The 141,144-nt window shown below is 45.3% G+C and overlaps 3 protein-coding genes and 1 non-coding gene across 7 annotated transcripts in view; 1 reads left to right on the top strand and 3 right to left on the bottom strand.

The window, feature by feature from the left end:
* Nucleotides 1-26,749, top strand: part of Gad1 (glutamate decarboxylase) — a 138,785-nt gene extending 112,036 nt beyond the window's left edge. For both annotated transcript variants that reach the window (XM_070537836.1, XM_065446125.2), the window contains exons 7-14: nt 18,376-18,547; nt 18,728-18,792; nt 19,253-19,331; nt 19,432-19,581; nt 20,247-20,296; nt 21,073-21,127; nt 22,342-22,431; nt 24,770-26,749. In XM_070537836.1, the coding sequence (XP_070393937.1) occupies nt 18,376-18,547; nt 18,728-18,792; nt 19,253-19,331; nt 19,432-19,581; nt 20,247-20,296; nt 21,073-21,127; nt 22,342-22,431; nt 24,770-24,943 (835 nt within the window). In that variant the 3' untranslated portion in view covers nt 24,944-26,749. The remainder of the gene's footprint in view (nt 1-18,375; nt 18,548-18,727; nt 18,793-19,252; nt 19,332-19,431; nt 19,582-20,246; nt 20,297-21,072; nt 21,128-22,341; nt 22,432-24,769) is intronic.
* Nucleotides 26,750-55,080: 28,331 nt separating this feature from the next.
* Nucleotides 55,081-66,617, bottom strand: p24-1 (transmembrane emp24 domain-containing protein). Its single transcript, XM_065446129.2, has 3 exons — nt 66,327-66,617; nt 59,531-59,776; nt 55,081-57,029 (listed from the first exon to the last, which is right to left on the bottom strand). The coding sequence occupies exons 1-3, from the start codon at nt 66,471-66,473 to the stop codon at nt 56,802-56,804; spliced, it is 621 nt and encodes a 206-aa protein (XP_065302201.1). The 5' UTR covers nt 66,474-66,617; the 3' UTR covers nt 55,081-56,801.
* A 3,254-nt stretch (nt 66,618-69,871) lies between these two features.
* On the bottom strand, nt 69,872-135,508 carry Ctu1 (Cytosolic thiouridylase subunit 1). 3 transcript variants are annotated; one of them, XM_065446138.2, is made up of 15 exons: nt 135,361-135,508; nt 134,545-134,668; nt 133,188-133,306; nt 130,043-130,099; nt 128,902-128,959; nt 128,276-128,353; nt 125,507-125,548; nt 119,461-119,510; nt 116,102-116,166; nt 113,512-113,577; nt 98,984-99,042; nt 89,684-89,743; nt 86,676-86,763; nt 75,483-75,519; nt 69,872-70,461 (listed from the first exon to the last, which is right to left on the bottom strand). In XM_065446138.2, exons 1-15 carry the CDS (start codon nt 135,415-135,417, stop codon nt 70,360-70,362), a joined length of 1,062 nt encoding a protein of 353 aa, XP_065302210.2. In that variant the 5' UTR covers nt 135,418-135,508; the 3' UTR covers nt 69,872-70,359. The 3 variants fall into 3 exon arrangements, with proteins under 3 accessions (XP_065302210.2, XP_065302207.2, XP_065302209.2); XM_065446135.2 differs by lacking the exon at nt 135,361-135,508 and adding an exon at nt 134,814-135,135; XM_065446137.2 differs by lacking the exons at nt 113,512-113,577; nt 135,361-135,508 and adding an exon at nt 134,814-135,141.
* TRNAS-GGA (transfer RNA serine (anticodon GGA)) lies at nt 84,132-84,206 on the bottom strand. Its single transcript has one exon. It is a non-coding gene; the product is annotated as a tRNA-Ser (tRNA).
* Nucleotides 135,509-141,144: the final 5,636 nt, after the last annotated feature.

Here is a 141,144-nt window from a genome sequence, read left to right as displayed (position 1 = left end):
GCAACTGTTGGCTAGTTACTGCAGACGTCCAGATGTAGATGTCATCCGCGTACATTGATAACCTGACTGTGCTTGGCACGTGCTCAAGGAGAGCAATTAGAGTTAGATTAAATAACACAGGACTAAGTACACCGCCCTGGGGGACGCCGCGGCAGCTATAATGTAGAGAAGTATGGCCTTCCTCGGTGCTTACAAAAAAGGATCGCATGGAGAGATAGCTGCGTATCCAACGAAACACCCGACCACCCACTCCTACCTCTTCGAGAGCAGAGAGGGTGGCTTCATGCTTAACGCTGTCATACGCTCCTTTGACGTCGAGGAACAAAGAAGCGCAGAGACGCTTACGGCATTTCTCATGCTGGACGTATACGTGACCAAGTCGACGACATTATCGATCGATGATTGCGAAAGTCCGCCACGGTATCCGGGTAGATGTTGTGATGCTCCAAATACTACTCCAGGCGTCCTAGAACCATCCTTTCCATTACTTTACCCACACAACTTGCCAAAGTGATCGGGCGATATTTGTGTATTATTTATTTATCAAATACTGCAGGCTGCCTATTAGCGGCCAAGGCAGGAGTGTACAAGTAGAAAGTAAAGCAAAAGCAAACATACACTAATGACGATAGCATAAATTTTTAAAATTAATAATGTCCCTTACACAGAGGAAACAACGTATGATGAGAGTTCCAACATTGACTTGCCAAGCTTCAGCAGTGGAACAAGGCGACTTGTCTTCCAGCTTATGGGTAGCGTGCCATCTCGCAAATATTCACTGTACAGCTCAAGGAGAACAACTCTCGCTCGCTTACCCAGGTGACACAGAGCTCGGTAGGAAATTTCTTCAGGTCCTGGCGCTCATGTACGGCGACACAAAGCTAATGCTGCCCTAAGTTCGTGGATTGAGAATGGTAGATCCATGCGGTGATCACGTGGTGGCGGACAACTACTCGAAGGTGGTGGAGTGATGGGAGCTGTGAGTTGGCCGGATACTCTGGCGCAGAACTCCTCTGCCATGTCAATCTCTGGTCTCTTTTGAGAGAGGGCTGGGGTCTTGAATGGGAACCGCTGTACAGGGGGTGTCCGGAGGCCACGCACCGTTCTCCATAGTTGAGACAAAGGCTTGCGTGAATCTAGCGACTTACAGAAGGCAAACCAACGTTGCGATTCGAGCTTGTCTAACCGGCGCTGGATCTTCTTTGGCGTGCGTATGGCGGTCCCTAAATCGTCAATTGCCTTTGTGCATCGGTACCTTCGCTCAGCACGTCGTCGGATTGCTCGAAGCCGTTCTAGTTCCGCATCAAATTCCGTCAGTTTCGAAAAGCGTGTGAGAGTACGCATACTGTCTTGCACCGTTCTCTTCATTGCCTCTACCAAGTCGAAACATGGATTGGCTCCGCAGTGTTCTTTTATGACAGATTGAAATTTAGTCAAGTCCTCTCTTTGGATCGTATCCCGTATTTTGGAAGGAGGCAATCCTCTGATCTTGACGTACATGGGGATATGGTCGCTACCGTTTGTCTCTATGTTCGCAATCCACCCAGCACGTATGACAAGGCTTCGTGAGACAAAAGCCAAGTCAAGACAGCTGCTGTATGTGGAGCCACGTAGAAACGTAGGACTTCCATCATTCAACAGCCAAAGTTCATTACTGGAGGCGAAAGATACCAGAGCTCTGCCTCTCGCGTTGATCTTCGAACGTCCTCAAAGTGTATGATGGGCGTTGAAGTCTACAATAATGACCCACGGATGGGGAGGTGAGGACAGTATGTCTCATAGTCTTTTGTGACCAAATCGACTTGACGGAGATAGGTAGGCGCCCATAACAGTAGAGCTAAACTTCTTTTTCTTTACTGTTAGACATATATATTGATTATCGTCATTAGGCGGCACATGCTGATGAATGCAAGTAAGGTCACGGCGAATGAACACCAAAACTTTGCAGTTTTTACCAACAGTTGACGACATAAACGATTCATATCCAGAAAGCCTGATCCTGTTCGAGAGGTTCGGCTCGCAAATGACGATAATGGGAAACATATTAGCATACGCGAAGCTACGGAAATCCGAAATGAGCACTCTGAGTCCGCGGGCATTCCACTGAAAAAATAGCTGCTTTTCGGACCTCATCCCTGATAGACAGTGGCTGGGGAGCCATGATCAAGGGTTGCCAACACCGGACTCAGAACGTCCAGTACTTGAAGCGCACTTCTGGCAGGCGGTGTGTGCATGTTGTTAAGCGACACGCTAATTGCATTCATTAAAAGCCAAAGAAGAGCTATCACTTGCTCATCTGTTTTCCGCGACTCCTCGGATATAGCACCTTGCTGCACTGAGGGCGGCTTCTGCTGTGGCTCTTCTGCCGGTCGTGTGCGCCTAAGTGGCGGCCATTCTTTTGTAGAGAGAGATCTGGCAGTTTTCTCCCTGCTAATATCGGTGTTTGGGGTGTTGGAAACTTCCGCTGACGGTGCTGCTTGACGAGTCGACTTTTCTTGAAAAGTTGATATTTTCCGTCGTGAGGACCTTCAATAGTGACGTCGTCTTCGCTGGACTTTCTGTCTCAGTGGCCTCTTTGTGGGTGGAGCTATCTCTCAACATTTGTTTAAGAATGGAGATCTCTTTCTTGATCTTGATATGCAAGAGGCGCAGTGATCACCTTGACAGTTAGGACACTTCAACGTGGTTGCATGCGCTGCAGTTGTCTTCTGAGTTGGTTCGGCGCATCGAGGGCACACTGCGGAATTTATGCAAACGCCCTTCACATAGCCAATCTTCTGATAATTGAAGCATTACATTGGTCTTAGAATAAATGGACGAACCTTGTGGCGAAAGTGGCCAACCTTCACGTAGGAGGGAAGATAGTCACTTTTGAACGTTATTTACACACAACGTGTGTTACCTAGGCGACCAACCCGCACAATGACGTTATGTTCACTTGCTGGTTTTATCAGAACTTGGAGGTCTGCGTTAGGTATTTCATTGTAAATGTCATAGATGACTCCTGTTATTGTGGCACCATTCGCTGGCATGATGGATTGGGCTTGATATTACCCAGCCAGGGAACAATTTCAATGACGCTGTCCTTTGCTCCAATGTATTGCGCAGGAGCAGCTGTCACCGGTCGTGTATAGTGAGTAATAGCACCAAAATTATAGCCGGAACAGAGAGCACATATAAAAGCAGGAGTTCTGCAAAATATACGAAGGCAAGTCAAATGAAAGTGAGCAAATGCGAATATATGACAAACGAGGTACTTTATTTAAAAGTGGTCTCCATGAGCATTTAGACATTTGTTCCACTGACTAAAGAGTCGCATGATTTCCGTCTCATTAAACTCCTCGTTCACATCATCATCCAACACGAATCTGGTTCCCTTGAGCTGTTTATTTCAATTGCCCCAAAATGTGGAAATCGCAAGGCGGCAGGTTTGAGCTGTATGACGGATGTTGCAGCGTTTTTTACTTGAACTTTGCCAGTTTTGTGCTAACCACATCAGCGACGTGGGGACGGGCATTGTCGTGGAGCAAGATGACTCCATTCGTCAATTTTTCACGTCATTTGTTTTTGATTTCGATATGCAGCCGATCCAGCGTTTCACAATATCGCAAACGATTGAGTCTCTCCAGGTTTATCAAATTCGAACAGCAATGGCCCCTGACGATTGAAAAAAAAAGTCAACAACACCTTTCGGGCGGAAATGACGGCCTTTGCTTTCTTTGGGGGTGGTTAATTCGAATGTTTCCACTGTGAGCTTTGCCGTCCTGTTTCAGGCTCGTAGTAGTGGTACCATGATTCATCCCCGGTCACAACTGCAGACAAGAAATCGTCACCTTCATTGTGAGACCGTATCAAATGAGTCAAGGCAGCGCCGCAACCTCTCCGTCTTATGTGGCTGTGGTTCAAAATCTTGGGCAACCATTGTGCACACAAGAGCCGATAACCGAGATGTTCATGAATTATTGTGCGAACCGAACCATGATTGACATTCCCACGTTCTACCATTTCATAGATGCTTATCCTCCGTTCTTGTCTAATCAGCTAGTCACCCTTTGCAATTGTGGGGGTGATTGTACGGTGGACATATGGCCCGGTCTTCGATCGTCTTTGCAACTTTCACGTCCTTCATTGAACCGTTTGCTCTAACGCTCCACAGTGGTTAAAGAAATGCACTGTTCTATGTACACGCCAGCCATACGACGACTAATTTCTTTTTGAAAAACACCTTAAGCTGTCAAAAACATTGCGACACCATGCTGTTAAAATTCTGGAGCGTCCATTATGTCACGCAACCATGTTCAACCAAGTGTATGAGAGCATTAAAGAACATTTATCCTCACGCCTGCATGTCACTTTTCTAAATGAGATATGTATGTGTGCTACGCGCATGCCTCGCAGATAATGAGCGGAACCATTATGCGCGGGGTGGGTTGGCTCACTTTCATTTGACTCGCCTTCGTGCATTAGAATATTTAAGATACAATGGAATGTACAAATGCAAAGATACAGCTTGATAAAGGGCAAAAAGATGTCACTGAAAACAAAGTTCACTACACGTATACACAAATCCTCGGAACAAGATATCAGAATATACGTATAAGTCTCCTCTAAATCTACGTATCTAAGAAAAAGTCACTGTATATAATGCGTGAAACAAGGCAAATAAACAAGTTGCGCAATCACTGATTCACACATAACCGAACGCTAAGTCCCGCCACCCCTCCCTCCACTCCCCTTGCTGTATCGCGCGCGACGGAAGGCGGCGCGCTTCCTCCCCGCTTTTCCTCCTTGCGCACACAATACTTAGCCGCCATCGTCGGCTCACCCATGCCACCACCCCTCTCCTTCGCTTTCACTCGCACATACAGCACGCGGCGCGCGGTGACGATGTTATCGCAAAAGACTTTATACGGACCATGACGGCGACGGCAGGAATGCGCCTGGAGTGTCCATATAATTGCTATCACAATAATTTATTAAGAGTATCCGGCAACTAAAGCGTCCCGTAGCCCATTACTTCCCGCAAAAGAAGAAGTAACAAAATCGAACTTTCATTACGCGACAATTTGATGCGCCGCAACAATGCCTTCTTTTCTTTTGTGGGGCGCGGCCACCAAAATGAAAAAAAAAACGCAAAGGAAAGCATGTTGGCCACAATCGAATACTTTGGGTACTGTCAGGATTGGGGGTTCAATCCCATCACTCGTAACCCGTTGTCAAGATTGGAGTCCGGCATGAATTCGAAGGTAGCTGGCCCATGCCGTCGTCCAACTTATCCACGCTGAGGAGGTTGATGAAGGGAAGGACTGGTTCTCATCGAGAACGAGGAATAAGGGTTTATTTACAGTATTTACATGCAGTTCATCAGTCTATAGCATGGCTGCGAGAGAAAGTACGTCAGTCTAACACGACTGCTTGAGAGATTGTTTAAGTCTAACATGACCGCTTAAGAAAGTGTGTCGAGCATCCGCACAACAGCGGCTTATAAGCACTCGGTCCCCCCTTGATTCCAAGGGGACGGAAAACGTTCGTCCAGTCATTGTAAACAGGCCGCCTCTCACCGGGACGGGTTACACACACACAAACACACACACACACACACACACAGGTGCAATGGTCCGGAGCCGACGTCAGAGGGCTTCGTAGAACTCGGAGCCGTCCCGGGTAGCGTGCCCGGGTAGCACATTGTCTTGCGTCTTGGTCGGCGCGTGGGAAGGAGCCTTCGTCGGCGTTCCCGCGGCAACTCCCCCACTCATAGAAGAACAGGGCGGCGTTGTCGTGTTGCGCACAAAGCCCGCTTCGTCGAACTCCTTCAGTCACAACGGCGACGAGGCTAGAGCGTAACGGTGCCGGTTTCAGCACAAAGCCCGCTTCGTCGAACGCATCCTAGCTGAAGCGACGGAGAGTGGAGGATGCGCGTATTGTTCCCGACACAAAGTCGACTTAGTCACGCCGTGGCTTGAGGTTGGCGCCGGAATTCCAAGATGAGGTTGCCACCGCTGGCGTAAATGGCTGGCAAACTTGCACTGCAGCTAGCCGTTCTTAACAGCACCTAATGTGGCTACCGAAAGAATATCGAACAAAACTTTAGACGCTTGGTCCACAGAAAACCATAGCCGTACTGCTCGGTATTCTACTACGGCGAGACAAAATTTTGCTGAGAGGCTGCGCTCAAGCGAACGCTTTGCAATCCGTCGAGTCTCCACAGTGATGGCGGCGAGCGACCATTGTTTCTTTTTCTCGTCTACTAGCCAGAATGCGTCCAAAATTCTGCCAGGTGAAAATCCACTCGTCCAGAGTAAAACTAACGCGCACCGAAGTGCACCGCGCGGTGGTCGGGGCAGCACGAGAAAAATGCATGCGCTTTGGCTGGCTCTGGCAGCCCACGGGTAGCGAGAACAAGAAAACTGAAGAATATAAATGGTTCCTCGGGAATAAAACTCAAAGTAGAAAAATAACTCAGAACGTAACTACCTTTGCTGGCTTTAGTATCTTGACATGGATGCTTTGGCGTAGTTGAAAAAAATGTCGATATTCTTTTCTGTGACATGACGGCACAAATGAACCACCACAACGTTTCGTCTCATCGGACCTCGCTGCGTGCTTTGTCAACTTGTCTGATAGCGTGTTGATTTGGCTTGTCTCGTTCTGTTGTCCGATATACGACTTTAGAAAAGTCAATGCTTATAACAACATTAAACCCGCAAAGTTCCGGAATTGAAAATCTACAGCAAGGGTTTGGAAACGTCAATGCACCTTTCACATCAAAAGTTTATGAGAACTTTATAGCCATGAAGTTTCCGAATTGAAATCCATGCACTCCGTATACTCCGCGGCCTCCGCGAGATGGTTCGACGAGCCCGCTCGCATTCAAAACGCCCTCGAAACTTCGTGCTTGGATGGGGCTCGCTGCGTCAAGTGACTCCCGGTACATGGGCGTCGACGCGAAATCCAGTCCGAGTTCGCAATGTTCGCGCTAAAATGTCTTTTTGAGCGTGAAGATAACATTCTAGACAAAATCCAGAATGATTTCCCAGCTCCGGGGGTTGCTTTGGTCGGCGCTTCATGACAGAGCGAAAAAATTTCGGGCAGGGGGGGGGGGGGGGGGTTAGGAGAGGGGCTGAAGCCCCATAAGCACCCCCCCCCCCCTCTGACTACGCCCCTGCTGTCGTCATACTTTGTGTCATATTTTTATATACGGAAACACACGGCGAGTGTTAAGACACTGCCACAACATCAATGCAAGGAACCAACCATTCATAAAAAGAACTTATTATTAGCACTGGGCATCGCCAGGGCGATTACCAGTTGGTACTTAATTAGCATTGAATATCCTGTATTTCTATTACTGGCATTAATAATCCAGGGAAAACAAGGAGAAGGCGGGAGATGGAAATTCAAGACAATGAGCAAAACGAGAACAAGGTAAAAGCGCGAGCCAGCGTTTCGACAAGTGGACTTGTCTTATGTCGCCTTGAGAAAAAGAAAAGTCCACTTGTCAAAATGTTGGCTGCCGCTTTGACCTTGTTCTTGTTTTGCTCATTGGCATTATTAAAGACGTTTTGTTGGCGAAACAAATAGCATTGCGCCTCGTCTATTGGCCTCGAGATCGAACAGAGTCGGCTCCTAGCGGCGAGGTGACGAAGCTCCTAAGTGCCGGCGGCCCGTCGCCGCTCCAGCCGCTGTGTGCAGCGTCCGTAGTTCGCGATTTCACGATGGATGTTGACGAGGACGGTTTGTTCGATGGTGAGTAACCTCTCAACCTGCTATTCTTTCATTTTTGTAACGGAAATTCGTAAAGTAAATCGCTGTACGTTTTTAGTGTACTGATGTGAAAAGCATTTGCTTAACGCGACCACACGATGTGCGCTCGTCTCCTTTCAACGTGTTGTGAGGTTAACATGCGTTCTTTTTCCGCTTTACAGTACCCTTGCCTCTAAGCACAATTCTCAACCATGTTGGGGACGGTGTCAGGTGTCTTGTCGAAGGCGACGAAGTTGTTGCGGCGGGCCACATCGTTGAGTGTAGTGCCGTCGCTTCCACCTGCTGCTCTGACGGTCCTGTGCACGTTATCACATTCGTGCTGCAGTCGTCCGCGCTTAGTAAAGACCCACACCGAGTCAACCTGAAGTTGACCGACGAGACAAAAATAGCAGAATTGAACTGCACATGCCCTGCAGGGTAAAGTATTGCCTCAAGTTGTTCGGATGTAGAAGGTCGCGGCGCGTATCGCGATTTGTTTACATTGCATCACACTAAGCTGACTCGCGGATTTGCGATGTGTTTACGTTATGCGATAAATTTAGAGTACTTATATTGCTTTATCAATTTTTATTTTTAGCCAGACCTACGAAATCGCGAGTTAGTTTCAGAGTGTTACTACCATTGTAAAATGCTTTCAAGTGGCTTTATAACCAGTTGCAACCGTTACTCGAAGCTCAAATAAAGCATGCAACGTATAATTTATGTTGTATCATAATCATTAGATCCCTTTAATTACTTTCGCATGCAGGCACTTGAATTCGCAGTGGTTCTTATGGTAAATCCCCACAATACAATCATGAAGATGACATTTAATTAGTAAGATGGCTATTTTTTGACGAGCTTAATATAGTGGTTCTTGTTTCCAGAGCTATTATAAGATCAGTTACGGACCGATCACATGTGGTAGCATCATTTATTTACTATAACTGACAATCAAGTGTTTCAGCAGTATGTAAAATCAGTGCACCTGGTCAGTATAAACGATGCACCTTGGAATCGCTTGTACATTTTGTTTTTCTTTCAGCACCTCTCACAAGTGCAAGCATTGTATTGCTGTGCTTTTGCATATTAACAAAGTACGGCAATTAACCCTTCTGTCAACAACTGACTTACCCCAGTCATGGAGACAAAACGCCAAGTATACTGTAAAACCGAAATATGGACCCACCCCCATAACTGAACTACCATGCTGCCCCAAGGTATGCAGATTGGTTTGGCTGCCTAAATATTGTGTTATCCCTAAAGTGATTGGCAGATTTTTTAAAGCTACAGCTCATTAGTAATGGTGATTCAGGAAAGACGGGCACGAAACCGGACTACATGCTTACATTTAATTCCCTTGAAACGTTATGCCAAGTGGCAACCCAAGCGTTAAAGAAAAAACATTTGCTTTCACAGTGCTCTGGCATACAAGTATACTCTTGATTTTTAAATTGCCTGAGATGAAACACAATTGCACATCGACCTAAGCAGTATTGTAACATGACTTTATGGTGCAAGTCAGTGTAAGCAGAGGACGCATGTTACCATGAAAGACGTGTGTTGGCTTATTCTATTGCTTGTTCTAAGCCTTGCTTCCATTGAGTTCACTATAAGAAACTTTGTAATTATGCGATGCAGCTTTTCATACATTCTTACAATGGAATGTAGATCAATATTGGATAACTACAAGCTTGCAAGAGAGGTTTTAGCTTGTCTTGCTCATGTGCATGTACACAGCAACATCCAGAATGACTACTCTATTTTTTCAATTTATTCAAAAATAATTCACTATATTTAGAGAATATTTAGCTTTCTTACAAATATGTTCAAGAAAATGGCATATGTTTGCTCGCAACCAAGTAACCTTGCTAATGAATTGTCTAGTTGCCATTTGATTTAAGCTCTTGAGTACTTCCGTCAATCAAATTTATTTATATTTGATGCTTTGCCTTGGCATGCCCAACACGTTTGCTGTATTTATTTTGTACACTGTTACAATTAGGTCATCGAAATTTTAAGCGGATATGTTAACCATTGTAATTATGTGAATTTAATGGAGGTTTGTATCTAGTTTCAGGAGCCTGCAGTTTCTCGGCCACAGGAAGGAGTGCTAAAAAGGCTCATGCGTGGCTTGCCATATGCTTTCTCAGCCGAAATGCACGTCACAAAAAAGCCAAGACGAGGTGCCAACTTCATTCGTTCATTTTCGAATACCTGGCTTCATACACCTGCGAAGGCTGAACTATTGTTCTATAGTGACAGAACGCTTGTTTTCAGGGGCATGTGTATCGACAGAAATTCATACTTATGGTGTTTGACTCTTCAACTTGTCATGACAAAACAAGCGCCTATCTGCATCCGCAGGACTCTCCGCTCTCGACAAGCTTGCCAACTACACTGCAACTAACAAAGCAGCCAAGCCCTGCACAATGCTCGGGCTCATAAGAAAGTCGCATGCGCCAGATTTCAGTTCCTTCGTGGAAGAGGTGCAACAAACATTTAATGAAGACACAATTAGTGAAATAGAGAGGCTCACGGTGTCCCAATCTGCTAGTGATGATTGGCACAGCTATCGCAAGGGTGTTGTCACCAGTACAATCTGTCACATGTTCAAAACAAAAGCAACTAAGCTCAAGTCAGAGCCACGGCCCCACAACCTGTCAGGTCTATTCAAGGCAGTTTTGAAAAGCTCAACATTTCAGACAAAGGCCATGAAGGCTGGTAGCGAAAGAGAAAGCGAAGCAAGAGAAAGATATACAGCAATAATGAATGCCGATGGGCACACCGTCACTGCGAAGCAGACTGGATTTATAGTGTATAAATATTTTCCTGTGATCGGTTGTTCCTCTGATGGGATTGTGAATTTTGCATGCGAATGCTGCTCAGGAAAGACAAGTATGCTTGAGATAAAGTGCCCTTAAAAAATTTCTAATGCTTTCAGTAAGGAAAACCCTCAAGCCAGCATACTTAACTCAAATTCAGGTGCAAATGGGTGTGCTGGTAATCCACTCATGCGACTTCTTTGTATACGAGAGTGCAGATATCTGGAAGTTACTACACGTAGCATTCGACAAGGAATACTTTGAACAATGCTGTACTTCTGTGAGGCTAATTTATAGCGAATACCTTTTTACTGCGCTTAGGGCATCTTAGTATATGTTGAACTTTAGAACAATGAATACCTGCTCATTTTGTGCTGTTCAGAACAAAGTTCATTAAACGAGATGTTAAACTGGCTGCATGTTTTCTCGTTTCTTTGTTTATGTTGTAGCCAACTCATTCATCGTTAGAAATTCACCACTGCGGTGGGATAATTATTTAAAATGTTACGACTGCTGGGGCTGCGCTGAAAGACACACTTTCCAGGTTAAATAATGTCACTCGGGGTTGGGAAAAGGGGACAGTCCCTGCTGCAGACACCGTAACTTTCGCTCAAGGCTGACACCTGAACTGGAAGAGGTCATCGTCCGAAGTGCTGGTCGAGCTCTGTGCTACTTAGCTTCAGCGATCATGACAGTCTACGCTCTTGCAGCAGGGCGTGGCTGATGGCCCACTTTAATCAGAATGTTGGCTTTGCATTTTCCTTTGTTTCAAATTATTCAGTGTTGCAAAGGATCTGGCATGCATATTGTTAAACGAACGATAAATTAAGCATTAGCCTATTTCCAAGGTATATTTACAAGAACAACTGCAGTGCTGGCCAGTTCAGCCGACAGCTCGAGACTCAGGAGCAGTTAGTCTTCGTCGGGGCACCCGCGCGCATTGTACAAAAGAAACACAATATGCATGTAGCAACAATTCGAACGTTTATTCCTGAAAGCATTGTGCAATAAATAAGCGAACAGGGCGAAAGGCAATTTTCAAAATTATTTGTTGATGTCGTCACTTTATCTCTTTGTGCTTTCTGCACTATAGTGACCACTGTACGTATTGATATGGCAACAATATAACACACCTGGTATTATTTCGCGTTTCTTTCAACTTTGTGCACTGTTTAAATATTTGGTAGAAACTTGTATTCCCCCAAAATTGGCTTTGATAAGTTCACTATGCCAGCAAGCAACAGGATGACTTTGTCAAACACAGGAAGGAGCTGAATGGGGTACCTCTGTTGAACAATTTTGAAGGCTTTGACACGTTGAATGGCTCTTTCAACATGTACTCTAGCTCTTGCAATCGCTTGATTTTTGTTTGCTTCATGTTCTTCAAGCTGTTGCCTTTTCTTTAAGGAAGGGGGCCTGTCCACACTAACCCTGGCCTCATCGCAAAGGTTCTCTATCAGGAAACCTTTGTCAACCATAACACGGTCGACATATGCCGCGCATTTGTTGAGTACATTTGAGTGGGCTGTGAGTCGCGTGTCTGAAGCGCGACCTCCAAACGCTTTCCCAACTAATGTTATCATGCCGCTTGGAGCAACTCCAATCAATACTTTGATTGTGTACTGGCGTTTGTATTGGCTGTAGGTAAGCAGCCGCGATGTCAAGTCACTTGGCCTTTCAAGAGCCACCTCTGTGCAGTCTAATACAATGAGAGTTTCCTTGTATTCCTTGAAATAAATTGTCGAGTTTTCCAAGACTGATTCTTTGCAAGGGAAAAACATTGCCTCTCCAAGTACATTTGCAAGAATGCATATGGCATTCTTCAAAATGTTCGATGCAGTTGTTCTGTGAATAGAAAAAAGAACAGATAAAAAGCTGAAGCTTATGTTGTGGTAGAGTTTCACAAAAACCATCAGCACGGTATCTTCGTCACTTAATGCAAAACCTCTCGGAATGGATACTCCGCGCAAGGCAGCGAACTCTTCAATTATATTCCTCAACAGCTGCAGACATGGCAATCCTGTGAGCACTTTGATGGTGTCGTCTGTCTGCCCAACCGCACATGAAAGGAGAGGCTTGGGGCGGCCAATGACTAAGAGAGGACTCGCCTGTTCACAGGCATCCCGTAGTGTGCCAGCTTGTGCACACACAATCTCGGTGAACTGTTCCAGTATATCTTCTTGTGGCACTGTAACGAAAGCACAACAGATCTGACTTTACTAGTACAGTAAACTCGTATGTGTGGAACTATACTTAATGTGTATTCGTTGTGCCAAGTATGCTTTCTTGTCATGCCAAGTCAGAATGCTAGCTAGCAAAAATAGTAGCCAATTCGGTAATCTCGCATACCTTCGTATACCTTCGAAGCATACCTTCGTACGCAGTCTCCTCAGCAGGATTTTCTTCATGAACAGAGGCTTGACCTGCACCATACACCAGGCAGTGAATTACTTCGAAAACGCAAAATCATTGTGCTCGCAGAAGTTATCCAAAGGCTACTACGAGGCACACAATGCCGGAAAAACTCTGGCTCAACAATTACATAAGTTTTGTAATCCTCTTGGGCACATAATGAGAGATAAATGAAATTTCTAACTCAACTGCAACATCGTCGGCTTTGCTTCCTGGCATCCTTGATTGCCTTGAAACAGGGGCTCTTTTTGCTATTACAAAAAAAGAAGAAAAAGGGTATTGGGGGGTTGTGCATTATTGGATACGATTGTTCCACGTGCATTTGGGTATTTTCACCGAAAAACAACCATGAGTGCGCATATCAGCTGTCGGGCAACTGCATAGGTTTACGAAAAATACGTTCGCTGCAGAAATGAAGCAAAAGCTTGTGTGGATAAAAACCATAGAAAGAACGCCTGTCAGCAGCATCACTTACCCGGTGGCTTGCGAGGCAGCTTTTGCTTGTCAAATATGCGCTGCGGCAAGTTCAAAGTTGTCAGTGCATCGGGCTTCAATTTTTTCCGCCCCTTATAAAAGAGAGAAAAAAATATATCAATATGAGCAGTAGGAATAAATTCGCTCGCGCATGTTCGTTCATCGCTTAATGGACCATCAGCTGTTGGCTCGCGAAACGACACTGTTTAATCTGTAAGAGATCATGCGTACACACTTGCCGTGTTTCGGTGCTCGTATTTACAGTTCGGAACACTGAAAACAGTTCCCGTGGCTGAGGAAAGACAACGGAAAACGTGAACTAGTCACGCTCGGTGACGGTCGTTTAAACGGACTCGCAGCTGAGCGCGAACCTTGCATTCACTGCGCAGGCGGCGCATGAAGGATATAAAATAAATTGCATGCGTGGAGACACGGTTAATTTACTTGCGGAAGTATATGAAAGCCCAGGCAACTCATTACTGGCATCCCAGGCCACACCGCCACGAACTTTCGCGGACTGCAACGATCTTCACACGCACAGTAACTACGCAGCAACTACGCATGCAGCAAACATTAATGCCCAGATTGCCGATTAGGATTCCCAAACGTGATATCAGATTTGACTACTCACCATCCTTTTTCGTCAGCGAACGCTTGAACGCACCATCGTCGAAATGCTTACTGCACACCATCACATACTTGGAAGGCGCCTTGCCGTTCCGAAGCCTGACGAGCCATTCTCGGCGACGTGCCGCGTCAACGGGATAGCAGTGAAAGCTTATCCCTGGCTCTGTGCAATATGTGCTGCATTGCGGAACCGAACAAAATCTCACCATGGTAAATGAAGCGTTTTCTGAGGGCACGGAGCACAGAATCGCGAAATGAAAACAGTAGGCCCGTACACTTCCACACACCGCACGGGCGACGCATCCACACTAACGGGGCGATGGTGCTGCCACCTATAGGTCGATCTCGCGGCCAATAACGCAAGTGGTCAAAAACGTGGCACGGTAACTGAGCAAGGCAACTGAGCAAAGTAACTGAGCAATACAAACTAGCACGCGCTCAAGCCCTTCATTAGATGTATTTCACCGGCAGCAGATGGGCTGCCATCTTGACTACCAAGTCCAGCGGCACTGCTCTTATGTAAACCCACTCAGGCTTGTACAGAACTGGTTTACTCATGCAAATACCTGCTCAGAAAGTAGAGTGGAGTACTTGTGCTCACATGTTGCCATTAGGAAATCTGAAAAATTCAGCAGAACTGGAAATCCTGGCCCCGGCGTTAGAACACCACACAGCTGCACTGGACATGCGATGCCCTGATTTAGCCATCTTCGTCTAACGCTTGGTTGACCTGGGCCGCTATTTTGTAGCGATGCCTTATGCCTTATTCTATGCTATTCTTATCATCCACCACACACGGCCGCCTGATCCCGTTGACAATGTGGGCAGACCGTCGCTCTGACCACTGGCCAAGCGCGAAAAGCCTGAAAAAGCATAGAATCGGAAAAGGCATCGCTACAAAACACCGGCCCTGGTTTCCTGCGTCTTCCGTTCCTTGGGCGCCAGATCAAGTTTCTCTGGCTGAATTTTCCCATCTTCATACTTGGCCCGACAACCGAAGCAGATGACTGAGCGCGATCCGACTTGTGATATTGCTGGGCGAGCGGCAAGGTTGAGCGGAGGCAAGCTCGATGAATGCACGAAGTCAGCCGCTTCCCGCGCTTCGCCCGATTTAGAATTCGCAAAAAAGAGAAAAAAAACTAAATAGAAAGGAGAGTTGTTTTCCGTTCAGTCAGACTTCTTTATTTCTACAAACTTGTGAATGACAGGAAATGCGAACATCGACATCTATTTTCCAGATCTTAGAATGTACGGCAAGCGCTAGGAGCGCGCACGTTCCTTAAAACCGAAACTAGCACTCGCCTTCCGGAGGTTAGACCAATCGCTAGTGTGAATTTTGAAGCTAACATCTGCGTCACTGCCCTACACTCTAAAAAAAGCTCACACCCTTTTGGGTTGTATTTCGTCCCCAAACAATAATCGTCATCTGTCCTGCCCGCATTCGCTTTTAACGCTGCGAGCCCGGTATACTACCTAGTCACGAACGGCATGCGCATAGAATTTCTCACTATATTACCTAGAGGGAAATCTGGCGCTGCTGCGCTGTGGCATGCATGGGAATGCCCATAGAGTTTCTCACTCTAACACAATATGTATAGCGAGAAACTTTATGGGAATTATATTCTAGTACACTATAATGGGAATGTCGGTGTATTATGACTTCGGATTGGCATCGTTCTCGGAGAGCCAGGCAAGCACCGTTCCCTCTGTCACAACGATTCATTTTCTACTAAAACTGCACGTAACAAGCTGTTTTAGCTTTATTATGACACTAAAACATGTTTTGTTTAACTATGGGACCTTGTTAGTGCATCTACAATTATATGATACGTAAAAAGTGTCACCGGGCCACTAATGTTGGTAGACAGACGACAAGATTCGTGTTCGCTTTGAAACAGTTTGTCGTCTGTCGTTGCTTTTCTTCCCTTAGTCATGCATTGTAGGTGAGTAAAGATGCAATTTGCGTGAAAGGAAACTTTTCATGAAGATTTTGCTTTAAGAACGCGTTATTTGTGTAGCCATGTCCACGTTTTAGACGAAGCCTCTTACAACACCAGCCAACACAAGCCTCGCAGACACATATAACGTCATTCCCATGACGGCGCAGCGCCCCTTAGGAAACTCCCATAGACGGTGGCGCCAGATTTCCCTCCAGGTGTTATAGCGAGAAACTCTATGGGTATGCGCGTTATCAGCTTGACGCAGCATTCTCGACAGGAAAGTAGCGAGTGCCGAGTTTTCAAGAGAGGGAACGCAAGCAAGGCAGATGACAATTGTTGTTTGGGGACAAGGTAAGCCCCAAAGGGTGTAAACTTTTTTTTAGAGTGTATCACTTCGTCAGCGTCAGTTGAACGACACAGAGCCGCACAAAACGCTGAAATGAACCGCTTTACTATAAATATTATATTTTTTTTCGTAGCCACCACTGTAGGTGCTAATTTCTTGGCCAAGTAATGTGATTTAGCGTTCATTAGAGCATTGTTGCTACCGGAGAACTCTTGCACAACGACGCTTGCTGGGAGCCTCACGCATAGCAACGAACGCACAAGTCCTGTGCAGCTGGTGCCGTGAGCGCTGCCAAGCTGACGCGCGGGCGGCGTGTAATCGGCCCGCGGCTCTCTCAGCGCCCGTGGCCATTGTCGTGGGCTAATATGGCGTGGGCCCGATAACGGATGACAGACCGGCGGGGCTAATTACTTGCCCGTTGCGCGCACACAACGACGGACGCGACCGAGCCTCGTCCTCCGGCGTTCTCCCACCCACCGCGGTCCGCGCGCGTCGGCTCTCAATTCCCTGCACCACGTCAGAGGGCACGAGTAGCCACATCCAGTAACTGACTCGCTCCGATGCGCAGCTGCTGCGATGGCAGCCGTCTAACGTAGAGCACCGAGTAGCCTGGAAATGGCGGCCTTAATCGTATGCCACTAAGCTGCGCCAGCGCATGGCATTTTGGTGCGTGCGCGCGCGCGCGCGTGTGTGTGTGTGTGTGTGTGTGTGTGTGTGTGTGTGTGTGTGTGTGTGTGTGTGTGTGTGTGTGTGTGTGTGTGTGTGTGTGTGTGTGTGTGTGTGTGTGTGTGTGTGTGTGTGTGTTCAAGTGATATGCAAACATTAGCTAGCATCAGCTAGCAAGCATCAGCTAGGGACAGAAAAAACAGACAGCATCGCTGCGGCGATAATGCCGCGGCTATGCTGTCTGTTCTTTCTGTCGACACTTAAAACTCATCGAGTGGTGTTCTATGAAGCGGCATTTCACGGCACTGTGAATTTAACGCCTCCTCTCACTTGAACGCGGAAGGATGCTTGGTGGCAAAGTTGGCAACATTGTAGCTCTGCATGGTCCAGTCATCGAGCGCGGTTCTTTCTACGGCTACAGTCACCGCTCGGTGGCCGCCGCCGTATGGCAACGCTCAGACGGCGCGGAGAGCGCAATCATCGGACTCGGCACTGCAGCAGCCCGCGTTTGGAGAGAGAGGGAGGGAGGGGTGGGGGATCGCACGGTTCTCGCTAAGCCGTTGCGCTAACGGCAAATTGAACGGCAACGGAAGGGAAGCTGGGGGGCGATGGCACGCAGACGCACAATGTGCCGCCATCGCGCGCGCCTCGAGCGGTGATTCATCGTTATTAAAAGTTAGCCACCGCGGTGGTGTCGCGCCCTGACTGTGACACGTGGGGGTTCACTGCCTGCTTTGCGCGCGGCTGCTTCCACACAATTCGGTAGCATTGTGTCACTACGCGTGCACATTTCAGGAGAGACTTCGTTGCGCGTTGTTGATTATAGTATGTTATTATTATTATTATTATTATTATTATTATTATTATTATTATTATTATTATTATTATTATTATTATTATTATTATTATTATTATTATTATTATATTTAGACACTTGCTCCATGTCTCACCAACATCACACATATTTTAGTGCAACAGAAAACAAGCTATACAAGGAGAATGAGTCACGAGGTATCTTCCCCCGAGGCCTATATTTACCGGTTCAGATTTCGCGCAGTCAAGTTTATGGCCCGTGCATTCTTGCCGCTGGCCTCTCTGGCGTCATATTCCTTTCTTTCTTTCTTTCTTTCTTTCTTTCTTTCTTTCTTTCTTTCTTTCTTTCTTTCTTTCTTTCTTTCTTGAGGCATATTGCACGTTTGGTTGTAGAATATTTACTACCATCTGTAAGACGTTAGACTAAGTACAATAGAACTATATATTACTGCATAATGAGGCCATATCCTCTCCTCGCCCTATTAGTAATCAGGTGCAGGCAATTGAACACTGTCCCTGTGGGTCGCAGCGGGCGCATGATGGTGGACGTCCTGGAGAAGGAGATCCAGGCGTCCAAGGCCCGCGGCCACGTGCCGTTCTTTGTCAACTGCACTGCCGGCTCGACGGTGATTGGCGCCTTCGACCCCATACACCCGATCGCCGACATCTGCCAGCGGCACGGGCTTTGGCTCCACGTAGACGTGAGTCTCCCTGCTATAGGTTCTTGTACCTCGGATCTTTGATGCGGCAAATGGTGAACAAGGCCTTTGCGTGCGGCTGGCATTGTTGCCGAAGGAGACCACAAGAAAGGTTGCTAGTGGTTGGCTTTGGCGTGCTCCTTCTGGCTACAAACGCACTCATGAATTTACGTTTCCTTGCAGGCTGCCTGGGGTGGAGGTTGCCTCCTCTCTAAGAAACACCGGCATCTTTTGGACGGCGTTGAACGGTGAGCGCTGCTGTATTGTGTACCTCATCTCGATAACAATTGGCTACTGTTTGGCACATCGCGCGCAAATTTATTAAACTAATTATGTCATGCTTGAACAGAAGCCAAAATCCACGACAGGAGGAACAAACTTTCTTTATCGTACAATTTCTCCATCGGGCCATGAAATTAACACTACAAAGTTCGTTGTTGGCTTACTACAACGTCGCTGGTCTTTCTATTTAATTCAAAACTGTTCCCTGTGGCAACATAATTTATTTTGTGTTTGCTGACAACAACCTCCCTTTTGCCCCTTACCCCAGGCCGAGTAGCAGGTCAGAACATTGATTCGGGCCGACCTCTCAGCTTCACTCTCATAACAAATACCTCTCTCCCTCTCATTCTCTTTTCGTAATCCACAGCCGTAAATTAGTGTAGCTCGCGAAGCGTTTCATAGTGATTACCCTCGCCGTCTTCACAGATCCGACTCGGTGACATGGAATCCTCACAAGCTAATGGGAACACACTTGCAATGTTCCACGATACATCTGAAGGAGGACGTGAGTGCCCTGTCGAAAATTCAGCGCTAATATTATGCTTGTTCCTTCCTTCTTTTTTTTCAATTCCGCACTTGTCATGCACTGGTGGCGTTTTTCGCAGGGTCTCTTGCTCAGCTGCAATCAGATGTGCGCCGAGTACCTGTTCCAACAGGACAAACATTACGACGTGTCCTTCGACACGGGCGACAAGGTGCCCCAGTGCGGACGCCACAACGACATATTCAAGCTGTGGCTCATGTGGAGGGCCAAGGTACGCACGCTGTGCTGTTACTTCGGTGTCTTTCTCGCGATGCTAAGTATAAGGAAATTTAAAACATTCAGCTCGGTCGAAACGATGAAACGACAAACACTTACCACAAAAGAATTTGTTCACGGTCTTCAACTTTTGTCACGTTCCGTCCCGAACCGACGGGATTTCGTCTATGCTCTCGATTTCAAGCCATGATATGAAGCCGCAGAAGTCGCGGGAAGGAGACCATAAACGAACGCGCGCTCCTACAAAAATTTACTGGATAAAGAAAGCGGCACTCTTACACAATGCGAAAAGTAAAAGCAACAACCAAACGGCCAAGTCACGAAAACTTCAAACGTATGGCCAGCGGTAACAAGAAAAGCAGTTCAGCCGCAGTAATGCGTTCGTCCCCTTCCTCGTTTTTCCGTGTCCTCCACGGTCTTGCACTACGCTTCCGTACGAACTCGGACTTTAAATTTTGCTTCATTTGCAGCAGCCGCGCTAGCTTGACTATAGCTACGTCACGCTACCGTAGTTAGTGATCACGTATACAGGAAAACTCCAATAAAACCAATATATATCGCTTTTTTTCATCAGAACGATTGATATGAATATACTTGTATTATGTTCTGTAAACTTGTTTGTCGTACGCTAACGCGCTCATCTCATTTGGCTCGTTTCAGGGGACCGCGGGTTTCGAACGTCAAATAGACCACCTTTTTGACATGTCCAAGTAAGTGTTCTTAATAACGTTAAGAGTATGTATTAGCCTGTCCTCTCTTCTGTGTACCGTTCAAGATGAGCTATAATTCTTATTTTGCCGTATTCACGCCGAGCCCTTTCGTGATATCCTGGTATGTAAGATTACCCCTTGAACGCGTTGTCTTCTAACGCGAGAGTGTCGACCAAACTTAAGTGCGCGTGCTCACCTTTTTATGCACGCAGACAGCAAGTCACACCTCCGCAGGCTTGTCTTGCCAATCATCATGAATGCGTTCGGCCGTATGGGCCTTCCTATAATTCTTCACTCAATGCTAGGTTATGTTTTACTCAGCTGTGAATAGTACGTCCAGCATAACTAACAACAAAGCAAAAGTATGTGGAGTATGCGCGGGTCCATAACAAGACATAGAAAGGTCACCGTCTTGTGGGCAAGAATTCATCCGTTAGGACTACTCTTTGTCGCATCAGACCAGAAACGTTCCAACGCATTTTCTTGGCGGCAGAAATACGCTCCAAACGGCCGCTTTGTTTCTCCCGTAGTAGATCTGTGCCGTCGGCAGAATATTACCAACGCGTAATGTAATGTTAAACCTGCGAACACAGGGGTTTACAAACGTCGCACATCCTGTTCATGCATCCTGCCCCGCCTTACTATGGTTTCAACCCGAGTACAGTTGCGTCTCAAAGGAATGAGTGTCTCCAACTGCTTCTCGTTCCTATACTCGTAGAAACTAAAGGCACAATACGCGCTGGACCTGAAACGATTCCGCGTTCTGTGTGTTGCAGCTACCTCGTGCAGAAGATCAAGGACAGGCCAGATATGTTCCATCTACTACTCGAGGTGAGACTCACTATCGGAGCCTAATATTTACTCTACAACAGATGCAGAGAAGGTGTCAAGGGAACAAAATGTATAGTCCAACGCTAGACATATTTGCAAAAAAAAGAAGAAAAACTCGATTTCTTTCACTCGGAGAAACATTTATAAGCGAGAGATAGTCTAGCATATTGACCTAGTTTATCCAAGATATTCAATGGAAGAAGGAGACTCCTTGTCTGGCCCTTGCGCCACATCACAGCATCATCATCATCAAGAGACTTGAAGCGATCAGCTGTAGTCGTACAACACTGACAAAGAAACTTGTTTTTTCTCGTTGCTCTGACGAAAACAAAAATAAGTAAATAGAGTTTATTTCGTTTGCTTTTATCACTTTTCGTCAGGGCAGCAGTTGGTACCTTGAGCGTTGTGAACAAGAGACGTTCACAACGCCGAGAAAGACGAGGAAACTTGTTTTCGTGAGGAAAACAGATCAGTTTTCTCATTGATTGTCAAATATATTCTGAATTGCGAAAAAGAACATAGCAAACGCCGTTTCGCCTTCTTAGATAAGACTTAAATGTTCAAAATTTACTATCTTTCCGGGTCTCGACCCTTGGGCACAGCGACAGGAGGGTTGGCGATGCCATCCAGGATTTTATTACCGGGTCCGAAGTATTTAGACTATAAAATCAAAACCTAAGAAGTTGTTATAATTCTACAAAATCCATTATATTAGCTGCATTTTTGTTTTAATTTATTCCTGCATTCTATTAAATTAATAAGCTGGAATCTACCTATTACTTCTCATATACCGATTCACCAATTTTGTTTCAAGTCATTTTATCACTCTTTTTCTTATTGTTATGTGGAACTACCCGATTCTTGGCCAATCCCCCCATCCCCCAATGTGTGCATTTGGCCCTAACGTCTAGGCTCTACACCTACAACAGTTGTTGCCCCGACGGAAGCAAGTTTCCTCGTATTTCTCGGCCTTGTGAACATTCTCCTGTTTGGCCACTGGATATACGACCATCGAACTCGTCAGCTGTCCTTATCGTACCACGCGTGCCTTGTAATTTTTTTTTCCGGGAACGCTACACTACGCTGCACTCCACCGTGCCAGTGGTAGCCAGAGACTTTTTTATGCAAGCAAGATGCCACATTCGCGGAAAGGACTTGCACAACGAACTCGGATGATGGGAGCCAGTCGTGAAGTCTCCCTTCTCTTGTCGCAGCCGGAGCTAGTGAACGTGTGCTTCTGGTACATTCCCAAGAGGCTTCGCGGAAAGCCCCACAGCAGGGAGAAGGAGCAGGAGCTGGGAGTGGTGAGTGTGGACCTTTCCTCCTTCTGTCGGCACGCAGTCCTCGTGATCTAATTGCAAAACAGCGCAAGCTACCAAAGGGAACAAAACGAGCGCTCGATTCGTTTTTTTTAATTTTATTCCTGTGCTTCTGCGCTCTTTTTACAAGACACTATAAAGCCTTAGTGTACAAATTTCAGGAGGGATATTAAAGAGACAGAGTAATGGAAGTTCTGTAGCCAATGAACGTCTTACATCGTTCCGACGCCGTAGTACATGTCTACAGATAATTGTTCCCTTGTTTGGTATCGTTAACGTGCACGACGGTGCACAGGGGCGTCTTCACTTGCCCCCATGCATCCAAACAACAATCTCCGAAGTCGAGACACAACTGCGAACATAAAAATACTAGGGGTAGGCGAATATTTCAAGTTTTTCATAGAAAACTACACTAGTTATTCATATTTGTGTTCGAAAAGGGTTCTGTATTTTTATATTCGAAACTAACCAAATATTTCCTAACTAGCAACTGTTAACTTCTGATTATTTTTCTCTGTCTGCAAAACAAAGTATCGCAAATTATCAGGAGTGAAACAACAATAGTTTTTAAAGCACTACAGAAACGAAATGGGTAATGCAAGATTTGTTTTCGGCCTCGCAGCAGAAGGCATGACAACCTGTAATCTTTGCTTCTAGTCTTATCATAACAAGCCAACAAACACTGACACCAAGGACAACATAGGGGAAGTTAGTTGTACTTACTAAATGAATCAAAGAAACGATAAATAAATGGACATGAAAGTGGATGAAAAAAACAACTTGCGCAGTTAGAGAACGATCCCACGTCTTCGGATTACGCCTGCGATGCTCTAACCAATTGAGCTACCACGGCGCCGTTTTCCCCGTCCACTTTTTCTGGGTATTTATTTGTTACTGCTAAAACTAACCTTGGGGGTGTTAGCCCAAAGCTATGCATACGAAATGTAATTTAGGTGCAAACACGTAGTGAAGCGAATGGACAGCTCAAGTAGCAACGAAATGGGGTACGCCGCAACGTTTGCCATTGAGGCCTATCGAAAAGGTAGCGGTACTTTCGATCAATCCGGGGCCAGATAAAGTGCATAAGAAACCATGCGCTCTTGTTCTTTTTTTTTCTTTTTTTATGAGCATAAGGAGGCTATTGAATGAGAAAGTGGAATGCCTCTGTGAAAGGCCGTATGGGGCTGGATTTCATGTAGGAAATCAGGCGAACTTAAGGCCGGGCCACGCACCGCAGACAGACTTGGTCGAGTCTCCTGTCTTGAACTTTGTTGCCGTGTCCTTCCATTTATTATGCGAAGCATATTACGAGGGCTCAACCCAGCTCCTCAGGCGCGGCGGTGTCGCCTTGAAACCACGTGACACCGTGACGTCACGACAGAGGAGAAGTGGCTTTGGCTCAACTCTTGCAAGACGGGCTGGGTGGGAATCGAACCACGGTCTCCGGAGTGTGGGACGGAGACGCTACCACTGAGCCACGAGTACGATGCTTCAAAGCGGTACAAAAGCGCCTCTAGTGAATGCGGTGTTGCCTTAGGAACGAGCTGTTTCTAAGGCTCAGGCGTGCGTCGCTTGCTCAGGCGCACATTTCGTTGCCGCGACGAACGCTGCGTTGCTCGACGCTCACCGCGTACAATGCGGGGCGTCCAAGGCTAAGCAGAGTAACGCATGAGTTGTTTCTTCGTCTAGCCGAACCAAATATAGCCAAGCAGCAGCAGTTCACCAAGCTAAACAGTGGTTCAACAACTAAAATAAAGGCTAGTATGCTTCGCATCCTGGGCTTAACCTTACCTAAGCCACAGCCATTTATTTCTTCATTTATTCCAAGTTTTCACGTTTTTGTTGGGGCTTCGTCGCGTTTTCTTTCAAATTGCTTAAGCCCCCCCCCCCCCATTACCTAGTCAGGACTAATGTTTCCGCCATGAAGTCTGAAAGAGTGTATTTTTCTGAGATAGTTGGCGCGGGTGGTTCATCTTGCATCGATGACAGAAAGAAAACGAAAAGCAGAGATGTTAATCATGTTTCTTCTGGTTTGCTACCCCACAATTTGGAAAGGGCAGATAACGAAAGTGCGAGGAGGTTGTGATGCCTGCGCCCACGCACGACAACGAGTTCAATGTGCGTTCGTGGGCACACAGTGATATCCGCAGCAGAGTCCTGATTTCCCCGCCGATGACGCTCAAAGTTAGAGTCCCACGTCTCGTGCCGTGTGAGGGCGCGCGCTTCATGTCTGTCTGTTTCGCACACTCTCTAATTCGGACACCCTCTCATCGCGTGACCGTGGCTGCCGCTTTCTTTGCAAATTCTGACATGGTGCGTGCAGGTGACAGCGCACTTGAAGGCGCGGATGATGAACACCGGGACGCTGATGATCACCTACCAGCCCATCTGGGACAAGCCGAACTTCTTCCGAAACATCGTTTCCAACGCGGGCGTGCGACGAGAAGACATCGACTTCCTCGTCGAGGAGCTGGACCGCCTCGGCCACGACCTGTAGGACGCTTTCTTCCGACGAGCGTCTTCCACGCCACGTCCTCTGTTTCCCGGCGGCCCCGCCACTGTCCTTCGGAGTTGGCCAGACCGAACCGAGCTGCTGTGAGGCCCCGCTAGTTAGGAAAAGCAATCGCTGATATACGGCCAGGCATGGTAGTTGACGACGTGATGTTGACCCAACGGGGAAAAAACATCGCCGAGTTGTTCGATATATATTTTTTTTTTCTTTTTCGTTTTCGAGAACAAGCCATCGATTGATGGCGGTGCTCTTGTTACACGATGAAGGTGTTGATCAAGCAGAAACCGGTCTAACCTATAGCGTTGTTCGTTCGTTGGGCAAAACGCATACGAGGGCTCGAATTTCGTGAGAAATCTGCTGGTCCTTTTGTTTTACAAGTGTTGTTTGATGTCGGCTTGTCTTGCTACGTGCGCGTGGCACTGTTATTTAGCCGACCTTGTTAAGGCTCAGAAAGGAGAACTCCTCTGGGGCTTTTTTTCTGCTCCTACGTAACCAGGACGGTATTCTGCTCTGTAAATGTGTTATAGATATGCGCAACACAGAACATTTGGCGAGCTCTACGCTGTATAATTAAAAGGAAAAGAAAAAAAGGAACTGAGAGTGACAAAAGCCGGACAACAATTTCCAGCGATAAAATTGAGCATATTACAGGACGTAAAATCGCAGCTTGTGATTGTGCGTTTTATAGTATCAGGGAAAGGTCCGGGTAACTCGAGAACCCAGCTGAAGCTTTCTTCTGCTATAAGCGTGGGTTGCAGTGCAGCCACTCTGATTGGCTGTCGTCTTTCTTTATAACTTATCGGCTGTGGCATTGCTAGTGGACTAATACGTTTTCCTGCCACAGTGCCTATCTATTTCGCGCACATGTTTCGCAGAGGGGTGAAATCTTGTGGCGGGTTTCGTGACGGTGTACCGGCCTGTTTATTTAAACAGGTCATACGGTATAGAACGAAATGTAGAATTTTGCTGCGCTATAAGCGAAGTGCTGTGGACTGCTAAGCGAGCTAGATAGTAACAGCTGCTGATGTATTCTGTCTTATGCACCGCATTCCCTCAGCGATAGCCGGTGCCACAGTTCATCGCTGTAGTTAGCCCTATAAATTCAGTCAGGACTATCTGAACATTTAAAATCTTCGCGCGTATCCGCATGCATTTAGGCTTACTTTAAGGAAATCGTACAATTTTCGCAATATGCAAGCTTCTGTACGATGCCCACCGCCAAATGTGATGATCGCGTGAAATATTAGCCTTTAACAAGCCGGAGGTGAGGAAAGAAGAATCTGCGCTTCTTTCCTTTAGCGGTGCCACACTCGTTATACGTACACACTGCGTTGGAAATTGTATTTCATAATGCCTGCTTTTACAGCTACCTGTGCATTGTATTCCTTCATTTGATTTTTTTTTCAGGACTGGCTCTTGTCCAGAAAACTATTTTCTTGGAGAGCTTATGTTTCTTCGTTCGCTTATAGCAAAAGACTTGTGACGCTCTATTATGCGACAACACCCTATTGCAAAAACCAGCGCCACTGGGACCCAGTGCGCCGGATTATGGGCCCAGTGCAGCGCGCTGGACGCTGGGGCGCTGGGAAGGCGCTGGGAAGGCGCGGCACTGGCTACTCGTGCGAAAAACAGCTCTAGCGCGTTAAATATGCGGTGCCTGGACACCGTATATATTTTTTTGAATACAGAAAGCAAGGAAGAGCGCTGTAGTGCAATAAAAAAAAGAAAAAAAAACGTAAAAAATAAAATTGCTCCGACAAGGATTCGAACGACCGACCTACTGATCCCAAGTCCGTCACTTTACCACTGCGCCACGCCACCACAGGGAAATTTGAAGATAATTTGCCATGTCAAAGCCGAGAAGCAGTTTGTTTCGCAGAGCTACGTCTCGTACAGACATGGTTGATGCGCTATCGCCCAGCAACTAAAACTCACGCCTGTACCAGAAAGAAAAGGTTGCTGTCCGTATTCAGCAGCATGCTTGGAAGTGCCACACCATCGATTTTCACTTGCGATTGCTATTTTAACTACCCGCGCCGAGATCGCTCCCCACCGAAGCTTAGGCCTAGCGTATCCGCCGAGTCCATCCTCTGGGAGTATCTAGGCGCAGGAATCAAGGAATCTAACAAGGATAAATCACTCTATATGTCAGCTTTCGCATCGATGTTCTTAAATAAAATTTTTTTCATGTCTACAGTGCCAGCATAAGAAGCGATGACCGCAGATGTGACGCGTCATAAACACAGGTATGTGTGCTATCGCCGAAGGCTCCCAGCACTAGTCCGCGCTTCTCTGACGAAGATCTATGACTAGCCAGGCGTCTTGACTGAAAGGCATCACTGTACTAAGGAAACGGTGCATATCCTTTGCGTGAAGAACCAGAAATGGCTATCGAAATCGGCAGTAACAGGCCATACACCATCCCGGGTCGGCGGTTCATTTAGGAATTTTTTTCGAAGTTAAAACTGCAATCGCAAGTGAAAATCGATGGTGTGGCACTTCCAAGGATACTGCTGAATACGGACAGCAACCTTTTCTTTCTGGTACAGGCGTGAGTTTTAGTTGCTGGGCGATAGCGCATCAACCATGTCTGTACGAGACGTAGCTCTGCGAAACAAACTGCTTCTCGGCTTTGACATGGCAAATTATCCTCGAATTTCCCGCTACCCGTAAAAACATGGTTAGACGAAAAAGGAATATATGTGCCATGGACAGTAAACTGCTTACTTTGTAAAAAGCCAGAGACCATTGAACACGTTTTCATCGATTGCTGGGATGCAATATTTCATTGGGATGTCTTACAACGTACACTTAAAAAAGAACTACCGATTACACCTCTTGGTATTCGATATTTGCCAACCGATAACGAAGGAGGAGTTCCGTACGATATGTTTATGCTCCTTGGCCTCCACAGTCTGTGGAAAACGAGAATGGCAGTGCGACACTCCGATGTCGATGCCCGTCCGGCGAGAATAAACTTCATCGAAAGTGTCGCGTATATTCGGGAAATATATCGTGCCCAAAGTGAGCCTCCCGAGTGGGTGGCTATTCTTGATGAACTGATCAAGCTGAAGCGATTTTAATATATAATGTTAGCCAAAGTGTGGTTGACATGTTTTAGCGTTTGAATGTGTTCTTGGTTTGTGCTGCAAACAGGCAATAAAGAAAAAAAAAAAAGTGGCGTGGCGTAGTGGTAAAGTGACGGACTTGGGATCAGTAGGTCGGTCGTTCGAATCCTTGTCGGAGCAATTTTATTTTTTACGTTTTTTTTCTTTTTTTTTATTGCACTACAGCGCTCTTCCTTGCTTTCTGTATTCAAAAAAATATATACGGTGTCCAGGCACCGCATATTTAACGCGCTAGAGCTGTTTTTCGCATGAGTAGCCAGTGCCGCGCCTTCCCAGCGCCTTCCCAGCGCCCCAGCGTCCAGCGCGCTGCACTGGGCCCATAATCCGGCGCACTGGGTCCCAGTGGCGCTGGTTTTTGCAATAGGGCAATAAGCGATGTTAGGGGGTTTCGATGAATACAATTAGAGAAGAAAATACATAATCGAATTACCGCTGCATAAAACAAACATCTGGCACTTACATGCATATAAAACATGATGTTGAGCAAATGAGCAAACTTTTACGCAAGAAACCGGTTTTGCTGCCTACATACACTGCTTATATGTGATGAAGCGCATATTTAATTATAAATTCTGGTACTAAATCTACTTCCCAAAACCTGCGAGATGTAAACAATGGCATAATGTAAAATTGATTACGTAATAGCACAACAATCAATGTTCATATCAAAAGTATTTTCCTGTGGCAACCTACAAAAAACGAATGTTTTACCAACATCTGCACGTCCATGTCTTTCGCTATTTTTGGTGTAAACAAACCAAGCAGTAGAAAGCGTGAGATATATCTGATTTAAATTACTGCTGATATTTTTAACGGCGACCAATCCAGCAACCACTAAAACGTGAAATAGCGGCTTGACTGAAAGCACGTTCGTAGAACGTCAGTCAGCCAAAGAATATTGCCTTTCCTAAACTATATCTGCGTGGCGGCAAGCTCTCAGACAGTAGCGTTCTCGATTCTCGAAGAGCAAGAAAACAAAGGAAACTCGGAGGAACTAAGAATATATGCTCGACATAAGACTTTCCTCGCCTAGAAAAAAAAGAAAAAGAAAGATAAATAAATTGACACCTTGCGCTGTGTCTGCGTTTTCCAATCGCAAGATAACAGATGCATAAATATATGTATACATATGTGTATAACGTGTACATCGTGTTCCTGTTGCGGTTGAAGTAGCGTTGACACGTGCCGTACGCTCGTTGAGTTTCACATGAACCGCGTTGCGTTGAATCGCGATCAGTTGTAGGTGAGAAAGGAGAGGAGTGTTTCTTCTTCACTATCGTCGTTGCTGTTGATTTTCCGCGAGTCGTTCGCGGACGAATATAGACCATCCCCGCAGCACGTGCATGGTGGCGTCGTCGATCAGCACGAACATGTCGCGTCGTGTGACCAGTTCGGAAATTCGGCGATGACGCACCGCGCGGCTTTTCGACGTGCCAAAGCAGCAAAATCCCAAGTCTTCCAGGAGCAGGTCGCGGGAGCTTTGAGGGGGCAGGCCAGCTGGGCCTAACTGCGCAGTGTCAGCTAAGCCTATGTCCGCCATCTTTGTCCCAGGCCTCCCTAACACGTGCCAATCGTGCGCTCTATATGTGTGTGTAGATGAATATCGTCTCGTCGCCAGGACGACGGGACGGTCGGTATAAGCAGAAGAGAACGATAGCAGAGTTATATCACGTTGAACGTTTACAGAGTCTATATGATCCAGTTGTTTCGCGTTTAACGGTTGAAATGTGGCGATGGAAACTTCCCTGGCACACGAAGACCCAATGTCACAGTACGTGCTCGCCATTCGATCGAAACTTCCCCCAGTCCCTTTCCGAACGAGGTCAGCCGTGCTTACAGAGACATTCATTCTGCGGTTTTTTCCTGTGCACAACTTGAAGTCATAGTATCCCGTAGGTTGTGGTTTTTTTTAGACAGGTTCACATAATTTTGATGCTATAGGTACACAGGTGCTACTATTCTAAGTAATGAAGCTTAGCTTCTTTCCCAGTTTGCAGTGATATCGAAGAATTCATCTTTGCTTTGGGTGTGTCTCATCCTGAGAGTTGACTGCCACTCGACTCCGCTACTTTATGTAGACCTTCAAACGTATTAGCGCGCAATCTGTTTTCAAATGAGACAACACGCAAGCATCGTGCTTTCAGATGGGCTACACATTTTCATTGTGTCGTTTTCATCATGTTAGTGAATTATAGGGACTGCCTGAAGAAACATTTAGCGAAAGATCATTCCAACTGATCAGGAAACGCCAATGATATGCGCGTCAAATCATAACATTTTTTTTTACTTAGTGCCCGTCCGTAATTAGCAGTCGCTCATTCGAACAAAAACAGACCGCATCGGAAGGATGCTTATCGCGATCATAAACCCGCAAAAGTGTACGGGTGACACGACTCACTCACCTATTGCGCTTCTGGGATGCACGTAAGCCTTAATGTAGTACAAAACAGCAACCCAGAGTTTTCCCTTGATGCATTGCGTAATGCGCCGCGGCAGCGAACCGCGTGTGTGAACGGTAAACACTGTGGCATTAAATAGGTGCTTTCAGCCGCAGTCCTCTCTTCTTCTCATTCCAAGCGCTCCATTTCATAAAGACAATGCGTTTGTGCGTGGTAAATGGCGAATGTTTTGTGCTTCCATATCAGTTAACCTCGATTCTCCTGTGGCGTAAGATGGAAGTTGTTGATTGGCCTGCCTCAGTGCAACAGAAACAATGCTGCTGCAGAAAATCCTTGCACATTGTCTCGAAACCTGCAGATTTCCAAATCTCGCCTGTAGCAGTGTATAAAGCCACTCTAAGAGTATTTCTCGCTTGCATAAGATATACCTGTAGAATCTACCTGGAATTGAATCGCAGCCAAGTATACCGAGTTCAGCATTCACATGTTTCGCTGAAAGCAAGTAAGAGGTAAACAGGAAATTGAAATTTATCATGTTCGCGGCGAGGCAGCCTGTCACAATAAGACAGAGCGGAAAAACCCCCCGTCAGTGTAAATATTCGCCACCCTTGTACGTCCCGTATCATGATTCAAGACAGTATTATTCGTGTCAGTACACGCTACACGTCTGTGATGTCGCAAAGGTGTCTTGCTTGCCGCAGTCCTTCCCGTTCCCTTTCCGCTGGCTTAGGATTAGAGCTTCAGTGAGGTGAGTGAATGCAGATGCACCTGTTATCGCTACATTGACGTCGTTACGTCTTGCGCGTAAAATCCAGGCATTCATAAAGAGTATAGAAGAGTGCACCTTTATCGTGTGGTAACCGCTATGTACACGCAGCCGATATGGCTTGCCAGCACACCTCCCTGTTCGTACACACAAGGGGAAGCTTCTGAATGCCTCAGTGCCCAGTGCCCCGGTGACTGCTCGAAGCTTCGCTTGTCCGCTCCCGTGTCCGTCAGTGTTTGTTCCACCAAGTGGGCCTCAAATTTGCTTGTTGGCGCGCCTAAAACTCCAAAGTTGATCCGGGCGTCGTTGCTTACGAACAGCGCTGGTTGACCCTTTAGAAATCATGTACATAGATGTCCAAACCGGAATGCATGTGGATACCTGTAATCTGTGTTACCACGGCGTAGAGCCGTGCCTTGAATGGCTTCTCTCCTTTCACGATGGCGGATTCCGGAGGCCGGACAATCGCGATTCGTCTTTCGCTGCTTCCATCGCTAAACGAGGGAACAGTGCGCGTTCGCACCCCACCCCTCAGTGATTGCGGACTAAAGAACGCGCTGTGGCCGCCGAAAACACTTCTCAGCCCGTGGTGCGTGCCGCTCCCCTCAGTGAACAGCGAGAAACGTCGCAGCCATCTAAGAGGGTCGAGAGTGCAGCATTCATTTTTTATAAACATATTTGTCCCTCTGCTAACACTTACAATCTTAAACACAGAATAGTTTGGCGACCATGTCACGGCCCCTTTAACGACGACCCCGTTAACGACGTAACAAAATACTACATTTTAATAAGCCTTTCTGCCTTGGAAAAGCATAAATCCATGAGCATATCTCACTGTCCGAAATAAGGACAGTTAAACACTCTCGACCCTTCCTTGGCCGGATGAATTGACCCTTGAAAGTTTAGGGCACCAGGACGGGTGGTGCGAACTTTCCGTATCTCTGTAGGCCAAAAGGCAGACCGCGCTGCGGCGGTCTGGTAGACAAAATCAATACCGCATTCCCTGTACTACACTGGTCACGGTACTTCCTGTTCGCTTAACCGGCAGGTTATGTCGCGCGTTAGATTTCTCCGTGCGAATGAGCAAGACGTTCCAGCAGTTATTGATAAGCTATCCGCATTTTCTCTTCTTCAGACGCGCTCAAGAAGCGATGACAAGGCAAAAAGTAGAGCTAAATAAAAGTGATACAGCTATTCCGCTCATCACGTCTGTGATTAATGGTAACTGCTTTCGCGCAGTTACTTTCTCCACAGCAGAGGGAAAGGGAGACGACCTCAAAGATTTCCGATTCGCATGCGTTAATTTGCTGAATAAGAATGCAGGAGCTGCCCACAGCATTGGAAGCTCCTCACTGAGTGTAACGGCAAACAGACGATCCTAGATTGGAGCTTTGATTCGAGGCCCGCAAGCACAGTGGTACTACAAAGAAGAGCTGAGCAGTGGAGTTCCGAACGCAGCTCCTAGACCTGGCCTCCATACGTCAAGCTTATCACGTTACAGCACGTGATCTAACTCTGGCGTGCAACAGATAAAAGCACAAAGACAGTCACAACAAGTAAAAAAGTCTTCGACGCACTCTGTCAAGCCAAAAAGCAAAGAGTCCGAAATTTATAATGTGCAAATACGCAATTTATGTCTTTAAGCTCGTCTGCTAGTCCATCGAGATGTGGGACAAGCCGCCCTAGTAAGTATAAGTTCAGCGCATAGACAAGCGGAAATCCGGCGGATCGTTTATGGCGAAGAAAGCCAGAAAAACCGTGTGCCGCCGTTGCGTTTCACTAGGCGCAGTGATACAAGGTGCATCTCAATAGAAGTAAGCTTTACACTTTCGATTTTGCCACTAAACGTGCTAACTCCGTGCTCTGGCCATTGCTGTGCCCGTGATGAGTAAGTTGCCTTTGATTATGCGAAGAAGGCACCGGACGAGTCTGGTTGACCTTTTAGTGTGCAGGCGCCATCGCGTTTTCTTTTCAGTGGTTGGTCTCACGGGAGACTACCGAATTCCTATACGCGGCAACTCAGCGCACTACTTGGTCGCAAGCGCGACCTCGTGCGCACCTCGACCGGTTGGAGCAGAAATTTTTCCTTCGGCGTCGCCCGTAGCACTTGCATGGAAAGGTTACCCTCCCAGGCCGCAGACCTTTAAAAAAAGGTAGGTAAAAAAAGAAAGGGGCTGAGCTTTTACAAAACGTCAAAAGACTGCTCGTAACGAAGCGGAATTTCGTACGAAGTTTTCGTTGACTAAAAAATCACGTGTCGAGGCTGGTTTTCTAGACAATCTCAATAATTATGAGCTTCCATCACCAGGAGTAAAATAGCTTAGTCCACGTTCTACAAAACGGCCGCCTTTCTGTTTATTTCCTCAACGCTACCAGTGATCCTCTTTGATCTCAATTATGCGTAGATATACACATATGTATTTAACGTAAGCGTCGACAAATCGTATTATGTTGCGCTTCGAGACAATCCTCGATGCATCCGCTTCAAGCCCTGAGCAGTCAGAAACAGTCTTCCATGTATATATACGCAATATTATGACGATCTTAAAGTTGGCATTGTAAAGCAGTTTTCACTTTGCATACTTTCCTGTGTCAGGCACGGTAATTCTGCCGATAGCACAATGACGCCTGAGTACTTCTCTGGGCCTTGGACTATTCGCTCCAAACATTACTGCGCAATTGCAGGACAAATATCCCGCGTACAGCATATATGAGATAAACCGTTGCTCAAGACTCTTAGCAATAAATGAAAGAAGCGTAGCATCGAGGATTAAATTCTCTTCCGTGCACCATGGTCTCCTCCATGCATGAACATTCTCAAGGCGGTGTCTGCCGCCTTTTCCTTGTCTGCCACGTATTGTACTCTGTTTTCAACGCCGGCACAACAAACCGCTCCTTAAATCATTCCTCCACATAGAAGCGTTCCGGGGCGCTCAGTAATTGCATCATCACGCACCAAGTGAGGGTCGCTGGCAAGCACCGACGACAGCTACGTAAGACAGAGACGCTGATGTGTCGAGCTTCTTTCGAGCGGCATTTACGCCGCATAGCCGCGCAATGGTTGGCCCGCACACGTGCGCGCGGCCCAACCACTTCTCATTTATGCCTCGCAGCACAATCATCAGCGCCTCGCGCGGCGCCACAGTGGTTAAAATTGCATTCTCAATCAAGCGATAGCCCGTAGGAACGCATGCAGTCTATCTTTACATAGATATCTTCGCATGTGTCCGCGGGATGTTTGTTACGTCGCATGCGAGCCGTTTCCTTGTTTCTCGTATGTTTGTGCGCATCTGAGTGTACATACTCGGTTGGTTGTAAACTGAAATTCGCGTGCTGTGTCGGACTAACCCGATGGTGAATGCATCGTATTTGTGTTTTCCGTTGTGCTTCACAGCTTTAAGGATGCGGTAATGTAGCCAGGGCCAGCACACGTCATACGGTTTACCGCCAGCTCGTTTGAATGCCACATCTGGATGCAAACAAGCTATTCATGCTAAATATGCATGACTTAAAAAAAAAGTCCGCATTGCTTCACACCTACATGCAACACATACAGAATAGTGCTTACGAAGTGCGGTTGCATTAGGTCTGCCGAAAATCTACTTGATATAGCTTTACATTTTTGTTTCTTGACACATTCTCAGTGCCAACTAATTTATCGCCAACCTGAACGCAAAAAAAAAGAAAAACGATTTGAAGAGATTCCGCATTCAACTTTCTCCGTTGGCGAAGAAAATTAAGTCGGCACGTCACGTAGAGCATCTATTTTTCGCCGCGCTGACTGTGCTTTAGTCCCTGCGATGTGCGATGAATACCCTTGCGTTACACCGAAGACTTGTGTGATCCTACCCTTCTAGAATATCACGCTGCAAATGGTATGTGTCTGTTTCGCTCGATATTACTGCACAGAGGTGTAAAAGCAGTCTTTACGAACGAAACCGTCGTGTTATGGCCGCTGCTTTAAGGCGAGCAATCTGTTCGTGCCGCATGCATGCGCTGTTGGTCGTTGTATAATGTTTCAAACCAGAGGAACAGTGTGGTCCTCTCATAAGAGTCAAGCTTTATTCACCACAATGGACAAACATTCCCCGTATCCTGTGTACATCACGTCTTGAGTCGGTGTACGTCTCTGGCGCTGCTGAGTGAAAACATTTGTCGTGAGCGTTTTCGTGAGGGGCAACAGTTCTGCGGCACATTTCGAGCCGTACCGAAATGCAACTGTTGACGCATGTGCGCAAGCCGCATCTTCCCGTCTGCCTAATCGGATATTTGAGAAATCAAGGCGTTGCGTGCGTACGTGTTCGGTGCACAACTCTTCTCGAAGCAAGTACAAACGGCGAATGCTGTAAATTAGAGCCATATGCAGCACTACAATGCACATAACTTCCGGCAAAATGCACGTAGAAGAGAATAATATCGGACAAGCGGCGACGTCCAAACGTTGCTTATGCGTGTTTCTAATAACCAACTGTTCAAATACCAGTGCCCACACGTGACGTTCCTTGAAGTCCGCATTACACTATCGGCGAAATAGAAGTCGCGTCCGTGCGGAACCCGAGCTTGATAATCTTTTAACCAGTGACATGAGTGAGGCCAGCTATAATGCTTACAATTAGTACATAAAATATCTTAAACCCGTTTCAGTCAAAGCTTAGCAGCTTTACATAGCGTCAACACAATTGTAGCATGTTCGGCTTCATTAAAGCACGACTTGCAACGAAAGTTTCTTCTCCTTCGTGGGCACCGTTAATCAGGGTACAGCTTAAGTGTCGCATGCATAGGCGTTAAGCAGAATAGCGGTCCCAACAGGCAACAGATATATTCAGCCTATTTCAAAGTTGTAAGCAAGAGCCAGCTGGGATCAATGTAACATCCGTGAAGATCAAAAGATAGGACAAAAAACGGTAAAAGCTACTAGCATTGTTTGGTCACGTGGCGGGTCGCCCTACTTGAAGGTATTAAACTATGTGCAACCAAAATCCGCTAGCATCTTTGCTGGCATAAATACACACGCAGGTTCTTATCAAGATGTCACTGCGCATGCGTCGACCACTGTGCGGGTGTGTGGCGAATGGTCTTGCTGCAATGGTAGCACGAGCAACTGGTTCGAGAGAAACCGTGCGCACTCGATGGGTGGACCCTTTTGAAAACTGCAGGCTGACTTTTCCGCAACGCACCACTGCGGTCAACGTGTTGTTAAAATTACCATTATTGTACACGTAGTGCACGTTTCCTTCTTTTCCTGACCACTGCATTTACCGTGCAAGAAATGACAAACTACCGAAAACCTAAAGTGAAACGAGACATAACTACTATACGAATTTAGGCTCGTAATTTGTCCTGTAAGAACTCCACGCCACAGCGAAAAACTGAAGAAAAAAAGAAAGCAGGGGGAGGGCAGACTGCTTGTTACGGGTAAAAGGTAATACATCTGCTTCTAAATTTCGATCTGAAACCACGTTTCTGACTATGTTATCGTGACTTCGTGGATTCGAAGAAATTTTTCCCAATTTGGCGCAATAAACGTGAAGAGCTTCTAGGTGGCCTCTCTTTTTTCTCTCTCTCCCTTTTAAACCTTATATTATTTGCAAATTCAATGTAATAATTTCGTGTAATTCAACAGTTAGCCGGCCTCGACTGAATGTCGCATAGCTACAAGGAGCTAATGCGGGAAGAAGCTGTCTTTCGTCCTGGCGTCTTTTCTGCCACACTGGCGGTAAGACATAAGCTCCGGTGGCTATCTGTAATTTAATCAATCTAGCATCCCTTACTATTTCTCTTTACTGTCCCATTGAAAGTCTTCAAAAGGGTCTGCTGCTTCGCTTAGTGTGACAGTGTCTCTGAAGATTAAAAAAAAGAAATAAACAACTAATAGCTACATGTTGTAAAGCCTTCCACCCGCAGCTTCCCAACCTTTGTTCTCCTTAGTCGAGGGGAGCCGCTAGCGAGCTTCCACCGCGGTGCGGGAAAACTTGCAAGCCGGTGCCTCTCCCACCGTAGTGAGCAATAAAACAGCATTGGCTTCAACAATCCGCTGTCCTGCAGCGATGCAGACGCTGCGCAGTTGGGAGTCAGTGAGAGAGAAAAAAAATACAGCCCTGAAAGATAAGCATGTTATGTAATGGAGCCATTGTTGGTGTTTTTCGGCTCCCTTTGTCCGTGTGCGTCTGCCTCTGGATGTATAGTACCCTGTTAATGTAGGTTATACGCTGACACATCACCAACTGAACCCTGCATAAGTAAAATTTCCTGGGGAAAGGTGAAGACAAGAAAAGGCAGCTGTATATTTATTGTGCACGTGTGCGTGTGTGGTGTTTCCCTGTGTTTTTTCCTCCCGATTAATACAAAGAACAACAAACATCCGTGTATGTGAAAACACAACGTTGGGAGAAATAGAAGACGTAAATATCACGGAAAACATCGCTGTATTTGAATTGAAACGATGCTTGTCGGCAATAAATGTCCAGTCTAGACGCTGTGATACCGTACCTTTCCTGCCTCTCTCATTCCCACGCCCATGGATTCCACAGACGGCGTGGAGTACCTGCGCTGGGCCACAATGTGGAAGTTGAGTGCATTGCTTGCCCCATGCTCTTTCACAGGTCATGGACAGTACGTTGGCGAAGACAGGTTGATTTAAGCGCTGCCAAAGGGAGGATTGTTGCCATCTGCAGTAGTCTCTGTCACTTCAATGGCCACGCTCTCGCATACTGTTGACGAGACGAGGGCCAGATGCGTCCCCGCTGCTTCTCCACCGTACGGGGTCGGCGCGTACTGCGGCATGGCCGTACAAGCTCGGACTCACCGCGTCTCCGTTGTGTCCGACCTGGTACGCCTTTAGGTTTCGATGAACACTGTGTTGCAGAGCCTACACAGACTTGTTACAAAGTGCAACTTGTTGTTTGACGCACTCCAGGCTATCCACATGATGGCGGGTACGACACGGTGTTTCCTCGTGGGCCCAGGACATTCAGGAAGGAGGTGTCCCGATTACTCCTCAAGTCTTCAAGCGATATCGACTTAGTCAATGATTGGTGGCGATCGGCGGGTCCGTTTCAGGGCAGAGGTTGGACGGTCCGGAGCAGCACCGTGCGCTCCACGGGCTTGCGTCTTGCTCCGCCTCTTGTCCGCCCGTCTCGTGCTGCGCGCTTCTGAGAAGCGACGAAATTCCCCCAAAGGAGGCGCTCGGGGGGCGGAGCAGTTGCTGGCATGCCTTGCAAGGCTATATCCGCCTACAGCCTACAACGTTCTCCTCCTTCTACTTTGTTGTTGCTGTTGTTAATCCCACTTCATCGCGACACACGCAAAATTAATTTAACTTTTCCGGTGCACGAATTAAACGATTAGTCAAAAATTGCATTATTATTATCTTTTATTGCGAAAGCAATACTGCTCGAGGTTTCCGCTCTTGGCCGTCGTCCCGGAGAATCCACCATTGACCTTTAGCGTGACCTAGGTGTGACGTCATACCAGCTGTGGAGAAGCGGGGCCCCAACTCTGCTCGTCGCGATCGTCCCAGCGAATCCTCCATGCTGCAGCTGCGCGCCGCTGCCGCGAGGGGCGCTCGCTGTACGTGACGTCATAACATCCATCCATCCATCCGTCATGCCAGCTGTGGAAAAGCTGCCCCCCCGACTCGGCTCGTCGCGATCGTCCCAGCCACGGAGCAAGGAAACTCAGGAGAGGCCCTGACGTCACTCTTTGTGGATCGAAAGTGAAGCCTGAAGTTGCCGTTGCTCGTGGCGTTGCTCCGCCTATCGGTCCAGCTCTCCTCTCTTGTTGACATTTCTCACGAAACCAAGCCGCGCTGCGCACAACGGGGCTGCTCGGGCGCGCGCGCTCCGCAGCAATACCAAACAATCGCGATGTCTCAATGCATTACCGTTGCCGAAGTCGTGTTGAAAGAAGTTACTAATGAACTTCGCAAATTGGGCCGTGTGATCGAATCGGCTGCTTTTACCGGCTTTTATGAAAATAAACATGCTTTATCAGGCCAGCCAAATGAGCTATTCTCATCGACCGCGGGTACCGGCTGCTGCCCAGTTCTTGCGCGATTTTGAAAAAGGTCACCTTTATCGCTGACTTCTACTTACTTTTCTCTACTTGGACTTCCTGGGGCGCTCAGACGGTCTTGCAAACTAGACATCTGCGATACGAAAAAAATGTACGCATTCTCCCTGCGCTGCAAGAACGCACTGGAGAGACGTACGACACATCGACACATTTGCGATCCATTCGGAGTTTATGGGCACACACACATTCTCGTTTGAGGAATCGTCGTGCTTTATTGAACAAAGTTCGGGTGGCCGCGCATCACTACGACAGCGCGCCGGCGAGGAGGCAAAATGTCATTTCTGACTTCGCGTTTAAATTGATTGACTGCGGCCTGAGGTGCCTTCTTGCCACGGTAAGTGAAGCATCACGTTTGCCTTTGCATCAAAGTTTTGCTATAGCCGGCGCACGGTGCAGAACAGTACGGCCGTAGCACCGGCCGACGTGCGACCATGGAAAAGACGTTTGATGTGTTCGCAGGCGTACACTCTGGTTCTGTGGAGCCTTGCCGACTCTTGCAGCGCATCCGCTAACCTTCACTTCCCTGCGCTTCTCGCGCGCACAGATGAGATATGCTCGCGGTAGGGAGGATTCGTTCCTAAAGTCAAAGCAGTCGCTTCTTTCCCATCTTCCAGGATGGCGCGTCGGCTGGCAGGCGCACGGTGCCGAGGGCAGCAAAATGCACATATTCGGCGTAACGCTCTATCACCACGTGTATTGAGGTACACCTGTGCCGGTGTGCATGAACCTCGAACGCGCTCAGCTTAAAAGACCTCGTGCTGTCGCGAGTACTGCGAGGAACAAGCAACAGTTAAGCAACATGTGTTTTAATACGCACAAAAGCAAGTTGCTACTGAACACGAACTATGTATTCATAACGTATGTCCTACGTGCCGCAAATGCACCATATGCACTGTCAAAAGCAGGGATCACTGACCTGCAAGGCGTTCATTGTACAGATTCTGAAACGCACCGGTTTCGGCCTTCGATGGCACGCTAGCGAGGGCAAAATTCCCCGCGGATATTTCTTCGTCCATTGCCATTGCCGTGACGTGATAGTTTGCGTACATCGTTGCATGCGCGTTCATTTCACGAACTTTAGCTCCTCCTGTCCCACCTGGCCACAGCAACATCCGGGAGAGCACGGTGCAGATAAGGCAGTGCAACAAAACACGGAGACCAACGCAAACCTGCCCGCACGGCGCCTTTGCCACGGTACGAAACCTACGGAGCAACATGTGTGAGCGCACAGAACCAAAACAAAGCCACCATTGTGGCCCGAAAGGCGTGGTCGCTATGGCAAAGAAATAAAAAAAATGAGCAAAAAAGAGCAGTACCCACTACATCATTTCCTCCACACTTTTCTCCTAGCGCGCGGAGGGGTAGGGCCTCTCCTCAGTTTCCTTCCTCCGTGGTCCCAGCGAATCCTCCACGCGCCGCTGCCGTGGGGGAGGCGCTCCCTCTACGTGACGTCATGCCAGCTGTGGAAAAGCGGCCCCCCAACTCGGCTCGTCGCAGTCGGTCGTCCCAGCGAATCCTCCACGGTATGTCGGATGATGTGTATAAGGTGAAGCTGCAACGATGTGCTGCAGCTAAGAAGCGGCGGCGTGCGGAAGAAACGGATGAAGAGCGGGAACAACGTTTAGCTGAACGGCGTGCATGTTATGCAGCCGGACGGTAGCAAAACCATGCAAAACAATAAGCTTTACTAAACGAATCGCCAAGGACGGCTTTAGTGGAACCAGGGCGCAGCCAGGCAGTCTTGCTTTCGCAATCCATTAGGCTTTTACCAAGCTAAGCCTCTGCCAATTCTTTTTTTTTTTTTCACTCGAGTGATCTGCAATTGCTCTTGGAGGTGGGAGACCCTCAGTCAGCCACTATGGTACAGATGGTGCCGATGGCTGGTAAGACGTCACAATGTTCAATATGCGTACAGCATCTGCGAAGCGAGACCACCTACAAAGCCGAAGAACACACGCCTCAGCTAAATATCCTGCGTCTCTCGCAGTGCGCTTGTGTACATATTGTGCTCACCTATAAGGGGCAATAATTTTTAAGATTTAAGAATTTTTTAGAAATAGACTGTTGCAGATAACGTAACTCTAGTCCTGGAGCTGAATTATTCAGGGAGGCGGACATTACTTCCACAAGAAATCGAAACACATATTGTACCGACCACCGCGGGTTCGAGCTTAGCGAGCCACAGGGCCGCGTCAGCCGTCAGCCTCTAGCGCCGCTGCGCGCGAGCTCAGGCCACAAGGGGCTACCGAGCGACGCACGCAAAAACGCAGTATTGCCATAAGTTGACGGAAACCGTTTATTGTCTCCAACGGCACCCAACAATATTCAACTAATAAATAAATCACTAATTCACTTCATAATTATTTACTTTACGGCACATATTGCAATTTACGAATTGTAGCCAGAGAGTTTTCAAAGCGTATCAACTTGGAATGAATTTACAGAATGACAGCCAGCTTGGAGATATGCGCAAACTCGCCCTAAAAATGCGCTGTTGTTTCACTTACTTTATTATCAGAACGTCCTTTTATACATTGGTGAACAAAAGCGACTGGAACACTTATGTATTTCGCCTCACACCTCGGGAAACTGATGTCATCCTGGAGGTTCATTTCAAGCGGATACGTCTGTCTTGCCAATTCACCGGCTACAATACGTAAGCTGCAAAACGTGCCGTAAGATAATTAATTAAGGATTCATAATTACTATTTTTGTTAATTATTCGATTATGTGATTCAATTTATCGTGCTAGTAATGCCCGCCTGTTCAAATGATCCAGCTCAAGGACAAGAATTACGCCATCGGCCACGGGCGATCTTTAAAAATTCCGGAAAAGTTAAATATTATCGCCATACCACTCACCACCGCAGTGATGCCCTGCCACGGCCCTCAATTCTCCGGACCAGCCGCGTTCTATACTCGTGTCCCTTTTCGCTTCCTTTCTCAGGTGAATGGCGGGCCATTTCTAGTGTGCCAACTGTAGAACGATCGCAGAAAAGAAAGAAAGGAAAAGCGACGCTGTCACCGCATAGCACTTTCGCCGCAACTGATAGCCCTCACCTAACTCTACCGGCTATTTTGCAGTTCTAAATATCTGATTTGTGGTTTGATTTGGTTTTGTTTGTTTCCCCACATCAGTACACCATGAAATGTACCTGTAGTGGTGAGGTTAAAGGGGGAGGGGGGGGGCTGCATTTTGACAGCTTGAGTAGCTCAGTCGTCCACAGTAACAAAAGCAACAACGTAACAGACGGTGCAGAATAATTCTAAAGTTTTCAAATAAGCTCCCCCCCCCCATTTTTTTTTCTATGCTCCACTGTGGATTGTAGGTACTTGCTGGAGCTGCCTATTACTAGTGATGCGAAATTTCCGGATATTTTTAAGGCGTGATAAAAGCATGAAAAAACAGGGTTTCTATAAGGGAAACTGTGGAAACACTGGAAAATTATAAGTTTTCTTAGAACACCGAAGTAAGAAGAACAGTAGATGTATAGGTACGTGCAACGGCACCTTTCTGAAACTTACGGCCAGGTGCCGACATTGTAAAACAAGAACCCGCTTCTTTATTTGCTCCGAGATTCTTAGTATCTTTCGGAATTCTCATGTAACACCAATAAACGCTGCTCTTTTGCTTTTCTCCCCTATAGGAAAGGGAAGCTGGCGTCTCGCACATTTTCGGGACATTAGCTTTTCGGACTGCGGGTGTAATGCATTTTTACGTGGTGAATTACGTTTTGCCAGTTTGCCATCATGGCAAAAACAAAGTCAAACATATGGGAGCCTTTAGGCCTACGGAACGGAGACAGAGGGGCAGTAATAATTAAGTATCTTACGCGACCCACTTGAAGATGCTTACAATGGTAGAGTATTATTTTACAGTTTTTTATTCATTCTGTGATAAAGAAGTTTCGCGAATAGTTGAAAAAATATACAGCAAGCGTTCTTTACTAAGTTCTTCGTCGGAACCTCAGTGCCTGTACGTGCGACCTCAAGAATTCAAAATGTTTATTCTCGTATTGGGGCCGCTTTGGCTTGAGGTAAGATAATCTGCTAACATTGCTTATTTTACCATTATTTTTATTGTACCTTTAAGAATAAAATTATCCGCTTGATACGTAGCTTGGTGAATGAAATTACGTGTCGCACCCAGCATATTTAAAATCTTGCTCAAGAAGTAGGTCAATTCGAGTAGTGCAGCGAGACAGCCTGCAATCGGAAGATGATCGCATAAACGGTGGCACCGAAATTTAAATACGCAGCAGAAAAATGTCGCATTTCAACCAGAAAAATCAAGCATCAATTGCGATAGCAACTTAGCAGACAGCCATACGAAGTAAGAATAGCTCTTTTATCGGCCGTATCAACTTGTAAACGTTTGGTTGCTAACTAAATTAACAAGCATGGTCAGCGAGCACAGCAAATATGAACACATCACACTCGATGACTGCGGAAACTCGCTGTCGAAACTGGCCTGAGCAAGCGCAGCAGCAGCAGCAGCGAGCGACGTCACCTTCGTGCTGTCTACCGCTTCAACGCAGACTGAGCGTAGCAGAGTGTGGGTGTAAGCCAGTCGGTGATTCATGCATAATTTGGAAAGTTACAGCAACCCATGAGAACACACGATACGACGTCTCCTATGTTCTCGTGTGTTGCGGTAACTTCCCAAATCGCAAACTAAGAACACGCAGCACGCACAAAGCTACGACTCGCCGACGCACCTAGACTCCGCCCCAATGCAGATCGCTCTCCAGATACGGCCGCGCGACCGCGCACACCCGCTGCATACGCAGTTGCAGCCGGAGTAGAACGCCCCCCACCTGGTGCCTCGCAACGATGGAAGACAGCGTGCTTCCTCCCCGCTCTCCTCGTTTTCACGCGGGCGAGATTGAGCCGCGATCGTCGGCTCCCCTCGCCACGCTCTCATTCGCACATACGTTGTAGGGCGCGCGGCGACGGTGTGATCGCTCTTGGACTTTATACAGAACATCACGGCGACGCCGACGGTAGAAATGCGCCTGGGGTGTCTATATAATTGCTACCGCAATAATAGGGTCATTTGTAGATTATCTGCATTGGCGTCGCAGCCAATGGAGAGTTAGGTGCCGTTTCGCTGCTATGCAGACGCCGCCGGCTTTGTTGTCGCAACAACAAAAGTTACAGTGACGTTCCACTTCGTGAACGCGGACCACGCGCAAGCGTATGGACGCTACGAACATGCTCAGCGACAGAGAGAGTGTGTGATCGTGAAGAGGAAGAGGCGCTATTCTCTGCAGCCGTTTAGAGAGCACGACTCAGCGCCTTGAGAAAGGGGAGGGAGGTATAAACACGAAAGAAAAAAGAGAAGGTCGAGCGATTACAAAGCTCGGTAACGTTAGGTACCGCTGTTAGTGGTACCCATGCGGCGCATTCACAATTTACACGACAGCGATGTGTCCTCCAGCAACGTAAGACGGTGCCTGAAGGCAGAGCCGTGGTTCCGGCTGGGAAATACCAGCTGGAATGTCGAGACCACTGGGAGTCCGAGGCGTGGGAATGAGACGTGCAGAGAAGCCCTCCCTTTGGAGAAGGCGGGACCGGAACAAAGTCGATAATCGATTGTTTCGTCTTCGCCGCACGCTGGGCAGATCGCGGATGAAGCCAGGCCTTTGCTGTATCTTCGGGATGCCGTTCAAGAGCAGCCGATCCGGAGCCGCAGCAGGAGAGACCGCTCCTGCCTTGTGAGGCCGCGTTCAGGAAGTGGACGGGGAGCGGGCACCGCAGCGTCGAAGCACAAACGGAAAGGGCGCGAACGCGGTCACTACATTGATCTCCACCGCGGGGCACCTGGTGTGCCACAGGGAAAAAGCATATTCACGCGATAGCGTCAAGGACCCCGTGTCGCAGAATATCCAGCGTCAGTGTCCCGCACTCACCGTCGTTTCGGCAATCATTCCGAATCATTCAAACCCAACCACGCATACTCAACCACGCAGACCTTCCGTGTAGCGCAAAGTTACTGAACTAATTCATTTTTTTAAAGCAAAATACGTCAGAAAAATCGTAAAGGCGGATTGTAATGTGAGTACACAGGAAAACATAATTCTTTTTCGCGGAAACTCAAACCCCTTTTCCAGCGTTTCTACCATTCGTAGATCGGCCACAGCGTCAACGATTTGCGCGCGCCGGCACGCGCAAATGTTGGAGGCCATGGAGCGGCGCGCCAGGTTCCTTGCAGCTCCTGCAGATGGCACTCGCCTCCGCCGCATCGTTCCAGGAAGAGCTTCTCAAACAGGTGCAAGAAATGAGCTAAACACGGAGCGTGAGGCACGGAAAGTAGTTGAAAAGAGACTGGAAGCAGCAGAGGAAAAGCTGAACAGGGAAGCCATTGTGACCGAGAATGTGCGTGACAATGGAACGCAGACCCCCGACGCGACAGGCGCGGGAGGGTCAGAGAAAAAGCTGGAACGCAAGCAGTGTGATGAAGGGTTAGCTGGAAAGAGCAGCACCTACCTACCACCTACCACCTACCATACGCGGAAAAAGCAGGAGCCCAGGGGACAATGCCCCTTGTCGAGTACGAATCACGCGGAAAATGACAAAGGGAAGCAGGCAGAGGTAGGAGAGAGTGAAAGGGTGATTATTGCAGGCGATTCAAACCTGGCTGGGTGCTCAAAAGCAATTGTGGAGAGGGTGAAAGGCGACAAAAGAGTGGCGGTAGGGACATTTCCAGGGCGCACACTGGGTTCTGCCATGGAGCGAGCAAAAGAAAAGCTCGCGGAAAATGCCCACGTGCGCAACCTCGTCATAGTAGCAGGTAGGCTAAATGACGTCCTAAACAGGAAAGGGCCAGGACTAGCCCAGCACTTGGCGAAGGGGATGGACGACTTGCGTGAGCTATCCCCTCAGGTGCAGATCGTGGTGTGCACGGTGCCGGAGGTGCCTGTGCGTGACATTCATGTACAAAGAGCCGTAGTGGCTGCTAATGAGGCAATATGGAAAATGAGCCGAGAGAAAGGCTTCGAGGTTGTCGAAGTAAACAGGGAAGTGAGAAGTTGCGGTGGTTTTAAACGAGACGGGATCCACCTCAATTGCAGGTTAGCACGAGAAGTGGGCTGGCGACTTGGTGGTCGCGCTGTTGCTTTATTAGGGGGCCCGCGGGCGCTCAGGAGGTCAGAGTAGATAGTAATGAAGAAGGTCCCCTAGGGGAACATCAGAAGAGCATCGCCGTCGATAATAGAAAAAGGAAAAAAACAAGAAAAAGAGCTCGCCATGCAATAGGTTACATAAACATGCAGGGTGGCAGAAGAAAGGAAAAGTGGGCAGAGATTGAGGAGCAGTTACACAGAGAACAAATAGGGGTGTATGCGGTTACAGAAACGCACCTTAGAGACTCAGAAGAGCCACCAGTTAGTGACAATTATGTTTGGGAAGGGTGCAACAGAACTAAGTCGGAAAGAAAGGGAGGGGGAGTCGGAACGCTCATCCATCAGGGAGCCAAGTGGAAAAGAGTAAATTCACAATGTCAAGAGCATCTTTGGTTATCAGGTACAATGAGTGGGAAAGAAACTTGGCTGGGCGTTACGTATTTGTGGACCGGCAAAAATTGCACAGAGAAGAATAAAGAGTTAGTGGAATGCATAAGCGCTGATATTAAGGGTTTCGGGAGTGGTGCTGAAATTGTCCTTTTAGGTGACATGAATGCCCACATACAGGATTTAGATGGGTATACCGACAATAACGGGAAGTCAATGCTGGACCTTTGCGAGCAAAATAACCTCGTGATCGTGAATACAGGGCCTAAGTGTGAAGGACAGATCACGTGGGAAGTGGGAAACCGGCAATCAACCATTGATTACTGTCTGATGTCAGAAGGAATTCATGATAAGTTGAGAGAAATGGTCATCGATGAGGAAGGGTTTAACAGCATAGGGAGTGACCATAAACGCATCATATTGAAAATGGGTTATGTAGTTGGGAAAGAGAGCAAGGAGAGCAAAATGGCCAGTCCAAATTTGAGCGCTGAACAAATAGCAAATACAGTCACTAGAGTTGAGGAAGAACTTAACAAATGGCCAAGTAAAGAGTGGGAATATGGTGAACTTATAAGTGTAATAAAGACAGAAATACGGAAAGAGAACCAACATGTTCGTTGGAAAGGAAAAAAGAAACCGAAAAGCTGGTGGAACAAGGAGATACGAGAAGCGATCGCCGAACGACAGAAGGCACCTCGAGAGCACAGGCAGGCAAAGAAGGCGCAGTTGCCACAGGATGAAGTAACTAGTAAATGGGAAATATACCGGGAGAAAAAGTCTATGGTTCAAATACTGGTGCAAGCAAAATTAAAAGGTGAAAGTGAACGTTGGTTGTCAGAAATACGTGAGAAACAGAAGGCCGCATCTAGAATATTTCGGAACCACATAAAATTTTTAGGCAGGAAGTCAACAACAATACAACAACATATCCTAGACGAAGATGAAAACAGACTCGAAGGAGAAGCGGCAATAAATTACATCCGAAAAGCAACAGCCGAATCTTTCCAAGGCAATGACGAGGTTATACTTGTTGAAAAAAAGAGCATGAAAGAGACCCAAGGGGAAAAGCAGCTGGTGCTGACAAATTTAAACTGGCAGAAAGCGGAAGAGAAAATTCCTAAGCGTGCAGCCACAGGGCTAGACGAGGTTCCCGTTAGGCTGATAAATGAACTAGGACCAAAAGGAAGGAAGCTCTGGTGAAAGCAGTGGAAAGAACTTTAAAAGATAGACGAATACCAGACAGTTGGCGACAAAGTAGAATGAATTTATTTATAAAGGAAAGGGGGAGAAAGACAGAATTCACTCGTATAGACCATTGACCATTACATCGGTAATATACAGGCTACCAATGCAGGCAATCAAATTAAAGCTTCAAGCATGGACAGAGAATAATGGCATTTTGGGAGAGCTTCAGAATGGCTTCAGAATAGGTAGGCGTTTGGATGACAACTTGTTTGTTCTTACTCAGTGTATTGAAATATCAAAAGCAGAAAGCAGACCGTTGTATGTGGCCTTTTTAGACATTGCAGGAGCCTACGACAACGTGGACCGCAACATTTTGTGGGATATACCGTGCACACCACGATCTGCACCTGAGGGAATAGCGCGCGCAGGTCATCCACCCCCTTCGCCAAGCGCTGGCCTAGTCCTGTCCCTTTCCTGTTTAGGACGTCATTTAGCCCACCTGCTACTATGACATGGTTGCGCACGTGGGCATTTTCCGCGAGCTTTTCTTTTGCTCACTCCATGACAGAACCCAATGCCCGCCCTGGAAATGTCCCTACCGCCACTCTTTTATCGCCTTTCACCCTCTCCACAATTGCTTTTGAGCATCCAGCCAGGTTTGAGTCGCCGGCGATAACCACCCTTTCACTCACTCTTACCTCTCCCTGCTTCCTTTTCCGCGTGATTAGGACTCGACAAGGGTCATTGTCCCCTGGGCTTCTGCTTTTTCCACGTGGCGGCCTCAAGGTAGGTGCCGCTCCTTCCAGCGAACTCATCACACTGCACGTACTCCACGTACTTTGCTGACGCTCCCTCTCCTGTCGCGTCGGAGGTCTGCGTTCCATTGTCACGCACATTCTCAGGCACAATGGCGGCCCTGTTCAGCTTTTCCTCGGCTGCTTCAAGTCTCTTTTCAACTACCTTTCGTGCATCACGCTCCCTGTTTAGCTCATTTTGAGCTCTTTTTCTCCGTTTTCTGCAGCCTAGAGTCGACGTCACATTGTGTGCTGGTTGTTTCGACGCGCTCTCCATTCTCACCCGCCTATTCATCTGCCTTGAGGGACGCCCCGCGCACTGCCTGCTTTCCCTGCTTTCTCGCCATGTATTGCACGGCTTTTGGCAAATACTATAATAATGCTACTACTGATGCAAATACTATAATACTATATCAATGCAGAGCACGTGCCTTTTAACAAAAATCGATACGTACAGGGTCAAAATTCTCAAAATGCCGCAAAGCAACTCTCAGCACTGTTTCAAAAGCAATCAATGCAGCGGATACCGAAGGTATGACACGCTTTCGCACGCGCTCAACCATGCGGCCACACTCTCACTTTTCTACCAAAACACACACAGGAAAACCACTAATAGCTATTAGTTTTGTCACTTCCAAGGTACCATTTAAGGACTACAAACGCTCAACGTCCCACCCGGCTGCACGTGTACAAGCACGTGGCGCGAAAGGATGCTTTAACCATCCTGCAAAACCAAATGTACACGAAACACACCCGCTCACCCAAAATATGAGACAAAGAAAAAAAAGAAAACCACCCAATTACTATTTAAAGGCAAAAAAATCAGCAAATCAAAAACAGAAGCAAGCTCAAAGCATGCACAAAAACTTATGATTTCGTCGCCGTCCAGAGCCCCGAAAAGCACGTCCATTCGCCACAAAATCCAACTATCGATGGATGGATGATTGAGGCTCAAACCTTTGGATCGGGCAGCGGCGGCACGCGCCACCTAGCCTTGAATGGTACTATATGCATGCATACCTATGTATGTACTCCTTTACTTTTGCGTTGATATTATCCACCAATCAGGTAGCCTCCGTTTATTATTTCTACCTGTTAAAGACTATTTTAGTTTCACTGTCTTTAAAACCCAAAGCTTTGAATAGTTCCCCGTTATTCAACTGCAGGGTGAAGTTGTTTACAAGCAAGTATCAGGTGTGCAGTCGTTTCCTCCTCCTCTCCACACGCCCCGCACAACAAATCTATCTCCTGGTATCTGGCTCAGTACGTTTTAGTCTGCAGTACACCTGTCCTGGCTTCAAACAACAATGAGCTTCCCTTAGAGTTATCGTAAATATTTTCTTTGGCTATTTCTTCCTTAAACGTCCTGTATGTCTCTAATGCTGATTTGGTTTGCATCTCCGTTTTCCACATACCACTCTCTGTCTCCTTAACCTTTTTCTTGACGGATGATTCCTTACCTGTCCCACCACTGCTGCCCAAGTATTTGCTTGTCAATTTTCTAGTTCGCTTCCTCCACCTTGTGTCAACATTCCTCATGTATAATTAAGTAACTGAAAACCTTCCTAGCCCACCCCATTTCCTCCATTTTTCTCAATCGTTTCTCAAATGCTACCTTGCTACTAGCCTCTCTACCCTCGAAAGAAGATCATCCCAGATCCCCCTGCACCCCAAGATTTGGTGTCTTGCCATGTGCTCCCAGAGCGAGCCTACTCACACCACGTTGCCTAGTTTCCAACTGTTGCCGGGTCTCTACTCTCATACATAGAACTGCATTGGCAAAAGTCAGGCCTGGAACTATTACCCCCTTCCATATCCCTCGTACTACCTCGTACCTATTGTAGTTCCACAGTGCCCTACACCTCATAATCGCTGCACTTCTGTTACCTTTAGTCGTTAGATATTTTTCATACTCTGTCAGATACTCAATGCCATTATTTATCCACACCCCAAGGTACTTGTATTTATCGACTATCTCCAGCGTGACCTCCTGTATCTTATGCTCGCCGCAAATGTTATGATTAAAAATTATGACTGCTGATTTTTCTTTGCTAAACTTCAAGCCTTATCTGTCTCCTTCTGTACCATATATGTCCATCAATCCCTGCAGATCTTCTGCATTGTCAGCCATTAATACAATGTCATCCGCGTACCTGGTAATGACTGTTCAATCAATTTTCCTTGTTTGAAAAATGATAGGTTGAAGCCGAGTCCGCTTTGCTGTATTTTGGTTTCTAAACGTTGTAGGTACAGCATAAACGTCAAAGGTGACAATGGGAACCCCTGCCTAAGCCCCCGCTGTATCATTACAGGCTCCGAAACCTGGTTTTCCCATTGTATAATCACCCGATTACATTTAAAGATATCTTTTAAGAAATTGGTTACTCCATCTTGCACTGCTAAAGCTTCCAGAATGCCCCACAAGCCTTCTTGAAGTACACTGTCATAGGCTCCCTTGATATTCAAGAACGCCAGCCATAGGGGTCTGTGTTCCTTTTCAGCTATTTCAATGCACTGTGTTAGTGAGAACAGATTGTCTTCTAGCCTCCTATGCTTCCGGAACCCATTTTGTAGCTCTCCAAGTACCCTCTCATCCTCTACCCATGCCTGCAATCTGTCCTTTATAATCTGCATAACCACCCTGTAAACCGCTGACGTCACTGTTATAGGCCGGTAGTTATTTATGTCAGCTTTGTCCCCCTTTCCCTTATATATAATTCTCATCCTACTTGGCCTCCATTCGTCAGCTAGTTTACCATCCATTAGCACTTTGCTCAGCACGTCCCTTAATGCTTTCTTAGATTTCCGGCCCAATTTCTTTATTAACATAATTGGAATACCATCTGGGCCTGCTGATGTGCTACTTGGTACCCTCATCTCGGCCCTTTCCCACTCTTTGTCAAAGCGAAAGCAGTGGATTGACCGGGATATCCCTCTCCGACATACTGCATGTACCATTCCTTTGTTCTGTAAATTTTTCCCCCATCATGGTTCCTACATGCTCCATTGCCTCCTCTCCTTCTAACCGAGTACCTTGAGCTGTTACTATATACCTCTGCTCTAGGCTTGTCCTATTACCCAAGGAGTTCAGATGTTGCCAGGATTTCCTAGCTGCCTGTTTGTTTTTTTCATTGCTTATTTCTGACAGCCATTGGGACCCTTTTGTCTTCATTTGCTCGTTGATCAAATAGGATGCTTCCCTTCTGCATTATGTGGTTTACCCATTTCCTCTCTACTTCTGCTTCAGGTTCTCCCTTAATTTTGGAATACCTGTGTTCCCTGGAGGCTTCCTGATGTTTCTTTATGGCCTTGTTAACCTCTTCATCCCACCAGCTCTCGAGTTTTCGTATCCCTTGCCTTATTTTCCTGACCCGTGCCTTACTTAGCTCACCCTCAAATAGTCTCATTAACTTTGGGTAAGTCCAATCAGTTTCAGTACCCTCTGATATTTCCACTTCGTCTTCTGAGTAAAAAAATCACATCTGGCATTTCCTCACGCGTCGTTTGTGCTTTAGTTTCCCTCTTACAACTCAACTTGATACGTTTGTGGTCGCTACCTATACTTCTGGAGCCCTGTTCATCTATAATCATGGCTCCTAATCTATCGTACATCCTATGTGACATTAACGCATAATCTATTGCCGAGTGTCGACCCCCAACCTCCCATGTTATGATCCCGTCACACTATTCAGTAGAGTTACAGACAACTAAGTTAAGTCTCTCACACATATCCAGCAGCATGTTACCTGTGGAGTCTATGTACCCATCCATATCTTCAACATTTGCATTCATGTCTCCTAATACAATTATCTCACATCCTTTTCTTAGCGCATTGATGTCCGCTGCTATACAGTCCAACATTTTTTTTGTTTTCCTCTAGCATTTGATACTGTCCAAAGGTATACAAAGCCTAGAAGTGTTTTCACCTCTGCTACTTTTCCTTTTAGCCATAAATGCTCCTCGCATTCCTGTTTGACCTTTTGCCAATTTGTATTTTTATGAATGAGTGCTCAATTCCCCCGCCCTTTCTGCTACCCTGCACTCTGGTGCAGTATTCCCATGCAAAATCAGGCTTACAGGGCGGTTGTTCCAAGTCCCTAAGATGTGTCTCTGCAAACCCATAAACCATTAAGTTCTCCTGCCTTAGTTGTTCTTCGATTTCCTCCTATTGTAGCCTATTTCTGCCACCTTGCATGTTAATGAACCCTATGTCCGACTTAATTTGGCTCTGGTGCTTATTCCTGTCGCCTCTCCTACAGTACCGATGTTTGCTTGTTTGAGGCCCCTGCCTCGAATCGTCCACGCCTACACTGCTTCTTTCTGGGCTCTGGGTCCCCCTAAAAAAGCTGTTGCCTGGCGACCCATCCTGCCCCCTATCCTTTTGCCAGTGGCACCATGGCACACATTGCAGCGACACCTGACGGTGCTCCACCAGGATCAGCACGTCGCCAGCGGTCGCACTCCCCATCCACTTCGTGAACGTGGCCTCACAAAGCAGAAGCAGTCTCTCCTCCTGCAGCTCCGGATCGGCTGCTCTTGAACGGCGTCCCGGAGGTACAGCAAAGGCCTGGCTTCATCATCAGCTTGCTCAGCGTGCGGCGAGGACGAAATAATCGACCATCTACTTTTCTCCTGTCCGGCCTTCTCCAAAGAGAGGGCTTCTCCCCACGTCTCATTACGATGCCTCGGACTCAGAGCGGTCTTGGCATCCCAGTTGCTGTTTCCCGGCCGGCACCACGGCTCCGCCTTCAGGCACCTTCTTACATTCCTGGAGGACACGGGGCTATCGTGTAAATTGTGAATGCACCGCATACCAACCGCTGACAGCGGTAGCTAGCGGTACCAGGCTCTGCAATCGCGTCGACCTTATCTCTCTTCTCTGTTTTCTTTCCTTTTTATGTCCCCTTCCCCAAGGCGTTGAGTCGTGCTCTAAAGGGCTGTAGAAAATAGCGCCTCTTCCTCCTCGCAATCACACTCTACTACGACGTTGGCCAAGATAATCGTGGATGCCACTGCAGGGCCGCGTTGCCGGCGCTCGTGTCTTGAAAGCGGCCTGCGACGTGGCTAAAGTGCACGTCCACGCGGGTCTCATCTTCAAAAGCGATCTGCGATGTTTCCAGAGAGCGCGTAGTGCTGGTAGCTTCGTATACGCTGTGCTTCCGACGTATTGTACGCGTTGCAGCGACACATGCACGGAGGTCAATTGGCTCGCGGCTGCTGCCGCGATTCCCAACTCCATCGTTTTAATAGACAGTTTCCGCTGTGATCGAGCGATGTGTGTTCATGTTTACGTGTGCGCGCGTGACACCGTGCAGGTTAACTTAGTTAAAACACGTTGACGGGCTATTCGGTTTGAATGCATGATAGAATGTGTAAGCGTGACTGAACAAGGACGGAGAAAGAAGACGCACAAAGACAGCGCTGTCTCCGTGTGTCTGTTCCTTTCTATGTTCTAGTTGAGTCACGCTTACATATTCTATCATTGTTAATTCAATTAGTAAGATGACTGTCTGCTAATTTGTTATCACAATCGATGCGCTGTTTCTCGGGCGCATCTGCAACTATGTTTTAACCAGTAAGAGGTTTTGCTTCCCACGTAGTGTAATACCGGCTTCACATTAGAGGTCGACAGCTGTAGTGAAAGCTGACGGCCTTATGAGAGTACCCGATACACACGTAAGTGTTGGGGGATGCAAACTCGACGTTTCGGGCCCTTTGCATTTTCTGCTAGCTTTGCATATTGTGCACCTGGCGGTTTGCGACCCCCAATGCTTAGGTAATCTAATCCAAAACAATCTAGTAACGCTGCCCGAGTGTGAACCCCGAAAAGCATATGACCCTGGCGTCGGTGATGAATTAGCACTAAGACCCGCCAGCAAACAGACACTGCTAGCACTTCCTCAGAGTTTAGAAAAGTTGCTCATGCAGTTTTACTGTCTTTGATGTATCAGCTGTCGAGATTGGCTTACATCTGCGAAGGATTTTTGCATTCCACTCCAATATGAATACCGCAGGGAACCAAACCCATAACTTCGTGCTCTGCAGCAAAGGTACTGTTTACGAATTGCCAACGGCACAGGAGTGGCACCGCATGCAAGCGTTCCCAATGGAGGCACTAAGCCTGCCCTATCCTGACTTCACACCACGTTCTAACGTTAACTGCATTCTAACAATGCCGCGTTCTGCTGGCAAGTCTCATTAGCTTAGTGAAAATCAAATTCATTACGCAATGTTCAAAGTATAAGGCACAAACAGACACACATGAATAGTCCTCATAGTGCAAGTGCTCTTTTTATTAGTCAATCTCGAATGGCGAAGTGGTCTTCAAATCACAAAAAGAACAAACCCCCGTATCCACATACATCGCCGACGTATCGCTACCCGAGAATAGCCAGACTTAAGATTTCTAATTTTCAAATTCTGTGCTCCCGTCGATGTAGCAATAGCTCTCGAACTTATCATACCAATATCTACTCCACCTACCCTTGACTGGGTCATCAGCGTTGTACAAAGGTTATTTACAGCTAGGCACACATATGCCACATCGAACTCGCATGACATAAGGAGTGGGGTGGCAGCAGCTTTACTAAAGCCCACTCAAGTGGTTTGCCCACAACGCTGTGCTACGCGAGAGATTCGAATCGTGGCTGTTCCGTGAAAAGGATGGGATGAAGCGTAGAGGTTTGGGAACGCACGGCAGTAGTGATCATACCTCCTCCCCCGAGGACTTTTGCACTTCAAATGCAACCAGTTGCGTTATATATCTCAGTGTGCTCTTTCTGCAAGATTTTCCTTGGATATTTATTCTAATCACAGGGCTCATATCACATTGACATATCTTAGGTTCTGGGACCAAAACTGGAGCACCCTACTTTTTTTGAATGAAAAGCACTTGCAGATTACATGACATGGCAGAAGCTGGCGAAGCTTCAGAATGGAGAGGTGATGCCCACCATGAGTGACGAGCGTTGGATGATAACGATGCCCAAAAGTGATATGCTGGTGAACAGCAAGCACTGTGCACTGCCAAAATTCACTGCTGATCATATAGCACCCGCCTTCGTGGCGTCATTGTCCTATGGGTGCCGTAGCACCAGTGAACAGCTAGCCGCACAAGATGACAGAGACGCAATCTATACTGATGGCCAATTTCTAAGTTGCATCGTTTTTTTAAAGAACTCTGTATCATCAATTGCACACACACACCTCTCAAAACTGCTAGTGATTTAAGTGCCACATGCCTTTCAGTTGAAATCCGTGAAATATAAGATGCCGCACTCAACCAAGACATCTAGGGACACAGATGCGTTGCTTAGCACACACGCAAGTTTCTTGGTGCACGGGTCTGCAATGAGCAAGCAAACCTTTACGGAAATGTGGCCCATCAGTATGGGCTTCTCAGATCAGCTTGCTCCACCTGTCACTGCCACACTTGTTCCCCTACACTTAGACAGTCCATACCTTACGTGTTGGGTGGTAAAGAGGCCGAACGACAGATGGTGCTGCAGAGTCATGCAAAACAAGTGAAATGCTTCACAGCGACCGTTACCAACCTGCCGACGCTAGCTGTCCGATATCCTGTGACTTCCAAAAGCGTCTGGGTCAGCAAAAAACAAAAAAAGAAAAGAAAATAACTGAGCTGACGCATGCTCTTTTGCGGTGCCCCCTTTCATGACCGTTGTGCAACGTTGTCGATTCGTAATCGCCATTCCCGGAACGCTCACTTCAAGGCAACGCAAGGTGAAAACTGTGCAACGACTAAGTCTCAAAGACATCTCCCCTGTTCCAACAGACGTGTGTAGACACCACCTCGATATCGCTTTCCAACGCATGGGATTCGCAACGCCCTATGAACGAGCAACCAGCAATGTACTGTATTATCCTGGTGAACAGCAAACAGAAAAGGGAGGGAGATGGGGAAAAAGACGATGCAGTGGGAATGGGGGGATGCTGGCAACAGTCTGGCAGGGAGGGCTCGGAAGCAATTTTATGTGGTCACAATCGTTTTTCGCTCGGTGAAGAAGCCTTTGAGCACGAAGACTTGTCCGACAAAGATGACCAGCATAGCTATGGTTTCGCCGATTGACCAGTAAAGCACCCGCGCATTCAGGTCCTCGGCACGCTTGCGGCCCTGCGCCTCACGCAGCCGGTGGTGCGTCTGGTAGTCCACAATGGTGTTCAGGTTGTTGTGCACAGAGTCGGACGAAGACTCCATCTGCACGGAAACCATGAACAGTGCTCTAATATACACAACAAATAGGAAAGCATGGCTTGACATCAGAAGCTGTGCAAATTCACATTCAATTACATAAACATACCTGCATCAGCAGCGATGTTTTAAAACGACAGTTATACGCCTTGATTAAGTCATACAAAACAAGAAAAAAACTACATGCCGTTGCACCGCACTCAACAGAAAATGATTAGACGATTGCGAGTAAGCTTGCACAACTAGGCGCTTGAGGTTGGACAACCGCTTCAGCAGTGAAAGTTGCCCAACCAAAACACCGATAGTAATGCATGATTATGTAAACACTCCATTCCAATACAGAGCTTAGCAAAACTTATGAGGCAGGATGAAATGTTTATACATGTGGCATCCATCATACACGCGTGTCGGCGGCGGTGGGACCAAGTTTTCGAAGGCGGCTCGCGCGGTTCAAAGTCCACGGCCATGGCTTATCGCCGAACACGTTTGAAGCTCATCCGACGAACTTCCTGTACCACGTCCGAGTCATTTGAATCCACCAATCCGATGCGAGGCACGACAGAACAGGATTGCCCCAGTTTTATGCCTAGCGTGGCGAGTAGTAGTCAGCAACCACTTCCTTCTGCTTCGCGATTATTTATTTTCCTTCCTGTTGAAAAATACCACACTATATGGCATATCTGCTTTCATGAAGATCACATTTTTTATCCACGACCGTTTCTGTGCATCATTGGCATGCAACGCCATCGTATGCGAAAGAGCCAGCAACAAAACCTACGTTAAAGTCCCACATTTTCGCTTAGAAACGTAATTACCAGTAATCCTAAAATAAATGTTACCTTGCATATACCTCACTTGAATAGACAACTTCTCTGCGTTTTCTCTACGCCCACTGCAGGGCAAAGGCCTCTCCCATACTTCTCCAACTGCGGTCATGTACTAATTGTGGCCATGTCGTCCCTGCAAACTACTTAATCTCATCCGCTCACCTAACTTTCTGCCGCCCCCTGCTATGCTTCCCTTCCCTTGGAATCCAGTCCGTAACCCTTAGTGATTATCGGTTATCTTCCCTCCTAATTACATGTCCTGCCCATGCCCATTTCTTTTTCTTGATTTCAACTAAGATGTCATTTACTTGCGTTTGTTCCCTTACCCAAGCTGCTCTTTTCTTATCCCTTAACGTTACACCCATCAATGTTCTTTCCATAGCTTGTTGCGTCGTCCACAATTTAAGTACAACCCTTTTTGTAAGCCTCCAGGTTTCTGCCCCATACGTGAGTCTGGTAAGACTCAGCTGTTATGCACTTCTCTTCTGAGGGATAAAGGCAACCTGCTGTTCATGATCTGAGAATGCCTGCCAAACGCACCTCAGCCCATTCTTATTCTTCTGATTATTTCAGTCTCATGATCCGGATTCGCGGTCACTACGTGCCCCAAGTAGATGTGTACCCTTACCACTTCCAGTGCCTCGCTACCTATCGCAAACTGCTCTTCTCTTCCGAGACCGTTAAACATTACTTTAGTTTTCTGCAAATTAACTTTTAGACCCACCCTTCTGCTTTGCCTCTCCAGGTCAGTGAGCATGCATTGCAATTGGTCCCCTGAGTTACTAAACAAGGCAATATCATCAGCGAATAGCAAGTTACTAAGGTATTCTCCATTAAGTCTTATCCCCAATTCCTCCCAATCCAGGTCTCTGAATACCTCCTGTAAACACGCTGTGAATAGCATTGCAGAGATTGTATCTCCCTGCCTGATGAATTGTCGGTATATATATAGGTGATGAATTGTCGCTATATAAAAACAGCCGGCAAACACACCCCTAATACTCCCTACGAAGGGTGCGAGAACTCGCTCATACAGCTTCACAATTTTGCATATATTAGTCACTCACATTGGCATTTATACCTGCCAAGGATCTTTATTACATATATTTTTATTTATTTTTAATTTTAGTTTGTGGGAGACAGCTGTATTCTCGGCTGTGCGAAGTTGATTTTTTTTTTCCAGATGCTACTGGACGCCGATCTCATTTCCTGACTAGCATGCATTTGCCGTCTTTCTGGTCATGCCTATATGAGCAGTCGACAAACTATATCTCGAGCAAAATGGTCAAGTAAATGGAGTGAGACTGAAGGCAAGATAACACGAGGTGATCACATACTTATGTCCCAACACTAATCTCAGTAACAAAAGCACGAATCTACTCTTGCTTTTCTTGTGCACTCACTTTCCATTTATGTCGCACACATTTTCTTATTTAAGTGTTCGTTTCTAAATCTGTAGAGTCCAAGTTGCATAACATTCATTGTAACATTATCAATTTGTTGCTTCAACACACTACTTTTTGAAGCAAATCTAGTGCCACCTTGATTACTTCACCAATTTTTGGTCACGCCAAACCTATCGCTGCAGATGCCACGCGCTCCGTGGATCGCAGGATTAACTCGCCGTCACTGTCAGCCAACGGCTACATCATGTAATCACAGTGGCGTGGACACACGCACCTTGGTCATCGCCGTGTAGTGCTCGCCCAGTCCCGGCAGGGGCTTCTCCTCGCCCACCTGGAAGTTCATGTAGACCAGCTTGTGCGAGAAGGTTGAGAACTCATTCGAGAAGCAGGCTGTGTACGTGCCGGCTGTCTTGGGCGTGATCTTGACTGTGTCGAACTGCTTCTTGACGCCCTGGTACAGGGTCTCATCATTCGGCCCTTTCAGGGTCATGTCCACATCGTAGTGCCCACCCGTCACCACCTGCAAGTACACCAAGGAGCGGATGGCATAAGCAGGGCAGATGCAAACAGGCACAGTGGTGACAAGAGTAAAATTCGGGTTTAGCCTTAAAGAAGAGAGAGTGCATGAAATCATGATGAAGAAGACACCCGAGGTGACAAATACCCGACTCATTTCACAAAACGTCACCCATATACATTCAAACATGCAGGAAAATGTTACATTTACCAATACCAATCTATACTTATAGATTTTTGACATTCTAGATAAAATACCATACTGATGTGCCTTCATATGTGCCTCTCCATAATCGCATAAGCATGGCCATTATCTATAAGGACTCCTCATTTGCCACCAACATAAATTGAAACTTGATCACCATATAACAAATCAGAATGCCTGTTACGCATGATTAGATGGAAGTATGATTAGTGTAACCACCACTTTCAAGCATGGAGTATTCGTAAATGTACGTTTTGGTGACTGAATTAGCCACTTACAAATACAGGTGAACCTGGAAACTAAACAAACCAGTGAAGTAGTTTCGGAATGGTTCGCGTTTGTACTTATGCTCGTAGGCATGCGCAGAGTTCTCCATAAAGAGGAGCCAAGGAACCGCCGTCTCATGCATTGAAGCACAAAAGTAACTGGAACACCAATGCATTTTGACGGACACATTGAAAACTAATATCTCAGAACTGGTGCTGTCCAGAAAATTTGTTCCAATTGGATGCGCTGTGCTAACTCAGCGGCTATAATTCATAGATTGAAATGAGTAATGCAAAGGAATTAATTTTAAAAATAGCATAATTACATTAATTATTCAATTGAACATTTTGATTTCCCGCAGAGGTGATGGCCGCCTCATTGAGTAATTTAGGTCAAGGGTTAGAACTGTGCTATCTGCCGTAGGGAATCTTTAAAAAATTTGGTGCATTTAAAAAAATAATACCCTGTATATGTCTGCATCAAACTTGTTTTCAATGCCTTTTTTGTGAGAGAAATCCCTGGACCTTCTCCCTCTTGTTCACAGTCGAAAAATCGCTAGCGTATGCTTATTTCACACCTCCTTAAATTCCTAGAGGACACAGGGCTGGTGTCTAACTTGTAGGTGCGTCGCTCGCCTGCTGCTTGCGCCGCTTGTCAAGGCGCTAAGCCGTGCTCCCTAAAGGGCTGCAGAAAATGAGAAAATAGCTCTTTTCCCATTTTAGAATCACTCTCTCTTTACATAACCTATATTAATATTTTCCTAGCCTGCATAATTCCAGTCTTTTTAATCAGTCTCTGTTACCTGCAGCCAGTGACTGGAATTAACTCCCAGATAACATTGTCAAAGAGTTAAAACCCGAGAAATTTAAAGAACTTTTCCAATAATCATTACAAGTGTTCATATGCATCATTCCTAGTTTCCCGTATCATGCTATATAATGTTTCTTGTACTGTAAAATATTGTGTTCTGTCTGCTGCCTTGTAACTTTTTTTAAGCGTTTTGCCTGTATCATTCTCATGCTTCTCATTTCAAGAAATTTTTGAATTAATATATTTGCTCCCACCTCATGCAATGTACCACTGGGACCTTTAAAGGTATAAAAGTAATGATAATGAAATCATGAAAAATATATTTGCTGAAATAAACAGAATTGTTGTGTACAAAGATAACTGAAAGGACTATGCCAACTGTTTAATAAAAACCAAAAACACTTAAGACTAATACTAACTCAAGGCATTCCCTTACAAGAATGAGCATCTACTATCAAAAGATACAATGCTCGAAGTCTACCCCTCGAGGCCGATTTCGCAGAGCCACCCTCAACTGCTTAATAATTTCAATTTAATGCATCATCTGCGGTAGCACTCCAAAGCAGTATGGAGTAGTATTTCGATTGTTATAACTAGACAAGTGAACACACTCCTGGGCAAGTAAGCACACATAATGCTATGAAGCCCATATCAATTGGTTCTATGAAGCCCATATCAATTGGTTCAAGGCCCATTCTGCTACTAATGACTATTTGCACGCTTTTTTCGCATGTAACTATTCTGTGCCATGCCATAGCATGCACATGATGGTATGAGAACGTGGTACACGTCTTGAGAACTCTCTGTGGTTATGGTTGATTAGGTATATACTGTTCACTGCCATCAGAATGCAAAACAGGCTCTTGACATTTGCAGCATCTTCATTATAAATGAAAAGGTCTTCATTACTCTATCAATGAACTTTCTCTTTGTTACCTACTTAAATTGCTTCTGTGAATACAGGGCTATGACAATTACCCAGCTACAAAGTAAGTGATATTTTCCGATTCACATATGTACAGATGTGATGTGTGTACATGCGTAAGTAGTTTCCCTTTCTCTGAATAAAATTGTTGGTAGTGGGAACTTGTGTTCTTCGATGTGTGTACTTTATATCTGTGCAGTAAATAGGATGAAATTTCCAAGTTTTTCTTTCAGGGAGTGCTGTTGTTTTACATGCAACTACCCCTAAGCATATGCAATCAGTGAAGGTCTAGCAAGTGCTTGTTTAAAGCTGAAGGGCGAGTTGCTTGAACCTAGTTCTTGGACGGTGCTTATAACTTTACAGTTGCTCTCCATAGTTGTAGAAAGTTATGCTACATTCAAGTGAATTGGGTAGCCAAGACTCATGAGTAATGCTCATAAACGCTGCCACATGCAACCCCTTATGATCATCTTTTTCTTCTTTGATTTCCCAAAAGAAATTGTTTAAATTGTATGCGATTCCTTATAGGTGTCCTGATGACTAAACTTTATTCTACTCCGTTTGTTGTCATAAGGTAAAATTTATGGCTTTGCTGTGTGAAACAACAGAGAGTTTTAGAATAGGGGCCCCAAATGTGTTGGGGCCCCATAGAAATAGCGTCGAAGCCATGGCGCATGTGCGAGACGCAAACTGCATTTGGGTTTTGCGTTGGGAACGCAATTTCACCGTTTAGTGGGAGCCCAAACAGCGGCCCCTAAAGCTTAGCGTCAGTAAACATGGCGGCACCCATCGAAGTGACGGCTCGAACCTAGCACCAAACTTGGTTCGATTCGTGGTAACGCATGAAGTTGGCAAGCTAGGAGAAGTGACTGTGGTTATCGCTTTCTCTCAACTAGCATGTGTGGTGAAGATTAATTCATTAGACGCCGCTGATTCCAAATTCAATTGCGGATTTTATGGCTCGTAGGCCTAACACAGCTAAGCTTGTCTGGTGAAGGCACGTAAAGTTGGTTTGTTCAAAACTAAGTGCAACTCATTGTTTGCTGCTTACAGAATAACCTCTAAATTGTAATGAAACGCAAATACACGCAAGTCAAAATTACTATTCCTATCATAATATGGTACATTTTATTTAATTATTTATAATAGCTTTTCTTTGACGCCGTAGTGGTGCTGTCAGTGCAAAGTGCTATCCGCAAGCGCAAAGCCCTATTCTAAAACTCTTCACTCCTGCGTGCCCCAATGCTAACACCCGCAAAGCTCTTTGGGGCCCCAACCTATTGGGGCCCCTATCCTAACACTCTCTAATAGGCATCTGAAACAAAGTGATGTCTTTATAATTATTTTTCTGCTATATTTTGCATAAAAAGTGAGCAGTCTCACAAACGGATAGTATTGCTGAGATTATGCTCCTAATTTATGCAAAATAGAGGAGGAATTCACAGGGTCTTCTTGGAATGTTTGGCCTTGGTCGAAACTGCGTATCTTTATTTTCCAAAGAGAGACAATCAAAAGCTGACATACTGCTGTCAGACATCATGCATAGTGCCAGAAATGCCATTTTATTTTGCTTAAGCTTGCAGTCTGCCATAATAGTATCCTTATACTACAACAATCAGCTAGGACTGTAAGATCCAATGTTTGCGGTAGCTACTGGCATGATTGTGGTAAATTTAGTAATGGGCACCGCATGAAAAGCAGCGATTCATTGACAGGGTCTGGCGTTCCAAAACAACACACAAGCATGAGTGAGCCAGTGGTAAGGAGCTCTGGATTAATTTGGCACCTTGAGTTAAACATGCCCGCAAAGCAAGGTACATGATCATTTTTGTTTTCTGCACCTGTTAGAATGCGTTCAGTGGGCCTGGGCACCAAATTTGCAACTTCTTACAGCTTTCTGTGCAATTCTTTGTACACAGCCCTGCGTTCTTTCAATAATTTACTGTTTAGTGCAAAATGTGCTTGCAATAAAAATTTATTTTAGGAAATTCCAGAGTTTCAGGAAGATTTGATACCCCGAAATTACACATGCAGTAATTTTTGGCCATAAACATCTAGGGTCTGGTTAATAAGCACCTACACAGCATTAATGCTCCTGAGGTTTGACATGATATCCACCTGCTAGTTGGGTATTTGCATGTAGGCTAGTGGCATGAACATGAACTCTGCTGTACAAGCAAGTTGACTCGTTTTTTACACTTTAACTTTCACTTGTTCAAGGGTACCTTGAAGAGGTGGCCACACTGTGCTTTGCACATGGCTGGTGCAGAGGCCATGTCAGCTTGAAAGTTGAAAAAGTGTGTGGTCCTACACTGGCACATTGCATTATCTGTTTATCCTTATTCTTTTTAAAAAGCGATTCAATACTCTCTACCCAATAATCCTACATAATAAAATACAGATCCCATATGAAAACTATGTTTCCATACATCACATGCAATTACTGCACATTGGGGTAATGGGGCATATGGGCCTTCTGGATAAAAATGATGGGAAAACTTTCTAATAAGTAAGTGTTCACTATAAATAGGGCCATATAAATGTGCCTGACTACACCTTGTAGCAAAGTTATCAGCCATTCTTAACATACAAAATGTAATGGCTAAAATAATAATAAGGTGCTGCAACAAGCGTTCCTTCTCTTGTGGATCATGGCAAGCAAATATCGTACAAAACATGAGGGGCCTTGGCAGCTTGTAAACATGAGCATGTTTAATGCTTCTACAACTGTGCTAAATACAGTAAGCTGTTCTCTTGTAACACAGCTGGTACAGTATCTACACATGCAAAAAAAAATGCAGTATTCACACACGTTTTTGGTGAAGATAAAAACTTTTGGTTCTACTACAGAGATATACTACATATGGCAGAAAAAAATTAAGCTCTGCTTCTTAGCTGCTCTGTAAGCAAAATGATAAGGCATGTGGTAATGCTTGTTTGAACCAGCAACATAACTGATGAGACTGATGAGCACTCCCAAGTGTCAACTGTCTATATACATCTGAACTTTACCAATGGCATGAGAGCACAGTGAGCTGGTGCACAATCACACAAACAACTAGCCGGAGACACGAGGACACTTTTTTTCTTTCTTTTTCTTTTTGTCTTCACTTTCTTTGCCAGGAAGAAATGCCTTATAGGCATCCCACAGACAACTCGACCATTGTTCTGCTTGCTCTATGTCCATGTTTCACGAAAAGAACAGCTTGCTTCCTATCTTTCAACATAAACTATTAACTGTACAAGCACAGTGATACAGTAGTACTCTAGACTGTACGAGCACCCACAAGCACATGCACAGTTATTCAAGGACCTGGCAGCACAAGGTAAAGACATACAAGAAAGAAGACAGAAAGAGTTCCACACCATTAAAGCATACTTCTTTTTTTCTTGTGCGTTTCAACCTTGCACCATGTCCTCAAATAGCTATGCACAAACTAGACCAACACAGTGTGCACCTAAACTGCATGTGTGGTAGGCTGCATAGAAAAGAAAGCAATATTTGTGCATGGTTTCTTTACGTATTTCAGATTTTGCATAAGCCACTCTGAATTTCTAACTCTGTCTGCTATACAACATTGCTGGCTGCTACTACTACTTGTGTGCAGCTTCTGAGTTTATCCATATGGTCATGCACGCAGCCTAGTCTTGATTCCGATACTTTGAATACAGTGGGTGCTGTGTGCCTTCGTTACTGTCATGCAATGCCAATCGAGCACTCGAAGCAGAAAGCTTATGGAAAATGTAGGGAAAAATATTTCGCACAGAGCTTTCGCCTTTTATGTAATACGTCATGAATTTTCAAAATTAAACTTGTGCGGTCAGTCAAGTGTTGACATTAGACCGCATTATTTAGAAGTGCAAATACGCACACTACGAATTACGAAACAGCTATTTTTCACTTGCACAAGCTGTCCGTAACTAGCATGTGTGTGTGCGTTCTTGTCTTCACCAGTTTTGCTCAGAGGAAAATTAAACTAGGAGTTTATGCAGCAATTGTACATCACAAAGGTTAGATCTAGATCGGCGCACCCTCGCATCATACCGCACTAGGTTCATTCAAAATGAAGCTACACGTGGTACATCAGTCACCGCTTCGTGGCACGACGGAGTCTCAACAAAAGCGAAAAACAGAAGTTATTGACTGAACTTGTTAAAATCCTCACATAGGGATTTCGTTAAGTACCATATGACAACGCGCTAAGGTTGACGTATCCCCGCGAGACCACGTACCGGCACGCTGTCGCGCCAAACCACGCCGGCAGCATACCGTCGGATTTCACTGCCTTCAGAAGCAGGCATATGTTGAGAGTGAGTTGATCGTGTAAACACATTTCGGAGGGTTACCTGAAATTCCACCGTAGTCTGTTTGTTCGCCTCGATGTCTTCGTGAAAGCACTGTTTAGAGTTGTCCGGCAGCTCAAAAGTCAGCTCTACACCAAACGCAGTCTGTACGATGGCCACAAAAGCTATAAGCATTCGCATGGAGCACATAGTGTGAGGTCCTGGTGTGGAAGAGCACGCATTAAATAAATAAGGGGCACTTCGGCATCGGAATAAGCCCGATTTTTCACCAGGTTCCAACGTGTACAACGGGCAGACGCAAGCGGAAGTTTTCCATGGCGGCGCCACGGCGCCACCATACAGCGAGCGGAACTGAAAGTACAGCACATTACAGTAAAGTACAGCGCATAGGTTGTTGCCACACAAAACATTACTAGGAGGCGAACTGCTGACCGCCAACTAAAAAAATTTCAGCCTTCTCAATAATTTGTAGCACATACATTTATAGCAGCAATCAATTAACGTTGTTCACGTTCTCTTACTGTTTCGGTTTCTGTTCGCTACTGCCGCTCTTCTGCGCGACAAAAGCAAGAAGGGCTTCAGAATCCACGCATCCATAACGCTTCTCACTATGCACGCATCCACGCCTGTCTACAATTTAACATTGCGAGTTTAGCAATGGCTAGTAGGGTTATGATAAACCCAATGACAGAGCCTCGTCGTTCGAAGCCAGAGTATGTGCACGTCAGAGAATGTGGAATTACAGAACACTTTGGAATGAAGATTCGTGCATAGCGAGTGCAAATGGCGCAGCCACAATTCCCGTCTAGCGATAAATGCGGGTACAAGTTCCTGTTTGTTACGTTTTGTCTGAGAGGGTATTAGCATCCCGTTTGTTAGGTTTCTGTTGCCAGTTATGCCCAAAAACTGCGATGGCAGTCGGAGGCTCCTACGCTATCTCTGCGTGGCGCTGCTGAAAACATGCCGAGGATGTGAAAGACACCGACAACACTAAAGAGTCTACCAATGGGGTGCAGAAACTTCGTACGACAGAACGAACAGCTTATGTCACGTGTCCCAAAGTTTCTATGACGTGCCCATCCTGAATACGATGATGACGTCGGAACATCGTCATCGATCTCAACACACGTCACGGCGTCGAAATCGCCCGTTTTCGGACGCTATCGTGATTTTCGATACCTGCGCGCGAACTGAGAGAGGTACGAAGGCTCGAAAGAGGGCCGTTATCAACTTTCTATCCGCGCCAGATAAAAGTCACAACCATCATTTGGCGTGGTTCACAGCTATGACTGCCAGAAAAGGCGTTTAATGTGTAGTCTATAGCGATAGAAAGCGTTATTTAGCGCATTTTCCATAGTTCGCCTACTTTCTATGCAAGTTTGCTAAAAGCAGCTTTTCTGCCTCATCTGTAGTGCTGCCGTGATTCGTTACCGGATGTTACGTTTTTTTCGGCTCATGCGTTTTCGTGGTTCCCCAGAACATGTATCAAAAGGGTTTTACTGCAGTTAGCCTACCTGACTCGAGGGAACGTAAGTGAATCAACGACGGAAACAAGGGTTGGAAGAATGGTCGCGCAAAGAAAAAATAAATCTGCATTTGTCTGTACCTTCAATATTGAATAAGGTAGCTTAGTGTATGAAACATTAAATATTTTGATAAAGATTAAAGGAATGACCATAGTGGGATGTGCTGTCACCCCTTCCCCAAAGGGGATCCTCATATCAACACAAGGAAACCAGCATGCCTAGTCTGCTACAAAAGTTTTGTGTGTGCCATAAGGGATGCCGCAGTGAACACCATGATTTCAAACACTTTACTATTTACCAAAACCTTAGTAATAGTAAAACGTTCTTTTCTAGTTGTCCCTTTTTAGTGTTAAGAAAATATGACGAACGTAACTGGTGGTACTCCAAGTTGATAAGCACAATCTCACTTCATCCACTTTCACTGCATAAACCACTTTCCCAACCACATTTTAATGCTGCTTGCATACTAGTTAGCGTGATAAAAATACAAGCTTAAAGAAATTGATTTCATGTGTGAAAGCTCTTTAATACAATGTGCACAGTTGATAAAACAGAAAGAGATGTACAAGTGGTTTCTTTACTGGCACTTCTGCGTCTGCGCAAATCGAAGAGGCAGTCTCAAAGAAGACAATCTGCTCGGAGCTTATCAGGCATTTTTCCTAAGTCATGTTATCTACATTGTGTCATATCTTAATTGGGGTAAGGCGGAAAAGGTCAAACTCAACTCCCTAATCAGAACCAGCCTCAAGCAAGTGCTCAGCCTTCCGCAGTCCATGAGCACCGAGAAGCCGCTGGAGCTACGACTTCTCAACACCATCGATGAGCTAATAGAAGCACACACAGCGGCTCAAATAATGAGGCTACCATCCACTAAGCCAGGGATCAATATTTTAGAAGTGGGTATCCAGCCGAGACATGAACCAGCAACCAAAGTTAGCTTGGCCTGGGAAACCAGAATTTGCATCCTGCATATAGTCGACCCTGTCCCGCGAAACATCCACCCAGTGCACAACGAGGGTAAAGATTAGTGAGAGCCAAGTACATTTAAAAAAAATCAATCAGCACAAACTAGGTGCCTCTTTGTTGATGCTGCCAGATATGATAGTGGGGATAAGTTCGTTGTCTCAGTTGTAGACGCAGGGGCAACCTGGTCAGTGCAGCCTCAGTCTATACTGACACGTGTACTTGTCTACTTGGCTACAAGGTTCGACTTTTTGCCATCGTTGCCTCTGTTGCCTAAGTGTCGTCTAACGACAGTGATGAGGACAACACGGAAAGCAACAGCACGGGCGATTCAGGCCCGACAGTGGCAGAAGCTGCGCATTAGGTCGGCCTCATAAATGCAATCATAGCGACAAGAACAGCTCCCCGCAATGAAAAAGGCGCCCAGCAAGTTCTACAGCTCTACTGCACCCTTGCACGGAGAATATGCAACACTAAAGAGGAATCTGCCATGCGAGTTTTCGCCGAGAAGAGAGTGCTGGCTGAAAAGCTGGCTCGCATCTTCAGCAAGTTTGAGACCGCCGTCGTTACTGCTGGGCTGCCACGGCCTCAAACGAAAATAACAATACTATGTCTTGTGAAGTGAATAAACATTGCCATGTTTCTGCCCTTTCATTGCACTCTCTCCGAGTTCTGTTTTTGACATGTGAGTGGGCGATCTCACTCTGTTTTGGTTAAGCAGTACTACCATTTAGTACGTACTTTTTGCGAGCTCTGGTCAACTACGGTTTAACGGAGTTTCACGGTATATGGTGATCAATTTTGAAATTTTAAACTATATAGCAAAGTAAAAATATGTTAGGTACTGAGCTTTTCTGCGAATTGACCTGCAGGCACCGTCCGAATATTTGGAAGGGCTCGTACACAAATAATTGATTTTCAGTAGGTTTACGGTCACCTTTGAAGAAAGGTCAGCATATGAAGGTTGATCAGATCATATAGATAAAGCAATTCCAGTGCCAATGTTAACTGCTCCACACATTAGCACAGCTTTGCACTGCCCTTTGCAAAATATAGTGTGGGCCATTTCGTAGCCATTCTTTGAAGGCACATACTCAATTAATCAATCAATCAGTCAATTTTATTTACCAGAAACAAAAGGAACTGGAGGGACACCTGGGCAAAAAGCTGTCGCAGCAGCTTGGTGGAGGCCTAGGGTCCCTTACATGGCAGTAGCTCTCACGTGATATTTACACAGAAGGCTTTATACACAACAAACATTGTGACCACTTTCTGTGTCATTACATCACGACACCTACACCTCCTGAGAAATGAAACCGAAAGTGGTTGTAGAAAAGCTGTTATAATGAATTATACAGGGTGCTTTGAGACTTGCCAGTATATCCTATTAAATGTCGAAATCGATGACTTTTAATTAAAGAAAGGAAAAAGGATAAACAAAGTGATGTCAGTGCTCCTTTAATTCATAAGAGAACTAGTGAGAATACCTGGCTTATAGAAATAGGTACAGAATAGTCAGGGTAGGCCAAGAATACAGAGTCGTATTATCACACAGCAAGAATGTATGGTGACATTTGCACTTGGAGTCACCACTCTAATGAAGCATTATGGCGAGCCGATGATGATGACATGGCTCCAGAAACGTGGGATACTGAGTGTTGCAAATTGGGTGCTTGCAGTTCTGCAAACTGGAAAAAAAAAAAGAAATAGAAGTCTTCATTATAACTTGTGCTTTCACACACCCAATCACAAAGAGCAGATTCAACAAATGCCACAGAAATACACAATTTAGCATTCTTTATTTTTATGCTGAAACAGCTCAGTATTCATTTTGGCATGGTGCTAACAATGGCTTTCTTAGTTATTATGTTATCAGAGCTCTCTGCAGCATGCAAACAGCATATAATTGTTATGACAGGAATATCACAACAATTAAATAAACTAGATGTGAATGTAACATTTCTTTTTCTTTTTCAGCTGTAGTGATTTACATTCCTTTTAGTTCCTGTTGACGTTATCTCGAATTACGAAGGAACAGCGCCAACTAAGATGATCACGAGAAGGAGAACGCCACAGGACAAGCGTTGGTGCTTGTCCTGCGTCGTTCTCCCTCTCATGATTGTCTTAGTTGGCGCTGTTCCTTCCTAATTCCAGTATGCACCATCTAGCCCAAATGAATGTTGTCCTGAGACATTACCTCATGTGCTCTCTGGCAGAACTGCAGTTTCTGTTTCAACAGGCAATCAACTTAACCACCCAAATAGCCTCAATGAGCCTCAAGTCCCATATTAAAGGGACACGGAAGAGAAATGTTAAGCCAGGTCAGACTAATAAAGCATTTTTCAAAACTCCATGTTAATTAATTTTGTGGTAAGAAGTTCATTACTAGAACAGAATTAATGTCAGGCTTATTATCATTTAAATTTCGCAAGCACTGGTATGTCAGTGTGACGTCATAAATGTTAAAGTACATTTTTGCATTTGGACCATCGTGGCCCAGTAAATACTACTTACAAAATTCGTGAAGTACAATTTTTGGCTTCTTAAAGAATGCTACATAGCTTTTATATGTTTTCTGGCTTGGCAAGCCTCTTTTCCCAGTAAGAGTGGCACTTTTGGTACCGCAGAAACATAACAGACTCATCATCATCATCATCACCCTGTTTTATGTCCGTCCACTGAAGAACGAAGGCCTCTCCCTGTGATCTCCAATTACCCCTGTCCTGCGCCAACCGATTCCAACGAGTGTCCACGAATTTCCTAATTTTATCGCTCTACCTTGTCTTCTGCCGTCCTCAACTGCGTTTCCCTTTTCTTGGTACCCATTATGTAACCATAATGGTATAACGGTTATCTAACCTGCACATTACATGACCTGCCCAGCTCCATTTTTTTTCTCTTGATGTCAATTAGAACATCATCTATACCCGCTTGCTCTCTGATCCAAACCGCTCTCTTTCTGTCTCTTAACGTTATGCCTAGCAATCTTCCTTCTATCGCTCTTAGTGTGGTCCTTGTTCTCAGGCTTCTTTGTCAATCTCCAAGTCTTTGCTCCATATGTCAGCACTGGTAAAATGCACTGATAGTACACTGTCTTTTTCAATGATAATGGTAAGCTTCCAGTCAGGAGCTGGCAATGTCTGCGTTATGCAAAGCAACCCATTTTTATTCTTCTGTGAATTTCTTTCTCATGATCAGGGTTCCTTGTTACTAATTGACCTAGGTAAACAAACTCTTTCACAGATTCTAGAGGCCGACTGGCGATCCTGAACTCTTGTTCGTTTGCCGGATATTTATCATTATCTTTGTCTTCTGCATATTAATCTTCAATCCCACTCTCACACTCTCTCTGTTAAGGTCCTCAATCATTTGTTGTAACTTGTCTGCATTGTTGCTGAATAGAACAATGTTATCGGCAAACCGAAGGTTGCTGAGATATTCGCCATCGATCCTTACTCCTAAGCCTTCTCAGTTTAATAGCTTGAATACTTCTTCCAAGCACATAGTGAATAAATAGCACTGGAGAGATTGTGTCTCCCTTTCTGACCCCTTTCTTTATAGGTATCTTGCTGCTTTTCTTATGTAGAATTAAGGTACTTGTGGAACCTCTGTAGATATTTCCCAAGGTATTTGCGTAAGCGTTCTGTACTCCTTGATTGCGTAATGCCTCTGTGACTGCTGCTATCTCTACTGAATCAAATGCCTTTTCGTAATCTATGAAAGCCATATAGAGAGGCTTATTATACTCTGCGGATTTCTTGATAACCTGATTAATGACATGGATGCGATCCATTGTAGAGTATCCCTTCCCGACGCCAGCCTGTTCCCTTGGTTGACTAAAGTCCAGTGTTGCCCTTATTCTATTGGGGATTATTTTGGTAAATATTTTATATAATACTGGGAGTAAGCTAATGGGCCTATAATTTTTCACTTCTTTAACGTCTCCCTTTTTGTGGATTAGTATATTTGCATTCTTCCAGTTTTCTGGGACCTTTGCAGTCGATAGACACTTCGTACAAAGAGCCACCAGTTTTCCAAGCATCATGTCTCCTCCATCTTTGATTAAATCTTTTCCAAGTATTATGTCTCCTCCATCTTTGATTAAATCAACTGTTATTCCATCTTCTCCTGCCGCTCTTCCTTGTTTCATGTCTTGCAAGGCCCTTCTGACCTCATCGCTAGTTATAGGAGGAGTTTCTGTATCCTGTTCATTACTGCTTTTAATTGAGGTATCGTGACTCCTCTGGGTACTGTACAGAATTCTTCCGCTGCTTTTACTATATCTTCGAGATTGCTGATGACATTATCCTGCTTATCTTTTAGTGCATACACCTTGGTTTGTCATATGCCACGTTTCTTTCTCACTGCTGCGTCCATTTCTTACGGCTTCTTCAGACTTTCTTACGTTATAGTTTCAAGTATAACTTATTTTCGCCTTGTTGATCAGTTTTGACAGTTCCACGAATTCTATCTCAAGTTGGACACTTTCATTTTTTTTGTCGTTTCTTTATTAGGTCCTTTGTTACTTGGGAGAGCTTGCCTACAGGATGCCTTGGTGCCTTGCCTCCCACTTCAACTGCTGCCTCTGAAGCCAGCCTAGTTACGATTTCATTCATTAGCTCTATGTTATCATCATCTCCCTGTTCTAAGGCTGCACATTTGTTTGCAAGTACCAGCCTGAATTTGTCTGCTTTTACCCTTACTGTCTCTAGGTTGACCTGTTTCTTCTTGACCAATTTTACTCTTTCTCTCTTCAAATTGAGGTGAATCCTAGCCCTCACTTACCTATGATCACTGCATTTTACCCTACCTATCACTTCTACATCCTGCACTATGCTGGGATCAGCAGAGAGCATGAAGTCAATTTCATTTCTTGTTTCACCATTAGGGCTTTTCCAGGTCCACTTTCTGTTGCTACACTTCCTGAAAAAGGTGTTCATTATTCAAAGCTTATTCCTTTCTGCGAATTCTACCAGCATCTCTCTTCTTGCGTTCCTAGAATCGATGCCGTAGTTGCCAATTGCTTGTTCACCAGCCTGCTTCTTCTCCACTTTTGCATTGAAGTCGCCCATTACTACAGCATACTGAGTTTGCACTTTTCTCATCGCTAATTCAACATCTTCACAAAACTGATCTACTGCCCTCTCATTAATGCTGTAGAATTCGTCAATGTTGCCCGCTATGTCCTTATGGATTAAGAATCCTACCCCGCATTGCTTCTTATCTAGAAGACCTCTATACCAGGGGACATGTCCGTTATTCAGCAATGTATAAGCCTCACCAGTTCTTCTAATCTCACTAAGGCCATTAATGCACATCAAATTATTTTTTTGTGTGTAGTGCCCCTTTAATCTGTTACCCTATGACCACCTTAAGAAAAATGGCGACAGCTGTAGAAACGAGGCACTTCCGTGTTTGCACCTAGAGTGTGCAAATTAATTCCTCACCACCCACATCTCAGGAAGATCTGAATTTTTTCTCTGGTCATATAAGGCTGCATTCAAGCCAGGCAAATGTCGTTAGAAAAATCACCATCCAGCGTCACCTACTTACGTGTTCAAACAACCACCATATTCGTAAAACGTCTCTAAGGAATCGAACTTTGCTGATAAACATTATTGTATTTCGAGTGCCATTCTTTTTTAGACTCATTCCTCCAATCTCACTTCAGTTCCCTAGAATGGACCCAATGCCCTTGAGACTGTTATTCAAGCATAACGTGTCTGAGTAACCTTTTTTTATCTGATAACAATTTCAGCGACCAGGCTGTACTTAATATTAGCAACGATTGCAACATGGTGCTCAGACTGGCAAGTTACAATAAACATAAAGAAATCAGTTGCGATGTCAATCACACGGAAACGACAACTGTTAAATTTCTCATACTGCATAGGTGACAACCCTCTCACAATGGTAAACAGCTATAAATATCTGGGTGCCATTATAACATCAGATCCAAGGTGAAATGAGCACATATCGGAAGTTGTGAAGAGGGCCATGCGGAAACTTGGTTACCTAAAAACCCTGCAACAGTGCACACATGAGGTTAAAGTAATACATATAAAGCTTTAGTTCACTCTGTAATAGAATATGTATAAATTGTTAGTGGTCCGTACACTCGAGGCAGCATAAACAAGCTAGAACCTGCTCAAAAGAAAGCAGTTAGGTTTGTATACCGTTTATATAGTTGGCGTACTTCTACGAGTTCTCTGGTAAAACAAGCAGGTCTAGATTGTTCACAGAAGCGGCGCCAACGTGACCGATCAAAGTACATGCACTTGATATTCCACAACAAACTTGGTATACACAAACGCACACACATAGAGCCAATGTATAAGCAGTGTACACTGGTGTACACTGCAGTGTACAAGCAGTGTACAAGCACTTCAGTTGTAATCATTTTTGCAACCAGTTGTAATGACCAATGTTTCAAATGCTGCGCATGTGCTTTATTTGTTCTTTCTTTTTTTTTTCTTTACAGGACTTTGTAGTAGGTGTTTCTTGTGAGTGCATTTCTTAATTTCTTGCCGGTTTGTGTAATACGCTTATTGTGTCTTGATTTCTTTTATGCATGAACACTTTATTGTTTTTTATGTCACCCACTCCTGCTTACAGCCTCACGTGGAGGCTAGCAGTACTGTAAATATATATGTAAATGAAAACAGGTTTTACCTGGTACATAAATTTTTTAACATTCATTTTAGCTTACCTTTGCCTTGTCTTTAGAGCTTTTACCAACTCCCAATCTGGAAGAAAGTAGTGGAGAATAAATTGTCATAAATATAAGCACATTAACAGTGGGTGAATACAGGAATTACTAAGCTGGGAGCTCGTGTCTCAGCAAAAGTTTTGCCTTGATGAAGACAAGTCTCCTTGTCAATATGTTGCCTCTGGACTGACACTTTTCTCGTTTGTGCACTGTTAATAAATTCAGGCCTCCATCCTCCTGTAAGTTTCTCTGTCTTGTCTGAACGTAACGGTCAGATAACGAAATAATATAAAGTAGTAACTTATTATCAGGAGTTTGTTTATTTATTATTTATTTATTATACAGCCCCATATTCGCTCAGAGAGCATTACAGTGGGGGGGAAATAATACAAATGTGAAACAGTTGTCATTAAGGTTACATAGCAAAAAACACGGTGACGAATAATGCAGTGTAGGCAGCATAACTATCTCAAAACAAAAAGAGAAAAGAAAGAAAATGACTCTAAATACGCAGTCTGCGTCTGCGCGGACTGCACGCGATTAGCGAGGAAGTCGCCCAAACTGATGATAAATAAATGTTTTCTCTCTCTCTCTCTCTCAACGAGGACCATATAAGGACGCACACAACGGCACTGATTCAATTTGGTGGCAGCAGTTGCGGCGGCATGTCCTCCTTCTAAGTAAATTCTTCTTGCCGACAGGTTAATCAGTGGCCTGTGTTCCTGCTCGTCCTTGGTTCCTGCGTCGTCTGTGGCCACCGTGGTTTCATTTCCATGTGCGCTTGCACTCACTGCGAGTGCTTTCAAGCGTCGGAGCTCTGTACTGCCTGCTGCGTCTGCGCGGACTGCACGTGACTTCAACGAGGACCATATAAGGACACACACAACGGCACTGATTCCACTTGGCGGCAACAGTTGCGACAGCATGTCCTCCTTCTAAGAAAATTCTTGCCAACAGGTTGGTTTGTTACTTCTGTACACTATCTAAAAGTTAATTCTGCCGCAACTACTGCCCAAACTTCTTGTTTCACTGTTCGTAGTGTACATACTTCACTATGCCTACAACAGTGGAACTGGCGAAAAAAATTGCATCTCTTGAAGCAGTGCTGAACGAGAAGTTGGATACACTGATCGATGATTTAGTGTCACGAATTAACATCAAGCTACAGAATGTAGGACTAGGTGAGCACGCTTCCCTCTGTGAAAGTGTTCAGTTCATGAACAAGGAACTAGACACGATAAAACTAAAACAGGAAGAACTCGTAACTTCAAACAAGGCGCTCTTGTCACGTAACGAAGCACTCGAAAGAAGAGTGGCTGATTTAGAGCAATATTCGAGAATGAATAATGTGGAAATTAAGGGAATCCCTACATCGCAGGGTGAAGACGGCGGAGTCATTCTTAAGCAAATTGGCGATGCTATCGAGTACCCTTTCTTATCCGCTGATATCGACACGGCTCACCGTGTAACCTCTAAGTCAAATGAAAAGAGCATCATTGCTCGCTTCTGCTCACGCGATAAGAAAAATGAGTTCATCAGGAAGGCAAGAAGAGCTAGGCTTTGCACTGACCACATTGGTTTCACAGATGGCACTAGCACGCCTGTCTATGTAAATGACCAGTTGACCATTGATAACAAGAAGATGTTCTCGAAAGCGCCAGCACTCAAAAAAGAAAATAAGTGGAAATACTTATGGACAGAAAACTGCCAGATAAAAGCCCGCAAAACTGATGATAACAGGGTTTATCGCATTTTCACTGAGTCCGACCTTTGAATCTTTACGTGATTCACTGCAAATATTTGTTTTTCTTTTTTCCCTTTTTTTTTCATGGCCTTGCTCTACCCCGCTGACGTAAAATCTCGTCTTACCGCAAATAAACGATCACTCATTCACTTCAATGCTCGTAGCCTTCGTAAGAATATATATGTAATTAATAACTTCATTGCCTCACTTCACCATGTCTTCACTTTTATCTGCATATCGGAGACTTGGCTTTCTGATTCCGACAACAACATGAGCGGTTTTCCATCTTACCAAGCCGAGTATTGTCATCGTCCAACTAACAGTCATGGTGGCGCCACCATTTTTGTTTCACAAGCTGTCACCTACGCTCGCAGATTTGATCTGGCAGTTAACGTGAATCATTGTGAGTCAGTGTGGATAGAAGTCGACCGGTCATTCCTTAATAACAATAAGAACTTGATCCTTGGTTGCATTTATCGCTCACCGTCATCTTCCCTTAACGATTTCCTGCTTTCTCTTGATGCAGTATTGTCCAAGCTAGCTTTTGAAAATAAGGATGTGGTGATTGTAGGTGATGTTAATATTAATTTACTTGACACTGAAGCTACCTCTGTTGTGCCATTACCACAAGCCCGGATTCCGAATCTGCAAGATGCAGAATTTATCCTGCGAGCGCCCAAATTCTCCCTTGAAAAGTCAAGATGCTGAGCCGTCAGGCAGCGGTGTCCTGCGGGAGAAGCATCGGCAGGCAACGTGTTCAGACGTGTCAGCAAGTGCCAGACAGCCCGGCGCCGCACCTCCCTTTTCCTGGGGGTCACCGCGCGCGCGAACTTTGAACCGGGTGGCCAGCGCGGTCGCTGGTTGGACCTCTCGGACGACCGCCGAGTGCTGACTTTGTATTGGGCCGTTTGAGTGACAATGGTTCCTCGGGGATTATAAAAGCCGCGACGCGCTGCTTGAAAAACCGGATCCGCCGACCCTCCGAGAGTACAGTGTCGCTCTCGACTGGGGTGAGATGTGTCACGCGTTTTCGCCGGACGTCGCCGTGCGGGAACAGTCGCGTTTGCTGTGAGATCTCGGCCTCAGTGCCGACCCGTTCATGTCCTGTATAATGACCTGTATATAGTGTATAAAGTCCCTTTTGTTATTCTCATCGACGCCTGGCTCGGAGTCTTCGCTACCAACGCTCTGTCACGAAACGGGTGACGAGCGCTACGGGACCACAAAGTCGTAATAGTGGTGCAGCGGTGCAAAGTCGTATCACCTCGTACACAACTTACACAGATTGTATTGCTGGATTCGGTTTTGAATCACTCATTGACTGCCCAACTAGAGTAGCCTCTCGTGGGAGCAGTACGCTCATTGATCACGTGTTATCTAACATATCACCATTGCCTTGCTCCGGGGTTATTAATACTGACATAACCGATCATTTTCCTGTTTTTCTTACATTTAACGATGAAATACATGAGAGCGATAATAGCTACTTTACTTCCGTATTTAGTGCAGATACCTTTATTGAAGCGATCAGTGTAACTGAATGGTCGCCAATTAATTCTATGTGTGATCCCGAAGAAGCACTAAACAAATTCTGCACTTTATTTTTGTTGGCCATTTCGACTAACACACGCACTGTAAAATGTGGGAAAAAGTATAAATATCCGCGCAACCCATGGATGACGGACGGTCTTCTAGAAAGTTTAAGAAAGAAGGAAAATATGTACAAGAAAACTAAACGTCAGCCCTTTAATATTGGACTAGCTAGATGCTATAGTAGGTACTGTAAATTACTGAATGTTTTACTTAAACAGGCGAAAAAAAGGTACTACGAAAATAAATTTGATCAGAATAAGGATAACCCCAAAGAGCAATGGCAGTTATTGAACTCTTTTCTTAACAAATCGTCTGTTGATGCATCAATAACCAAAACAAATTACAATGGTCTCACTCTTTCCGAGCCCAACGAAATTGCTAATGCTTTTTTGGACTACTTTTCTTCTGTTTACACTAATAACAACATACATGCGCAGTTGCATAATACTTTGAGCCGTACGATACAATCATTCTTCTTGTTACCAGCTACATCAAATGAAGTGTGCTCCACGATTGCTAACCTTAAATATACAGGGCCTGGCTTAGACAATATTTGTGCCAGGCATTTCAAACTGGTTGCACATTTAGTTTGCGACACGCTCTGTAATATTGTCAACCTTATGTTTAAAGAAGGTGCATTCCCTTCATTTTCAAAAAAATGCCAAGATTATTCCTGTTTTTAAAAAAGGCGACAAACACACAGTTAATAATTACTGAGCAATTGCAATTCTTTCCTGCCTTAGTAAACTCATGGAGAAATTATTTGTTAAACATCTTAATAACTACTTAACAAAGTTTAAATTGCTAAAGAACTATAAATTTGGTTTCCACCCTGGAAGTTCCACGAATCTAGCTGTTCTATCTCTAACTGACTACATAAAAAATGTATTGATTCGGGAAACTTAGTCGGATCTGTATTTTTAGACTTCAGTAAAGCTTATGACACGGTTAACCATCAAGTCCTGTTTAATAAACTTGACTCTTATGGTATAACCGGTCCTGCGCTAACATTCTTAAAAAAATTATTTACTTGACCGGCCATACACAGTACATGCAGCAAATACTTTCTCAGTAACAAAATGTATTAACCAAGGTGTACCACAGGGATCAGTTCTGGGCCCTTTGCTTTTCCTTTTATATATTAATGATCTTCCGGATTCTCTTAACTCTACCAACTACGTGCATTGCATTTTATACGCAGATGACACAACCATATCTTCATCTGACACATCTGTTGCTACTCTTACTTCTAAGTTAAATATTGCATTAAGTAACATTATAAAATGGTGTAGCAACAATTACTTAGTTCTTTATCTTTTAAAAACCAAATATATGTTATTTAAAAGTGCTCAAAGGACCTTAGCTTCTATTCCTGAAGTAAAGCTTGGAATTCATTCAATTGCCGTTAGCACCGATGTCACTTTTCTTGGCATACATAAAGCTTGACCCTAACCTGACATTTTGTTCTCACTTCCAACATCTCAAGCACAAGATGGCGTTTAGTATACATGCATTAATCAAAGCTCGCCCTTTTTTTTCTCGTGAGGCTCTGCTAGCATTGTATTATGCATTCATTCATAGTCACATTAATTACGGCATTGTTTCATGGGGCAACACGTATGCTTGTCACTTATCATCAATTCAACATATCCAAAATCAGTCAATACGCATTATCACTTCTAGCTCCATGCAATCCAATGCCTCTTTGTTATTTCGTGCGTATAATATCTTGCCTATTAATAGTTTATTCCAGTTTACCATACTCATCTTACTCCACAAGCTGTTTCATAATAACCTTACGTTTCCGTTCATTGCAACTGACCTTCTGCACAATAAAAATATGACCAGATTTGCGGCTAACAACAATTTCTTGTTACCCATGGTTCATACCAATTACGGCATAAATACATCTTCCTTCACTGCAATTTCTCTTTGGAATGAATTACCATCAAACATAAAATCCTGTACTTCTCTTGCAATTTTTAAAAATCACCTTAAGCATCATTTCCTGCGATAACTTAACTACGATCTGGCGGTGTACCTTTGACTTTTATCTCGCATGTCATTTCTTGTATTTCATCTATGCTTTTTCCAACTTTCTTTTATAACATGCTTTTTCGTGTTTGATTGTAAATGACATGTCTAATGATGTATTTGATCTGTAGATGTTGTTTATAATACACTAATTTGCTGACTATTGATATCACCATCAATGTTGTTATTATTAACCGAGGGTCCCACTACAGTTCTTTCACTTTGGGACTCTCGTCTGTATATTTGTCATGTAATTACTTATTTTTTTTGGAACCAATAAATCTGAATCTGAATGTAGATGCATACACATACATTGGCATACATGAATATATCAACACATATACATTCATAAATATATATAGCAAGCAAGCAAACGTGAAAGAAAAAGAAAGAAAAAGAAACATCAAAACATACGAACTGATCACATGTCAAGCAGTTCATTGAAGAAGGTTGAATTTGATGTTTTAGAAACGGTGTCCTCAGGCAGAGCATTCCATTCATTGATGGTTTTTGGGAAAAAAGAATATTTTAACAAGTTCGTTCTTGACTTCATTGGCCTTACTTTTAATGCGTGTTCACGACGATGGGATACGTAATGCGGGTTAAGCATGTATTTTGATTTATCAATGCCAGTATTGTTGTAAAAGATCTTACGAAAAAATTTGAGACGCAAGCATCGCCGGCGTTCGGCTAACGTCGAAAGCTCTAGGCGTATTTTCATTTCTGTGATGCTACTAGATCTGCGATAGCTCCCAGTGATAAAACGTGCCACTGAGTTTTGTACGCGCTCTACGATGTATTTAAGGTTGTCCTGATAAGAGTCCCATATCGTGCATGCGTATTCAAGAATAGGCCTTATGTACATCGTGTATAATAACTTCTTGGTTGCCAGAGGACAGGGGTGAAAATTTCGAGCCAAGAAGATTAGTTTGTTATTGCTTTTCGCGGCAATCTCTACAATGTGATCCTGCCAAGTAAGATCACTTGAGAAGTGAATGCCGAGGTACTTGGCCCCTGTTACGCTCGGAATGGTCGAATTATTCACCTTGTAAGAGAAGATGAGGAGGAAATTATTTTTTTATTCATGCTGCGGTCAGTTTGCAGGAATTATAAAATTATAGAAATTTCTAGGTCATTAGGCTTCTTGAAAAGCAGTAGCTTATTTTCAACAAGACTGAAAGCATGAAAGTTCACAAGAAACATTTTCGCAGCCCTGAGTTCGCAATAAAAAACATATTCCATGGTAAGTGAAACACAGTTACTGTTGGACGGTTGTAAGTCCCACTTCAGTATCGCTGAGTGCATGCATGCTAACAGAGCTTTTACGGAGGACTGTTTATTGTTTACTTTACAGCGAAGCTCTTAGCCTCTAGTTGGTCGAGATTTTTTGCAGCGTCGTTCTCACAGAAAAATCCTTCAGCGACTGAAGTGAAAAGTGCATACAACATGCAGCACAACATTCGTTTCAATAAAGAACAAGCACAGAACAAGCATCCAAACCACATAATTGGTGATACGGTGCTACTGCTAAAAATGCAAAGCATGTAGCACTCCCTGCATACCTTCCCCGGTAAAGATTACTGTTGATTATGCAAGCTGTCGTGGCAACGGCAGCTTGCGACATGGGGAGTGACGTCACTAGCCTGTCATATATAAAAGAACCAGCCTAGCAGCTGATTTCATTGTTGCTGCAGCACTACTATGGGTAGACAATGCACAGTTAGGACTCCCGAGGCGCAGTGTAAATACGAGGGGCGGCAAAGAAAATGGCAATATGAGTAGCAGTGGCATGCTGCCACTGGTTGTACTGCCGTGGAGTTCCAGCACAGGGGAAGTCCGCATGTCCGCATTCTCCTGTGGCTGAATAATGTGCGGGAGGAGGAATTGAGCAAAAAGGCATTGCATAACCCCTCAGATGTTGCAATGATGGTTTTAAACAGCTTCGCTGGACATCCTCTGCACCTCAGTTCTAGTTTCCATCTTCCTGTGTACCTCTGTATTATTAAGTAAAAGTTCCTTTACTTGCTTTGTAAATTTTCACTATACTACCCTCTCTTTCACATATAATAATCATTACCTTCCTTTGGTATGATCCATTTGTGGTTGGATCCTGCTTTGCCAAAACATAAATCTTGGGTGACTACTGGCCTGGTGCAATCAGCTAAAATAATTAAAATAACATGTACAAGAAACTGAAGAACTAAACACACAATGTGCATTCAGAGGCTAGAGATAAAAGCTACAGCAATACTCCTAATAGGCTACTTTATATTTCTAAACAAAACTTCTTTCACTCAAAGATCAGGCAAACAAACGGACATTCATGTGTTATATGAAAAATACGAGCATCAGTCGTAATAGCAACAATAGCACTCAAAGAAAAATGTCGGATTATGCATCGCCAATACCACAACTACAAATCCTGTCAATATTTGCGACGCTTTTAACAAACACTTTGCAGACACGGCTGCCTTTCTGCATTCATCAAACATACAACCTTCATCTGACTGCACTGCCATCATGAAAAATCTGCATTCCTGAATTTTTTTTTACAACATCTAGTTCTCGAAGTAAACAAGTTAATTCAGTCATTAAAGATGCAAGTTCTACTGGAAAAGATGTTTTTTCAGTGCCTTTTCTAAAAAGACTATCATGTTTGTTAAATGAGCTGCTTTTGCATATAATTGTTAAGATCTTACACAGTTAAGATTGTTACACTTGCATCAAAGTTCAAGGTATCCAAGACTATACTATAAATATTTAAAAAAGGAGACAAAATGATGTTAAACAATTGTTGTCCTATTACCATACTGTCACCTTCTGCAAAGCTTATTGAGGTGCAGCACTATACGTCATACCCCCTCTTAACTCCGATATATAGGTATGCTATGAATAAAGGGAAAATAAGGGAAAACATCCACCCGTACGTAGCAATTGATACAAAGGAAACCCAAACGGGTTCCTCGAAAGAAACGCTTCATAGTTGAAGAAAAATTCGTCCTGGTCCGGGACTCGAACCCGGGACCACTGCCTTTCCGGGGCCGCCGCTCTACCATCTGAGCTAACCAGGCGGCTGGCAGATGGCAGGGCAAAGTCGAATTTGTCAACAACACGAAGCAAAGGCAAGTGTTTGACGTAGTAGTTCTGTGGAAACCCGCAAGGTGGAGAGAAGTAATGAATTAAGGGGAAAATCAGACATCCACCCATACGTAGCAATTGATACAAAGGGAACCCAAACAGGTTCCTCGAAAGAAACGCTTCACAGTTGAAGAAAAATTCGTCCTGGTCCGGGACTCGAACCCGGGACCACCGCCTTTCCAGGGCAGCCGCTCTACCATCTGAGCTAACCAGGCGGCTGGCAGATGGCAGGGCGAAGTCGAATTTGTCGACAACACGAAGCAAAGGCAAGTGTTTGACGTAGTAGTTCTGCGGAAACTCGCAAGGTGGAGAGAAGTAATGAATAACGGGAAAATCAGATCCACCCGTACGTAGCAATTGCTACAAAGGAAACCCATACGGGTTCCTCGAAAGAAACGCTTCATAGTTGAAGAAAAATTCGTCCTGGTCCGGGACTCGAACCCGGGACCACCGCCTTTCCGGGGCAGCTGCTCTACCATTTGAGCTAACCAGGCGGCTAGCAGATGGCAAGGCGAAGTCGAATTTGTCGACAACACGAAGCAAAGGCAAGTGTTTGACGTAGTAGTTCTGCGGAAACTAGCAAGGTGGAGAGAAGTAATGAATAAAGGGAAAATCAGACATCCACCCGTACGTAGCAATTGCTACAAAGGAAACCCATACGGGTTCCTCGAAAGAAACGCTTCATAGTTGAAGAAAAATTCGTCCTGGTCCGGGATGAATTTTTATGCTATGCTATGCATAAAGAATTGAGTGTAGCCGTGTTTGCTTTGTGGTTTGGATGCAGTTGAAGGCTACTGGATATGCTAGGCTTGTGATTCGCTGGTGACGCACCAAAACGAAAACATAGTTTTTACTGCTCCTGTCAGAGCCAGACTATGACAGGGTCGTGCAGGGAGAGTCCAAATTATCAAATGGCACTCTGTAAGGTGTCCAAAATTTTATTGGTCTTTATTATGGTAATTTATAGGGCGATTGATGTTGCTGCGAAACTGTTCAGATGTGCACATGCTGTGGTTTAAAAAGCTGTCAAATTTTTGCCTGTTTTGAGTCTTTGTCACCACTTATAAAAAAAAAATTATGGGGCTTTACATGCCAAAACCACTTTCTGATTATGAGGCACGCCGTAGTGGAGGACTCCGGAAATTTCGACCACCTGGGGTTCTTTAACGTGCACCTAAAGCTAAGTACACGGGTGTTTTCGCATTTCGCCCCCATCGAAATGCGACCGCCGTGGCCGAGATTTGATCCCGCGACCTCGTGCTCAGCAGTCCAACACCACAGCCACTGAGCAACCACGGCGGGTATCACCACTTTTTAAGAATTAATTTTGGCTACAGGACAAGTGTCACAAATTATAAATTTCAAATCCTGCCTCTGTCTGAAAAAAAAAAAATGCTTTGGAGCTTATTTCTATGGCTCCGCTTACAGTGAGTTGCAAACATTTTGGCTTCAATTAACGGTCTTATTTATTTTTTCCATTACCGAAATACAAAACTATCCAATTTGGAAGTGGTTTTGGCACGTAAAACCCCATAATTTATTTTTTTTCTTTCACCCAATTTAGAAGCTTTTGTTCATTTAAGCCGCAATTCCATTGAAGTGCTTTTGATTTACCAAGATTTTACTGCACATTCTGACATTTATGCACATTCACATTGATCAACTTTCCATGTGGTCTATGATGCCAGCATTCATGCCGATCTACAGCTCGTGAAAAACAAGAGCAACTCAAAAGCTATCACTGCTATTAGTTTACCACAAGGTAGCACTACAATGAATGGCAACTCATTTTCAAGCATTTTCCCTCAACAATTTTAGCAAATGCACTCATCTCCTATTAAATGCACAATTATGTTTTTGTTTCTTTCTAACTTTATAGGCAAAGAACACTGTATTTGCTGCTGCTTTTTTATTGGCCAAGTTTGACACCAAAACCATATTTCTTGGTCTGCAACACTTAATGAAACAATGGGCATAATTGCTTGTGTGGTTTGTCCAGAAAAAAAAGGAAAACCAGTTTATGTGCACGATGCTATCAGATTAGCTAGTTGCTGCACCAACATGTGCTGGTTCTGCCACCTGTCAGCGATTAAATTCCCAGAAAGGCCAGGCCAATAATGCCAACTGTTTCAATGAATGATCCAGACGATAAAATGCAATCTTGCTGTAGGATCTCAGCAATAATAAAGCAGAGGAAAACACTAAATGATCTAAATTTGTTAGACTAAAACAAAGGCTAGTGGATGAAAAAGCAATGTGCATTTGTGAGCAAAAGCACACAGACAATGGACTTACCAAAAAAATTAAATTTATCCGTATATCAGACATACAAACTGAAATTGACGAGTGCACTGAAAAGTTTGCAATGCCAAATTTGGACTGCGGTCCTCAACTTCCAAGTTACATCCATAAACAGAGAAGAAAACCGGCTCTACTGCAGAATCGTTGGTGTGTTTACTTCTGCATAGGGTAGTACATGGAATATTTGTAACCTTAAGATGCCAGGTTTCCAAAATAGCATTTTTTTACATTAGCTATTCTGGTTGTTCATATTTCTCTTGGCTGCTTGTGGAAAAACTGGGCTGCTTATTTCCTTCACTGCCCAAATTAAGCTAGTCACCTTGATATGCCCACCCAGCCATGACTGAAATGAAGCCAGGTGAGCAAATGACATGGATACCCACCTGGGGACACCTCGGTTGAGTCCCTCAAGGAGCACACAGGCCTTGCAGAACTGCTGGCTAGAGATGTACCCACAACGGCTGCATGTTCCTGCACATGTACACACATACATCTAACACTTAGCAGCATTGGCCTCAAGCAATGTTGCTTGTTTTAATGCAATTATCATTTTTTGGGAACCACCAAAATGCAATTATCATTTTTTGTTTGTCTCTCTCTCTCTCTCTCTGTGTGTGTGTGTGTAACTTCTCTCCTGCCAACTTGGATTACTGGGTAGTCCATTGTCAAATGGGTAGAGCGTGAGGCTGCTGTGGATGGGTAGAGCATGAGGGGTATGTGTCATTTAGTATGTACCACTCTTGAACAAACCTCTTTGACACCAAATTGGATCACAGGGTATGTGCCGCTCTTCAGTGAACCTCTTTGACATCGACTTGGCTAACTATGTTCCATTTACTATGTATCACTCTACAATGACAAAAAAATAATAATTCAGAATTTCTCCAGTACTGGGCGGTATTGAATCAGCATCATATATAATCAGACAGACTTGTCTGAACGTTATACTCACACAAGTGCCACGTGCGGACTTTGCAGAGTTGTCACTGAATGACGCAGTCTGTCCAGAGGGAAGCACCAGAGAGGAGCCCAGCTGCATACACCCCCCTCCTCCCACATGTTGCGTTTCTGCGGTGGAAATATGGTGTGACGCTGCATTGCTTTATTGCTAATCGCATTAACGTGAACATTAATCGTGACATGAGTTTTGCCACAATCTTTTATTTAAATATTTCAAATTGAGCTTAGAAATAAATTTTAAGAAAGAATGTGCAGTCTATTTACATAACTGAAGAATTAATCTTTACAGAAATCCTATTGATAAAATGAACAATCGTACCTATTGAAGAATATGACAATTTATCTCACGACGACCGTCGACAGTAACTAAATCAATATAGTCACACAACGTATTGCCACCGCTGAAACAAGTTATGTAGGAGGCGTGTACTGCAGTGGGATTCCTTTTTCGTGTTTCCCTGAGGAGACTCGACACCATCTAATGCCGCCGCCGTGAAGTGTGTGCGAATGCTGAGAAACGCATCATGAGGCAACCAGGCTCCTCTCTCTCGCTTTCTGGACATGCTGCACCATCTAGTGGCAGTGCCAAGAAGTCTGTGCATGACTTCCGAGACGAGAAGCGTGGCGAACTGGTGCCTGCGAACACTGAGAATTGTGTCCTTGCTTGCTGCACACTCAGTGGAACATACTCATTGACCCAAGTTGGTGAGAGGTTTACTGAGGAATGGCACATATCTAGTAGACTGATGGTACAACTTGTTAAGGCGTTGGCATGAACGATGTTCAGTGAAAAGGGACACATACCCAGTGCATTTGTGGCACAGCTTGCTAAAGCATTGGATTGCTATTCTTCAGGAACCCTTGTGGCGTGGGTTCGATTTTGCTCAGCATAAGAGATGGATCTTTTTCGTTATAGTAGAGCAGCACATTCTCAGTGGCGCATACCTAGTTAATCAAGTTGACATCACAGACATTCATTGAAGAGCAGCACACACCTACTGGAGCATACCCAGTGATTCAAGTTGGCATCAAAGATGTTTATTGAATACCAGCATGAACCGAGTGGCACATACTCAGTGCATCAAGTCGGCATCAAAGAGTTTCTTCAAACAGCAGCACCTACCCAGACGCACATATACAGTGACCCATGTCGGTGTGAAAGAAGTTCCTTAAAGAGTGGCATGTATGCACATACTGCCACATACTCAGTGACCCAAGTTGGTCTGATAGTTGGTTTCAAACCCTGTTACCTCAGCACAGCAGCCCCATGCACTGCCTATCCAACCACTGACTACCCAGTGACGCAGTGACGCATTAAAATCTAGGGAAATCTAGGGAATGTTTATCATAGTTAGGGGAAAGCTGGCTTTGGAGGTTAGCAGCACTGATAACCAGTGACCAAAGTTGGTCTGATGGTTGGTTTTGAATCTGGTTCCCTCAGCACAGCAGCCCAATGCTCTACCCAAATTGACGGGAAAGAGTTTAGGCACGAGTGCGTAGGTGGGAGAGCAGGCAAGCGTGTGCGCACACACACGCATGTAAACACACACACGCATGTAAACACACACACGCTGCAAACTGGATAAAGTTTTTAAAGAATGCTAATCGCATTAAAGAATCACACAGATCCAATGCACATTTTGCGATCTGCATGAAGCAAAGATTTCGTGAACCGGTTAATTTAATGCCATAAAAGTGTTTGCCTTCTACATTGCATTTTGCAGCATAGCCATTACGTGCCCACCTGGAAAATCAACAAGAAACCTCACCCCCGTGCAAACCACACGTGATCCACATGACCATGGACTACAATCTCTCTGGGATCGGCCCACTTTTCATCATACCATCTGTGGGATCAGCCCAATTCACCATTGAACTATCTACAGGGCTTTCCAACCTTACTTGACAATAACACAACCAAGAAAAGAAGGCTCAAAAAAACTTTGCTTTAATTAATGAATCGTGCCCCTGAAGGTGCATATTCCTTGCATTGAGGATATTTAGGTACCATTTCTTATTTCACTGCATAATTACATAGAGAACAGAGCAGGTCACTGGCGCATCTAAACTGTTAGAACAGATCAGCCTATTCGATATACGGGTGCTGTTCTGTGTATGAGCTATTCAGCAAGACAGCAGCAGCAGCCATGGTCAGCAATGTCTAGGAGGGTTCATCTAGAAAGCTTTGCTTTAATTCAAACGAACACATCTGCATTTGTGTCCCTTTTCATTCTTTGCTAACATTCCAGCACTTTATCCCCAGGCAATATTGCAAACAGTGCACTGTATTGAAGTAGTGATGTAGCAGACGCATGCTGACAAAACCTATATGCCGAGTTATAATTTAGGGCTGCACAGCTACATAATTACTTTATAAAGGCAACTCTGGAAGCAAAGAACGCCCCAGTTAAGACTCAAAAGTTGTGCTTGCCTTTTTTAGGAAGTCGGACGCCCTCCTTGACAGCCATGCACTCGCCAGAATGGATAATGTCTGCATAATAAAACATTCGCTGTGAACACTGAAGCACAATTTACTGTTGTAGGCAGTAGAAACCTTGTTATATGAAGTTGCATGCAACACAAAGCTACAAGCAGAACCTTTGCGATCCATTCTTGTTATGTTTTCTCTGGTTCTTACACTCTGAAGCAACCTTTAGCTTTCTGGTTGTTACGTCCAAAAACTGTGATGGTACACCGCCAATGCAGCATCATCTGTCGGTGGCACCTACGTTTTCCACCGCATATATCTGCAGTGGCATACCAACTATATTTCGAGTGGGGGGAGGGGGCAAGTCACCTCTCTCTCTCTCTCTATATATATATATATGTGTATATATATATATATATACATATATATATATATATATATATATATATATATATATATATATATATATATATATATATATATATATATATACACACACACATATATACGAGAAGAAAGGGGGTTAACCGAGGGACCCGATAATTATTAGTCATATAATGAGAAGCCAACAAACACTGACACCAAGTACAACATAGGGGAAATTGCATGTGCTTAATAAATGAAATAAAGTAATGATAAATTAATGGAAATAAAAGTGGATTTCATTTCCATTAATTTATCATTACTTTAATTCATTTATTAAGCACATGCAATTTCCCCTATGTTGTACTTGGTGTCAGTGTTTGTTGGCTTCTCATTATATGACTAATATATATATATATATATATATATATATATATATATATATATATATATATATATATTGGAAAGTGGTGTTCGCAGTACGTGCCACCTGGGATCGCTCTGCCGCTGCTACACTGTCTGCATTGAGGCCCCAGGCCCACAACAGCAGCTGCACTACCCTGCGTATAATTTCCCCTTGGACTTCTCTGCAGTACACGTTCGTTTTTCGTATGGTTTTTACCCCAAATCCCCACACAGAGGGCTCCTTTCAAGGGGAGCGGAGGTCAGGTCAGCGGCATCTACCTAACCCCCCTACCACCCGGCTCCTTCCGGGTAGGAAGGAGGTTAGGTAGATGCCGCTTTAGCGGCCACAGACCAATAAACAATGACATCTGTTAATGACATGTTAATTTGTTGGAAAATATTCATTGGCTGTTATACGAAAGTTCACATTCATGGATGGGCGGAGAATGCATACTCAGAACGGGCCTAGGTGGCATGTATACTGTAAAGTTTGCCTCCCTTGTGATTTACCCGACTGCCATTGCAATGTAATAGACTGAAAAATGTTTCGGTGAAATTATCTTTGTCATCAACAGATCTAGCTTTCAATTACGAACCATTACAGTCTAGTGTTGCCAACATTTTAGGAAGCATGCCTCTGAAGGGAGACAAAAAAAGTCACTAAAACTCTCGCTATAACTGTGAAGTGAATTTTATGAATGTAGGTATCTTGAAACACTCTAATATAAGCTAGCGTGAACTAAATAATTTACCTAGACATGTCATGTTGTTCTAATGTGCGTACAGCTGAAGAAAATAGTGAATTTACTAACACAGTCTAGAGGGCTTACTTTAGTAATTTATTTACTATAGGATAGGCAAATATCAAAATTTTGAATATTGATAGTTGGTGTGTAATATTCGTATTCGAAAATGAACTATTCTGTATTTTCGAATATCAAATTTAACCAAATATTTCGCAACAACCGACTGTTCAAATCGGGTTACTGTTCTCCGCCTGCTGAACAAGGTATTGCAAATTATAATTATCAGAAGAAAAACAGCGACAAGGTTTTGGTTAGAATAGCAGCTTGGGCTTGTTGGTTTTCCATCCTGCTAGTAACAGCGCAAAATGTAGACAAGGGACGAGACAAGAAGACACCACAAGCGCTGTCGCTCAGCAGACAGCGTTGACAATGAGGGGAATGAGTGCTGGGAAGTTGAGAGTGAAACATTGAAAAGGGCCCGAGGCACCAGAAATGTATTTCGCTAGAATAGCAGCTTGGGCTTGTTGGTTTTCCATCCTGCTAGTAACAGCGCAAAATGTAGACAAGGGACGAGACAAGAAGACACCACAAGCGCTGTGCTAGAAATGTATTTCGCTAGAATAGCAGCTTGGGCTTGTTGGTTTTCCATCCTGCTAGTAACAGCGCAAAATGTAGACAAGGGACGAGACAAGAAGACACCACAAGCGTGCTTGTGGTGTCTTCTTGTCTCGTCCCTTGTCTACATTTTGCGCTGTTACTAGAAGGTTTTGGTGCAATGCGAAAGTCAGATCGGTAATACAAGCTTTGTTTTCGGTTTCCTGGGACCCACCGTGGTTGCTTAGTGGCTGTGGTGTTTGGCTGCTAAGCACGATGTCGCGGGATCGAATCCTGGCCACGGTGGTTGCATTACAATGGGGGCGAAAACACCCATGTGCTTAGATTTAGGTACATGTTAAAGAACCCCAGGTGGTCCAAATTTCTGGAGTCCCCAGACACTACGGCGTGCCTCATAATCAGATCGTGGTTCTGGCACAAAAAAACCCTATAATTAAATTTTTTGTTTTGTTTTGCACTGGTCAACACTCCTTGTGTTTAATCATGTATTGGCGGCGAGGAGTTACGGAGTCGCCATCTATCGGAAGCGCCTCGCTGGCGTAGTATGAGGGATCACGTGGCACGGTCCTCATAGGCTTTGCTGTCAGCGATCACTGAAAACACCACGGGCGAGCTTTCCCGGACATTTCTGTAAGTACTTTCGAAACGAGAGAAGTTTCTTAGTGTCTAAATAATAATCTTGGGTAAACTGAAAGCACACAATCGTTTACAGACGCTATCTCTTTACCGAATACGTACAGTGAACACCACTGCGCGCGGTTGCCGCGATGGAGTCTCCCGAACCGGCTTCTTGCGTGAAAGGTAGGTAAACGCCGAGACCAAACTATGTGAAATAGGTTCTTAAAGTGTTTGTATGACTAAATGGAGCGTAATAGAACGAAGCCTCAATGCAGCGATCGCGCAGATTCGCAGCGACCGACTGCGCGTCTGCATGCTTGTCCGCGCACTGTTTCGATTTCTCCGCACCCGCGTTTTCTCACCGTGCACCTTTAGGCCGCAGAATATGAGCATTTGACAGTATACAAGAAACCACTGTTGCGTGGGCGCTATCAGAGCTGTTCAAAAATAATTTCATTGTAGAGACTTCGACGCCTACAGGGACTGTAATATGCCGTCGCGACGATTCAATCTTTCTTTCTTCTAAATTCTTTGACCTTTCAATATTATTCCTCGAGCTGCATCGCACTGTATGTTTATCGGTGTTCTCAGCGTGCAATTTCCCGCTGCTCCTTTTTTGTAATCCAGTGCATTAATTCATAACACAAACATGACCATATGCCATGCTTTTTTTAAATGTGCTCCTAACCGCTGCCTTTCCACTCCACTGAACTTGCCAGTATCTATAGCATCGACAAGTTCATAGACCAAACCGTCATGACATTAGTCGGGCAGCGCACTCGGGCGAGCGTCTCAGTGCGCGTTTTCAGAACATCGCAGACCGGGCGCCGTAGCAGAAATCTTCCTCGCGTCTGTGCTTGCTGCATACCCGAGTTGTAGCCGATGACTGTTTGCCGGTTTTATGTTTCGCGAGCCAAGCTTCTCGCAGCGTCTTGTCCTGCGGCTACGTGTGAATAAGGCTGACACCGGCCTCCGTTACGTGCGTCCGGCCCTGCGGCACCGAGCAGTAGCCGACCATGTTGTGCGTCTTCAAAGGCAGCCACTACCTATTGTAGTGCTTTGAAGCGTTGTGAAGGAGACACTCGAAGCGGGGAAATTTCACCACTAAATGAGGACCGGAGCGTACGAGGGAATTTAAACTCGATTTGAACTCGCTTCGGCGCGCCCGAAGCAGCCGACGCGGCCGCTATGTCCACGTGATCCCTCCTAGCACGTCACGCCGACGGTGGCGCCAGCTTTTCCAGTGGTGGAGCTCGAGGCCAATACATACATAAATACCCAAGACTGCATGAACGTGGGAACTGCCGTCGTCACCGTAGCACAATCTGTAGTGCAACGCACGCGTAATGCGTAGGTTGTGAATTCGGCTCTCACCATCAGCCAAATTAAGTATTCCCCCATTTACCATTAGCTTCTTATTTTCGCACTTCAATTAGAAACTACGAATAATTTATTCTATGCTTTCCATTTCTTCATTACCCCTTGTTTTCATATGGTTCTGACTAACAAATACGTGCGAGCGTTCTTACAATAAAGCCGGGCCCGTCAGTTCCCCTTCTTTTCGTCACATTTTGACAATCTGTTATATTGTGCTTATGCCTACTAGTGTCTTTCTTATAGGCTAGTCATGTAGGAGTTTTATCTCTTATGTCACAACCAGTGGTGTTTTTTCTCGTAAAGGCTCTGTATTTTTTCTAGGGCACAAAAATACCTCCTTAATGTTTTATCTTCCTTTTCCATAACTTCTCATCTTTTTTCAATGTCTATTTATTATGCATTTTTGAAAAGTTGGTCAGTTTCAAATGCCTGTCATTCTTGGAAATCTTGATTGCGACCAGGCTTAAAGGTGTCAAGCGGCTATTCGTGCAGTTCTCTTGATGACTGTTGTGATTTTGTGTTTAAAACTATCTTAATTGTGCGTGATAGTTGACTGTTTATTTGGTGCAAGTGTGTTCCTAATTATACTGAAACAAATATTCCTGCTGTAAATATGTGTGTCTGTGTTTGTCTATTCAATATTCGATACTTATTATTCGTATTTGATTTGTATTTGAATAAGACGATATCCGAGCGTCTACTACTAATATTTACATACTCAACTATGACAGCTTAAATTTTGCATTATATTCAGATTGCAAGGTTGCACATACAGCACGATTCAAAAGAACACAAGCAACACAGTTTTCCTAGCATGAAAATGCATTTAGTCTGCATATTATCCTTAAATTTTTTGTGCTTGTTGACATTTGTGGTAACAGAACTAGATTCTGTGGAACACGCTTTGCCGCATGTTGTTAAAATGGCAATGACAATTGCCCGAGCTTTGTGCAGGTTAAATACCATATTTTCGCTCTTGATCTACCTGAAAGCCACCATGAAGTATTGATTGGTCCGAAAGGCGTGAGAAACGGAAGGGATTTGTTCAGTTGCGCATGAACGAGATAAGCCGTTCCAATATTTACACTTTTACACAGTCGATAGGTCTTACTCATATGCTGTGTTCTAAATGTGAACAGAAAATTTATTCCACTTGGTTTTGGTAAATTATTTCTCTGAAACGCTTGCCAAGCGTCTATAAATTGAATGGATTTAGTGATATCGCTGAACCCATAGTGTTTAAACGCTGAGGGTTTGCATAGGTTTTGTAATATTCAAATATACATACATTCAAAAGGTTTTGTAAATAATAATTAAAGTTCAATTTTGTGACCACAATGTCATGGCTATGGTGACCACTGTGCTGTGAAGCACTATCATAACGTGAAGGCAACCAATGTGAAGGCAACTGGTTCATCATGGTCCCGGAGCCTATGCATCGTACAGCAAGTTTCCGCCACTTGCATGTGGCTTTTGAATGTTAAAGCACGTTCTTGAAGGCCATTTCCCAAGCAATCTTTCTAACTTATAAGGCATTAAAATATCGCCAGCTGTTCATTCAAGTCACTAAAAAGTCAATGATTGCTAAATAGCAAACTTTGCCGTAAACAGACAAAAAAGTATCAAAATCTAGCGTCGAAATCGCTAAAATGGCAACACTGATAAAATACCGGTAAATTATAAAAGCAAATTTGATTATGTGTTTTCAAAGATGGTTAGGTTAGACGGCCCCAACAAACATGGGATGACGAAAGTGATGGTAGATTAAATTTGGTTTGGACAGCCTAGCGATAGCTTTCTTGGCAATACAGGCTTGCAAGGCACGTCCCGCAGGCGTCTCACACCACAAAGTATGGAGTAATAGGTCATCTGCTACAGTACGTGGAGGCAAGGCCCAAAAGCAGGGGATACGTAATAAATAAATCGTGCCCATGTGAGCGCAATTCTGAGCGAAAACTTGGCCTCAGCTGTTGTTTTCTTGTATTATGCAGTGTGTAGCCAACAGTGCCCACTTTCACAAGTGTGTGCGTACAGGGGGGTGGATAAATGGCCTACTTTTCTTTTTGAATTCTGACTGTTGGGGGAGGGGCACAACCCCTCCCGAACCGGTATACGCCTATAACAAGTATGGTGTCAAGCATGTACAGACAAATATAAACACATCTCACTTGAAGACCATGAGCACTTGTCACAATGCTGACGTGATGAAGACCGCCGGCAGTAATAAGCGAACGCTTCATGCTGCCTCAGTTTTACTGCGAGAACACCTTTCACGACCAAATAACTGAAAGCAGTCTTGAAAGTTCTGGGAACCTCAATTGCACTAATGAGGTTCAATTGCACCACTGACAGACCAAGTAGCCCAAATCAATGTCTGGGTCAAGACTTGAAAGACTACTGCAGACTTGCAGAGGTGGGGAAATTTACGAACTGTTACCGAGTAGACTCTGAGTGTTATATAAGTACTAGTGATGAGTGCACTGAAGAACCAATGTGGCTGAGACTCCACGTGCAGCTGGTGGAGAGGCCAGACATCCATTATGAGTGCTTCAAGTCGCTTTCTGTAGACCCGAGTGATCTTGGTTGCCACTCTAGGCGCATATATTCTTGAATTTCAAAAGTGGGGCGGGGGGGGGGGGTGCAAGTGCCCCCCTTGCCCTCCCGGTAGACATGCCTATGTATATCTGCTGAAAACAGTCATATTGCAGAACCTGTCATGTGGCACCATGTTGAGACTATTGTCAGTTGCTGATCTCAACATGGCTCACAAAGTTAACAACTAAGAAGAGGTAGATGAAGGCACAGTGGGTCACACACCACCGTTCACAGACAATCTATCATGGCCTTTGATATCTTGTGTGATTACCTTGATATGCAAGGATGTTTGCAAACTGAAAAATAAGCTGCAGGTGTTGAAAAGGAGGCTGTTAACATTTAAGATCTGATCCAAGCACCAAATTGATACTACAAGCTTCATTTGGTGTGTTTCACAGCTACAATTACAAAAGAACAACAACATGTGTTTAATGTTAAATCTAAATGCCAGGCCGCGATGATGAGCTTTACTGAGTGAGTTTTCAATAGTTTGTTGTCCGTCTATTCAACCTGAGAGAGGGTTCTGTATTAAGGGTAGCTTCTCGTATCATCAGTAGTTCTGCTGCAATCATTATCAGATGTTGAGTTTTTTCTGGATAATACATTCTCATTCTAAGGTCCTCTAAACCATGTGTCTGCAGGGTTATACTATACCTTCATTACATCTACCATTTGTTATAAGCATATATTCATTACCTGTTGATATCAGTCAGAAACATATTATATTTATTTCGTTGTATTGGATAATTCTTTATATCCATGTTTGTTATATTGAGGTTCAACTGCATTCCTACTTTGTGGCACAATAAGGCATCACATACAGAACAGGAGAAGTCATTAAAAACAGCACAAGAAAGAATAGATATGTAGCAACGGATAATACACAAGTTATGAGGAGGAAATTAAGCTTGTGAAATAAAAAAAGCTTGTAAGGCGTGTTGGGATGGCTGGCTAGGTCCCATACTTGAAAACGGTGCAAATGGCAAAGGCAAGTGAGAAGACAACACAACCGTTGGCTCAGCGCATGGCACTCAGCGCATGGCAACATATATTGTAAGACAAAAACTTTAGCTCAAAGGAAGATCAACAGTCACAAAATGAATCACTGTGGTTACCAAAATTAGCAAATGCAGCGTAAGATAAACAAATTAGGTTTTTCTCTTTTATTCAAATGTTTCCATAGCAGCAGCATTGGTCTTTTGTTCCTGCCTGGAACTCTTTGTAATCCTCACCACCATGAAAAGGTCCTGCCAGTCTCATCCCCTACCACTCACTTTTCATCCCCGCCTTTTATTTGCTTCTTCATGTGCTATCTAATGACAGCACTTAGCACTTAGTGTATGAAGCACTTTGTGCTCTCCTATCTTGCCATTTTGGTGTTTTTGGCTTTGCATTTCTATGTGTTATGGCACCTTGGTGGCGCCAGTGACTATAATGTGACACAGTGACATTCTTCGCTGTGTATTTTCCAATACATCAACAGTTTCTGTCGCAAAATAAAGCATCTTGCCATGTGTAGAATTAACTTTCAGTTGCCAATCAGCACTTGCATTGTCTTCTCACTTGTGTCTTTTGTGCTGTCTTCCGAAAAAAGAGCTAATGTCTTGGGAAAATAATATTGAACCCAATTAGCAAAAAGTGTAAATAGCCCATCAGTACAATGTACACACAAATGAATAATTTGTAAAGCACAGAGAAGAATGTTAATTACAAGATAGTCTGGGAATTATGGCTGAGGAATGCAGAGTTTATGAACCAATATTATACTTTAGTGCTAAAATGTACTTGCTCATTTTTTAGTTATTCGTCTTATTTCTGCATTAGTTACCAAAGTTCATAGCATCTACTGACACTATGATAACAGTTCACCCATCCAGCATTCTTTTTCCTCGCTTTCCTAAACAACGCAACATTGAGTTCCAGAGACTTCTGCACTCTCTCTTCAACTCATTCGAATATGCCTTGTCAAACAACTGCTTAATGTGCTCCAAACTATCACCCACTTAAAACATCCTGGTGCTAAACACATCTGCCTTTCATCCTCGAACTAACTTTCCTAAACACAGTTTTTCCCCCTTGCCCAAACACAAGTTTTTTTTTCCCTTGGTCCACAGAAGTATGCAATGATATGCCGGGCAACATTTGGTCATTACCTATATACAAGAATTCCTGAATGCCTTAGAATGTTCTCCTTTATTTGTACCTTGAACTACATTATTTTCTTACATGTTCATTTGTGCTATGTACCCATTCCCTCAAAAGCCATGATAAAGGGATGTAGTATGTAAAAATAAATAAGTAAATAAACTAATACAGTATTGCATGTAAACCTGCACTATATATATACCACAACAACATGCTATACCATCACAAAAAGATGATACCTGTAATCTCTTCAACAAGAACTAAGCTTGTACCAGCACTGTCCTGACAAAAATATGAAACATCAAAGGAACACAAAATAAAAGTGTTTAATTAAATTTATTAAATTAAACGAAGAAGGAAAGGGCAAGAATTGCATATAAGACAGCAACATACTTCAGGTACCTAGCACTTTAATGCAAGATGACATGGTAGCACTCACCTAGGATTGATGTAGGCCGGATAGCTTCGAGGTCCTTGAGGTATGCCCGAGCATGGCCTCTGCAAAGCAATGCAAGCCAGCCTGACTTAAACACTGGGCACACGCTGCTGCACTGTCACCTGCAGCATAGCAAGTACTGGCCCCTTTGAGACAGTGAGCTTAGAATCAATTTTGATGCTTACACTAAGGGAACTGACACTGCACAAAGTGCTGATGGGTGACCTACTCACAGTCAGCCTAGGTACTTTTCATGTTTTACTTCATGAATATATACTTAAACCTCGATATAAAAAAGTTGGTAAAATCAGCAATTTGCTTCATTACAGTGAACTCTCATTAAGACGAAATCAGTTAAGCCAAATTCTCACATATAACAAACAACATGGGAACGTTAGTTAGGTTTTCCATAGACTCATTGGGGAAAAAAAATCCGCTTAGTAAGAACCGCCTCCGATGTACTCTTCGGTTAAGATGAACATTCACAGTGACCACCACCGATCCTGGAGGCTAAGGTGCCTCGATGCACAGCACCCGGGGGTATGCGCATCGCAGGAACTACGCAGGTAATCTGCTGCGTAACAGCAGGTTACCTCTAAAGCAGGGGACGTCGGCAGCATATGCGATCAGCCACACTAAAATCCATGCGAAGCCACAGCTGCACTTGAAGAGGAAACATGCCCCAACCTGCCCCTCTCCCATACCCCCCCCCCTCCACCATCCACACACACACGAGTGAGTTATCACAAGCTCACTGCCCTCCCCCATTTCCTCTCGCTGGCGTGGAAGGGGGCACTCATCAAGCCACCATCCTTCTCGGCTCACTCTCACGCTTTCACACGCACTTAAAGCGTACACGCAGGGCATGATAGGATCTTATCGCACTTGGACTTTATACGAAACATGGCTGTGGGCAAACGTGTGAGCGCAGGCCAGCCACACGTACTAAGGAATCACCCAAGACAGACAGGAACGAATTTATAACGGGCCACAGACATGAGGCTAGATGCAGACACATAAGGATAAATACTGATACAGATAGTACACTTAACAGGTGTGCCACTCTAATCGCTAAACTCAGTTCAGGTTCTGCACCACTCACAGTCCCAATCGCGGTAGATTCAAGCCGCAGCGGTGGAGTATAGCGTTGGCTGGGGCATAGCTCAGCCATAAGTTGCTACAACAGTGACGAAAGCCAGGGCGCAGCCTGGCCTCGGCAAGTAAGGAACGGCGATGAACGCTGTAGTGCGGCCTATCTTGGCAACACAGGAGCTGGAGTGCAGCTCAGCCTCGACAGGGCAGGAGCCGGGGCGAAGGCCGGCCTTGGCAGGATCTACCAGGTAGCCTCAGAGGACAGCGCTGTAAGCTGGGGTGAAGCCCACTTCAGCAGAGGCAGGACCGGGGACGTTGGGACGTGGCCCGCTGCTCTACCCGCAGTACCTGGTGAGAGCTTCTCCTGCTGTCCCGCTCTGCTCAGCTTGTTCACCCCACCGCTCGAGCCAATCTCTCGGAATCCATGCAGCAATCGCGTGCACACTCATGCTTTTCGGCCCCACACACCGACACGAGCACAGATTCTGATGCCCACGCCCTTCAAATGCTGTCCTCATACTACAATGGCACTGCTCCATTTCGGTGATCGCTCTCGGGTGTGCAGTGAAAGGTGAATCCACAAGCAGCTCCAAGTAATTCAACCATTCCATTTGACTATATGTATCAGCAGAAGTTTTCATTTATTTGGAAACTTCTCTGTTGTTGACATCCATGGTGTTCACCAATTGCCAGGTAGGAGTAGGCCGCTGAAATGCGGCGTCCTATGACGAGCAGATACCCATGAGACATGGTGTGGATGAAGGAACATCCTCACGTCAGCGCAGCTCTTCATGAACAAATTGGTGTATCGTTGAGACCAGGTCCGACAACTCACGTCAACGCTTGCCACTGTTGCTACATCGGCCAACCGACTTGGTCGTTATTTGGTGCACCTTCAAGGTTCCAAAGGTGCGACAACACCATGTGACGTCAGAAACCAAGTTCGAATTATTCCTGCCAATGAGGAAATTATAGACACCCTCAGTGATCCCCTTGAGTAGATGGCCAACTCTGTCTTCTTATAGCACATGTAGGTTTACCTGCTTCCAAAACTTCAGGATCTCCTCAACATATGCGGTGCAAGTCTCACTGAAAAGTTGAGCCCTTTGGACAAGGGTCAGCTCGGCGTGCTTTTTCTTGGCAGTGGCGTCACCGAAACAACTTTTGATTTCCTTAACGGAAGTGTTTCAGGTTGTCAAAGTGCCTTCACGATTCTCGTACCAGACAAGCGCAGTACCAATTAACGAGAACACTACATATGTAAGCTGTGCCTTGAGAGTCCCATTTGTTGCTCTTGCTCACCCTTTCATAATGTGTCAGCCATTTATTGACACTTTCCCCAGATTTTTCTCCATAGGAGCATAGCTTCCCATGCAGCTGGTAAGGGCCAGGAAGTGAGGGCGCCAAAGCGTCTGCATCGGTGGACATGTCAGGTGACGATGGCAGACAGCCGGCAAGGCAACGACTGTGGCGAAAACATGGAGGGAAAGGTTCCATGGTTGGATGTGGTGCCCAGAACGTCCACCAGAAATGTTACAAGGTGGGAGGCATTTATTTAGAAGGCTTGGCAATAAAGCTCTGGATGAGGCGAGGCCGCCAGACCAAAAGCAAAGCCCTCCTCTTTCTTCTCCTCCACAGCTCCTTCTCCTCTTGTTCGTGTACACAAATGTGTAGTTACAATATTGCCACATGCGTTTATTTCAGCTTGCAGCAACGCAGCGTGCTTCGCTACGACACGAGCGGCATCACTTTACGCGTTTCTATTATGGATGTGAAATATATAAATACGGAACCACAGCTTGCGCTGGCTCAGTCCAACGAACCCCGTAGGCGTGCTTGCTGCTTTTGCCATCACCAAGTTGTTCGCTTGCTTTAGGGCACAAGTTTGCCCAATAAACTCTCTAACTTTACCGCTGAGGCAGTGTCCCCTTCTGTCTGCCTTGAGAATATTGAGAATTTCGTTATGCTGAAAACCGTTATATTGAGGCTTAATTGCACTGCACAGTCCCAGAATGATTCTAACCAGTTTAAGTTTGAGTACTGCAGAGTACTGCACTGAACCGAAATAGCGATACATTGACACACTGTAGAGCTGTGTCAGTATGAGTTATGTATGCAGCAGGGCTCCTCTCTTGCCCTTCTGTCTGAACATGCTGCGCCATATATCGGCACGGCCATGAGTGCGAAAATATATTCAGACAAGACTCTTCTGAATTTATTCCTACACACGTGTGGTATTTGATTGAACGAGGTGCGTGAGCACCCCCACTCGAGAAAAGAGGAGGAAGAACGAACTTGACTCGGGCTGTGAATCTAACCGGTCAGCGCTGCTACCACTGTTGTAAATACAACCTGTAAATAGTTGCTCGTCTTACTGACTCATCCTTCGCGTAACATTGTGGTGGAGGTGGAATGTTCCCTGTCCTCGCGACGGAGCTCCGAAGCAGCTGCACTGTCGTCTTCTCAGCCATGGCTTTCGATAGAACCACCCCGCCCCTACCTACACCTGTGGCGCCAACACCAACATATGTTATGGTTCCTAGTCGCTGTGATCCTGGGACATTCTCCTCCCAAAATGACACTGACATCGACGCCTGGCTTAGCATGTATGAGCATGTTAGCCAAAGCCACCACTGGGACCCAACCATCATGCTTGCCAATGTGATCTTTTATCTGGACGGGACACCGCGCGTCTGGTTTCGCGCCCATGAGATCGAGCTTTTCAGCTGGGACATTTTCAAAGAGCGGCTTCGCGACCTAATTGGCAACCCGTCAGGTCGCCAACAGGCTGCGCGAAAAGAGCTTGCCACCCGTGTCCAGTCGTCAACCAAATAATATGTCTCCTACATACAGGAAGTGCTTGTGCTTTGCCGGAAAGTCGAAAAGCATATGACAGAGGGTGACAAGGTGGGCCATATCCTAAAAGGCATCGCGGACGGCGCCTTCAATTTGCTCGTCTATAATGACGTTTCTACCGTCGACGCCATCGTCAAAGAATGCCGCTGCTTCGAGGTAGCCGAAAGCCGCCGTGTCATCCCACAGTTTTCCCGGCTCCCAAACACACCTGCTACGTCCTCTTACTCCGCTCTTACCGCCACAGCACCATTTCAAGAGAATGTCATACCTATCGTTCGCTGCGAGATTGAAGCGGCGAGTTTAGGCCTCCTTCATCCACGACCCCCTGATGGTACCTTTGACCAAGCTGCCCTTACTATTTCCGTTATTCAAGCAGTTGTGCGGCAAGAAATTGCTAACCTTGGCATCCCTACCACCTGCTCTGTCTCCCGACCTGATTCAGCACCCATTCCCATGTCCACAACCTGTAATGACTAGTATTTTGCTCCCAGACCATGCAATCCTGCTGAATGGCGAACCACAGACGACAAACCAATCTACTTCCACTGCCACTGCATTGGTCATGTATCCCGCCACTGCTGCTCCACCTTGATGCCACCATACTGGAGCTCATTCCCTGCTCCTCGCCCATATGCCAATGCTCGCCGTTGTTCACCCCGCCATCTGTACCCTACTTCTGATGCCCCTGTCAGCCGCTCCTCCATGCCATCACCGTCGCCTCAGCACCATCGCTACCCGTCACCCCAGCCTTGCCGCTTTTCCTCGCCAAACCGACGGACGGAAAACTAGGCCATGCAGCTCTTGGAGGTATTGCTGTATCACATTCGTCCTGTCCAAATCCTCCGTTGACGCTCCTCACCAACACGAACCTAATTGAAGTAGACATAGATGGTGTTCCGTTGATGGCATTAATTGATACTGGAGCCCAAGTGTCCATAATGAGCGCTAGCCTATGTCATCACCTCAAAAAAGTTCTTACGCCTGCCATCACTCGAGCCGTACGCATCGCCAATGGCGCCACTGTTGCTGTCAGGGGTATGTGCAATGCTCGCATAGGAATTGCTGGCTGCTACGTTCCAGTCCTGTTCCCCGTGCTGACCAGCTGCCCTCATGACCTAATCTTCGGGCTCAACTTTCTGACGACGTATTCTGCCCTCATCGACTGTGCCACCGGTACGCTGTGCCTCGAGCTTCCTCGTCTTACAGACGTTCGCCCCAAACAACCGAACACCCTCTGCACTGCAGCATTTGTTCTCTTACATCCAAAAGCCCTAACCTTTGTCGAATTGGCTTCAACGGCAACCGTGCCTGATGGCGGTTATGTTGCTGCACCTGTTCGTGACGTCCTCCTGGCGCGCGACATCTCTGTGCCACACTTCATCATAACCTTTGCCGCTAATCGGATGCGTCTCCCCGTTATAAATTTTGGCTTGACGAAGCAAGTGTTACCTGAAGGCATAGTGGTGGCCCCGCTCCGGTCAGTGACAGGCAACCATGTCACTGCTGTTGCAGCCGACACGTCTCCAGATCCTCCTGATTACCCGCAGGATGCCTTGAACCTCAACAGCCCATTACGTCTCATGGTCGCTCCGGACCTCACATCTGACCAAGCAGCCGCCCTATATTGCCTTTTGCATTCCTACTGCGACATATTTGACCCTGACAATCGACCACTTGGTCAGACGTCCCTTGTTAATCATCGGATAAACACTGGTGATGCTGTTCCCATTCACCGCCAACCGTATCGTGGGTCCACAGCAGAGGGGCAAGTTAGTCAGCAGGAAGTAAACAAGATGCTCGCCAGAGGCATTGTTGAGCCCTCGTTGAGTCCTTGGGCGTCGCCGGTCATGCTTGTCAAAAAGAAAGATGGCACGTGGCGTTTCTGCATTGATTACCGCCACCTAAACCGAATTACTAAAAAAGACGTTTACCATTTACCACGAATCAACGACAGTCTTGATTGTCTTCACGATGCCAAATACTTTTCGTCCATCGACCTTCGATCTGGTTATTGGCAGATTTCTGTCGATGAGCAAGGCCAAGAAAAGAGGCCTTTCGTCACTCCAGATGGCTTTTACCAATTCAAGGTTATGCCGTTCGGTTTACGCAATGCCCCAGCCACGTTCGAACAGATGGTCGACTCTCTGCTTCAAGGTTTCAAATGGTCAACTTGCCTTTGTTACCTCGACGACATCCTTGTGCTCTCTCCTACATTTCAGACGCACCTTGAACGCGTCGCAGCTATCCTTGACGTCTTCCGCAAGGCTGGGCTCCAATTAAACTCATTGAAGTGCCACTTCGGGTGCCGACAGATTACAGTGCTAGGCCATCTCGTCGATGCTTCAGGAGTAACGGCTTCAGGATTAACGGCTTTTCCTGTACCTCAGTCTGTCAAAGACGTCCGGAGTTTTGTGAGGCTCTGTTCTTATTTATGACGATTTGTGAAAGATTTCGCAGCAATCGCTCGACCACTCACTGAACTTCTGAAGAAACACGTGCCTTTTACGTGGGGTTCCCCTCAGGCTGCCGCATTTTCACGCCTTATCACAATTTTCACCAATCCACCAGTCTTGACCCACTTTGACCCATCTGCACCTACAGAGGTCCGAACCGATGCCAGTGGTTATGGGATCGGCGCCGTCTTATCACAACACCAACATGGACACGACTGCGTTATAGCCTATGCTAGCCGGCTCCTGACACTTGCAGAGCGTAACTATTAGATTACTGAGAGCGAATGTCTTGCTCTCGTCTGGGCTGTTTAAATGTTCCACCCATACTTATATGGCAAGCCCTTCTCAGTAATCACAGACCATCGTGCGCTCTGTTGGCTTTCGTTGCTCAAGGATCCTACTCGCCGGCTCAGTCGTTGGGCCCTCCCGACTACAAGAATATCCGTACCTACGACCGGATCCGCCGATGCTTCTTTTGGCCAAGGCTTGCTCGCTCCGTTCGAAGATACGTAGCTGTGCATGAGAAATGCCAGCAGCACAAGACACCATCGACGCTTCCTGCTGGGTAATTTCAACCACTCGACATTCCCGCGGAACCATTCTTTCGGGTTGGTTCGGACTTACTTGGCCCTTTTCCTCTTTCTACCTCTGGGAACAGGTGGATTGCTGTGGCCACGCATTACGCCACACGCTACGCCATCACCTGAGCACTTCCTACAAGCTGCACCACAGATCGCCACGTTGCAGCTCAACCTTCTCCTTATAGAATTTGTTGAGGGATCAAATACATAAATAATAACTGCATTGCCACTGCCAAAGATGGTGCAAACAAATTCTTTAACCCTACGCACTGCACAGACAGGTAAAATATGTATTTGTTCATAAAAGAATATACTCGTATGTTTAAAAAATTGTGCCTGAAGTCACTGATATCAATGGTTTCACGTTTTTTCTCCATTTAATAAGTAGAGAAAATATCACACAAACTTTAGAACTATATCAGTACGAAACCATCAAAGCAGAGCATGCCGCTGATATGAAAAATGTAAATGCCATGAAATGAATAAGTTGAGGACAAATATTTCAATGAAACTTCATCATTCAAGAACCTTGTTTACATTTTTGTACATATGCAATGGCCAGGGAAAAATCTCAATGACACTGTCCTTTGTTCCAATGTATTACGCGGGAGCAGTTGTCACTGGTCGTGTATTGTAATAACACCGAAATTATAGTCTCAACAGAGAGCACATATAAAAAGCAAGAGTTCTGCAAAATATATGAGGGCGAGTCAAATGAAAGTGAGCAAATGCGAATATATGACAAACGGGATACCTTATTTAAGAGTAGTCTCCTTGAGCATTTAGACATTTGTCCCACTGCTTCAAAAAGTCTGTAACTGACTCTTTCATGTCATCGTCCAACATGCATCTGGTTCCCTTGAACTGTTTTTTTCAATTGCCCCAAAATGTGGAAGTCGCAAGGCAACAGGTCTGGGCTGTATGGCGGATGTTGCAGCGTTTCCCACTCGAACTTTGCCAGTTTTATGTTGGCCACATCTGCGACATGGGGATGGGCATTGTCGTAGAGTAAAATGACCCAATTCGTCAATTTTCCACGTCACTTGTTTTTGATTGCGATATGCAGCCGATATGGCGTTTTACAATATCAGAAACGATTGATAGTCTCTACAGGTTTAGCAAATTTGATCAGTAATGGCCTCTGAAAATCGAAAAAAAAAAAAAAAAGAAGCCAACAACGCCTTTCCGGCAGAAATAACGGCCTTTGCTTTCTTTAGGGGTGGTGAATTCGAATGTTTCCACTGTAAGCTTTGCCATCCTGTTTCAGGCTTGTCACCATGATTCATCCCCAGTCACAATTGCAGACAAGAAGTCATCACCCTCATTGTGATACCGGATATGATGAGGCAAGGCAGCGCCGAACCTCTCCATCTTCAGGCGATGGCTCAAAATCTTGGACATCCATTGCGCACACAAGAGCCGATAACTGAGATGTTCATGAATCATGGTGTGGACCGAACTGTGACTGATTTTCACACACTCTGCCAGTTCATCTATGCTTATCCTCCGTTCTTGTTTAATCAGCTCGTCAATCTTTGCAATCGTGCTGGGGTTTATTCCACGGTGGCTTTGGCCATCGCTTGAATCTGCTTGAGAAAACAAGCACTCTGCATATATACTATTCCTAGACATACAGCAAACATTTGATTTGGTACCACATCGGGCGATTGTTTTCACGCTTATGACAGCAGGAATTTCTCGTCGTTTGCTTCGTTTTGTAGGCCACTTTCTATCGGAGCGCAAAATGAAAGTGCGCGTTGGAAGAGCAACAAGCGAATCTCGCAATGTTAAGTGTGGTGTGTCGCAAGGCAGTGTCTTATCGCCGCTTCTCTTCAACAGCGTACTTGCTGGACTTCCAAGCCGACTGCCTCAAGAATGTGACTTTCCAATCGGCATAGCAATGTATGTTGATGACATCGCACTGTGAATCAGCAGTCCTTCGCACCATAGTCCACATCTTCATGGAATCTTGTAAAGATCTCTGAATGTCACATCACAGTACATGGATGAAGTTGGTCTGCAGATTTCACCCGCTAAGTCAGCTGCAATTGCATATCATCCTAGACAATGCGCTCGTCGAATCATGAGCCGGCTACACCGCGGAGATATGCCGATAGATTGGGTACAGCAACACCGCTACCTGGGCGTAATTATTGATGACAGCCTATTATGGCACCCTGCTGTCATCTCTGTACGTCGAAAATCGCAGTCCCTACTCAGATATGTGGCAGCCTTGACTGCTAGAGGCAACAGCTGTGACGAGATGACAGCAGTACAGGTATATCAATCATCTGTACTTTCTGGCATGATGTATGCCTTGCCAGTGTTGAATGTGCCGCCGAGTTTAATGTCTCAACTGGAATAGGACCATCCTGTTACTCTCCGAGTCATTCTTGGCTTACCTCATGAGGTGCAGTCTGCTCCATTACTCACTGAAGCACACCAGCTGCCCCCGAGGCTGCAAGAAGACCAAAGAGCGTTACATCACGTAGAGCGTCTGCACCGAGCATCCGACGGACAAGCACTCATTAACCAGCTGATTCAGCGACCGTTCTCCTGCATGGGGAAAATGGCGGCATTGTTCATTGCCATTGCTGGCAATTCAGAAGACACTACCTTACTGAAAGCTCCAAGGAACATAACAAATACCCCTTCCCTATTCATCTTTCAAATCCCAAGATACGTAAAGTCTGACCAGCCTGTTTCAGCACTATTCCAGTTGGCCCAGCGACACTTAGTTGAAAAATATGGAGACCATCTTAATTAAAGTATTTATGGACACATAGGTAAGCAGCGATGCTCAAGGAGCTGCAGCAGCTTTCTTCTGCCCTTTGACTGACATAAGAACAGTGTTTCGAATACCTCATCCATCCTCATCAACAACTGCGGAGCTGGCAGCAATTGATGTTGCTCTGAAGTATGTGCAGGAAGAAATAAGCACTTTGAAGGTCATCATCCTTATCGACTCCTGTGCTGCCCTAAGCGGGCTGTTGAGAAAGGATGCCAATAGCCCAATTCTACGCAGCATATAATCGGGTCCGCCGACAAAATTACTTCTAGTGGGGTGTCCCTCAATACCCAGTGGATACCTTCGCACGTGGGATTGCTGGAAATGTAGAGGCTGATCGCCTTGCTTCAACTTCACAACGGGAGTGACTGCCCAGAAATTTCCTGTATTATTGACAATGCCTGCACGTTAATATGCCAATACCTCCTAAAACACCACCGAGACCACGGTGTTGCAAATGACTCGTTCTCTCCCCGTGTTTGTGGTCACGGCTTGCCTCATAGTGCTAGCGCACTGTTAGTGAAATTAAGAGTTGGCTTTGTGTTGTTGCACGAACGCTTGTATCATCAAGTACGTGTGGACAGTCCATTGTGTACGTCCTGTGGCTCCTGCGAGACACTTGAGCACCTTACATTGGAGTGTCTCGCATTTGTCACACAATGTGCACTGCTAATTAAGGAATATGGAGTGATGGGACTCGAGTGTACGACCCTTGATGATTGCCTATTTCCAAGAGGGAGTGCTGCTCAACGCAACCTAGGCCTAGAGCCTTGCCAACTTTCATGAATAAAACTGATTTGGCTTCCCGTTTATAGACATTTTTTCCGTGTTTCTACTTTTGTTGTCTGTGTCTCTGTCATTTGTTTATTTCCTATTTTCTTTCCTGTTTCTTTGTTCTCTATCTTCTTCTCCTCTTTTCATTCCCTCTTCCCGAAAATGTAGACAGGCGTTGTGCCTCTCTCAGTAGCAGTAGTAAGTATGCTCCCTTCCTGTTTCCATTGTGTGCTTGCATGTTTCCATATATCATAATGATAATAATTGGCCCGGTCTTGGATCGTCTTTGAAACTTTCACGTCCTTCTTTGAACCGTTTGTTCCAATGCTTAGATGCACTTAGATGTGTCAATTAATGATCAGAAGGACCTACTCTAACGACTCAGTACGTTTGTAGAAAATCGTCAAAAGCGTTTCAGGGTCCCTTTAAGCTGTCAAAGACATTGCGACACCATGCTGTTCCAACTTTTGGAGCGTCCATTATGTCATGCAACCATGTTCAACCCAGTGTATGAGAGCATTAAAGAACATTTAGCCTCACACCTACGTGTCACTTTTGCAAATGAGATGCCCGTGTGCTACACGCATGCCTTGCAGATAATGAACAATGGAATAAACAAATGCGAAAATACAGCTTGATAAAGTGCAAAAAAGTGTCACTGGATACGCATGTGGGCACAAAACCTTGCAACAAGATATTTACATATACATATAAATTTCCAATAAATATAAGTATCTCAGAAAAAGTCCCTGTATATAACACATCAAACAGAGCAAATAAACATGTTGCATAATCAGATTCACAGATCACACAACCTTAAGCCCCTCCCCCCCCTCTCCATCACACGTGATGGAAGGCGGCGCCCTTCCTCCCCACCTTTCTCCCTTGCACACACGACGAAACCATCAACATCGGCTCACTCATGACACTACCTTCCCTAACACACATGCTTTCACTAGCACAGACAGCATGCGGCACGTGGTCATGATGTTATCGGAGTTTATATGGAACAGAAGGCGCCGGCGCCGGCCGGAATGCGCCTAGAATGTCTATATAATTGCTTTCGCAATAATATAATAGAAGTATCTTGCAAGTGAAGGGTCTCGTGGCCCGTTACTTTCCACAAAAGAAGAAGAAGAAGTAGCAAAATCGAAGTTTCACCATGTGACAATCCGCTTCACCACAGCAATGCCTTTTTCTTTCTTTTGTGAGGCGGGGGCACCGAAATGAAAAAAAGAAAAGACACAAAGGAAAGCATGTTGGCCACAATCGAATGCCTACTTTGGGCACCTAATGTGGCTACCGAAGGAATATCCAAGAAACCATGAGACGCTTGGTTCACAGAGAACCATACGCATACTGCTCGGTATCCTACACTGGCGAGACAAGATTTTCTGGAGAGGTTGCGCTCAAGCGAACGCGTTGCAAATCCATCAATTCCCCAGTGATGGAGGCGAGCGACCATTGTTTCTTTTTCTCTTCTGCTAGCCAGAAAGCGTCCAAAGCTGTGCCAGGCGAAAATCCACTCGGCCAGAGAAAAACTAATGCTCCTCAAAGTGCGTCGCGTGGTAGTCTGGGCAACACGAGAAAGATGCATGCGTTCTGGCTGGCTCTGGCAGCCCGCAGGTAGCGAGAGCAAGAAAATTGATGAGGCTCAGTGTATGCTCACAAATAAAAGTCAAAGTAGAAAAATAAATAAGAACGTAGTTACCTTTGCTGGCATTAGTGCCTGGACATGGATGCTTTAGTGCAAGTGAAAAAAATGTTGATATTCTTTTTTGTGACATGACAGCACAAATGAACCGCCACGACCCTTCGTCTCATCAGACTTCGCTGTGTGCTTTGTCAACTTGTGTGATAGTGTGTTGATTTGGCTTGTCTTGTCGTGTGGTTCGACGTATGAATTCAGAAAAGTCAATGTACCTTTGCGTCAAATGTTCAGGAATTAAAAATCTAGAGCGCAACTTTGTAAATGTGAATGCAACTTCCGCATCAAGTTTACGAGAACTTCATAGTACTCATAAAGCTTTGGAATTTAAATCCATGCGCTCCACGGCTTTCGCGATATGCTGCGACGAGCCTGCTTGTCATCAAAATGCCCTTGAAGCTGTGCTTGGATGGGGCTCCTTGCGTTATGCGACTCCTGGTGCATGGGCGTTGCCGCAAGAACCAGCCCAAATTCGCAATGTTCGCGCTGAAATGCCTTTCCGAACATGAAAAAGACATTCTAGACAAAATCCAAATAATTTCTGGCGCCACAGGTTGTTTTGGTCGGCAGTGCATGACAGTACGAAAAAATTTCTGGCAGGGGGGGAGGGAGGGGCTGAAGCCCCATAAGCACTTATATGTGCATGCGTAGCGGCCCTGCCATGGTCGCGGGTAACCACAGAATCTTTGCACAAATAAGCTGCCATCAGTGTTCACATCACACCACTGTATATGTACATTGTTACCACAGCACAAAACAAAGTGCATAAAAGGACCCCAACACAAGTAGGGACCACCAACTGAGCTTCAGAGAACAACATGCTGTTTAAACCCTACCTTCTGCATATGCTCAAAATTATCACATGTAACAATAAGCTGCACACATAGGAAAGAAAAAAGAAAGAGAACCACATACTAAATCAAAATCGCTCACAAATCGCCCTCGTTACAAAATGGAAGCTTTTCTCTTCTCCAATAGTGTCAAATGCACTTCACAGATCCCATGCAGAAACCTGTCCCGGCAATTCACCCCTTGGGCATACCAGCATGGCACAGCACCTTGCACCAGGAACAGGCATACCATATTTGCACGATTCCAACGCGCACTTTCTTCAAATAAAAGGTGCGTTCAAATTTGCCCGTGCTTTACAATTGTAACTAATTCTACTTGTACTCAAGATCAAAAACGAAACCGATTCTTACCCAAAAAAGAAAGCTCAATGCAGGGTAGCTAGCCACACTGCCATCGAATGGACATTGTTTTTTTCTGCCTTGGTTTGTGGCATTTCTCATGCATTAGATGGAACTGAAGATGACTTTCTGTGGTTGGTAACTGTAACTGTGGACAGCGAAAAGGGGGTGGCACCAGACTCCGATAGCGACTAGCCACTAAGGTTCAGCTGTGTGCCTGTCTATGTGCCTTTTTACATTCCACAAAATTGTTTCAACACAGTATGTGTCAACTCAAGCTTCGTTACTTTATGTGCGTAGTAGAATCAGCACCAAGTTATTTTTCTGGATCTGTTGGCAGTAATATAACTGCGCAATTACAATTGGGGGTGTGGTACAATCGTGCAAATACAATAATCAAGTGGCAGGTGGGTAACTGTAAGATGGGCAGTGAACTGGACCAGTAGGTGACAAGGCTATTACCACCTACCTTGTGAAGAAAATCTGCAGGACATACTACACAAATGGCAGATGGCCTACTTAGACCTGATAGCCTCACCAGTATGCTATTTGCAGGGTCTTATGAGTGAAGAATTCCATGTGCATATTAAGGCTGCTTTGCAATGCACTCCGAACCTGTAGAGTGCTTCATGTGCCCAGCAATGACTTTCAGAGTAGGCATGAACCTAAGTTCCCAGTTAAACATCACTAATGGTGTACATGTACAGAAAACAGATTTTTGATATAAATTTTCAGTACTGTTGTGCTTTTTTTTTTAATCTACAGTGGCTGATTAGGTCATACGTAAAAATAATGTAAGTCTACCAACTTCATAGCTATAATGACAATGATCAACAATAAAAATCTTTCATCCGTGGTATAACTAACAGCACTAAGCAGATTATAAAAGGTTTCACTTGAATGTACGCATGTTTACTGCCACGTTAAAGCAGGAAGAACACTGTGAATTTTATTCACTTCACAAACATATGGTCCCTACGGCACGTTTTCTACAACACACACTTCTAAAATGGCAGCATGGTGCAATGAACTCAAAGCCGCAATATTTGTTCCAATGCTCCCAATATTCCCAAATACCAGCTCACCCACCTGTAGGCATTTGGGGAGTAGATGCACTCTGTAGAAAAGTAGTCTAATTTCTTGAAGTGGGCATACCTGCAATAGGGTGGCGCTTTTATGGCAGTGGCAACTGTGGTGTGCACACAACAAAGAGGAGATCACAGTGAGGCATTCAGAATTTAACTCAAGTTTTCGGTTGAGCTGAAAACTGAGTAAAAGAACTGTGCATGCATGTCACGCAGTCCAGTTACCCAAATAAGTGTAAGACCCAGTGATAGGCTGCTAATGAAGTGGGTGACGCCATCAGTCAGAAAATGATGTTCCATATCCGCAGCCACGGCCATGGGTGGCGCTAGCCAACAGTTCCGTGGTAAGATCTTGTACACATACATAAATACCCCAAAAATGTGGGCTTGGGAACAGCTACCGCCGTAGCACAATTGGTAGTGCTACACAGACATCATGTGGAGTTTGTGGGTCTGGCTCCCACAGGCAGCAAGTTGTATTTTCGTCCACTTGCATTTCCCTTTAGCTCGTCATTTTTACACTTCAATTAAAAATTTAAAATAAATTCCCCAGTGATTTCCTTGGCTTCATATGGCACCGAAAGAAATGGGAAAGATGCGACAAAAGGCAGGAATATTTCCCATCCGCACTGCTCTCACAATAGGTTCGTTTCATTCACCTGCACCAATCTGCAACAGTTCACTACGGGGAACAAGAAGTTCAGAAATTGTGCAGCTCGATCTCAGTAATGCAAGCATAACACAACACTTGAAATGAATTGCAGTGGTGCAGATACGGTGCAGGCCTTAAAAGAAATTTAAGCCCACGTAAGCTTGAGCATTGGTGTGAGAGGCCATGAACTGCAGGTGACTTCAGAGGTGTTTGGTCTTAATTTGCCAACGATTACAATACTCCCTAATGCGAAATTTCAGTTCAGCTCTAAGTGTTTTCATTTTGTTATATATTGGCTGGCACGGACAATCTGTCCTGCGTGGAATGTTGCGAATGGAGCAAAGTGTGGCGCAATTGCCTCGCAAATCTGGAGATTGCGAGAGGCAGCACATGAGTGACATGTGGGCGTGATTCACAGCAGCTGCCGCAGACAAACCGCCCAGACAATTCGCGCTACTCTGGTGCCATCTCGTAGCCATTATCGTTGCACTACGCTTTTCTTCTCACACTTTCGCCGTACCCTCCTCCTCCGCTTTCCTTATCACATCTTTCATCCCCCGCTGTGCTCTGTGTTTGCTCTTTCATCCTTCCCTGTGCTTGTTCGCTTGATTATGCAGATGGTGATGCTCGCCACAGGAATGGGTGACTAAGAGCTTGAGAAGGTACTGGGCCAACGCCAGGTGGTGTAGAGTTGCAGGCACGGGATGGTAGGCAACGGTGTGTGGTGGAGAGGGGGAACATGGAAAGCATGTGTGCGCGGTCAGCATGCAGGGAACGCGCGACAACGAACTGAGTGAGTGAGTGAAGTAATCGGTGAAGCAAGCCGCATGCAGTACGGTGGGACGGAAGGCAGACTGCGTGTGTGTACATGCGCCGAGGATTTCCTGAAATAAAGAACGTACTTGACAAGCAGCGCCCTAAAACAGCATGAAGTAAAGAACATGTAATGATATGTGTTATGCCCTACAGAGGATTATACAATGAATGCCATAGAACATATCAAAACTTGTTGTGCTTTCATTGGCAAACATGCGGGCGATTTTTTTCCCTCTCATTCTGTTGCTCAGCTGTAGAGGGCAATAAGAACACTAGAAAATCAGCTGACAATTGACATACATTATGTCATTTAATCCCAAAGAGCATTGGTTTGATCAGCACAAACGGCTGAATTGCAAGCTATAGAAAGTACAAAAATGCTAGTGTATCTGTGTGATGTAAATAACACAACCTGTGTTGCATGCATGCAACAAATACGCATAAGCAGGGTTTCAATGGTGCTTATGTCAGTATTCTATGTTGTCTGCTGTGCTGCTGTTTCTCGCTGGCATGTCTTCACGAAGACAGCACCATCAGTAGGGATGACGCAGAAAAATCATGAACCAGCTCTGCACCTTTCCTTCACCTTTTGAAACGAATGGTGTGGTTCCCAGGGTGCCATTGCTGCAACACTGAAACGAATGGCACGGTGCAGCACCTCGTGAACTGGTTCAGGTAATGCCAGTGAACTGAAAAGACCAATTGTGCAGTTGCGGAGTACCCTGACAAGTGCCAAAGGATATAACACTCCCAACGTAGTCTTTAAAGGGCTCTTACAATCACCTCATCAAGGAAAATGGAGCTGTTATTGTTAGCACAAACCATCTGGCATGTCCAAATGAGTATCCTTGCACAACTGCCATGACACAACAAACACAGTGATGTTAACGAAAGCCTTCCACAGTACATGGCACGAAAGCATAAGCATAACAGATGTGACCTTCCTACAAAGCAATCTCAGTTTGCATACAGGACAGCACACAGCTCTCCCCCAATAACACCAGACAACAGCAGCGGCTACACAGCTAGTAGAGGCTCCACTCTTACATTCACACTTCTTAAGCAAAGTATTTGTTCAGATCATGTGTTGTGCATTGGCTGCTAGTGTTCCTGCGTGACAACTCACATGACAATCTCCTTCTCATAGGTGTACTTGAAGGGCTTAGATCGTGGTATGGCACCTTCCGATCCCTGCAAAACAAGCAAGCATAGCATGGCAGAGAGAAGTGCTTAATAGATTGTTGCTTGTCACTAATAAACACTGTACAGCATGAAGAAACAATCAGCCCAGCTGCGTTCACAATTCGTTTACTTCAGAATTACTTGTAACATATGCAACGTACTGTGGAAGTAATTTTGAAACTAATGCGCACCTTCTTTCTGGAAAAATGGGTCCAAATATTACCGGCATGTTACAGTCAGATACAAAACCAAAACTGCGTCTGCAGCTTTGGCAACAGCCTATCATCAGAGCCATCAGACGCAGCATCATCGCCATCACGAGATAGTGGCAGAGCACGCTTTCTTGAAGGTTGCCGTGTGTCCATTTGTGTTTGACTACAGTCACTTCTGGAGATGCCATAACTTTTGTGAGATTTCGCATGACTTTGGAACTGGATGTGTCAATGTGTATGGCTAACAGCCTTTCTAGCACTGTGCCAAGCATGCTATCTGTGCAGGGTGCCACGAGTGCTCTTGGCCGCATATATCAACAAATCCGGTGCAGCCTCCCACAAATCTCGTAAAAAATTATAGCAGTAATCTCTAAATGTGATCGCTTGAGAGAACTGCCTTGCGTGCCTTGCATCTACAGCCAATGAAGCGCAAATGGCAACGATGCATCACTTTCATTATGAAAGCTCATCAAAAAAAAAATCGCAGTTCCGCCGGAAAGGTGACACGCTGATTGTAATAGCAAATTAGTAGATAGCTGTACAAAGTAAGGATAGTAGTTTTATCAGCCGTATGAACTTGTAAACATTTTCTTACTAATTAAATTAACAATTATAGAATGTGTAAACGTGACTCAACGAGGACGTAGAAAGAAACAGACACACGGAGACAGCACTGTCTTCGTGTGTCCGCTTCTTTCTACATCCTTGTTCAGTCGCACTTACACATTCTATCATGGATTCAAACCAACTAGCCCATCAATGTGTTTTCACTAAATTAACCAGCACAGTGACATGCACGCACAGGTAAACATGAACACACATTGCTCGATGACAGTGGAAACGGTCTGTGAAAACGCTGGAGTTAGAAATCGTGGCAGCAGCCGCGAGGCACTTGACTTCCGTGCATATGTCACTTCAACGTGTATGAAATGTCGAAAGCAGTGCATATGAAGCTACCGGCACTAGGCGCACTCTAGAAACATCGCAGATCACTTCGAAGATGAGGCCCACACGGGCGCGCACTTTAGCCACATTGCAGACCGCTTTCAAGACACGAGTGCTGGCAACGCGTCCCTACAATGTCCACAATGTCCACTAAAAGCGTCTACTACGGCGTCCGCCAAAAACGTCTACTACGACGTCCGCCAAAGGCGTCTACTGGGACGTCCGCCAAAGGCGTCTACTACGACGTCCGCCAAAGGCGTCTACCAAAGGCGTCTACTACGACGTCCATGATTTGCGTGGCCAGTACCGTAGGAGGCGCCACGATTGTGTCTACTCTGTATGGAGTGGCGGGTGAGAAGGACATCGAGGCACCATAGCAGCCGCCAAAAAATGCCCCTCCTCCCTCTCGCGCCTCAGGAGAGGGCATGCATCCGGAGCGCATTCCTTGCTTGCGCATGCGAGATTGAACCGCGCTCGCCGGTTCACCCTCACACGCTTTCACTCATGCAGAAGCTCACAGCAACGACGACGGCAAAAATGCGCCTGGAGTGTCCATATATAACAAAAATTTTCCCTTCTGTTAAAGGTAAATTCTGTACACCTTGTTATTTCCAATCGCCGAATGTTGTACAAAAAATGCTACATTTTTCTTTTATAACTTGGGTGCATATTACATTCAGGTGATGTCACAATCAGGTGCACATTTATATTCTTCCTTTAGGCCAACAAAAATGGGGTGTGCATTAGATTCAGGGGTGCGCAAGAAACATGCAAATAGGGTAATTTACTCTTCATAAACAACCGGTTCAAAGGCTTGCCATGTGTTCACTTTAACTGCAAGTTTGAAGCTGATACAAGTGCTTTCCTGTCCTCAGATACAGCATCTGATGGCAGGCTGAAACACCTTTCAAAATCCTTTTGCTTCTTTTCATTAATAGCTTGTTTGAATAGCTTAATTCCGAAAGAATGAAAAAACAAATAACATAATATTTGCTACAATTGTAAGCCAGGAAGCCCATTCATTATGTAGGAGTTTATACTGTCAACTATCAAAAAAATGCTAAAAATGACTATTATGTTGGGTGTGATTGGTAATTGCACCTCTGGCATACAGAAAGATTGTTCTTAATGTAAGAGAAGGTTTTATAGGCCAGAAGAAGCACAATATCAAAACATGGCTGCTAGTGCTACCTCGCAGTTACTGCACAAGAGTTCTATGTAACGTAAGGGCTTTGGACCTGTGTTATACTTGCATGTGTTACTTATGTGTTCTCTGTATGTATTGTGTTGCTTACTTGAGGTTAGTTGAACATTTATACATAAATGAACGTTACATTGCAATACGAGAGTACCAAAGGCTAAGCCTTAGAAGCACTGATAACATTTTTTGGAACCAGAACTACCAAAACGGTGCGAAAATACACTGAAATCAGTAATGCCACACTGATGTGCTGGTGCTGAGGCTTAAATGTAACATTTAAAGAGTAAAGCTGCGGTCTTCCCATTTCTTCTGCTACAGTCATACATACCCACTTATAACAATATATTCAAGTGCAAGGAAAATCCCGTTGTTGTAACCACTAACTGTTATGGTAACCGGGTTGCACAAAAAAAGCAGAGGGCACGAACATTGAACCATTTTAATTATACAGCAGGAAGTACAGTTGAACCCACTTATAGCATTAGGGCTTTCAACAATACTCGGATGTGAGGATGAGCAGCTGCCTCATCGGGAACTTTAGTGTGTTCTGCGGGCTAAACCACTTACTACAATGGTCCCATGCCGAGTTATTGGATATAACTATTAAATGTGGCTACTGGGTGTGTGCGGAGGCTTAAAGGAAAAAGAATGCGAGCTCTTTGAGAAAAATGCAAATAAAAAGCAAAATAAAAAAAACAAGAGTCGCCACACACCTTTGCTGCACCCACCTTTGAGGCACCCTCCCTCCTTCCCTTTGCTCACCCTCCAGCCAAAAGAGAGTCCGAAAAGACCATTTCAAAAATAAATTTGCTGCTGCACTTTAGTATCCATTTAACAAAGGATAAACATGGCCTTGAAACCGGCGGGATAGAATTGGCTGAATGAGTTATGTCTGTCACCTCAGAGCAATGAATAAATGATACATTCTAGGGTGTGAAAACTCACTGTAGTTATAGCTGTGCACCGTTGCAGTCTGGCAATGTCCCCCCTCAGCACTGCAGCAGAGAAATAAGTCATACATGATAAAAAATAGTGACAACTATGCAAGCAGTGTCACTAGCTCATGGCTATTAGTCCAGAAAGCAGTATGGCAGTGTGTATAAACAGTGCATATATTCATGGAAAGTACTTCTGTAGTGACCTGAATTTTCAAGGAAAAGGTAAGCTGACTGCAGTAGCTAGGATTTAGAAAAAATCACCTGCACTACAATAACTTTATTCTTGCGTGGTTAAGATAAACTTCATAAAGTGATAGGGCAGCTCTAATGGCAAATGTGGTCCCAGAAAGCAAATAATAAACACACACTGCACAGGACAGCAAAGGGTTTGAATGGTGTAATTCACTCGCGGGCATAGTACGGCTTCATTCGTACTACATGCACAACTTACAGACATGGAAGCGGTCGGCTCAAGCAAGGATCAACACTTCAAGGCACAACCTCTTAATTCACATCACTAAGATAGCACACAACCTCGTATGGGCCGAAGTATTGTCACAATAATTTCTCCAAGAGTACAACCCTGGCAGTCGCCAAAGTTGTCAATGGAATAAGAGCATGTGACAGGCAGTCAGCGTCGCTGGGCTTAGGTCAAGATCGGTACACGACAGTTATGTCGTACAATGAAACCTCATTAAATTGTAGTTGGCCGGAGCTTGCAAAAAGTATGTACTAAACGGTAGTACTACTTAACCGAAACAAAATGAGATCGCCCACTAACCTGTCAAAAACAGAACTCTGAGAGAGTGCGATGAAAGGGCAAAAACATGCAGCATTTATTCACTTTGCACGACAAAAGTCTTATTATTTTCGTTTGATGCTGCGGCGGCCTAGCAGCGACGATAGCGGCTTCAAACTTACTGAAGGTGCGAGCCAGCTTTTCAGCCAGCTCTCTCTTCTCAGTGAACACTTGCATGGCAGATTCCTCGTTGCCGGTTCATATTCTCCGTGCACGGGTGCGGCAGCGCTGCAACTTGCGGGGTGCCTTTTTCATTGCAGGCAGCTGTACTCATCACGATGACTGCATTTATGAGGCCGACCTAATGCACAGCTTCTACCACTGTCGGGCTTGAATTGCCCGTGCTGTTGCTTTCCGTGTTGTCCTCATCACTGTCGTTAGGCGACACTTTGGCGACAAAGGAAACGATGGCAAAAAGTCGAATGTCGTAGCTGACATCTATTCGCGGTTGCAGCAGCGCTGCCGAGCAACTTCGCATTCCAAATTCCACACACCGTAGTCAACTGTAGATGCCTGTTGCGTGCCAGTGCCAAATTCTTCGTGCCACATTTGATAGCACGAACAATGTCCAATTTTTCTGCTATGCTGAGCACCCGGTGTTTTTTATCCGAGCTTCAGCATGACGTGAGTCCTTGCTTGCATGATGCCAAAATGATGATATGGCTTCATGTGCAAATGCACAGGGCGCTTGGAGGCCGCTGTTCCGATCTCTGAGGATTGTTTTTTTGACAGGCCACCTGATGGGGTCAATGCGCTGCCGTGATTGGGCAAGGAAAAGTGGAAACACTACGTGTTAACTGATACGTACACAATAAGCTGGTACGGTTTATGCAGATACAAAACGCATGTGTTCAATGGCCGTTGAGTCAGGGATTTGACTTTACTACTTTTAAAACGAAACTACTATTTAAGCGAGTACGGCTTAATGAGGTTTTACTCTACTTCTGAAGGTGGAGGCTCCAACAAGCAAGGCGGCCTGAAGGATCCCCAAGATTAGCAAGCGAGTGGTGGTCACTGACCACTCCAAATGGCCTGCCATACAGGCAGGGTCAAAACTTACGGATGGCCTAAATGACTGCTAAACACTCATTTTCAATGGTCGAGCAGGTAGCCTCTGCTTTTGTGTTACTACGGCTGGCGTAAGCATGAGAGTGTGTCAGCGCGACTGAACAAGGACGTAGAAAAAAAACGGAGCACTGTCTTTGTGTATCCGTTTTCTTTCTACGTCCTTGTTCAGTCGCGCTTACACGCTCTATCATGGATTCACACCAACTAGCCCACCAACTTGTTTTAACCAAGTTCATTGGCATAAGCAATTGCATGTTCTATACTGTCTTGCCATTGAACAAGAATGGCTCCAAGTCCAACGTTGCTGGCACCCATGTGAAATGTGCGAGCACCAGAGCTGTTTGAAATCATTTGCATGATTCTGTGAATGCCTGTTCTTGCTCTTCTGTCCACACGAAGGGCACATCGTGGCCGTGTTAGTCTGGTCAAAGGCTCAGTAATTTTTTAGAATCCTTCAATGAAACGATCGCAGTAGGAGCAGAGGCGCAAAAACCGCTGAACAGCCTTCTTGTCTTTAGGACCAAGGAACTCAGCGATGGCAGCCAGTTTCTCAGGGTCTGGCCGAACACCCTGGGAGCTGACCACGTGTCCAAGAGACTTGAGTTCTTGAAAACCAAAGTGGCATTTTTCAGGCTTGGTTGTGAGATTTGCCTTGCGGATAGCATTTAAAATGCTCTTCAGCTGTGATGTTCATCAAATATGCTTGAAAACACAACTGTGTCGTCCAAGTAGACCAGGCATGTCTGTCGCTTCAGTTCAGCGAGTACAATGTCCATTATTTGCTGAAATGTGGCAGGAGCTGAACTTTGGCCGAATGGGAGGACTTTGAATTCATACAGCCAGTCAGGAGTCACAAATGGAGTTTTCTCGTGGTCTCGCTCATAGACTTTATTCTGCCAGTACCCTGACTTAAGATTTAACGAGGTGAAGAACTGAGCATGGCATAGACGATCCAAAGCATTGTCGAATCGTGGCAGGGCGTAAAGGTCGCGTTTGATGAGTCTGCCAACCCATCTGTAGTTAAAACAGAAGCGTAGCGTGTTGCCCTTCTTTTTTAGTAGAATGATGAGAGACCTCCAGAGACTTGTCAAAGGCTGAGCCACGTCATCATTCAACACTTCTTTAACTCGGCATTTAATTGCCTCTCTTTTGACTGGTGACACGCGGTATGGTTGCTGACAAACTGGCCATGCCAACTCCTCTGTTAAAATATTGTGTTTCAAAAAAGAGGTGCGCTGAACTTTTAGATTCTGTGGGCAAGTAGCCAGAGAATTCACTCACAAGGCCTAATAGTTGCTGCTTCTATAGTTCTGACAAGCCGGCAATGATGTGAATGCGGCTGCTAGGCTGGCAGGATTTGTCACGTCCGGTGGTGTCACCTCTAATGTGCCGATGTTGGAGAAGTCAGCAATTTCGCTGAGGAAGGCGACTGCCATGCCTCAAGGCACATGCTGAAACTCGTTGCGGAAATTCATCAGCAGAACTAGTGAGCATTTGCTCTGCACATGAACAAGGCCTTGAGCTATGCAGATGTACTGTTCGAGCGGCAGCAAAGTATTTGCCTCGGCAATGCCCTCATTGTCGTCGAATGCGCTGCAGGTTACAGGGGCTACTATGCTACTTCTTGGCAGTAATGCAACATTGTCATCGACAATGCACATAGCATTGTCATGACTGTCATAATTGCTGCTTGCTATGGCGTATGCCGTCGAAAACATTACGCACGACTCTGGCAAATTTATGACGGCTCCATTAGACTGCAGGAAGTCCATTCCAAGAATCAAGTGTCTTGAATAACTTGGCAAAATGATGAAATCTCCGACATACGTAAAGCCGCAAATATTCACTCATGCTATGCACCTGCCCACTGGATTTATGAGGTGGCCTCCTACGGTACGGATCTGTGACCCCAGTCCACTGGGTAGAAACTTTCTTTAGCTTGCAGGAAAGGTCTCTGCTCATGACCAAGGTGTCCACTCCAGTGTCAATTAAAGGGGTTATTTTTTCATCTATGGCTACTGAAATGTCAGACGTTACCCCTTCTCTCATGGTACTTGAGTGTGTCTGTACGTCTCTCTGCTGTCATTGTCGTCGTTGTAATGGAGGATCTTCAGTACACTTAATGTCAGCGGCCTTCTGAGGTCACTGGACTCAGTTTTCCTATCCACAGGGCTGGGTGAACGGCACCTAGAAGTGCCACGACAGAAGGCAGGACTTGGTGGCAGGTATCGAGCAGGCGACAACAAACAGGGTTCATGCAGTCGTTCCTCGAATGGATTACAAAGGTTCGTGAGGAAGCTCTCGATCTCCACGGGTCGCTCACCATGTCGTGGACTAGTTCCAAACGAGGTGCGTTTGGAGAGAAACCGCGGAGATACACTTGGCGGTAAGGACATGTCTTGTAGATGTGTTCAGCTTTGCCACAATGATAATAAGAAGGCCGGTGGTCCAGGGTTCACCAGACGTTGGTCTTCCTCAGTCATGTTTCAGCAAAGGATAGTGGACTGCGAAGTCTAAAGCCTACTTCCATTTGTTCAGCAAGCTGTACGAGGGTAGAGCTATTGCACAGCGGAGGTTGCTGCACAGCCTCCGCATAAGTAACATGCTGCTGCTGCTGTGGTGCCTCGTACCGTTCAGAAATTTGCGCGGCCTGCCTGACTTCAGCGCATACCATTTCAGCCATGGAGCAGGTTGGCTGCCCGCATCTTCTGGAGTTCCTCCCTGATGACAGCCTTGATCAGCTCACGCAAGGCGCCGTCGTTGCCTAGAGCGACAGCGGTGAGGTTACTTGGAACCATTACGTCACAGTTGTACTGTCTGGCACGCTGTTGAAGGGCTATTTCCATAATCATGGCTTCAGTGAGAAAGTCCCAAATATGGTCGGCAGGTTGTGAATGAGGTCGGCAAGGATTTCTTGCTTGACACCTTACATTAGGTGACATACCTTTTTATCTTCAGCTGTAGTAGCTTAAGCACAGTTCAAGAGCCGAGATATGTCTTCCACATAAGTGGTAATGCTCTCATTCAAGCTATGAACCCTTGTTTGGATCACATAAGTGGTAATGCTCTCATTCAAGCTATGAACCCTTGCCTGGATCACCGATTCTACTTTCTTCTTTCTGTCCACACTAGCATAGGCGTTGATAAACTGCCGACGAAATTTGTCCCATGATGTCAACGTTGATTCGTGGTTCTGGAAACACGTCCTCGCACAATCTTTGAGAACAAAATACATATTGCATAGCTCGTGCTCCTGGACCCAGCCATTAAAGTTCGTGACCTGCTCGAAGCGGTCTAGCCAGTCATCAGCGCCTTCACAAATGCCTCCCTGAAACAAATCTGGCATCCAGAGCTGATTCATGGTGCACTGCGCTGTTGTGGTAACCACGGAAGGTGGTGGATTCGTCGTCCTCATACGCTTAGGTAGCAGACTGTGCTATGGCTGGAGTCCCTGAAGTTCTGTCAAACTATTCGCTGGGCTTGTGTCTGTGGTATGCTCTGGCGATCATATCATCTACGTACTCAGCACCTCCACCAGAAAAATGCCACGAAGTTACCAAGCGAGGTGGTGACAAAACGGTGTTCTCTTAAAAAAAAGGTTGACACTTGGACAGTGCGGGTACCTCTACGTACTTTGTCGTTCTCGTTCAAGTGGCCGGCGACTGCAAGTGTCAGCCTATCTGGCATAAATATTACGAAATAAAGCAGCCCAAAAAGAGTGAGGAGCAGGCTTCTGTTGAAAAGAGAGCGTTGAGAAAAAGGTGACAGCACTCCACTTGCAAGCTCTATGTGCCACACACAACTGCAAAATTTGGCTGAAATGTTCATACCAGCGTATGCTACACGGGGACTGAGTATATCCACCAAGCCTGAGGGGTGGTTCAGGACCACTTAACAGAAGTGAATTGGATTTTTTGAAAACTAAAAAATGTTGCTAAACTGTTCAGTTTATCAGAAAATTTCGTATAACAAATTTCCTCTTAAAACGAGTCTACTGTAGTACTGTAGACACTTCTCCCACTATGCTCCATCTGTCCTAATCATCTAGCCACGAAAGACAAAAAAATACACTTTGGCAGCAAGCAGGTCCTAAAATGTTTTTACACACCCGAAAAAATCTGCAAAGGTTCATGAGCAAGATGCTGTAATAATACAAGAACATATGTACATGTTTGCTGCCACCCACCATTCATAATGACTGTTTCTGCAATGTCATCCGCATTGTGCCCTGTAAAGAATAGACATCATTAGTGGCTCTCACTGCAGAAAAAGGTTGTTGACATTTGTTCATGTTCTTAGAAAACTGTGCAAGAAGGGCAAATGATGAATAGAGCAACAAATGGAGCTAGCAGGTCATGCCGCATCTAAGATGTGCGACGCAAAAGACACGAAGATGAACACAAGCCTAAACACTTGGGGTTTGTGCCTTCGTTTGTGTTCTTTATCTAATTTGCTGTGCACATCTAAGATGCAGGGCCACATGAATCAGTTGTGGTTCAACCAGTTGTGGACTCAAAAACGACAACACAAATTAATCTATTCAATCATGTTTGTTTCATGATGAGCGGGCACCTTCATGACGGCATCTCAATTTCTTTCAGTGCTAAAATTAGACAACAGAGTTGTCTCCAATGCTGTACAAAAGCTACAAAAGGGATAGTTATAGTAGTTGGCTGTCTATCTCGTGGTAAGACTGGAAAGATAGTTGAGGGTAAAGCAGTAATAAAAGGATGAGAGCAAACAAAGTGCATTACACCAAGCAAGAATAAGTTGCCCAACCACTACAAAGTATGCTGTCTACAAATTCATAGCACAACATCTCTGTAAATTGTATGAGACAATATTGCCACCAAGCACATGAGGAAGGCCAGAACAAATAAGCATTCATACCTGTGGGGAAAGAACCACTACGTAGCAATAACAGATATAAGTAAAATAACTACTGCCAAGTTTTAAAAACATCTCTACAGTCGAACCTCGATATAATGAACCTCGATGTAACAAAATTTGTGATGTAACAAACTATTTTCACTTCCCGATCTTAGTTACATTGAAAACCGTGTATTTTCTTTTGTAATTTAACGAAGTAATTTCATGACATGGTTCCAATTTAACGAAGTTTTTGGCTATCTGAAGCATGAATTTGGAGCCTGTATGGCTAGTTTATCTAGCAAAGAACTATGAAAAATGTCGGCCGAGGCAGAGGTTATTTTAAACATCTTTCTGCATAAAAAAGTTTGAGTGGCAAAACTGTTGTTAAAGCGCGTGTGACGGTACGTGGGAGGCTGGAAACGCCGCTGCACCGTTTCTTGCATTGGTAAACAAACTGCAGGTAACGGAGCACGTGGCAGCTCGCAGCGGTTGGAGAAACACGTGACCTGACAATGCCTTCTGCACAAGAGGTATAGGGAGGGAGTGAACGCATGGTAATGCGATAAAAACACACAATGAGGGTTGGGGGCTAGGAATGCACACGTCTGCTCCTCTCATGTGTATGCTCTCTCCGTGGCAAGTGCAAAGGTAGAGTCAAAACGTTTGGCGCCTTCACGCACACTTTGTTGTTCCCACATGTCTAGTGTTGGCAGTCACATAATCTGAAGTTTCCAAGACACGGTGTGAAGTGCTCGCCCGCGTTGTGACTGTGAGTCCGTGGTCATCGAGCGAGATATGTTAATGTTTGCCTGAGCATGTGTGACACTGACAAAACTACGAACCCTACCTTGTGTAGTTGTCAGTTTGCTATCGTCATCGATGCTCCGCCTTTCTGGCAAGATTGACTTTTTTTCTTTTTCTTTTTTTGCTCAAGGTGAATACCCCTAACTTTTTACACTCTGTGTTTAATTAGCATGAGACAACTACAAACAGGGCCGTACCCTAACGTGCTAAGTAAAATGCACACCACACTATATAAGGACAAATGTCCATAGTGTAATGAGAAACCAACATTATACCACATAACATGGGCATGTCAACAAAGTGATGTAGCACAATCACATCACACCCAAGTGTGGAGCAATGGGAGGAACTGCTGTCCAGTGACCACTACAAAGACCAACTAGGTCAGTGCGGCTTGCACGACGGACAGCAGAAGCCAGTGGAGCCCTGGACTGAGGGCAGCCGACCATTGCAAGAGAGGACGGATGAAGCAGCGGGTGAAGACCTCCGGGGAAGACACAAGGAGGGAGACTCCCCTGAAGAATCCGTTCCAGCCGCAGAAGAACACAATTACTAGAGCTCAATAATGTTTTCACTCACTCGCTCCTAGTGTGATCTCCGCCGCATGCGCTGGTGCTCATAACCGCACTATTATGGCCCGACCTTCTTGCAGTTTCTTTATAAGCACTTACAAACAAAATACAATCTACCAGGAATGCTCTGGAAATTTGTGAAGTTGTTTTTAATGCTTAAGCTTTCAAACCTCGAATTAACAAAATTCACGATTTACCCAAGTTTTTCGCTCTAAGTACGACTTCATTATATCTACATTCGACTGTATATATAAGAGGAAATGTGTCAGAGAAATGTTCTGTTTACAAGATCTTAGCTGACAAAGCAGCTTTGCAAAACAGTAATTAGAAGTAGGAAACAACACCTTATTAAAACTTCAAAATGAGAAAAAGTATTCTGTCAAATTATTCATTAAATTGAGGCTTGACTGTTATTGAGCATGTCTGAAATGGCAGGTATTCTAAAAAGCATTCAATAAATGTTTGTCGCACAATTGGCCAAATACTGTGAAATAAATGTCAATGCAAGACAAGTAAATCACATGAGTGGCGTCCGCATTTGTCTGTTTCCCTGCTAGCAACAAGCTAGCATTAAAAAGACATTTAAACATTGAAATCACCATGCAGCTTTGCAGAATGAGAAATACTTAGCCCAATCTTCCTTCCTGTTACCCAAATAAGTCTCAACTCAATAAAATACATCAATATGACTGCATCTGAAAGCTCACCTGTGACCATCTTGTTCACGCCGAGCTTCGCTGCGCCACGATCAAGCGCCTGTCGACGAAACACTCCACAGAAAGTGCCTACAAGAGCCATGATGGTAACAAATCGGATACCTTCACTTTCAACATGGCAAAGTCAAAACATGTGCTCTTAGGCAGCAACAACAAGAAGCTTTGGCTGATCAGCTCTCTTCGGACTTCACGGTGCTCGTCACAACAGCACAATACCACTGCGCCTGCATGCGCAGAGCACTCTTGAAAAAGCGTATAACCCTTGCAAGACACATTAAAAAAAATATGAAGTGTACTTTTATGAGCAGATACCTGCACTGAACATGGTGTAATGTCAACTTATGAATTATAGGGCAAAGCTTTTCTTTTCGGAAGACATTTCTCTCCCCTCTCCTTTCAGCGCACAGTAACACTTTCGACATTTAGAGTTTTAAGATTAAACGTCAATTCCTTTCTAGGATGACACTTTCTTTGCAAACTTTCTCCTGGCACATGGGTTAAGCAAATAAACAGTTATTACATCGTGCTCACTCCTACATGCATCACCTCTGTCTAGCTCATAGCTTGCACGTTAAACCAATGAGGTACACTATTTCACTCCTTTGTTAAAAACTCACAGTTGTTCCTGCGCCCAATCTGGGCCACAATCTCATCCATACTCCAGCCATAGAGGTCCTGCAAGACAACAGAGAAGTACAGAGGCCTGCACAAACAAGGCTTGCAGCGAATGAATTAAGTGTATGTCCACTCCCGTCTTGCTAACAGAGACGAGTTTGTCTTCAGACTGGCCAGACTTAGTTCAGCAGTGGAGAAGTATATCACATCAGATTAAATATCATGCCGTTATTTCAGCAAATAACCAATCATATGTCACCTGAACCCTTTCCTAGGCAACTAATGTGCATGCAAGCATGTCAATCAATTGAGTTACAAGTTACACCAACACAAACAAAGTAAAACCTTGTTGATACAACTACATTTCCAACCAGTTCAAATAATTTCCCTATATGTCATGATATTTGCACATATACACGCGTGCACACACATATGCACACAGTGAATATGAGGTTACCAAATCCCACAACATTGCAGTAATCTTGCTTTTTATGTTCAGTGGTCTCCCTGCAACCCTTGATGATAGTCAGTTTACCAATTTAAGCTATTGGATGTAAAAGCGAAGTTTACTGCAAACATTACTGCAAACTGAAACTGTAAAAGCGCAGAAAGACGAGAACGAAGAGAGTGGACAAAACGGATGAAGCGCCTCGTCCTGTCCACTCTCTTTGATCACATCACATCTTTGTGCGCTTTTAGTTTCAAGATGCAAGTGAACCAACTAGCCCTGTTATGCATTCTGTTACATTACTGCAAAGTTGTGAACATTATAACCACTCATTTGTTGACAGGCCCATTAAGCAACTTTTGTGGGCACGTGCGATAGTCCATGCACTTCCTTCATACAGCATAAATTTTTTCCCATATTATCGTTTCCTGCTTTTCTTTTTCTATTTATTTGTGAAATGCTACTGTAATGGATTGTAAGAGTGAACTTATATAAATGGTAAAATACTGTCGCTCTCTTTTTCAAGCAGTGCCATTTTATATGATATTTATTTGTTTATCTCTCGAGACAATTCCAATTCCCAAGAAAGCAACACCACTGTTGGCCGAACTTGCCTACATGAAAAGTCCTAGTTCGAGCTTAAAATTAAATTGAATGTAGAATGTGAAAGAATTCCTTGTAGAAGCCCAACTGACCTTGTATGACAACACCTCCAATGGAATGCCGTATTGCTCTTGGTTGCGCTCGACAGTCTGCATATGGATGACATACAGTTTTAGGACTTCAGAAAATTGTGGAAATTAAGATTTAGCTTGCTGACACAGTCACTGCCCAAGCAGGCAAAAATGCAGATTAGTTTGCCATACGTAATAAATCCAAATACTCAAGTATTCAACAACACTGAATGTCCCCGAATTTTTGTTATAAAGTCCTATGAAACGGCACACGTCAGCAACGTTTCTAATTCAGGGTAGAGCACTGGATGGGTCGACTTTTTCAGCCCAAGCCTGTGGCTCCAAATCTGGTCCTGGCCCAAGCCTGTGCCTGCATGACCAGGCCAGGGCACGCCGGAAGAATTCAGTGTACATGCTATAAAAATGTTGCTTAGCTTGTGCACCCAGAGACATTACCATAAAACTGCAGTGGCAATAAAACATTGTGAAAAAGCTTTTTCCAAGAGAGCACATGTAGAGCTAACATGAAAAGGTTGACCAGGGCAAAGGCTGGTTTAAAAAATTTTTGCAGGGCCAATAGCATTCTTCGCATTGTCAGACCAGTTTTCTTTCTGGCTATTAGCTGTCTAGCTATCCCAAAAAGAAGGTAGGCCAATCCCAAAGATAGTGCAATCCAAATATGTGGGCCGATCTCAAATGTAGTGCAGTCAAAAATATGGGCTGTTCCCGTGGGTATGTACCACTCTTCAATGAGCCTCTTTGACACCAACTGTGTATGTGCCATTGTGCTACTTCATGACAGCACCACCAGAAGGCGCAGTGTGTTCAGTGGGCAAGAGCTTGGTGGCGCAACCCACCACCCCGTTCCAAACGGAACGCTCATAACATCCATCCATCCGTTCTGCCAGAATATTTATTCATAACTCCTGTGTGCACTGTATGTTGCAAACACTAAGGACTTGCACCATTAAATAAATGGGCGGTTTCTTTAATCCTCGCTAGAATTTATGCACAAGACAAACTTGTTCGTATACATGTGGCACCCCTTCTTGTATTTGTGTCGTGAATTGTACCATGCCTAAGGGCAACCTTCCAAAAAAGAAAAAGTAAACACCAATAATCATTCAGAGAAATGGCAGTCTTGCACAAAGGCGAAGCAATCACATCGATAACAAAATTTAACGTTGTGCAAGAGCTCCTTGCACAGTGTTCTAACAATACACAGTGTCAACATTATGCGATGCAGCATGCGAGACACCTGCTGCATGTCCAGCAGGAACAGCGAGCTAGCACACACAAGCCGTGTGACAAAGCTGGCGCGATGAGGAACATCGGAAATGCCCTTACCGGCGTCGCACATTGATGGTGCACGTGATGGGACTGATGGAAAACTAGGAAAACTGTTTGCATTTGTCAGCACTAGATTTAGCTTGGTTTTTACTGTCCTTTCCAATCATACTAGTGTACGCACTAAGATTTGGTAAGCAGAATGTCGCTCAGCAGGATTGCTAGTGTATGTGCCCACAACTCTCATGTTAGAATAGAAAGCCAAAACACTGCCCTGGTTCCAGCAAAGCAGAATAAGCACAGCGCGATGGTAATCCATCTTGTTACGCAATGCAGAACAAGATGGAGCACCAGCTAGCCTGGTCTCATACCCTGTGTGAGGGTGACTTGGCATGACTTCACTTTGACGCTTTTGCAGTAAGCATGCTTTGCATCTCTAATACTCCTCCCAACGTTGCAAGCGCGAGCCACGCATGCACACAGATACTGCGACAGCACAGTGGTGGCGGCAAGACCAAGCCTCAATGGTCCTAAATGCTATCACAATAAAGTGGCTCTTGCAAGTAGTTCTTACAGCAAGAAAAACTTAAAAGTTACATTAGCCGCAAAGCAATTGAAAGTTTAAAAGCACTTATTCTACATTGAGCAAGAAAGCACTGAACATGGAAAATAAGCTGCCACACTCGACCTGCCCACAATGAACCAATTCACATTAATAAAAGGAAAATTAGACATCCACCCATGTATAAATTTATTGTCTATGGTGAACACTTCGTATACGGTTAAGGTGGAAGCCATAAATGTGTACTGCAGCTACCATAAAGCATTCCTCAATGTGGTGCAATAAATTAAAAGTGGTAAAATGACACAATGCAATGAAGTAATCGTATCGAGAGCGATAAAATCGTTTAATCACAAAAGCAGTAACAGTGAGATTCTGTCAAGAGCATGTCTTAGTGATAATGTGTGTGTGTGTGTGTGTGTGTGTGTGTGTGCGTGTGTGTATACACACACACACACCAAGATGAAAAAAGATGTGTGTGTGTGTGTGTGTGTATACACACACACACACACATCTTTTTTCATGAGAGCAAGCTTTGTTTTGTAGAAACAATAATAACCAGAAGTCTTTTTCAAAACACATTAAACAAAAATGAATGAGAACATTCTTGTTTTTTTCATTTTGTTTGATAAAGGAATTAAGAGACAATTTTCTGAATTTGTCACTTCATTCTTACACAGAATTCCTTGGAGCTATGCAAAGCGCCCACATGTACTCGAAGGGCTGGCTTAGACTCATCAGTGAACGGGCCTGAGTCTGTGCTTTCAGGCCCAAGCCAGGGCCAGGCCCGAGGACATCATGCCCGGGCCTGCCAAATATCCCTTTACCCAGGCCCAGGCTTTCAGGTAAGCCTGGGCCTATGCAGTGCTTTAATCAAGAGTGCTTCTAGCTCTGTGTTGTTCATTACTGTTAACTGTAGCTCCAACAACAAAAGTATTCAGAGAATGTAATTCAAGAAGGAAGAAGATTATGTCATAGCTAAACCATACACTAAGAGATTAAAAATTACAATGGGTCACTCCAGTACAAATACCACATTGCTTGCATAAATTTTTGTAAAGCTTTGCATAAATTTTGGTAAAGCTGCCAGAATATTTAACTGTTCTGCAACTTCCACGCTTCAAAAAGATTTGCGGTTGGCAATACATAGTGCAGCTCCATGACAGGGGATGATGCAGGAGTCAGCAATAAAGAGCGTAAAGGCTCCAAGTCTTGAGCAAAAGAAAGCCAGTGACTATATGCTGCTTCTTGCCCTCTGTCCTCTTGTTGGGATGGTTAAAGGTACACGAGGGTGTTAGAGGAAAATTTGCCGCATACCTTCAATGAGTCATCTCTGTATCCTGTAATGCCTTCATCAATCGACAACAGCACAAGCCGAAGCCCATAGTTGTGTCGTTCATTGAGCAGCTTCATCACATATGCCAGCACAGTCGAATCTGCATGCATAACAAGGCAGTCAATGCAGTATATTTTGAGCACATTTAATAAAAAGGAAGAAATGAATGAGATAAAACTGCCAACGCCTCCTGTCTTGCTTTCTGCGAGTTCTTTCCTAAAAGCGCTGTAATTATCAAATAATGTCCAACCTATAACTTGCCTAACTTCCTGCGTTACCACAATGCAGCCAGTTCACTACCATTATTGGATTACCTATATTTCTGTCTACATGTTGGCACTGAGTACCAAGCACAGTAATTAAGCTATTTCTATGACGTTTTTGAAAAACAGCGTTAGCAGTCAGCAACACTGACATTTCTTGCACCTTTAAAATGCCTTGGTGATGTGCCTGCCACTCTTTCATGTAGGGAATTGAAAAAGTATGACAAAAATGTGTATCCTTTTGAATGTTTTTGTCAGAATAAAATTGAATTGCAGTTAAAAGTTCTTTAATTTGGGGGGAGGGGGAGAATAAATAAATATTTTCACACTGCTCACTGACCTTGTGTGAAATTTAGGGGTCTGTTGTGAAAAATGAATAGCAGCATTGAGTACCTTTACATTACTTTGTTTTTTTTTTGCTGCGCTTTTTTAAAAATTCATAACAGTGATGTTATAAATTTAGGGTAAGTCGAACTTGCTATCTGTCAATAAAGCTGGCATGACCTCACAAATTTCTCAACTTTATTGAGGATGTCACATAAGAGATTTGTTGGCTGAGCAAGAAATGGCAGCACACTAACATGTTTCTAGATAACACTAAACAGGACAACATCAAATGAAAAGGCAGAACATAGGCAAGGATACAAAACGTGTCCCATAAGACAAGTACTCTGATATATTGCATTTGTCCCATTGAGCATGTTTTCATTTGTGCCTTCATAGCAGTTGCATTGTTTCAGCTTGCATAGCCATCTGCTGATTTTGTGAAGGGAAACAATACTATTGTTGACCAAGACGAAAGAAATTATTAAAATTTGATGTTTTGGACGCCACTTAGAAGCCTTGTTCGCAATATATTCTGAAGAAGGCTCCCGTGCAAGGGCTGAAACGTGAAGTCATTAATAGTTTCTTCAACTTGGTCAGTGTCAGTTTTGCTTCACGATCTTCACAACCAAACAGGATATCACAGGACTTCCGGCTTCATGATCCCCTGCATTTATCTGAAGAGTTTGTCCAATGTCACACATTGCCTGCACCTGCTCCAGAATTATGCTGTGAGGAATGGCGCGACTACCTTTGCCTCCAGATGCAGCGATGGCCACATAATCACCCGGCTGAAAGAGGTGCGCTCGCACAATCGTCTCATGCACCTCCGTCTCAAAGGCGAAATAGAAGCATTCTTTGCAGAGTGCATCCCCCTGTGGCAAGGAGCACAATTAGTCACCTGACACAGCATAAAACAAAACTTGTCATGCACAAAAGTATGGTTCGGCTGCAGGTATGACAATAGTATCAAAAGACAGTTGCAGTACAAGTGTAATGCTGTTTGCCCTTGATGCTTACAAGCTGGTCACTTTCAACGTGATCTAACGAGACTGTGCAAGTCGAGGTAGGGCAGATAGATGTAAACAAGGTTGGCATAGCTCTAAAAAACAAGTAGTCGAAATTAAGACGCCATGACCGCGAAGCCCTGTAATTTTCTATACCAATTTGCCTGGGCACTGTGAATTTGCCTTTTTTGTGTGCCAGATCACCCCAAAGCAAAAATGATCAGAGGAGAAACATTGTTTAGTCGTGCAGCTGTCGCCGGACGACTGCGAACAACCCGCATCTTAAATCATTAAATAAAGGCAGTGTCTAGGCTCTCGGAAAACTAGGTTAGGTTAGGTTAGGGCACACCTGCAGGCATAGCACCCCCCCCCCCCCCAACTCGGGCAGTTTGTCACGTGACTTTGGAGCGCTAATAGGAGGTGAGTTCCGGAAGAAATTCGCTTCAGAAATTCTTCCTGCTGCCGGGAAAACACGCTGCCTTAAACAGGCGGAACGCTTCAAGACACTACAGGAAGCCGTAGCATGCCACGTAGATTTTTTCTTTTCCTAGCTGGCTTACTGTCTTCGGACGCTTGAGAACAGCTCCTGACAAACCACATTTGCTACACGGTCGCATCGCCGCGTTCGCGTGCTCCAAATTATCAACACGCCGTAAATGCGCCGAAAGGAGTAACTTGGCTTGGCTGAGCTTATCTGCTGCTCCAAAACAGCCTTGTTAAGAAGAAGAAAAAAAAGACAAGAAATAAGAAACCGGTTCTAAATAAAATAATAAATACTAACTAATATATTTTGTTTGTAGTTGAGTTGTGTGGCTGACACAGAACTGCCATGATTGCTGGTTTCGATCACGGTAGTTTCGCATAGCGCCGCCACGTTCGAATGTGTGGACTGAATGTGTAGTAAGCATAAAGGTGATGTCATAAAAGGAGAGTCACATGTCTGTTTACTCTTTACAAGATATTGTACTCCCAGTGCTTAAAGGGACTGAGGAACAATTTTCATGGTAATAACTTTTTTTAGTGCAATGGAAGGCTTACCGGCCATAGCGTCTAATCATGAAGCAGTAACGCGGAAAACACCATGGAACATTTTTATTCCGAATTTTTCGATCTGCGCTGAGGATGAAATCGTTCACTGGAAGCATGTTGAAACTGACGAGACCACAGAACGTGACGAGACGCTCATTCGGGGGATCGCCAGCCGTTTGTAAACAGGCGCGGGCGCGAGAGAGAAAATCTGAGGGCTTTTGCTCCTTGAATATACGACACTGCCTATAGGTACTACTGAGGAGGTTTTGTGTTGTATGCGTTTGTCCCCTAGACATGCCGGCATTGCGGAGTGCGGTCGAGTTTGTTTACGCTTCTCCGCTGGCTGCCCGCGCGGTGAGGCAGCGCACGGACGCCCCATGTGGTGACCGCTGTGTCTGAAGGGGCAATGTTCTGACTGGTGTTGTACAAATCGCGGGTCAATTTTTTCGTCGAGACGATAGCTTGGACTTATACAAGCACTGCTCCAGGATGGCACAGGTAACCGGCAAACGGAGGCCCACGGAGGAAGGAAACTAAGGAGAGGCCCTACCCCCTCCGCGCGCTAGGAGAAAAGTGTGGCGGAAATGACGTATAGGTTCTCATTTCTTTTGCTGCTTTTCTATTTTTTTTGCTGCATGGCCACGCCTTTTGGGCCACAATGGCGGCGTTCATCTGATTTTTTGAGCGCTCACACGTGTTGCTCTGGTAGGTTTCGTGCCGTGGCAAAGGCGCTGTGTGGGCGGGTTTGCGTTAGTCACCGTGTCTTGTTGCGCTGTGTTACCTGCACCGTGCTCTGCCGGATGTTGCGCGAGCGCGCGCGCTCCGCGCGCGAAACCACGTGCAGCGCGGCGTGGTTTCGCGAAAGATGTAAACAAGAGAGGAGGGTGGCACAAAAGGCGGAGCATCGCCATGAGCAACGCCAACTTCCGGCTTCACTTTTGCTTCACAAAGAGTGACGTCAGGGCCTCTCCTTAGTTTCCTTCCTCCGTGCGGAGGCCTCAGCAGGAATTAAAGAACCTGAGGTTATAATGAAGCAGGTGGCGCAGGATCTCCAGGGCACCGAAGGGGTAGCAGGGAGGGGGGGGGGGGGGGAGTGGATCAAAGCTGAAATGAAAGCAGGGCGGTCTGTGGGTTGGAGCCGCGGAGGCCGAAGCGTGCCAGGAGGCGTTCACATAAAAAAAAATTGGCTGTCCGTGATAGCGGACAGCGAGCTGCGAACAGCGAACCCCAACCCACGGACCAGTACGGGTTCTAGCGTTGGTGGCCCCTTTGCTGCTTTGGTGTCCTGGAGGCGCCGCCAATAATGCGAAATAATGACATGTTGTTACAATTAGTAAAAGAAAACACGATTGAATCAATGTAATTACGTTCAGCGCCAATTTGTGACGCTAAGTTCAGCACTACCGCGCCACGCGACTTCTTAGGCGCTCTGCCTTCTAGATTTTCAGTATATGCGGCCCTGACTCTACTACGGTCGCTACTGCTCCCACAGAAACATCAGAAACAGAGATGATCCGCCACGACTGACTTAGCCCACTGCTTCACCTGTTTTACCGCGCCGGCAGCCAGCGTGCGAGCGTGAACTCGACCCCACCCCGCAATGCCGGCACGCCTACGGACAAACGCCTACAACACGTGCTAAGAAACCTCCTCCGCAGTGCCTAGGCGCAGTGATATTGGGGGCGAGGACTTACGGAGTCGCCATCTGTCGGAAGCGCCTCCTTTGCGTAGTACGCGGCGCGATCCTCAGAGTTTTGGCATTACGGCGCTCAATAAGAACACCACGCGGCAGCCCTCCTAAACATTTCTGTAAGTACTCTCAAAACGAGGGAAGTTTTTTACTGTCAAAATAATAATCTTGGGCAAACTGAAAGCATAGAATCGTTCACAGACGCTATCTCTTTACCGAATATATGTATAGTGAGCACCACTGCGCGCGGTCGCCGCGATGGAGTCTCCCGAACCGGCTTCTTGCGTGAAAGGTAGGCAAATGCTGAGAGTAAACTGTGTGAAATATGTTCCTATAATGAGCTGTCTGTATAACCGAATGGAGCGTATCAGAATGAAGCCTCAACGCAGCGATTGCATGGGTTCGCAGCGACCGACTGCGCATCTGCATGCATGTCCGCGCACAATGTTTTGCATTCCCTGCGGGCGCGTTTTCGTACCGTGCCGTGAACTTTAGGCCGTATTTGACAGCACACAAGCAACCATTGCTGAGTGGACGCTGTCAGAGCTGTTCAAAAATAATTTCGTTATAGAGACTTCGACGCCTACGCGACTGTGATACGCCGGCGCAACGATTGAATCTTTTTTTTTTTCCTTGAAAATTCTTGGGTGTTTCAATATTATTTCTCAAGTAGCGTCGCACTGTATGTTTATCGGTCTTCTCAGCGTGCGATTTCCCGCTGCTTCTTTTTCGTATTCCAGTACATTAATTCATAACACAAACATGACCGTGTGTCATGCCTTTTTCTAATGTGCTTAATTCTTACCACTCCCTTTCCATTCCAGTGAACTTGCCAGAATCTAGTATCAACAAGTTCGTAGCCCAAATAAAGCATCACGACATTATCCGGTCAGCGGGCGAGTGTTTCAGTGCGCGTTTCTGCCCTTACCGAACATCGCAGTCCCGACGCCGTAGCAGAAATCTTCCGCGCGTCTGTGCTTGCTGCATGCCCGAGTTCTATAGCCGATGGCTGTTTGCCTTACCCAAGGCGGGAAAACCTCACCACTTAATCAGAACCGCAGCACAGGTGGGGCTTTAAACTTTCGTTTTCAGTTCGCTTCGGCGCTTCCGAAGCAGCCGACGCGGACGCTGTGTCCAGAGAGTTTCCTACAATTTTTGTAGGAAACTCTACGGCTGTGTCCACTTGATCCCTCATGCCACGTGACGCCGACGGTGGTGGTGGAGTTCGCCCATAGAATAAAGAGCTCGCCCGCAAAAGCCCCCAGATTTTCTCACTCGCCTCCGCTCTTACTCGCGCCTGCGCACAAACGGCTGGCGATTCTTCAAATGAACGTCTCGCCAGTTTCAGAATTTCAATATATGCGGACCGAGCCGCATATATTGAAAATCTAGAAGGCCTTAGCAACCGCGGTTGAACGCAAGTGGCTGAACGGTCGCCGGTGACGATGACTGACCCAGTGCCACAGGCGCGATAAAGTCTGATCCGCCGTACCTTCCGAGGACAAGTTCTGACTGGTGTTGCAGAAGTCGCGGGGCGTGGTAGTGCTGAACTTTTAGCGTCACAAGTTAGCGGCTGGACGTAAATATATTTATTCAATCGTGTTTTTCACTAATTGCAACAACATGTCATTTTTTCGCATTGGCGCCGCATCCAGGAAACCAAAGCGGCCACGGGGACACCAAAGCTAGAACCCGGCTGGTCCGTGGATTGGGGCTCTCCGAGGCCTGCGCATGCCAGGCGTGTATAAGATCGGCTGTCCGCTCTCGCGGACAGGCAACTTTTTATGCGAACACTTCCTGGCACGCTTCAGCCTCCGTGGCCCCAAACCACGTGCCGCCCTGCTTCTTGCTTTGATCCCCCCGCTAACCCTTGGGTGCCCGGGAGATTCTGCGCCGCCTGCTTTACTATAGCCTCAGGTGCTCTTCTGAGGCCCCCGTTTGCCGGTTAATTACATGGGCCCTCCTGGAGCAGTGCCTGTAAAAAATGCAATCCATGGGTGTCTTCCGCTGGAGTTTGATAGAGTTACTGTATATACTGTATATATGCAGTAACTCTAGAGTTTGAAGTATAGTAGCGGCGCCTGGTGGCGGCGAGAAACGTTATCTGGGTAGTACCAGCTTGGGTAGTATTGAGCCCTGGTTGTGGCGAAACACGTTTATAGCTCGAGTTTTGCATCGATTCGCACTTTTTGCTGTCCTGTTGCGAGTGCGAAAAGGCTCGTCACTTCTCACAGACCACGCCGTGAGCTGGCTGCAGCTGGCCGTAGTTTAACGAAAATGGACTCTCCGTGTGCCGTGGGACGTAATGCTGGAAGCAGAAGGAATCGATGACGCTGATCCGGAGAGACCTAGCTCAGCTTCGAAAAAGCGTCACCGTTGTTACTGCTACGTTGTGGGCTGCCATGGGCAAGAAGGCCTGAATCCCAACATCAGATTCTACTGTGTTCCTTCGAGGCCTCACGAGCGGAGCATCGGGTGCGCTGGATAACTGCAGTTCGTCGCGTTGGGTTGGCGAAACTTCCCGCCAGGCTGACTGCTTCGCCTGTTTTGAAGCTTACTTGATTATTTGCGTTGCTAAAAATCGGTCTTTTGCACCTACAGTCCCGACGGCAGACCGACACAGCAGCAGGCATGGCTGGTGATTAACGATTTGAGACCTGGCCACAGGGACAATTAACCATTCGACCGGTGTGAAGTGGTGAAGTGACCGCGTGTATGCAAATGACCACAAATGGTCTACGAGCAGCACTGATTAGATTAGTTAAATATGCTCATTCTTGTCCTCAAGCCAGCACGTTGAGGCAGCGCAGCAAGGTAGTATTGATTGCAGCACACCGATGTTCGAGCGATGTCATTAAAAGCTACATCAAGCGAGCAGCGCATGAGCTCGCGCTGCAGCGCGATTCGCACGTACGTTATTGCGAGCTCATATGCACTGCATCAGTTGTTCATCAGTTGCTAAAGGGTCAGATGGCCGCTACTACAGCGCAGGCATAACTACTTGTCTAGCGACATGCAGTCAACAAAGATTGCAGGAGGCCCGCCGTTTCGCGGCATGTCGACAGACCGCTGCCGTCGCGGCGCGTACCAGTGCGTTCGAGCAGTTCCGTACACATGATGTCTGCTTGTCGCTGCTGTGAATTCATTTATAGCAAACACTTCCTCGCGTTTGTGCGCCTGAATCTAGGAGCGTGCAAACCTTACCTGAAGTTCAACTTCGTACGCGACTCGCTTCACTTGCGATTGACGTCGCGCTAAAACTTCGCCGCTTATTTCTGAAAAAATCTTCGGCGCCCGATATTCGCTGCAAGCCGTGTTACAACAAAACCGAAAGTGGCGGGTCCATATTGTAAACGTGCTTTCCGAACATTATGAAGCAGACGACCGAGCTTGGTACTACCTAAAGCCCCTGCATCCACGCGCCACCCTGTATGGAGGGGCTTTAGTACTACCTAGTTCAGGAGAGAGGTCGCTTTTTAGCAGCATTTTCGTAGCGCCCCCTGGGCAAAGGAGGAGCCCCATCGTCGCGACGAAAGAAGCGACCCATGTATTATACAACACCAGTCAGAACCTTGCCCCTTCAGCAAGCACGTACCCAGGGGGGGGGGGGGGCGCCCCCTCCCCT

This window comes from Dermacentor albipictus, chromosome 4, assembly GCF_038994185.2.
Source record: "Dermacentor albipictus isolate Rhodes 1998 colony chromosome 4, USDA_Dalb.pri_finalv2, whole genome shotgun sequence".
Taxonomy (NCBI): domain Eukaryota; kingdom Metazoa; phylum Arthropoda; class Arachnida; order Ixodida; family Ixodidae; genus Dermacentor; species Dermacentor albipictus.
Note: the sequence above shows the minus strand (reverse complement) of the source record. Positions and strands in the feature narration are given on the sequence as shown.

Bases quoted from the DNA above. Each gene is read 5' to 3' on its own strand.
- p24-1 (XM_065446129.2), bottom strand. From the start codon at position 66,473: ATGTGCTCCATGCGAATGCTTATAGCTTTTGTGGCCATCGTACAGACT. The intron at 59,777-66,326 runs GTAACCCTCCGA...GTGTACTTGCAG, and splicing joins AGACTACGGTGGAATTTCAG to GTGGTGACGGGTGGGCACTA. The intron at 57,030-59,530 runs GTGCGTGTGTCC...GTTTCCGTGCAG, and splicing joins ACTACACGGCGATGACCAAG to ATGGAGTCTTCGTCCGACTC.
- Ctu1 (XM_065446135.2), bottom strand. From the start codon at position 134,891: ATGCCAACCTTGTTTACATCTATCTGCCCTACCTCGACTTGCACAGTC. The intron at 116,167-119,460 runs GTGAGTTTTCAC...CTTGTTTTGCAG, and splicing joins GGTGCACAGCTATAACTACA to GGATCGGAAGGTGCCATACC. The intron at 99,043-113,511 runs GTGGGTGAGCTG...ATTGCTTTGCAG, and splicing joins TACTCCCCAAATGCCTACAG to AGGCCATGCTCGGGCATACC.